Source organism: Engystomops pustulosus, chromosome 4 (assembly GCF_040894005.1).
Source record: "Engystomops pustulosus chromosome 4, aEngPut4.maternal, whole genome shotgun sequence".
In the NCBI taxonomy this organism is placed as follows: Eukaryota; Metazoa; Chordata; class Amphibia; order Anura; family Leptodactylidae; genus Engystomops; species Engystomops pustulosus.
Genome location: NC_092414.1, coordinates 117,177,374 through 117,321,552, shown reverse-complemented (window position 1 = coordinate 117,321,552; position 144,179 = coordinate 117,177,374). Strand labels below are relative to the sequence as shown.

Here is a 144,179-nt window from a genome sequence, read left to right as displayed (position 1 = left end):
CATTCAGGAAGTGCCCATAAAAACAATAATTAATTGACCTTGTGTACCTGTCAGGTTTCTGAAATGTCACACCAAGTATGTAGAATCCAGTTCTGCAACACACAAGTGTGGACTATTGGACTGATTGTATACACACTGTTAACATCTTCATGGCTTCTCTTAATGAACAGGAGTGTAGTTTCTGAAAGGACTTTATTTGTTGAATTAATTGAGAACACCCAGAAAGGCTGCTTTTGTATTGGGCAGAAGATTGGATTTTTCTAAATTCACAATTCATCCAGGATCCTGAAAAGTTTATATTGTGAAGTGCCTGTGATGGATCAACATGGACTCTGACCTGCCCACTATCAGAAGCTTGTCTAGGTAAAGGACAATGAAGACCCCGTTTTTCCTCAGAAAGGTTACTACCTCTATAATTATTTTTAAGAAAATCTTTGGCGGTGAGACAATCCCCAAGGAGAGCGCTTTGAACTGAAAACATGATGTCTTTCCCTTTGGATACAGTACCACACACCTAAGGAACCTCTGAGAGGGAGTATAGATTGGGATGTGATAATAAGCATCCCTCAGATTTATTATACACATCTGGATGGATGAAGGTGGTTGCCGATTTTATAGTCTTAATCTTGAATTTTCTATACAGCGCATGTTTGTTTAGGTTTCACAGATTGAAGATCATTCTGTAGGTACCATTGGGATTCCTTATCATAAATAGTAGGGAGTCATTTCCATCTTTCAACAGCTTTTGAATTTCCTGCCACATCAGAGTAGTTAGGATGGTTGCCTGGTTACTATGAAGTTTTCGGGGGATATGGAGGTTAACTCTAGTTTGTATCCTCTTTTATTCTTTCTATAATCCAGGGAATGGTTATATTTTTCCACCACTGATTGAAGAATTCTATCAACCTTGGCAGCATTATTTCCTAAAGGAAGAGTTGTTATTGGAGCTAAGTAGGAAACCTCTTTCTTTCCTCCTGTAGGATAGCTCCACCAACCATCCTTTCCTTTTCGTTTATAGGGAAATATGTTTTCCACAACATCCTGAAATGGCTGTTTCTTCTGAGGAGGTCTGGATTCAGGGAAGCCTTTCTTTTTATAGACCGGCCTGTCCGGGATGGTGTATAGTTCTGGACAAAAAAGAATTTCACCATCAAAGGAAATACTGCAAAGTTTAGACTATCTGCTCTACTGTCTTAACCACAAAGATATTCTTGCTGAATTAGACAAGGCTCCTTTTGCACTAAACCTAACTTTTGGCTGATGCCGTATAAAAGGCCATGGTGGATTTTAGGAGAAAAAAGTGAGGGCAATGGATGTGGTATTTGTGCGACATTATATTTTCATCCTAACATTGCAGATTCCCAGGTCTTTTAGAGCAGGATGTTGGATTTCCTATCCATAGGGTCCTTGAGCTGGATTGTGTCTTTGAAAGGCAAATCTGTTTTCTTAGCTATTTTTGCAACTTGAACATCTACTTTAGGGGTAGAATTCAATAACTTTGATTCTTCTTTATCAAATACTAGACAGTTTTTGAATTCTTTATAAAGAGAGTTTCTATCGGTTCTTCTATGATCAGGGCATCTATAACCGCTTTTAATTACGGATCAAGTTTATCTGATGAGCATAAGTATCTAGACTCCATCTTACATGAAGTTGAGGAGGGAGATGAATCCTACTCCAGTATATCTTTAACTGAAGTAGAAGTGTCCTGATATTCAGGCTCAGATTCTGAGAAGGATTCTATAACTATGTTTCAGGGTTCAGTAGTTTTAAAGGAATGTGGTAAGGAAGGAAGTTTTAAAGAGGTGGCTACAGCAGATTGGAGTGCATGTCATCTATAAAGAAGGTTTTTTCAGTTTCAGTTTTACAGTCATTTGTAAACAGTTTTTTTTAATAATCCATCAGGAGCTTTGCCACACACATGTTATATCTACGGGAAGTTGACTTCTTTTTATCTGGCTCTTTAGCCATCTCTTTATCATTGTCCTTAGTTTTGTCTCTCTTTCTCCTTTGGGTCCAGCCAAAAGAAGAGAGAACCCTTATAATGCTAAAAGGAACAATTTTGGAGAATATATATATTATATAGAGCCCCCCCCCCAAAGGCTCGGGTTCTATCATAATAACATCCATGAGATCAGTCCCCTCTGTGGGAATCTCAATTACCAATGCCACAATGCTGAACACAGTGGGGCAGATTTATCAAGCTGTCTGAAAGTCAAAGTATTTCTTGTTGCCCATGGCAACCAATCACAGCTCCCCTGAGGAAGTCACTATGGCATGACGATACATGTGGGGTCCGTGTCTCCCCCTCCTATGCTTCACCATACTCCATGTTGGACTCTTTTTCTTTCAACTCTTTTTGGGACATCAGATGGTATTGCCCACTTGGGCTTCATTCCATGCACCTTATTACTTATTGTATATCTTATGTCCCTATTTTAGGTTTAACACCTTTTCAGATAATACAAATACTTTGGCTTGCATTGCACAAGACTAGTATTTGGGCTTTGCCCTGAGAATTTTGTACAGACATTATGTTTGGTTTTAGGTGTGTTTTATGTTTTTTGTGTATGCCGTTGTCTACATGTGATTACAAATAAAGATATTGGGGCAGATTTATCAAGCTGTCTGAAAGTCAGAATATTTCTAGTTGCCCATGGCAACCAATCACAGCTCCCCTTGAAAATATTCATGAGCACTGGTAAAATGAAAGCTGAGCTGTGATTGGGAACTAGAAATGTTCTGACTTTCAGACAGCTTGATAAATCTGCCCCAGTGCCTTTTTACTTGTCTTCTCATTTATATCCAATCCACTCTGAAGGTCCCACTATTGAAACCTTTTGGACCCTTGTCAATAAAGAATTTGTAGGGATGACATTAATTAAAAATATGTTAAACATAGCTAAACTGCTTGCCATCAAACCTTTGAAGGATAATTTAGCTAATATCATCAGTTTGGCTGACAAAAAGTAGGTATGGGCATTCTGAACAGCAGCACATAGCACCATATAGAAGGATGCTTACCTACACTAGCCAATGACCACATTTATCAGTGAAATTGGATGCAATATGCAGAAACTTCCCAGTGCATAGAGCAGGTAACAGGCAGGACCGGGGGAGGGGGGGACTTGTATTGGAACCGGGAAGGGCAATCAAATTCTAGAACATTCCAGTGACATGGCTGGTGTAGCATAATTTTTATAATGTAGAGTTAGAATAAAAGTAGTCCTGAGGAACAGAATACCTTGATAACTCTCCCCCAGTGCATCAAGGGATCTCCTCCAAATTCATAATTGCCATGTCATATCCCTACACTCCCCACCATCCTCCACATTTAACTCCATCATTTTGACCAGCTAATAAAAACATAAGTACAATCCCATTACCCCCTCGCCATTTCATGAGGCGTGCAGGTCTTACTCATTCCTGGTTTGTGGCGCAGCCACATAGCTCCCTGTGGAGGTTTGTGGCTCACTGACCACGTCTATTCGTGTGAATTGAGCCTTAGAAAGTATTGGACCGCACAAAGATATCACATAGATTACACTCCTATTGACACTGTTATTGCGCTGTAATGCCATATTTTATTTGTAACTTGTATCCAAGAATTGTAAAGTGCTGCAGAATATGATTGCGCTATATAAAATAAAACATTTATTATTATACAAATATTATACAATTATTATTCCTTTGAATAGTGGCTGATTGTAGAAAGTCACCAGTATGGCAAAGTACAGTCAGAACAGTAACAGCTGATCACATAAAATTTGGCCATTTGACCTCAATAGACGTGCCAAAGTGAAAATTACCATCTTGAATATGAAAAAAATGTATACAGGGGGAAAGGAAAAGTAAAAAAATAAAAGAAAAAGCCAGCTCACATGTCAGCACTTTTTGTATTCCTCTCAATGCTATTGCAGTCCAATAGTCCAAGTCATCTACAGGAGAGATTCATGGTGTTCGGACATAAATACGTTGCGGGTAGAGGCAGTTAGATACAGGAACTATACAACAGGTAGATATAGCACTCAGTCTTGGAACTCCAATGTTAAAACTTCATTATTTATTCATAAAAATTACAGTAAAAATACTGACCTTTTCAATCTTTGGGCTGCAACATGATTTTTGCAGCTTTATTTTGGGAGATATGCAAAATTCTTATTTTATCATTTCTTTGTGAATGATTTTTAATTTGAAACAAAATGTAAGGCTTAAAATCTGAAAATAATAGTAAATTTGTGTAGTTATCTGCAGTCTGATTAAGGCACCATGCACTCGAATGTATATGGTGGTCATATGCTTGCTGTGCAAACAGCAGCTAGCATACAACCGCCATAGAAGTGCATTATGCATGGCATTGCACTGTTCCATAGCCGGAAAAACAATAGAGTATGCTCTGTCTTTCCCCGAAAATATGGCGCAGCTCCCTATGGAGTGGGAAGGGGTGAAGAGCGCTCACCTCTCCACCTGGCCCTATGCTATGCCTGGGCTCCAACCATGGACAGCTTTACAAATGACAATAGGATACTTTATAATATACTTCATTAACCCCTTAATAACCACCCTGTTGGGATTCTATGTCCGTCATTAAGGATATTTCTTCTGACGCGGCCCCTTCCTACAATTTTAGGAGATGTTGTCCTGCTGGTTCCATGGCTGGGCGGTGTTATCACAGCCCAGCCCCTACACTAAGAAGCTGCATCAAAAAATCTCTGATCCCAGGTGCTCCACCCATTGGCACCCCGCAGCAGCGATTGCAGGTGTGATGGTGTCACATAGCAGCCTTTGTTTCAGTGAAGGACCCCAGGGTTGCCTGAATTAAAGGGGTATTCTCGTCTCGTCAGTCACATTGTTTCATTAATCTGCCATACATAAACATTTCTTCAATTAGAGGTTACTAAAAAAAATGTTCATTTGTGAAGATAATTTCTCATAAATGTAGTCTTATGGCCCCTTAGAAACCAGACTGACTCCTTGGTTACAGCCACCTCTGCTGGAGGGATTGCATAAAGAAATAAAAGGTTTTGGTACATGTAATGTCCGGGAGTTACTGCATGTCCGACAGCCGTCCTTGTGGTAATGAACACTGAATCCAGGAGGTCAGGCAGGGCTTAATAGCATATGTCTGACCACTGCTGCCAGAGTGTGAGGTGGTTGTATCCAAGGAAGCTATCTCATTTCTAAGGGACAACATGACTACATTTATGAGAAATTATCTTCACACAGGAACATTTTTTTTTATAACTTCCAGTTGAAGAAATGTTTACATATGGCAAATGAATGAAATGTAAATGCCCAAATGGGAAACCCCTTTAAATCCTGATGAAACATTTGGCACCGCCTTCCAACTTCTGACACTGGCATATGAGCTGCCAAGAATAACTGTTTTTATATTTTGATAGATTAGGACTTTTAGGACTCAGGAACACCAAACATTTTTACAATTTTCTTGGTTTATTTTTACATCAGTTCTAGGTAAAGAATGTGATTTAAACTTTTAGGTTTTTTTTTTTTTTTTTTTTTTTTTTACTTTTAGACCTACAAGGGTACTTCAATCCTAGGGACTCTGATCAAACCTACAGTATTGCAGTATGCGGTCAATGACACACAATCACAGATCTGCACATGACGGTCCTGGAGTATTTTCACATAAAATCTTTATCTCTGATGTATGTAAAGGATCAGCAGATTTTACTGGGGCATAGAGTAGCCTCGCCATGTAGCGGGAGTAAAGGCTACTCCACACCCCAGTAGCCTCTATCGATCAGTGCTTCTTTCTGCGGCAAGCCTCATCCCAAAGCCGGAGATGCGCAATCATAGACAGGGTCACTCTGTCCTGGTTGGCAATATGCCTATGTACTTTCCATGCATTGCTTATTTCCTCATGTTTATTTATCTATATTTATTGCACTGGCTTCTATGAGAGATTTACTATTAATTTGCAGGTTTCTTTGCTCTTATTTGTACATAGTCATGTGATGCATTGCCAATTTACCTATATGTACTGTGTACCTACAGCACTTCTGCACTGCAATGTATTGTACATGTCAGCCTTTTACTGACATTTTGCCTAGGAGACCCAGTCTTGGACTGGGTCTCAGAAGCCAACATACATGGCAGACATGTAGGTCTGTCAGACCTCCAGCTGCCATGGCAACCCCCTGGCCCTCCGCAGCGTGATTGTTGCCTCTGTCTCTCTCCTTTGCTGCCACGAGTGTACTCGATTGAGTCAGTTAAGGGGTCAAACTGCCCGGCAGGGGTTTAACAGGCAGTCTCCTACTGCAGATTGCAATAGCACACTGCAAACTTGATGACGATATAGATCGTCCATATTCGGCAATGGCCCGCTAATTAGGACAATCTTTATCGTTCCGTGGCATTAAGCAGTTAAAGGAAATCTAAAATAAAAATCAAACATGATAAACCAGGGACCGTTACTTCTAGATCCAGAGACCATGACAGTGGTAATAGTTTTAGGTTTGTTACCTATGGCCTGCTTCTTTTCAAAATCAACTTATTATAATTATTCTAAAGAGACAAAGGCTCTGGCAGATGGTTTCAGTGGCCTTCAATGCTGTAGTATAAGACTATTACCACAGTCCCTGTGTCTGGATCAAGGAGAAATTGTCCCTGCTTTGTCATGCTTGATTTTGATTGTAGACTTTCTCAATAGGGAACCCTGTTTTTTTTTTTTTTTTTTTTTTTTTAGAAGCTCTCTTGACGGCCTACTCATGTCCCCTTAGACAGTAGCAAATAGCATACACATTGCCAAAGAGATTTTAGAACCTGGCTTTTTAAAAAAAAAAAAAAAAAAAAAAAGAGGCTAAGTTAGATCAAAGTTTACCTTTCTGTAGGCATAGCTGTGTCCCCAATCCCATGGGGGTGGCCAGTGAGGAGGGCTTCCCCCCCCCCCCCCTTTGGGAAACTGCTTCATCATGCATCGATGTCACATAAAAAAAACGTCATACAAAACTGCCCCACTTCTAACTCTAGCCACCCCATGAGACTAGGGACACTGCTCTGCATACAGAAAGCTAAACTTTAACCCCTTAAGGACGGAGGGTTTTCCGGCTCTTTTCTCGCTCTCCAACTTCAAAAATCCATAACTTTTTCATTTTTCCGTGTACAGACCTGTGTGAGGGCTTATTTTGTGCGTAACAAATTTTACTTTCCCGTAATGTTATTTATTTTAACATGCCGTGTACTGCGAAGCTGAAAAAAAATTCCAAATGTGGAAAAATTGAAAAAAAACCGCACGTGCGTCACGTTCTTGTGGGCTCAGTTTTTACGACTTTCACTCTTCGCTCCAAATAACACGCCTACTTTATTCTTTGGTTCGGTGCGATCGCGGTGATACCAAATTTATATAGGTTTTATTGTGTTTTAATACATTTTCAAAAATTAAACGAATGTGTACAAAAAAGAAAAAAAAATTTTTGCCATCTTCTGACGCTAATAACTTTTTCATACTTTGGCGCACGGAGATGTGTGAGGGGTCATTTTTTGCGAAATGAGGCAACGTTTTCATTGCTACCATTTTGAGGTCTGTGCGACATTTTGATCATTTTTTATTTCATTTTTTATGTTATGTAAAAAGGTGTAAAAGTCGCATTTCGGACATTTGGGCGCCATTTCCCGCCTCGGAGGTCACCGCCGCCTGTAACCGTTTTAATATTTTGATAGATCGGGCATTTTGGGACGCGGCGATACCAAATGTGTCTGTGATTTTTACTGTTTATTATGTTTTATATCTGTTCTAGGGAAAGGGGGGTGATTTGAACTTTTAATATTTTATTAATTTTTTTTATTTTTTAAACTTTTTTTTTTATTTTTTTTTTCACTATCTTTTAGACCATCTAGGGTACATTAACCCTAGATGGTCAGATCGCTCCTACCATATACTGCAATACTTCTGTATTGCAATATATGGCATTTTTGCAGCACATTCATTACAATGAGCCACTGGCTCATTGTAACGAATCTGCAGCTGCCAGATAGCCTCGTGTCAAAAGAAGACACGAGGCTACCATGGCAACCGATCGCCGCCCCCCGATGACGTTCGGGGGCGTGGCGATTGGAAAAAAGATGGCGGCGCCCGCGCGCCGCCGTCTTTTAAACGCCGCCGGCGACTTTGCCGGCGGCGTTGAAGGGGTTAATAGCCGCGATCGGTGCAAGCACCGACCGCGGTTATTAGCGGTGGGGGTTTTGTGCAATATGCAAAAACCCCCACCTTTGTATGAAGAAGGCTCAGCCCGTGAGCCCTCTTCATACACTCCTTACACCTCTGCGCCGTAGAGCTACGGCGCAGAGCGTTAAGGGGTTAATCTAACTTATTTGTTTTCAGAAAAAGCCAGTTTTACTATAAAACTGTACACTTTTCTCTACGGGGCATGGGAGAGCCCAAAAAAAGGGCCAATGACAAGATACTAGTAGAGTTTGTCAATTTCTGCTGACAGGTTCCCTTTAATTGCTTTGCAATGATGTGCCAGCTCTAGCTCACATGTGCTTCCTCTCCTGAAAATAAGTGCATCATTGCATTACAGGTATGGATTTATGCTGCAGTACTGAAGAGGTCCAGTCCAGAAAAGTATCCTGAGCACAGTACATCATTTTGTGGTATTGAACCTCTATGCTTCCAGATCCCTGGGACAGGTACAATTATCTGGGAACATTACAGTAAATACACCGCAGTATTTTCCAATTCCCAAATATTACCACTTGTGCCTAGAAAATCACCCCCAGCAAGCTTTATCATAATCCCTTAACCTTAGGTCACTTATGCCCACCAACATTCATACAACTGTGGACAGTCTAAGGCTACATTCACAAGAACGTATGAAAATTGACATATATACAGGGAGCATACAGCCCCATTCATTTCCATGGGCAATACAGCCATCAATTTACATAGCCATATTGCCCACTGTACTGTACATGACCTGTATAAAAATTTAGAGCATGTCCTATTTTCTCATGTATTTCCATTCCATATATCCCAAAGAAGTCTATGGGAATGTATAAAATACAGGTTGCAGAAATGCTGAACCAGTGGGAGGTGCATTCTGTCAACCAGCCAACCAACAGTCAGCCATCCATCAATTTCCAGCCCACTGCATGTTATATGGATACAGTGCCATACATGCACATAAGGATGAAAATTTCACGCATACACTTACAGCACAGAAATACAGGAATGGAGAAATCTCACGTTCATCTGAATGCAGCCTGAGGGTAGTAAAACCAAGACAGGTGAGAATGTACAATTCAGGCTCATGCCAACCCAACCCCAGACAACCTGCTTGGCATTATTGCAAGAAACTTTACACTTTAAACCAGAAGGAGAAAAAAAAGTAAACCAAAGACAAAATATACAGGCAGCCGCTTTATTTAATTGCCTAAAACTGGTTTTATACATTGGGCTCTGCGCCATGGGACTGTAGGCAATATTCTAGAGGTGGGGCAATGGGCAGACCACGTTTATCAACAAAATGTTTCTGCTTTTATATACCAAAGTTTAAATGAAACTTTACAAGTTCCAAAAATAAAAATCGGGCAGTGAAAAGTCAACATAGCACCATAATGTCTGACAGTCATTCACTTCTTGTGCCACAGACATCTAGAAGCTGACACATGGTTTTGTGTAGAAAGGCACATGCATCTGTTACAGGTGGTACCAATTGTAATTTTTCCATCAGAAGTACCAGACCTGGGAGCACCAGTCACATTTACAAAGAAAAAATATATATAAAATAAATATCCTTTCCTCTGGAGTCGACATTTTACAAACTGTGCCTCACTCCAATGCCACTAAAGTAATACGAGCGCAAAAACTACAGCTATCCAATGCCCTGCGCCACGCAAGACACAATTTGAGATTGTTCTGAAAGTCTTTATTAAACATCTAAGGAAATCATTTCTACTTCTAGTTGTTCATCAGGCTTGGCACATACAAGCAAAAAAAAAAAAAAAAACACCCATGGATTCACAACAGAACCAGACACTTGGAAAGTTGCAATTCCTTTGACAAAATTCGTAATAAAATACAAAATACTAGTTTGCATAAACGGCATCCAGTCTGCCACAGTCCTTTACCATCAAAATACTTGGCAAATGGCACAAAAGAAACAAAGTAAAGTGAAAACAGAAACAAGTCTTTGGATGGGGGAGAGAGGAGCTCCGGGTATGAGGTAGTTGCCGGTGACAACACACAGGTGCCACCCTTGGCATTGCAAGGGGCGATCTTCAGGGCATGCACCAGTAGTGGCCAATGTCCATCTTGCTGCAATTTCGGAGACTCAACTCCAAGGAAGAATGTGGGATCTGCCCCCCATATTGCAACTACACTCCAAGAGTGGAGCAGACGTGATGGGATCCCCGGGATCGCCCCTCCATAGTTAGATCCGGCTCTTCTAGTAGTAAATCTTTACAGTAAAGTGCAGACATGTAAACAGGCTGAGCGGTCCCTGGAGCAGCCACCTCCAGAGCCAGTAGTCCAGCAGTGAAAGTGCACAGCAGCCGTCAGGACGACGGAGGCGACACATGAGGGAAGCGGCGGATCCTCACCACGGGCTGCAGGTTCACGCGCAGGATCTCCTGCGCCCTCCGGCAGGCAGCGGCCACCTTCGCCTGGCAGGAGACGTCCCTGACTCGTATCGTGGGGAAGGTGGTGAGTTTGGGGGCTGCCGCTCTCCAGATGTCCTCCAGCGACCTGCCCAGGAGCCCCGGGATCTCGGAGGGGGTCGGGCTACTACAGCCGCTGCCGCCGCTACTGCTGCCGCTGGCTCCGGACTCCTCGCTGGCCGCGGCTTTGCCCCGCCGGCGCTTCCTGCAGCTGAGCCGCATGCCTCTCCGCTTTCTCTTCAGCGGCGGCTTCCTGGGCTGTGCGGGCGCTGCGGGCGGCTGCTCTTGGGCTTTCTTCCGTGAGAGCTGGCTGGGGTCCGGCACCACGGAGCGGCACGAAGAGTAGCCGTACACGTCCTTGCTGCGGAGAATAACCGGAGAGAAGTCCCGCTTCAGACTGCACAGGAAGTTCCACAGCTCCGTGTCCGAGTTCATGAAATGCTTCGACTCCGGCACAAAGATTTCCAAGGCGTCTTCTAACGGCTTCATGCCCGCGAACACCAGCTGCGAGCGGGAGTACACAACTTTCTCGTCGTCCTCCATGACTCCCGCCGCCTTTGTCTGTCTCCGGCTCGGGGAGGCAAAGAGTTAAATCTATCGGCAGAAAGGGGAAAAAAAAACTTAACTGCTGCCAAAGCTTTATGAAGCGCCCCCCTTCTGGCCGCCTGCTTTAACGCAGGGCGCTCCAATGCGAAACGGGAAACAAAATGGCTTCTTTGAACGGCCTCTACCGTTGGCTATATAGCTGCTTCTTTGAAATACGACATACCCCAGGACCGCCCACATCGTGGAGATCCGGTGTGGTGATTGGCTAGCTGTAGCATAGTCATGTGCGCATTGGGTAGAGGCAAGGCAGTGGGCGGAGCTTTCGCGGGCGTGGAGGGGGTGCCTAAAGTGGAGTAATAGATGTCGATCCCGAGCACTCTCCTCACGTCGGCCATGTTACTTCCCTGCTTGAGAATGAGTTACTTTGTTTGCCGTTGTTTGAAGCTACTTTGTTCATAACGGCCAAGCACCCAGCGTCTTCTGGGTAGGAAGCGTCTGACTGGTAGAAAGGAGACGACAGAGGGAGCTATAAACATATCTATGGGTTCTGGTCACCAGTGGTGGCCAAACTTGGTATTATGAACAGGCTAACTTACCCATGATTCACCCCTGGTTTAAGATATGCTAGCAATGTAACATTCAATGGGAAACCTAGGGTGATACTCAACCAGAAAAGGATAATTGTATAGTGTGCTCTAGGTTGCCTCTATAACCACAGGCTCAGGCTACTTGCCCATGGCCAATGCTTTTGGCTGTGTGCTAGCCACAATGGTTACAACGGCAACACGTGGGAGCCAAATACCCAAGCCGCAAAACAAGCACAATTGAAGGCTTCATTTGTGGAAGAATAAGCAGCTGTGAAAAAGTTAATACAGGATTCAAATCAGCCAAACACATGGTAAACATGCAAAAACGCATATGTTTTCAGTCGGGGACATTTACTTAAAGTGTCGGTGTCTGCATTGGCTTTGTTACCGACCTGCTCTCGGAAAGGAGATACACATGTAATATTGTGGAGCTGTGCAGAGACATTTCTGGCGCCGAGACCATTTTCTGTCCCTGGGACCAAAATCTGTCCCGAGCACCAGAAATGTGTCCAACAGTCCCTGCTAGACCAGTTTTCTTTTGGTCTACTTTCCGCCAGTTTACAGCGCCCAAAAAGGGCTGCGACACATATTGGGGGACATTTACTTAGAGTGTCGGTGTCTGCATTGGCTTTGTTACCGACCTGCTCTCGGAAAGGAGATACACATGTAATATTGTGGAGCTGTGCAGAGACATTTCTGGCGCCGAGACCATTTTCTGTCCCTGGGACCAAAATCTGTCCCGAGCACCAGAAATGTGTCCAACAGTCCCTGCTAGACCAGTTTTCTTTTGGTCTACTTTCCGCCAGTTTACAGTACCCAAAAAGGGCTGCGACACGTATTAATTGTGTCTGAGTCTCCACTCCGCCAAAGCCACGCCCCTTTTCGGAGAAGAGTTGGAGCAGACGACCCTGAGGGCGCGTTCACACGTTGCGTTTTGGTTGCGTTTTCATTGCGTTTGAAACGCATATACAACAGCTGATGTGAGGTAATTTGCCTAATTACATTACCGTTTACGTTTGTAAACGCAATGTTAACACATGTGTTAACAAAACGCATGCGTTAACGCTTTGTTAACACATGCGTTAACATCGCGTTTACGATGTGTTTTGTAAACGGAAACGTTTACAGTGATGTAATTAGGCAAATCACCTCTCCTCAGCTGTTGTATATGCGTTTCAAACGCAATGAAAACGCGACCAAAACGCAACGTGTGAACGCACCCTGAGGGTGATGCCACACATGGCATTTTTAGTCTGTTTCTAAGCATGCGTTTTCAGTCCATTTAAAATCACTTCCGTTTTGGCCGGTTCCCATGCGTTTGGCTGCTTACAACCTGTATATCGATTAAGATAATTGGGAAAAAATGGTCAAAAAACGGATGCGTTTCTAAACGGACTGAAAAAGAATGCTTAAAAACGCCATGTGTCGCATCACCCTGAGGTTGCTTTCACACAATGCATTGCGCCACGTTTTTTGATGCATTTTGACACATTGCAAAGGCTTCAGCTTTTATCCCATGCTAAGGTTATGTTGCGTTTCACAGCATCTGCTAAAACGCAGTGTAACCTCAGCATGTGATCCTGGCTGAAGCCTTTGCAATGCATCAAAAAAGCGCGGTGCATCGTATGAATGCGCCCTGAGGCTGCGTTCACACAACGCATTGCATTACTTTTTTTTGCTGCACTTTTGACGCATTCCAAAGGCTTCAGCCTACATCCTATACTAAGGTTGCATTGCGTTTCCACTGCATTTGCTAAAAATCCAATGTAACCTCAGCATGTGATCATCATTCAAACCTTTGGAATGCGTCAAAAACCCAGCAAAAAACGTGACGCAACACATTGTGTGAAAGCAGCCTAAGGTTGCAGCCACATGTTAAGTTTTTCAAATGCAGTTTTTGAAGCAGAATTCTGTCGTAGTTTGCACTAAAAAAAAACTGTCTGCACCACGCAGAGGCGATCACAGGGTGCCAATGACTTCATATGCAGCCCAGGGGTCCTCTATGGTAGCTTCCTATTAAGCCATGCCAGAGGTATGGCCTAATACAAAGCTTGTCAGAAACTGACAGTATGATACACTCTACTACATACACTCACCAGCCACTTTATTAGGTACACCTGTCCAACTGCTAGTTAACACTTCATTTCTAATCAGCCAATCACATGGTGGCAACTCAGTGCATTTAGGCCCCTTCCACACTAGCGTTGCATTTCACGTCAGGGTGCAATGCGTGAAAAACTGACGTTTTGGCTGCGTTTTTGTTCCATTTTTCCTTGGAGTAATTAGCGTTTTTGCGTTTTTCACGCGCGTGTTGTTAGCGTTTTTGGCGCGTTTTTCACGCGCGAGTCAATGGGAGACTCGAGCATATTTCAAAGGGACCATGGTTTGGGATTAAAATGTGTTATTTAATTGAAAAATAATGTCTTCTGATAAGTTGCAAACATCTGCGATCTATTCTTCACTGTTCCCCGTGTATATTATCTCCCGACAAGTTAGCAGATGTGAAGAACAGTGAAGAATAGAATAAAAACAGTGAAAACAGTGACCACAGGATCATTTAAGAGAAAAACACAGTGCAGAACACATGTTTAAATACATCTGCAATGTGTTCTTCACACATATATATTGTTCTTCACATGCTATTTTGGGCGCACCGTTCCGCGCGCATCTCCCGACAAGTAAGCAGATGTGCCAAACATCTGTAATCTATTCTGCACTGTGTTCTGCACTGTGTTTTTCTCTTAAATGATCCTGTGTTCACTGTGTTCACTGTTTTTATTCTATTCTTCACTGTTCTTCATTGTGTTTTTTTAATTAAATGATCGTTCTCGAGCAGGGGAAATACTGTTATTCTGGTCACCTAGCAACCCTTACGTTTAAAACGCATTGCACTCGCATTGCACTTGCAATGATTGCGAGTGCAATGCGTTCTTGATGCATCTCCATAGACTTGAATGGGGCGGGAAAAACGCGCGTGACACGCAAAAGTAGAGCATGCTGCGATTTTGACGCGCGTGAAAACCAACGCTAATGAAGAAAGACCCATTGAATACAATGGGACAGAGTGCAATGCAAGTTCTGCGCGTCAAAAACGCCAGTGTGGAAGGGGCCTTAGGCATGTAGACATGGTTAAGACAATCTCCTGCAGTTCAAACCGAGCATCAGTATGGGGAAGAAAGGTGATTTGAGTGTCTTTGAACGTGGCATGGTTGTTGGTGCCAGAAGGGCTGGTCTGAGTATTTCAGAAACTGCTGATCTACTGGGATTTTCACGGACAACCATCTCTAGGGTTTACAGAGAATGGTCCGAAAAAGAAAAAACATCCAGTGAGCGGCAGTTCGGTGGGCGGAAATGCCTTGTTGATGCCAGAGGTCAGAGGAGAATGGGCAGACTGGTTCAAGCTGATAGAAAGGCAACAGTGACTTAAATCGCCACCCGTTACAACCAAGGTAGACAGACGAGCATCTCTGAACGCACAGTACGTCGAACTTTGAGGCAGAGGGGCTACAGCAGCAGAAGACCACACCGGGTGCCACTCCTTTCAGCTAAGAACAGGAAACTGAGGCTACAATTTGCAAAAGCTCATCGAAATTGGACAGTAGAAGATTGGAAAAACGTTCCAACGAAAAACGTTCCTGGTCTGATGAGTCTCGATTTCTGCTGCAACATTCTAATGGTAGGGTCAGAATTTGGCGTCAACAACATGAAAGCATGGATCCATCCTGCCTTGTATCAACGGTTCAGGCTGGTGGTGGTGGTGTCATGGTGTGGGTAATATTTTCTTGGCACTCTTTGGGCCCCTTGGTACCAATTGAGCATCGTTGCAACGCCACAGCCTACCTGAGTATTGTTGCTGACCATGTCCATCCCTTTATGACCACAATGTACCCAACATCTGATGGCTACTTTCAGCAGGATAATGCGCCATGTCATAAAGCTGGAATCATCTCAGACTGGTTTCTTGAACATGACAATGAGATCACTGTACTCAAATGGCCTCCACAGTCACCAGATCTCAATCCAATAGAGCATATTTGGGATGTGGTGGAACGGGAGATTCGCATCATGGATGTGCAGCCGACAAATCTGCGGCAACTGTGTGATGCCATCATGTCAATATGGACCAAAATCTCTGAGGAATGCTTCCAGCACCTTGTTGAGTCTATGCCACGAAGAATTGAGGCAGTTCTGAAGGCAAAAGGGGGTCCAACCTGTTACTAGCATGGTGTACCTAATAAAGTGGCCGGTGAGTGTAGATGCAGTGCATTATAAAAGAGATTTTGTGGGGCAAAGTCATTTTGAAAAACAAAAGTAAAAAAATAAAGTAAAACAAAATAAAATACACAAATATCACCCACCCCTTAAAAAAAAAGTAAAATCACGCATATTTTGTACTTTTACACCCTATACCAGTGGTGGCGAACCTGTGACACTGGTGCTAGAGGTGGCACTCGGAGCCCGTTCTGTGGGCACCCAGGCCATCACCAGAGAGGACTCCAGGTATCTTCCAGCAGTCCCAGATACCCCATGACTTGTGTCCACAGAGCTATATTAAAGGGGTTATGCCACGAAACAATTGACTGCAAAAAGCTGTCAAAGAGGTTAAAATATTTCAAAAATCTATTTGTAATGGTTACCTGGAATTAAAGATACATTTCTATTTGTTATTATGATGCTTGTTCAGCCTCTATTTTGCTCCTAACAGAAGCAGATGTGGGAGGGGCCTAGCCAGGCACATGCACAGCACTGACAGCGGCAGTTATTGCACAACTCAGTGCTACAGAGCGCTCAGCCTTCAGAGTCTCCTTCCACCTGCTGTGCTCAAATAGTCCCTGCATTTACTGATCCAATAGAAGTACAATAGAAATGTGTCATACACCCCATGTTAAAAGTGCACCAGAAAAAGTTGGTGCAGTCTGTCAAGGAAGTGCAGGGGGCACCAGATTCATGAAGAACGTGCGCCAGATTCAGGATTTCAGGACACTGCACATAGTACACATGTACTATGTATTCTCACAGCATCATGGTCGGTCAGGCTGACATGCATAGCGGAAGTCTAGGTGGGTGCAGGGAAGGCAAACCCCACGTGTATCGTCACTCCAAAGTGCCACTTACCCCTGAGGAAGTCACTTCGAAGTGAGGATACACATGGAGTTTGCCGTCCGTGCATTTTTCTAGACCTCCGACATATTTACACTTTACTGTCCGCCTGACGACCATGATGCTGTGAGAATACATGTTTTGCTCTACTTGTATGCATTGATTGTATAAAATTAGGTGCAATAACATGGACCTTCTTAGTTGTTTTTATGACTTTTACTAATAAACTTTTGTATTTTTGTATGTTACTTTGGGGCCGTTAATTGCATCTCTTTCTGTGTATTTTGTAAGGAATTGCAACTAAATCACTAGATAGATATTTATGAGATAGATATATATGAGATAGATAGATGGCAGGTGATAGATACATAGATAGATAGATGACAGGTGATAGATAGATAGATGACAGGTGATAGATAATAGGACTTGGATAGATAAATAGGTGACAGCTTCTCACATGTTACTGATCTTTAGCTACTTCCCTGCTAGTCAGGGACAGGGGCCCCTTTGCAGGACAGCAGGGTAGCATGGAGGGAGAGTGAATGGTGGAGAGTACAGGAGGAGGACTGCATCAGGAGAGATCAGAGCTCAGCCTGTTACTTGTGTTATCTCTGCAGCCTCCTGTGTGACCTGAATAATGGTGGAGAGAGGAAAGGGCTGCTACATTTCTACGATCCATGTTGGGGGAGGACTCCTCTGTGCAGCAGATAGTCATGTCTGGCTGCAGTTACCTTGTATCTGCTGCTGTAGGCTCATGTGGAGCTGGTAAGCAGTGGCCATCACAGCACAATCCCTGCCCCTCCTCCTCTCTCACCTCCTATTGGCTGCAGTGTGTCAGCTGATCTCTCAGTGTGGAGAGGAGCTGTGAGTCTGTGGGGTGATATGTAGTGCAGAGCAGCTGCTGACTCTTTGTGCGCAGATTTGGCCAGATCAGCTGTAGCTCAGGACGGGACACAGCAACCAGGACAAAAGGAGTTATCTCAGTAAGGCTGCAGATTTTGTAATAAGTGTAAATGGTGAAAGTACTTGTCACAATGCATTGGACTCAATTACAGCCATGTGCTATGGTGACACAACCCCTTTAAAGTGACAGTACTACCGGGGACTACTTGAGGAGTGGGAATGTGAGGACAGATTTGCACTATCATTGTAGCTCATGCTCCGGCCCTGACAATTCTTCCTGTTTATGGGACCTTGGAGGGAAACTACAACGATCATCCAAATTTCTTTTATTTTCTGCTTTATTGGTGTCCTCAGGTGCTGATATCAATGAAAGCTGTGACAGAGAAGGGAGTATAAATCACAAATTAAATTTCTATGTTGGCACCTTGCAATAAATAAGTGGGTCTTGATTGTAGTTTGGGCACTCGGTCTCTAAAAGCTTCGCCATCGCTGCCCTATACCAACCCATGCTAAAAATCCATAATAGCATTTCTTTTTTCTATATTTTTTTAATTATCCATCACACAAGAAATTATATGAAACACAATCAAAGGGCTTTTTGAATCCCAGATGAGCTTAAATAAAAACTACAGGTCTTTATGTAAAAAATAAACCCTCATACAGCCACATTGACAATAAAATTTCAAAACTAGGTCTATAGACACATATAAAATATTTTTTGTTAAATCATTATATTTTGTTATAGCTAAGAGCAGTTATTTACTATCCCGGGCAACACCGTGAGCTACAGCTAGTATAAATATACAGTACAGACCAAAAGTTTGGACACACCTTCTCATTCAAATATTGGTAAACTGAGAGGAAGAGGCAGGCACAACCAAAGTAAAAATGGTCAACTCCACTTGTCAAAACAAGAAGAAACAGATAAATGATCAGACAAACAGACCCAAATATGTATATAAAAGACAATGGGGAAGATTTATCAAGCTGTGTAAAAGTCAGAATATTTCTAGTTGCCCATGGCAACCAATCACAGCTCAGCTTTCATTTTACCAGTGCTCATGAATATTTTCAAGGGGAACTGTGATTGGTTGCCATGGGCAACTAGAAATATTCTGACTTTCAGACAGCTTGATAAATCTTCCCCAATATCTTTATTTGTAATCACATGTAGACAACGGCATACACAAAAAAACATAAAACACACCTAAAACCAAACATAATGTCTGTACAAAATTTTCACGGCAAAGCCCAAATACCAGTCTTGTGCAATGCAAGCCAAAGTATTTGTACTATCTGAAAAGGTGTTAAACCCATGGTGACTTCCTCCGGGGGTAAGTCACTGGGCTCTGTCCTGGGATTTTTGCACAGACATTCTGTGCGGTTTTAGGTGTGTTTTATGGTTTGTTTGTTTTTTGTAGTTGCTCTGTTGTCTACATGTGATTACAAATTACAAAGATATTGGGGCAGATTTATTTACCCGGTCTAAAATAATGGTAAAAAATATGAAAAAAAGTAAAAGTTGATATCACCCCCCTTTCCCTAGATCACATTTAAAAGTAATTAAACAGTAAAAATCATAATCATGATAGGTATCGCCTGTTCTATCAAAATATAAAAATAATTATTCACAGCCGTGAACACCGTAACGGAAAATAGCCCCTAAATGTCTGATTCGCTGCTTTCCCCCCATTTTTCCATCCATGAATATTTGAATAAAACAGTCAAATAGTCACATAGGGCCCAAGTTGATATAAATTAATAAATGACATTAACCCCTAGGCGCACCACGACGTTATACTACGTCCCCGGGGCTACATGCTAAGCGCACCGGGACGTAGTATAACGTCCTGCTTCTGGCACCGGCTCACGAACGGAGCTGGCACCAGAAGCAGCTCTAAAAAGTGATTTAAAAAATGTTATGCACTCTAAAATAAGACCACTAAAAAGAACATTCTCGCAAAAAATAAAACAGATTTGTGAGGCAAAAAATAAAAAAGTTATACATAAGAAAGACGGTGATGCTAAAATTAACAACATTTTTGCCAAATTACTTTTTATTCAGTAAAAATGGGAAAAAATTAAAAATCTATATAAATGAGGTCTTTTCGTAATCGTGGCGACCCATAGAATAAAAATAATATACTATTTTTATGGTATGGTTAATGACCAAAAAAAAAAAACATAAACATTTTCCTAAAAATTGATGATTTTCATTTCCTCCACCAACAAAGAGTTAATAAAATCTCACCAATTAGCTATAGATGCCCCAAAAGTATGTACCAGAAAAGTGCATCTCATGTGGCAAAAGAAATAAGCCCCTATAGGTCCACATTAAAAAAAGAAAAAAATTATAGCCTGTACAATGTGACATAGAAAATCTGATCTGGATGGCGCTTCCTTCCCTTCTATGCCCGGCCGTGCGCCCATACAGCAGGTTACCACCACATATAGGGTATCAGTGTACTCGGGAGGAATTGGGTATCAAACTTTGTGGAGCCTTTTTTCATTTAATCCATTGTAAATGTTTAATTTTCCACCCAAAATGAATGTATTGTGAAAAAATATTACAATTTGCAGACTGCAACTCCATTTTGTTTTAACCCCTATAAAACACCTAAAGGGTTAACAAACTTCTTAAAAGTGGTTTTTCATACGTTGAGGGGTGTAGTTTCCATAATGGGGTAATTTATGAGTCTCGCTATTATTTAGGCCTCTCCCCGTGTCAATTAGAATTTAAGCAGGTCCATCTAAATACGGGTTTTGGTGATTTTACAAAAAATGTGAAAAATGATACCTAAATTCTGAGCCTCATAACATTCTAGTAAAATATGTGGAATCTTTAAAAACCATGCCAACATAAAGCAGACATTTGGGAAATGTAAGTTATGAATTTATTTGGGTGCTATGACTATCTGCATCAAAAGTAGAGAATTTAGAACGTTGAAAATAAGGAATTTTTCCAAATTTTGTTTTTTTTCATAACTAAATGCAAAAGATTTCATTTTTAAACTAATTTGAAGTACAATGTGTCATGAGAAAACAGTCTCAAAATCCCCTGGATATCTCATAGCGTTCCAAAGCTATAACCACTTATAGTGACACAGGGCAGATTTGAAAAATGGGGCCGCGTCCTTAAGGCCAAAAGAGGCTGAGTCCCGTAGGGGTTAATACATGACATCTTACACAGGTCCGTACACCAAGTGTGAAAAAGTTATTAGCCTCAGAATTTGGCAAAAAGGGAAACATTTTTTTATAAAAGGTTTACATTTTTAAAAATCTATTAATCTCTGTGATCGTAGCGGCCCAAAGATTAAAGAGAAAGTTTCATTTGGAGTGCAGATTAAAACCCGTAAAAACAGAGTAGACAAGAAAACGCCACATATGTTTTTTTTGTCAATTTTACTGCACTTGGATTTTTTTTTCCAGCTTTCCAGTGCATTGCATGGAATATTAAATGATGCCACTAGAAAGTACAATTTGTTCCACAGATAACAAGCTCTAACACATATCTATAAACCTAAAAATAAAAAAGTTATTACTTTTTGAACAGGGGGAGTGAAAAACAGAAACACAAAAAAGAAAAAGGGCTGTGTCCTGTAAGGGTTAAGGAGTGATTTGTGGGGAGTTTCTAATAAACAAACCTTAAAGAGGACCTGTCACCCAGAAAATGACCCCCAGCAAATGTGCCCCCCATAATCCTCTCCCCAGCCCCTTTCTCCCCAGCCAGTTTTTAAAATTTTTTTAGTTGTTATAAGTAGATTTAAACTGTTCTGACCTCTTACTAAATAAGAGGTCGGATTCTCGTATCTTGTGTCAGGGGAGTCGGCCTTATTCATAAGACCTGTATACACAGCGCGGCCGCGCCGGGCTTACACACAGCGGAGAGCCGGCAGCGATTCTGCAATATATGTAATGCTGTCGGCTTCTCCTACAGGTTCCCCCTGACAGGGACGTGCTGGGAGTTTGTCGGCCTTCCCCTTTATGAATAAGGCCGACTCCCCTGACACAAGATACGAGAATCCGACCTCCTATTTAGTAAGAGGTCGGATCAGTTTAAATCTACTTATCACAACTAAAATTTAAAAAAAAAAACTGGCTGGGGAGAAAGGGGCTAGGGAGAGGTTTATGGGGGAAGGGGGGACACATTTGGTGGGGGTCATTTTTTGGGTGACAGGTCTTTAAAACCCCTATAAAAATGAACTGCAATTTCCTTGAAAAATTGTTGTAAGCCTTCTTACTTCCTAATAAAATAATATTAAAAAAAATCATGCCAACATAAAGCAGACAAATGATTCAGGTGGCTAAACTAACTGTTTGATAAGAATAATATTTAAAAATCTACAAATACATTTCAAATTTATTCATATAAATATAAATAAATGAAAAACATATCAAACAAAATATACTGATAATGTAATGTAGAATATGTAAAGGCCCTGGCCTGAAGGGATTTTCCCAAATATGACAAACACCAATATCTCTTATCCTCTGTGAGACTCTCTGTGACTATGCAATGCCGTAATAAGTTTGTATATTTATGTTCTGTAAAGTGCTGCAGATGAAGTGCTATATAAAAATATATTATGAATTATTTTCTTCTTATTCCCATTTTTCCATCAACGATAAACTTTCCTAAAGGTATCGTAGAGCGACAAATTGTGCTACAGATTAAGCACATGCAGGTTGGTCATTGCGAGATCCAATGAAACATATAAGTAAAAGAACAAAGGTACTAATTTTCCAAGGCAACCAGGATAGCAAGAGTATGCCCTGGGCAGCACTACAGCATAATCAACTATGCTATGTAAAATAAAATGAGATAAAGTAAAACCAACAAATTCAATCAGAGACAACAAGGCTCAAAACAAAACATGAACCTGGGCAGGGAATTGAGGGGTAGCAGTGAATGGGGAAACAAGCTACCTATCCCATAATGCTTGAAAATATAGCTCCTTTTTCATAGGAATGAATATCCATTCTGTCAGGCTCCAGGGGCAGTGGACCCACTTGACCACCGCATAGGATAACGTAAGCTGACACCTGGGACCGGAATCTAAGTGGCATCCGTTTTCACCAGAGCCCGCCACAAAGCAGTCACTAGTCATTCCACAGGTGTGACTTTGTCCATGGTGGCAGCCAAGGCGAGGTACACAAACATTAGGCAGAATCATAGTCAGGGACAGGCAGGAGGTCAGGACGGGCAGCACTGGATCAGAGTTGTGGATGTAGCAATCGGTCAAGGCAGGCAGCAGAGGAGCGTAGTCAGGAATGGAACCAGGGTCACCACGGGAAAACACACTAAACGCAAAGGGCATGGGAACAAGCTTTCTCTACAGCACTAGGCACGAAGAACTGGCAGGGTGTGCAGGGAGAGGCTGGTTTATATGGAATTCTGGGAAATGGCCAGCACCAATTAACAATACGTTGGCCCTTTAAATTTTCTGAAGCCGATGTGCGCGCGCCCTAGGCGACGGGGACGTGCGTGCACGGTCGGAGGAGTAGGAGCAGGAATGGGGACAGGTTAGGGGCGCGGACGCCGTGCTTGTGACACATTCCTTCAGGATATGAGTAACTTTGACTGATTTTATCCAGTCACAGGGAGTTGAAAACAGGAGCGCCACAGGATAACAGGACCGCCACGGGGGAGGCCGGTGGAGACTCTGGAGCGGCCTCGGGGGAGGCCGGTGGAGACTCTGGAGCGGCCTCAGGGGAGGCCGGTGGAGACTCTGGAGCGGCCTCAGAGGAGGCCGGTGGACACTCTGGAGCGGCCTCAGGGGAGGCTGGTTGAAAATCTGGAGCGGCCTCAGGGGAGGTCGGTGGAGACTCTGGAGCAGCCTCAGGGGAGGCTGGTGGAGACTCTGGAGCGGCCTCAGGGGAGGCCGGTGGAGACTCTGGAGCGGCCTCAGAGGAGGCCGGTGGAGACTCTGGAGCGGCCTCAGGCGAGGCCGGTGGAGACCCTGGAGTGGACTCAGGGGAGGCCGGAGCAGCTCTAGCAAGCTGTGGAGGCTGGGGCAACTTCTGAAGAGCCACTGGAGCAGCACTGGGAAGCTGCTGAGGCGCCACTGGAGCAACACTGGCAAGCTGCGGAGGCTGAGGCGCCGCTGGAGCAGCTCTGGGAAGCAGCGGAGGCTGAGGTGCCGCTGGAGCAGCTCTGGGAAGCTGCGGAGGCTGAGATGCTGCTGGAGCAGCTCTGGGAAGCTGCGGAGGCTGAGGCGTCGCTTGAGCAGCTCAGGGAAACTGTGGAGGCTGAGGCGCCGCTGGAGCAGCTCTGGGAAGCTGCGGAGGCTGAGGCGCCGTTGGAGCAGCTCTGGGAAGCTGCGGAGGCTGAGGCGCCGCTGGGGCAGCTCTGGGAAGCTGCGGAGGCTGAGGCGCCGTTGGAGCAGCTCTGGGAAGCTGCGGAGGCTGAGGCGCCGCTGGGGCAGCTCTGGGAAGCTGCGGAGGCACTGGGGACACCGGGACCAAGCAGGACAGGTGAGGTAGCCGAACTTGAGGTGGTTCAAACCTGGACTGGATTTTTGCCAGGAACTTGGTATGGGGAACCATGTCTGGATCACCACTATCCCATAGAGGAGTAGCCCAGTCCAGCGCCTCTCCAGTGAAGGGGGTGGACTGGGTGGACATCAGTTCAAGGTGCCGCAAACACTGGGAAACAAATCTCCTGCAAAATTTGGGATTGCCATCAAATTTATCAGGCAAAAAATTTTCGAGTCCAGTCTCTACTGCCGGAAAATATGCCTGGGAAACAGAAGCAACAGGAGGGGTCGCAGGAGCCTGCTGCTGGGAGGCAATCATTTGAAGAGTGGCTGCAAGTTTGTCCAGGAGTTCTTTTTGCACAGCAATCTCTTGGGATTGCTGGGCGATAGTGCTGTCAAGGCGATAGTGATGGATGGTGCTAGCAGGTATGGATCCTTGACACTGTCCATGGCTTTTGCAGAGAGCATGACCTTGGCGGAGTCCATGGCCGGATCTTACTGTCACAGTCTCTGGGTATAGTCCCTTGGGACCAAAGTCAGTGGAGCCCCTGGACCACCGTGGGAGATAACGTTTCCAGCAGCAACCCAGGAGTGGAGTCTAAGTGGACTCCTGGTCTTCACCAGAGCCCGCCGCAAAGCGGGATGGTCTTGCTGTGGCGGGGAGCCACCAGGTCGCTCCACGGGTGTGACTAGGCCCGCGGTGGCAGCCAAGGTAGGGACACGGGGACCACGGGAAGGAAGGACCACGGGAAGGCAGGACCTCGGATAGGCAGGACCTCGGATAGGCAGGACCTCGGAAGGCTGGCAGGATGGCAGGACCTCGGAAGGCTGGCAGGACCTCGGATGGCTACTGAGTTACTGGACCGCCACAGGAACACCGGACCACCACAGGATACCAGGAACGCCACAGGATAACAGGACCGCTACGGGATAACAGGCACGCCACAGGATACCAGGACATGGGAACACCACAGGAACACGGGAATCAACACAGGAACACGGGAATCACAGAATACACGGAGGTGTCTGGAAACGCTGAGGAACACAGAGGGCTTTTAACTTCAGTAACAGGACATGAAGATCCAGCAGGGAATGCTGGGAGTCGCCAGGCTATATAGCATAAGAAAGACGCTGGCCCTTTAAATTCCTGAAGAGTCGGGCGCTCGCCCTAACATTGCGAGTGCACGGCCCCGGCAGGAAGCAGGAGCGCGGCCTCGGAGGAAGCCGGCGTGGGACCAGGACGGGATCGTCGTGGAGTCCGGAGCCAGGTGAGGTGAATATGGACCTGGGGGAGTGGGGACCGCGGCAGCAGGCACGGGTGCACCCGCGATCCGTACCGAGGATCGCAGGTGTAACCGTGACACAAGTGGACGAAATAACCTCAGATCTAAGCACACCTAGGACATAAAAATGGGAAAACAGGACAAAACTTACTGACCCTGGCTGTAGTTAAATATGCTCAGTCTCCATTAACCCACCCAGTGTTAGCCCAGAGGAACACTTAAGATTTTCCACCAGGGGCTCAACAGCTATGTGATAATTTCCCTCTCCAATGCCATCCATAGATAAGGCCACTCAAATGAGTTGAAATCCAATTGACAATATGGCGGAATCGACCCTACGAGATGAAAACTTTTGACATCCACCTGAACCTTGAAAGATGGGTCTATATGATTCACACAGAGTTGGGTCCTTTCCAGACTTGGCAATGATGACAATAATGACCTCAGTTATAGAGGCTGGCAAGTAGCCCTTATCAAATGCCATATAGTTTTCAAAGTAAAGGAGACAGGGTGTCAGTATGCTTTTTGCAAAATTTGGCTGTTTGTACTAGGGGATTTTCTTATTCTCTTTAGTTGTAATATAGAATCTTAGCTTTCAAATGATACCAGTGCTCTGGGGCAGAATGTGAGAAGTATTTATACTAAAATCACATTACTGCAAAGGGGGAAGGGACAGGGAGGTGAGTATGAATCATCTATCATCAGGGAATCTGATAAAAGATACCCTTCAAACCTAACCAAAAAATATTTTTTCTAACATTCTGTACATTTTTCAGTACATGCTTACGGGGACGGGTATTTTTCTCTTCTGTAGTAACTGCAAATAAGTGATGTGTTTTACAGTGACCTGAAAACTGAAGATGGTAATAGACTTAGTGAGGATGATCAGATGTTTTGTCCAGGAAGGGAATGTAAATAAGTTGAGATATCACCTTTTGTGGGACTGCACTGAAGGGTAAGTTGTATTTAAGGATGTGTTATCTCCTTTTGTAATCCTATCTATGATGTAAATGAATTGACTGCTGAAAAGAAAAGTTATTCACCTCACAAGCAAGAATACAATAGAAAGGGAATACAAAAAACTTTAAAAAACGTTTCACACTCTTGACAAGGAGGTGCTGGAAGCAGCTACGCTATTCCTCAATATGAATATTACACATGAATGCCTCCTTAATAGTGCTATTGTTGTGGGTGCTCCTGCAACCCATGTCAGGGGCTGCAGACGCACCCGTGTGCCTCCCTATCCCCCCTCACTCTAGCAGCAGGTTCACTTACCTCGCCACTCTCCAGCGACAGCCTCCTCGCTCCATCACGCGTCCCCGCCTCTTAGTGTGCGCATGCGCCGGCCGTCTAATTGGTGCTGGCCACATGGCAATCTATAAATAGCCAACTCTTCCTTCATGCCCTTCCGGATCTTTGTGCTTGCATGCCATTGAGAAAGCTGCGTCCCATAACTTCTGTGTTTAGACTGATTTCCCGTTGTGACCCCGGTTCTGTTCCTGATGTCACTTCTCCACTGCCTGCCCTGACCTTCTGCTCTGCCTCTGACGTTGCCTGTCTCGACTTTCTGCCTATCCCCGACCATGATTCTGCCTCACGAGTCTGTACCTTGCCTAGAGGGAACTGCTTCCCCGCAAATTCCACATTGGAAAGAAAACATAAAGTATATACAATAAAAAAATGTAAAAAGTTATGTTGCACTGCATAGTTTTAGTAAACAAATATTTAATGGTGCCAAAATAGCTTTGACGTGTGTACATGCAAAGAGATTCAGCTAGCACTATCTTCCATGCAGGCAAAACAGAGTTATTACAACTTTTCCATGATGTGGGCAGTAGTAGCTACAATGAGGCACATGTCAAACTTTTGGCTTGCCTTTTTCTTTATTTTTTGAGACTTTTCAAGGCGCATGTGCTCATTTGCAACTTTTTTTTGCGCCTAAGACAGTCTACCTTCTAAGTTCGCCATTGTCTAGTTATCAACTGAATCCAGATGTAAAAGTTGCGACTTTTTTTTTTTAAAGTCACACATTTTGTTGCTAATCCAAGGCTGCTCCTGACCAGGTGTAGAAATTTGCTTACAACTGACTTTTTGCATCTTTTGTTTTAATCCTTTAACAGCCAGGGCCTTTTTTTGTTTTTGCATTTTTTATTTTCAAAAATCGATAACTTTTTTATTTTTCCATGTAAAGAGCTGTATGAGAGCTTGTTTTCTGCATAATAAATCGCAATTCATAGTGTCAGTATTTAATATTCCTTGCTGTGTACTGGGAAGCAGGAAAAGAATTCCAAATGCAGGGAAATTGGTGAAAAAATGCATTTGCTCCATTTTCTTGTGTGCTTGGTTTTTATGGCTTTCACTATTCTCCACAAATTACATTATGGCAGGCATACATCGTGTTAATGTAGCCTAATACTCACCATTCACCATTGATATGCTTTTAATACGTTTTTAATATGTATGTTTCCCCTTCACTTGGATGTTTCATCCAAGTAAATCTCACTGATGTATTCTGAGAGAGCAATTACTATAAAGAGCTAACAATGCATGCACGTCGGTAAGCCCCGGAAGAAGCCGTGTAGCCGAAACGCGGAGTCGGGCGAGGAAAACCGAACGTGCATTTTTAAATTACTAAAGGCCTTATTTTAACTTTTGTTTGTGAGTATATTGAATAAATGTTTCAACTTAATTACCCAAAAAGTTGTCTGCACTATCGCGTGTCATCTTCTCTTCATTCTGACGAGTGAACCGGAGTGACCGCGAAATTTGTGGAACACACCACACGGTGGCAGCAGTTCCTGGTCGGAGGATTTTACCAACGCACCGGTAACAAACAACGATCCAGAGTTTTCGTCCAGCAAGACCGGAGGAAAGCGTGGAATACGAGCACACCTTTTTCCATCAATAAAGGTACTGTGTAATCTAACTTCACTCTCGGCGCTTGATGTGCGCTAATAGAGAGCGGGCAAGGACGTTGATGCGGTGAACAATATACCTTTTTCTTCTGTTGAATCTATAGGTGTTTTGGACTTTCTCACCTGTGTTCCCCTGCGCCGTCCCCCCCCCCCTCATCGAATGTTTTTTCTTTTACATAATAGGTTAAGGTTTGAGCTTTTGTGAAATTTTTGCTATTTGTGCATTAGAAAGCATTGTCTCTATTCCTTCATTGTCCCTCTACATGCCTGTAAACTTAAGCAATGAGGTCCTAAAGTTGTATGCAAATGACCTGTGAGATGTTTAATGAGTCATTATCATATTCAAGCTGTCCAGCTTATTCATGAGTGGGAGGCACAGCCACACTCCCAGTGCTTGACTGATAGCCTGTATAATGACGTGAGCTATAATGGTGTAATGCCTCCTCCATGTGCTTTCTGGTGCTGGCGCCCCCTGCAGCCTGTAAGGTACAACAGCTCCAGGCAGCCATGCTATAGCAGAACTGTCAGGTTCGCTAGGGAGAATGCTGGGACTTCTGGTGGTGCCAGCAGCGTTCTCCGAACCCCGGCGCGTGTCCGCGCAAACTCCACCTCTCGTCCTGGGCAGTGTCTGCTAAGATCTCGCGCTGTCTAGGAGTGGCTGGGACTTTGAACCTCTGCTTGGTGCCTGTTGTTCTGCACCGTGAGGGGTTAATTCCCAGATGCTGTCCAGCTCCTATCAGGTTCTGGAGGTGGAGTTCTGGCTGCATAAATTGCAGCTTCACTAGTCACCTGTGCCAGTGTTTGAAATCTCTTTCTCCACTTGCTTGCTGCACTAGGTTGTATTGCTCTGTATCTGTATTGTTGTTACCTCGGCTAGTTTTTGACATTGACTATTTGCTTACTGACTTTGCTATTGACGTACCCTCCCGTTGTGACTCCGGCTAGTTTACGATTCTTTTGTGTTTTATGTTCGTCAGTCTGTTTGTATTTCCCTTCCCCCACTTAAACCAGAGTATTCCGAGTCTTCAAGTAGTCGCCCCACGGTTTAGCGCGGGGGGGGCTATAGGAAGGGACAGAGGCTGGGGCAAGCTCAGGGCACACTATCCCCTGTCTTTTGTGTACCCAATCCTAACAGAAACACTGGCCACTCACAGGTCTGCATCCTGTATCCGACCTGCTACATTCTCTCCTTCCATGGAGCCTTTGTCAGCTGTGGTCGCTCAGGTCCAGACCCTAACTCAGCTTGTTCAGGATCTAGCTTCCCGTCTCCAAATTCAGGAATCTATGCAGGTTCCACGACAGACATCACCGCAGGATCCACTGCCACCCACGCCTGAACCTAAGGTTCCTCTCCCTGACGTGTTTTTTGGTGACCGTAAGAAATTTTTTTCATTTCGGGAGGGCTGTAAACTTTACTTTTCTTTACGCCCTCGTTCATCGGGCACAGAGATTCAAAGGGTGGGCGTGGTAATTTCCCTGTTGCGTGGGGATCCGCAAAATTGGGCTTTTTCTCTCCCACCTGACTCTCCATCCCGTTCTTCTCTTGACGCTTTTTTTTCTGCTTTAGGCCAGATTTATGACGAACCTGACCGCCGAGCACTTGCAGTTTCCCACCTTAGATCTCTGTGTCAGGGAAAGCGGACAGCAGAAGATTATTGTGCCCAGTTCAGACAGTATGTGACTGACTCGCAATGGAATGACTGCGCCCTAAAAGACCAATTTATGTCCGGACTGTCAGACCGAGTACAGGACTTAGTCTTAGCTTATGCCGAGCCTCAGACATTAGATGATGCTATGACTCTGGTCATCCGAGTTGATCGTCGCCTAAGATCCAGGCGATCACCTCGGGTGTCCTCTGACTGTCAGCCAGCGGCCAATCTGTCTCCGGGTAGTCCAGAATTGGAATCCATGGAGCTGGATAGCATCTCTCCTGCACAGCGGAAGCAACATCGAATGAGACGTCATCTTTGTTTCTACTGTGGAAGTCCTGATCATCAGGTCAACACCTGTTCCAAGAGGCAGCAGCAGGAAAAACTTCCGCTCCTAAGCAGTAGTCGGGGGGACTGCTTAGGAGCTCAGGTACTCCCAATTGTGTCTAGAATGTATTTACCTTGTACTATTAAGTTTCAGTCTGTTTCCTGCACTGGTCGCGCCTTTTTGGATTCAGGTGCTGCGTCTAATTTAATTGATTATAGTTTTGTCTCTCAGTTTCGCATGTCATTGATTCCATTGTGCACTCCTATCCAGATGTCGGGTGCGGATTTGACCCCTCTACAGGCAGGGTTGATTAAATTCCGAACCCCGCAGATAAAGCTTATGGTAGGAGCTATGCATGAAGAGTGGTGTTCTTTCCTAGTTATGGAAAACTTGTCTGAAAATGTCATTCTTGGTCTACCCTGGCTCCGGATCCATAATCCGGTAATTAATTGGGAAACTCTGGAGCTGGTTCATTGGGGTCCTCACTGTAAGGATCACCTGTCCAGAGTTTCATTATGTACAGTAGTGGCGGAAGATCAGAGTCTTCCAGGTTTTCTCTCTGATTTCTCAGATGTGTTTTCAAAACCCTTATCCCAAGTACTTCCTCCTCACAGGGAGTTTGATTGTAAAATTGACCTTCTTCCTGATGCTAGATTGCCAAAGGGTCGTATATATAACCTGTCGGTACCTGAACGGGAGGCACTGAAGAGTTATATTGATGAAAGTTTGGCAATCGGACATATCCGTCCTTCTGAGTCGCCCACTGGGGCCGGGTTCTTTTTTGTTGAGAAAAAAGACGGTGGTTTACGGCCGTGTATTGATTATCGAGAATTAAACAAGATAACGGTAAAAAACTCAGGTCCTCTCCCCTTGATCCCGGATCTCTTAAATCAGGTTTCTGGGGCCCAAGTTTTCTCTAAATTAGATCTCAGAGGGGCTTATAACCTGATTCGGATCCGGGAAGGGGATGAGTGGAAAACCGCATTTAATACACCTTTGGGACACTTTGAATACCTGGTTATGCCCTTTGGTTTGAGTAATGCCCCAGCGGTTTTTCAAGGGTTTATGAACTCCATCTTTCATGATTACATCGGTGTGTTTATGGTGGTTTATCTAGACGATATTTTGATTTTCTCTCCTGATATGGTTTCTCACCAGCAACACCTCCGCCAAGTACTTACCAGGTTGCGCAAAAACCACCTCTTCGCTAAGCTGGAAAAGTGTGTTTTTTGCGTCCAGAAGGTTTCCTTCTTAGGTTATGTTGTGACTCCCTCTGATGTACAGATGGATCCGAGTAAGGTTCAGGCGCTCACGGACTGGGTTCGGCCTACCAATCTTAAGGCCCTACAACTTTTTTTAGGTTTCGCTAACTATTATCGGAACTTTATAAAGAACTTTTCCGTGATCGCCAAACCCCTCACAGATCTAACCCGTAAGGGTGCTGATCCGAACAATTGGTCCCCTGCCGCTTGCTCAGCGTTTGAAACTTTAAAAGCGGCATTCTCGTCAGCCCCAGTCTTGGTTCAACCTGACCTCTCTCTACCGTTTGTTGTGGAGGTGGATGCCTCCGAGGTAGGAGTTGGTGCAGTGTTGTCTCAGGGGTCCTCCACTCTCACCAGACTTAGGCCCTGTGCATATTTCTCTAGAAAGTTTTCCTCTTGTGAGAGGAATTATGATATTGGTAATCGAGAGCTCCTTGCCATTAAGTGGGCATTTGAAGTCTGGCGACACTTTTTGGAGGGAGCTCTTCATCCGATCACTGTGCTCACGGATCATAAGAACTTAGTATATTTGGATACTGCTAAACGTTTGAACTCACGTCAGGCTAGGTGGGCCTTGTTTTTCTCTCGCTTCAATTTTGTGGTCACCTACCGACCTGGGTCAAAAAACGTGAAGGCTGATGCCTTGTCCCGTAGCTTCGGGACTCCTGAGCTTCCAGAGGCTACTGACAGTAATATTTTGTCTCCAGGGGTTGTGCTGGCAGCTGTCTCCTCCCACCTCTCCTCTCAAATTTTAGCAGGACAAAGATCTGCACCTAAAGACCTTCCGGAAGGCAAATTATTTGTTCCTCTTTCTTGTCGTTTGAGAGTGTTGGAGGAGACGCATTGCTCGGTGTTGGCAGGTCATCCGGGAATGCGGAGTACCTTGGATCTCTTGAAGAGAAGTTACTGGTGGCCTCACATGACTAAGGATGTGCACGCATTTGTCCAAGCCTGTCAGGTCTGTGCGCGAGGAAAGACTCCCAGGAGACGTCCTGAGGGGCCTCTTCTTCCGCTTCCAGTTCCCACCAGGCCATGGTCTAAAGTGTCTATGGACTTTGTCACTGATCTGCCAGCGTCTCAAGGCTGTACAGTGGTTTGGGTAGTAGTGGACCGTTTCTCTAAAATGGGACACTTTGTTCCATTAAAAAAGTTACCTTCAGCTGAAGAATTAGCTGAATTGTTTATACAGAATATTGTACGCCTCCATGGTATACCAGATGATATTGTGTCAGATAGGGGCGTACAATTTGTTTCCAAATTTTGGCGAGCATTTTGTTCTAGACTGGAAGTTAATTTATCGTTCTCGTCGGCGTTTCACCCTGAGTCTAATGGTCAGTCCGAGAGAATGAATCAGGAGATGATTCAATATCTGCGACTCTTTGTCTCGGACAGTCAGGACCAGTGGGTGAAATTCCTTCCGTTGGCAGAATTTGCTATTAATAACCACAGTAGTTCGTCCACACAGGTATCTCCGTTTTTCTGCAATTATGGTTTTCATCCTCGTTTCTCTTTTTCATCTGTGCCTGTCTCTAATATTCCTCGAGCGGAAGCTATTACATCCAAGTTGCGCTCACTCTGGTCACAGGTTCGGGGGAATATTCAGAGGGCACAAAATTCTATGGTCCAACAAACTGAAAGAAGGCGCACTAACTCCGATACGTTTGTGGTGGGGGATAAAGTGTGGTTATCCACGAAAAACCTTAAATTGAAGGTCCCCTCTTTGAAGTTTGCGCCCAGGTTTGTGGGTCCGTTTGTTGTTACGCATATTGTTAACCCGGTTTCCTTCAAGATTACACTTCCAGCAGGGTGGCGGGTCCATAACACCTTCCATAAGAGTCTTCTGAAGTGCTATGTTGAGCCTGTTTTGCCTCTTTCTGACCCTCCTTCTCCATCTATTGTGGAGGGGAATCTGGAATTTGAGGTAGAAAAAATTGTGAATTCCAGATGGGTAGGTAACTCCCTGCAGTACCTGGTCCATTGGAAAGGTTTTGGTCCTGAGGATAGGTCTTGGGTTCCGGCTAGAGATGTTCATGCTCCACGGTTACTCAGGTTGTTTCATCAGACCTACCCTCAGAAGCCATCTTTAAGAGCTAGGGGTCCGAAGGCCCCCCGTCAGGGGGGGGGGTACTGTCAGGTTCGCTAGGGAGAATGCTGGGACTTCTGGTGGTGCCAGCAGCGTTCTCCGAACCCCGGCGCGTGTCCGCGCAAACTCCACCTCTCGTCCTGGGCAGCGGCTGCTAAGATCTCGCGCTGTCTAGGAGTGGCTGGGACTTTGAACCTCTGCTTGGTGCCTGTTGTTCTGCACCGTGAGGGGTTAATTCCCAGATGCTGTCCAGCTCCTATCAGGTTCTGGAGGTGGAGTTCTGGCTGCATAAATTGCAGCTTCACTAGTCACCTGTGCCAGTGTTTGAAATCTCTTTCTCCACTTGCTTGCTGCACTAGGTTGTATTGCTCTGTATCTGTATTGTTGTTACCTCGGCTAGTTTTTGACATTGACTATTTGCTTACTGACTTTGCTATTGACGTACCCTCCCGTTGTGACTCCGGCTAGTTTACGATTCTTTTGTGTTTTATGTTCGTCAGTCTGTTTGTATTTCCCTTCCCCCACTTAAACCAGAGTATTCCGAGTCTTCAAGTAGTCGCCCCACGGTTTAGCGTGGGGGGGCTATAGGAAGGGACAGAGGCTGGGGCAAGCTCAGGGCACACTATCCCCTGTCTTTTGTGTACCCAATCCTAACAAGAACATGTCAGGTACTTGTGTAGCTGATGTCTGTGTATCACACATGTGTATTAGGAGGGAGAGCATGTCAGCAGATAAAGCACAGACACTAGCAATGCTTTACAATACATTACACACAGAATGAGCAAGGGGAGGAGAGGGGAGGGGTAACAAGGGTGAATTTGCTGCCTCTGACCATGTGATCAGCCTCATTTACATAATGAAAAGGATGATTTTACAATGATATAATGTATGAATTGACTAAATAAAGGCTGGAATGGGATCCTTGTGACAGAAACCTTTAAGGACCAGGCCCTTTTTAATTTTTGCGTTTTAATTTTTCACTCCCCACCTTCAACAATCTATAAGTTTATTTTTCCATGTAAAGAGCTGTGTATGGGCTTTTTTTCTGCATAACAAATTGCACTTCATAGTGACAGTATTTAATATTCTATGCCTTTTACTGGGAAGCGGGACAACATTTTTGCAGTGAAAATGATGAAAAAATGCATTTGCGCCATTTTCCTGTGGGCTTTTACATCTTTCACTGTGCGCCCCAAATGACATGTCTACTTCATTCTTTGGGTCGGTACGATCATGGGGATAACAAATTTGTACAGGTTTTATAATGTTTTCATGCATTTACAAAAATTGAAACCTGTAAATGAAAAATTCTTCATTTTACCTTCTTCTGGCGTTAATAACTTTTTAATACTTTGGTGTGCGGAGCCTTGGGAGGTGTCATTTTTTGGAACTTTTGATGATGATTTCAATGCTACCATTTTTAGGACTGTACGACCTTTTGATCACTTTTTATAGAATTTTTTTTATATTCCTCAGAATGGCAAAAAAGTGCCATTTTCGAATTCGGGTGCTATTTTACATTACGGGGTTAAAAGCAGTGAAACAAGCTTATATGTTCATAGATCGGGCATTTTTTAAAATATAATTCTTTTTAAATTTTTTTTTTTTCAGACCCCCTAGGGTACTTTTACCCTAGGTTGTCTGATTGATCCAACCTATGGGAATTTTGCACATCTATTACTGTGCAAATCGTGAATTTTAATAGATACCCTAAAACATGACAGCCTCAGATCTTCGTGTGACCTGAGGATTTATGGAAACGTATCGTCGCTCCCCGATGACGCCGCGGGGAACAACAATCCGAGCCATGATGGCGGCGCCCACGCTCGTTAATGATGATCTAAGGGTTGTAGCGATGGGTGTTTGCACCATTGTGCAAAAAACACCCAGTGAGTATGAAGAGGGCTTCAACCATGAGCCTGCTTCATACTCCCCCTAAGGCTACAAGACGTTCAGGAGAGTCTTTTTGCGTTAAGGGGTTAAAATACAAGCTAATATGTTATTAATTTTGCTTACCTTAGCAGAAGAATGCTGTGGACACTGTCATGAAGAATGAAAATGCTACTGGCCCTTTAATCTTTCCATTGATTTTGTCCCTGTGGAGGAGACACAGGACAAAATATGGCTGCTGGTCACCTGTCCATATCACATGTCCTGTACCTGCTTGGGCAGGTTATGTCATCATCACCATGTTTGTGTGTAGTCGGTTGCTTGCAGTGCATCCAGCAAAGTTACTGTTGTGGCGAGATGCTATCTCAATGAGGCAATATGCAGTGATAGCAATTACACACATCGTTACTATGGTAACAGTTTGTTAGATCATCATTGGGAGCGGACCATAAGAGGGAGGATATGTTACTGAGAATTGAATAATGATGGAAGTTTTAGATGACGGCCATCTTGGAGATACCTCCAACAACTTTAGCCCCTTCCCACGAGGCCCTTTTTCAATTTTGTGTTTTTAATTTTTTCGGCTGCAGTTAGACTTACCCATCCGCGCTCCAGCGATGGCGCCTGTGGTCCAGCGTGCGCGTTCCCACTCCCTAGGGTGTGCACGTTGGCTCTTTGAAATTTAAAGGCCTAGCGCACTGCTAATTGACACTGGCTGGCCGTTGCCCTGTTATACAGCCTGCCTCTTCCTGTGACCTCTGCTGGATCATTGTGACTTGTTGCCTTTGAGAAAGCATGTTCTTGTGACTTGTGATTCACCCGTTGTGACTTCTGCTTTGTTCCCTGACTCCGATTCTGTTTTCTGCTTGTCCTGACCTCCTGCCTGACTACAACTCTGATTCTGCCTGCCGTTTCTGTACCTCACCTTGGCCACTACCGCGAGCAAGTCGTGCCTGTTGAGCGACCTGATTGTATCACGCCACAGCGCTTTGTGGCGGGCTTTGGTGAATACCGGGTGCCACTTAGGCTTCGCTCCAAGGTGTCGGCATACGTCCTCGCTCGTGGTGGTTCAGTGGGTCCACCACCTCCAATCCTGACAAACTGCAAGCAGTTTACACGTGTATTTATGTGCGGTCTACGCTAGAATTCTGGTGCAGACTGCTTAATAAATGTTGTCCTGTTGTTTAACCATTATTAGCTTTGCTTAGAGTGAAGATGCCAATACAAAATCTATTCCTCAGAAACCTCATTTGGAAAGAAAAATTCCTTGATTTTGCATCGCTGTCTTCTAAGAGGCATAACATTGTTTTAGCTGTTTTAGGACTTCTTTTTGTGGGCTGATTATTTTTGCTGTGTTTTTTATTATCAGTATTTTTTTTATTATATCATCCGAATTGTTAAGGACATGGTGGTACTTATTATGTGTGGTCATTTTCACTGTTTATGTGGTTTGAGATTTGTATACTATATGAGGCATTTAGTGGACATTTATTGTGTATTAAAGAACATTTTTTTTTTTACCCTTTTTTTATCCACCCTTTTATTCATCATCTGATCACTTGTTCAAATTAATACACTGCCATACTGTGATGTTCCCCATGGTGTGTTAAGTGGTTAATACTGCAATAAGTCAGACTGCTGGAGGTGAGGCTTTATGACAGACCTAGGATTCTCTATAACCCTGCAGACTGTCATGGCAACTGAACGGCTCTCACTGATGACTTGGGGGGGATGCCGTGGCAGGTAAAGACAGTGTAATACAGCTGACACCAGTAATGGTCATAATGTGACTTCTTCTAAGCCTACATCTTTAATTCTAATTTGATTTGTTATTTGTTAACAATCCCCCAGACCTTTTCTTAATACAATTAACATGCCACCATGTGCAATTCAATTGCCTCACATATCAGGAAGCATTTTTTGCTGTAGAAATTATGCATGCGCATATAGCCAACACCATATGGTCTTACCTCCTTTCCTGTGTAAGGCTGGTGTTAGAATGTGTGTTATCAACAAATATGTTCAAAGTTAAGGCTCTTCCCATGATCTGTATTTGTATACTCACCAAATATTGTTATGTATGACTTAAGCTTTCAGACATGTCCAAACACTTGCGCCAGTTTTCTGCTGTAGTTTGCACATAGAGACCCACATTTATTAAAGTCCCTGCACCAGTTTTTTGTCTGACTTGGTGCGTTCTTTTTAGTGCAAACTGCTTGCACATGCATTTATGGGTAAATCAATTTTATTGAAACTACTATGCATGGTATAACAGCATGTCCGTAATAGGCGCCAATACAAATGACAAATTTCTGATAATGGTAACATTTTATATGTGATAGAACATCATGAAGACACAGACTCATGAACACATTCTGATATGTAATAAACATATGAAAGCACAACAGTAATATGACTGAGAAATGGTGACAAGGACTAAGAATAAGTACAACAGGAAAACACACAAGGGACACGGGGAAAGGTAAAACAGACTAGATATTGGTAACTAAGCATCTTCTAAGAAAAGCCAGGAAGGCATGGCTTCTGAGGTCCAAAACCTGGACCAGGTAGACTAAACTTTAAGGACGTTATTACTGTCTAAAGCCGTAAGGGGAAGGAAACCTCCAGTGACGTGGTATGACTGTAAGAGCTGCACTTAGAAAATGTCAGAGGAGTCCTTTCTATGCCTTATAGGGTATGGGAATAGTGACAATAAGGGTAACTCTGGAGAGACCACTTCCCCACTCACTTTGATATTTAGGTCAAAGATTGCTTCCCAAAACTGTCTGAATAGAGGGCAATCCCACCAAATGCAGAGGTGAGAACCTATATCAGAGAGGCAACGCCAACAGAAGTCGTCCACCTCAGAGAAGAGCTTATGTATCACTGTAGGGCACGTATACCATCTTGAAAGTATTTTAAAATTCCTTTCCTGGTACCTCCCCAAGATCGAGGACTGATCAGTCATGGTAAAGAATTTTCATTCTCTCTTCCTCCGAAAAGGATGTTATCACATCTTCCTCCCATTTAATCTGGTAAGGCGCTATAGAGTCCGCACCCCTTCCCTCGTCCCTGAGCAGTGCATAGACCCAAGATTGTTGGTCGGACCTAAGGTCTAAATCCCAGCTGATAAAGAATTGTATGTTAACCAGTCTTTGGTTTGAGAGGAAGATAATGCCAGAGGTTGTAACCCCTGCTCTGTGATTATGTCTCTTATTCTAATATTGGAAGGAGCTGAGGGGAATAATGAGAAGAGCATGGATTGCAGGATGTAGAATGTAGGATTGAATGATACAGGCCTAAAGGCCACCGAGCCAAAATACGGTCCCATATCACCGTCCAGTGTTTGAGGAAAAACTCCTCTTGTGACAATCTAGGGCAATTTTTTTGCGGCAAACAAAAATGTACTGTTGGTGGGATTGTTGACATTGGGGAAACTAATTGTACCCATAGCTTTGTACCAGAATTATGGTGAAGGTCCAGAACGCAAGTGCTAACAGCATCTTAGGATTTAGCTCAAAGTCTGGCAGGCCAATTACGCCCTTAAGTTTATGTCGCTTCAGGAGCGAGTGCCAGATGTGGGATCATTGTCCTTTCCAAATAAATCTAATAATCTGAGTTCTAAACTTACTAAAAAAGGATCTAGGTAGCGGGATCGGCAATGCTTGGAAGACGTATAGTATCTTAGTATCCATTTTAATTGCTACTGTACATCCAAACCAAGATAAAAATAGGGGGTTCCATCACAATAACTCCCCAATTAGAGACCTCATCAATTTATCGTAGTTGGAGGAGTATCAATAATCCATGTCTGCTGTCAGGTTAACTTCCAAGTATTTAATGGAATGTTCTCCGTCTTTAAAAGTAAAATTGGGCTTATGCAGGTTATGCAAGACTGTGTGCAGTCTTCAATTATCTGGAACACTCTGTACACTAGTGAGGCAAACTGCATGTTTAATATATGTGGGCCAATACATTTCCCATACTTTTTTCACAAAAATTTGCAAGAAAAGTAAGCAAAAAAAACGAATTTCCTTGATTGAGATGCTTTGTGCATCTAAAAGACTGATGCCAAATAGCTCATATTGGGGAAATAATTTCTTCCCAAGAATAAGTCCCTGAGTCAACTTCCATTCTCAAGAATCTAGTTTCCATAATGTGTCATATATAGTTCCTATTGAATGTGTCCAGTATCCTAACCATCTTGCTGCAAAAAATTCCATAGTCTTAGTGATCTTACAGTAAAGAATCCCTGGCAATGATAATGGTGAAAGCTTAAAGCATCTTTCCCCTAGTGAAAAGTATGTCCCTAACAATGCGTTAACATTGCATTAACCTTATGCTAACCTTGTATTTTTAGCGTAATTGTGATGTAGACTAAATGTCAACGCATTTGAATGGATTGTAAACGCAATTCAAATGGCACAAGTCAACACGGCCTGATAAACCTATTTATAAACAGATACTTAGAATGATCTCTGTATTGTCCATTTGTACTTGTAATTAACCCCTTAAAGGAAACCTACCATTTAGAATGGCAGGGGTAAGCTGTAAGTACCGAGCACCAGCTCAGGATGAGCTGGTGCCGGTACTTACTTTCGTTAGTGTTATAAACCGCGGTATCGCAGTTTTTACACTTTTTAAACTCTAGACCAGAACAGGCTTCGGCGCTGCATGCGCACGATCGTGCGCGTGCCTGCATAGGAGATAGCGGAGATGTCGCGCGCAGCACCGAAGCCTCTCCTGCTCTAAAGTTTAAACAGTGTTAAAACCGCGATACCGCGGTTTATAACACTAACGAAAGTAAGTACCAGCACCAGCTCACCCTGAGCTGGTGCTCGGTACTTACAGTTTACCCCTGCCATTCTAAATGGTAGGTTTCCTTTAAGGACGCAGGGTTTTTTCGCTCATTTCTCGCTCTCCACCTTCAAAAATCCATAACTTTTTCATTTTTACGTGTACAGACTTGTGTGAGGGCTTATTTTGTGTGTAACATGCCGTGTACTGCGACGTTGAAAAAAAATTCCAAATGTGTTCTTGTGGGCTCAGTTTTTACGACTTTCACTCTTCACTCCAAATAACACGCCTACTTTATTCTTTGGCTTGGTGCAATCGCGGTGATACCAAATTTATATAGGTTTTATTGTGTTTTAATACATTTTCAAAAATTAAACGAATGTGTACAAAAAAGATAAATTTTTTTGCCATTTTCTGCAGCTAATTACTTTTTCATACTTTGGCGCACGGAGCTGTGTGATGTGTCATTTTTTGCAAAATGAGCCAACGGTTGCATTGCTACCATTTTAAGGTCTGTGCATCATTTTGATCATTTTTTATTCCATTTTTTATGTGATGTAAAAAGGTGTAAAAGTCGCATTTCGGACATTTGGGCGCCATTTCCCGTCTCGGAGGTCACCGCCGGCCGTAAGCTTTCTTATATTTTGATAGATCGGGAATTTTGGACGCGGCGATACCTAATGTGTCTGTAATTTTTACTGTTTATTATGTTTTATATCAGTTCTAGCGAAAGGGGGGTGATTTGAATTTTTAATATTTTATTAATTTTTTTATATTTTAAACTTTTTGTTTTCTTTTTTTTTTTTCACTAATTCTTAGACCATCTAGGGTACATTAACCCAGATGGTCAGATCGTTCCTACCATATACTGCAATACTTCTGTATTGCAATATATGGCATTTTTGCAGCTCATTCATTACAATGAGCCACTGGCTCATTGTAACGAATCTGCAGAAGCCATAAAGCCTCGGGTTAAATGAAGACCCGAGGCTACCAGGGCAACCGATCGCAACCCATGACGTTCGGGGGCGCGGCGATCGTAATAAAGATGGCGGCGCCGAGCGCTGCCGTCTTTTAAATGCCGCCAGCGACTTTGCCGGCGGCAATTAAAGGGTTAATAGCCTCAATCGGTGCAAGCACCGACCGCGGTTATTAGCGGTGGGGGTTTGCTGCAATATGCAACAACCCCCACCTCTGTATGAAGAGGACTGTATGAAGAGCGGTAAGGGGTTAAATTGCCCCATTAAAGTTATCTTTAAAAACTGTATGACCCCAGGTTTACAAATCTTGTATCCATCTATTCCCCTAATTACCTTCATAACTGTCCTTTATATATCCACATGTAAATTAAGAAAGTGTAAAAAATTAAATTAACATTAAATTAATTCCATTAAAAGTCTATACTGTATTGATTTATAGTAACATTCACCAAAATTTCATAAATATACACCTTAACCCCTTAACGCTCTGCGCCGTAGCTCTACGGCGCAGAGGTGTAAGGGTTGTATGAAGAGGGCTCACGGGCTGAGTCCTCTTCTTACAAAGGTGGGGGTTTATGCATTTTGCAGAAAACCCCCACCGCTAATAACCGCGGTCGGTGCTTTCACCGATCGCGGCTATTAACCATGTGATTGCCGCCGGCAAAGTCGCCGGCGGCGTTTAAAAAACGGCGGCGCGTGGGCGCTGCCATCTTTAATGCGATCGCCGCGCCCCCGAATGTCATCGGGGGGCGGCGATTGGTTGCCATGGTAGCCCCGGGTCAAAAGATGAGCCAGTGGCTCATTGTAATGAATGTGCTGCAAAAATGCCATATATTGCAATACAGAAGTATTGCAGTATATGGTAGGAGCGATCTGACCATCTAGGGTTAATGTACCCTAGATGGTCTAAAAAATAGTGAAAAAAAAAAGAAAAAAAAAAAAATTAATAAAATATTAAAAATTCAAATCACCCCCCTTTCCCTAGAATGGATATAAAACATAATAAACAGTAAAAATCACAAACATACTAGGTATCGCCACGTCCCAAAATGCCCGATCTATCAAAATATAAAAACGGTTACGGGCGGCGGTGACCTCCGAGGCGGGAAATGGCGTCCAAAAGTCCGAAATGCGACTTTTACACCTTTTTACATAACATAAAAAATGAAATAAAAAATGATCAAAATGTCAGACCTCAAAATGGTAGCAATGAAAACGTCGCTTCATTTTGAAAAAATGACCCCTCACACATCTCCGTGCGCCAAAGTATGAAAAAGTTATTAGCGTCAGAAGATGGGAAAATTTTTTTTTCTTTTTTGTACACATTCGTTTCATTTTTGAAAATGTGTTAAAACACAATAAAACCTATATGAATTTGGTATCACCGCGATCGCACCGAACCAAAAAATAAAGTAGGCATGTTATTTGGAGCGAAGAGTGAAAGTCGTAAAAACTGAGCCCACAAGAACGTGACATACGTGCGTTTTTTTTTCAATTTTTCCACATTTGGAATTTTTTTCAGCTTCGTTGTACACGGCATGTTAAAATAAATAACATTAGGGGAAAGTAAAATTTGTTACGCACAAAATAAGCCCTCACACAGGTCTGTACACGTAAAAATGAAAAAGTTATGGATTTTTGAAGTTGGAGAGCGAGAAATGAGCCGATAAACCCTGCGTCCTTAAGGGGTTAAATTAGTAAAAATATGTGGGGACTATTATACTCCGCCTCTACGTTTTCCTGTTATTACAAAGTAAAATAAAATAAAATAAAGATGCCGCAACGTGGTACCTTTTCAATAAAGAGTCCCGGTACTCACGAATCTGGAGACTGTCCTTTTAGCTCAGTGTCCTGAGATTCCGATGTTTGGAGAGGTATTAGCGTCCTCTTCTAATGTTGCTAATTCGACGCGATGTATCTCCCCAGCGTCTCTAAGGTAAACGATGGTTCCTGTGCTATTGCATATTCCTCCCACCGGGGAACTTCGTCTCTTTCACGATTGTTCCGCTCACCTTGTCTCCTCTCCTGTTTGCCACTCAATGAGAAGAAAGGACACACGATGGTGCAGTAGATTCACAGCTGGTGAAAGCTTTTTTATTATAAATACTCACAAAAATCCAAATGTAAAAAGGCCTTAAGTATAAAAACACGCTTGGTAACGCATGCCCGACTCCGAGTTTCGCCTGGAATGGCTTCTTCCGGGGCTTACCAGCGTGTTGAAATGCGTGTCTGTATGGGAGATCCTGCAGGTGGACCAGTCGTCCTGACGAGCAGAGACATAGTGACAAAGGTAACAGCCCAGAGTTTGGTTGACTCACTCCACTTGCCCGTTAGTCTGGGGATGATATGCGGAGGAGAAGTCCAGCTTGACCTGCTGTTGATTGCAGAGGGAACGCCAGAATCTGGAAACAAACTGGACTCCACGGTCCAAAACAATATGCAGAGGGAGTCCATGTAAACGGAAGATATGGAGGAAGAACAGACTGGCCAAAGATGGAGCTGAGGGCAGACCTGGCAGCGAAACAAAATGAGACATCTTTGAGAACCTGTCAGTTAGCACCCAGATGACGGAATTTGAAGAGGAAGATGGCAGATCCGTAATAAAATCCATGGCCACGTGAGTCCACGGGCACCTGGATAACAGTAACAGCAACAGGAGAACAGCAGGTTTTAGGCGAGATGGCTTGTTACGAGCACAGGACGTGCAGGAACCCACCAACCCCCACACATCTTTGACCAGGTCTGGCCACCAATAGTAGTGAGAAATTAGGGCTACTGAACGCTGAACCCCAGGATGCCCAGCCACTTGAGAGCAATGTCCCCAGGTCAATATCTTTCTCCGCAAAGCAGGTCGGACATATGTCTTGGAGGATGAGGGATAACATGCTGCAGAGCCGGTTCTCTCCGACAACATTGGAGGCACAAGAGAGAGCAGCGGCCTTGACATACTTCTCAGTAGGGCGGAAGTGGATCAGGAAATTGAAGCGAGAGAAGAAAAGGGACCAGCGAGTTTGTTGTGAGATGAGGCGCTGAGAAGTTTGGAGGTACAGGAGATTCTTGTGGTCCGTATATAGACAGACTGGATGACGAGTTCCCTCCAAAAGCCACTTTTCCAAGGCAAGCTTAATAGCGAAAAGTTCTCCAATGGAGTAATTCCTCTCGGTAGCGGAGAAGGTTTTAGAGAAAAACCCAGAAGTGAGTGTTTGTCCTTTGGGCCCTTTCTGGGCAAGAACAGCTCCAGCACCTATAGAGGAAACATCCACCTCTAGTTGAAATGGTTTCTCAGTGTCAGGCCGTGTAAGCACAGGGACAGAAGCAAAGGCAGATTTAAGCCTGGAAAATGCTTCTTTGGTTGCCGGAGGCCAGAGTTTAGGATCAGCGTTTTTTTTAATTAAGGCCACAATGGGAGACACAAAAGAGGAAAAATGTACCACATAAATGCTCAAAAAGCTCAGTGATCAGGGGTAGCGGGTAGCGTTTTTTCACTGTCATTTTATTAGGGCCGGGGTAGTCAATACACGGATGGATGGAGCCATCCTTCTTGGCCACGAAGAAGAATCCAGCACCGGCAGGAGAAGAGGATTCACACCCGTGCCTCGCTCCGGTCCCCGCCTCCTACGCGGCCCTCAGCTTTCCCCGTGTCGTCTTGCCTCTCCCCGGTCAACATCCGGCAGTCTGCGCACCCACCACCTAGGGCATGTGCGGCCGATACGAGCATTTAAAGGGCTAGCACACCACTAATTGGTGCTGGCCATTTCCAGGAATTTTATAAAAGCCAGCCCCTTACTGCATTCCCAGCTGGATCTTTGTGCTTCTTGCCTTAGAAAAATCTTCCCAGTGATATATAGCTGCATTCCTGTGTCTCCTGCGTTCCTGTGTTCCTGTTCCCCTTTGTTCCTGCTCCTGAGTTCCCATGTCCTGTGTTCCCATCTGCCTGGACCTCCTGTTGCCGAACCTCGATTGGACTTGACGTTGCATTTCTGCTGCCTGCCCTGACCCTGTGTCTGGACCTCACTACGAGACTATCTTCCGCTAAGATACCTCGACCTCGGCTGCCACCGCAGGCTAGTCGCACCTGTGGAACAACCTGGTGGTACCCTGCCGCAGCAAGACTTTGCAGCGGGCTTTGGTGAAGACCAGGTGCCACTTATACTCCGGTCCCAGGTGTCGGCTAGTACCACCTCCTGGGGTGGCCCAAAGGATTCACTGTATGCTTTGTGGTGGAGGTGGGGGGATTTAATCATGCGCTTGCGCACAATGCACCAGTGTGTGATAAATCCTCCCCCACATGAGTTGACAAAGAGCAACAAATATATAGAACCATGAGATATTCAGAAGAAAATTTGTATTCTTAAGACTATTTTTCACCTTTGTATGTGCCCTTAGGGGAAAAAAATCACCTTACCAGAAGTTTCCATACTTATTAATTTTTCAGTTATGTACTATGTGTGCTTCTTACTTATTGTTTGGGCACAAGACATGAAATGTTTGGTCTACATTATAGATTTTGGAGGCCTGTTTTCCTATTTTCTGGCATCTCACTGCCATTGCACATTTTGTGGTACACCAAAACTAAAGTGTTCATTTAATGGGCATCTACCAACAGGATGAAGGCCTGTATGCAAATGAGCCAGAGGGGCTCCAGGTGTCAATGGAGCTTGGAGCCCTTCAGGCTCATTTGAATACAGTCTTTCATCCTGCTGGTAGATTTCCTTTAAGGGATTTTAGTCCGAGTGCTATCAGACTATCAGTTTTTGTAGTCCGAGTGCATTAGTGTTGTGTTTGATATTCAACAAATGCATGAAAAACTGAACACACTAGGAAATGCGAGTGCCATCTGTTTTTTTATCACATACTCATTGAATATCAATGGCCAGGTTTTATGTACTTGGAAGAGTGCATGCTGTGTTTTTCTTAGCATGGACATCGGACTTGCACAAAACACTATACTATAAACTAGCAATCTGTTATAGTTATATCAAAGTATTGTTTAATGTCGATTTGAACAGCACTTGGAACAAAAATATGTTGGTGGGAAACCCAACACTGGTTCCACTTGGCTTGCAGAAGGTATTGGCACGTCAGTGCTAGTACTCACACTTAACGTATTTTTAAAACTATAATGTGCACCTTACGATCCGCTCTCCATCCACATACCATCAGCCGCTTACAAATACTACCCCCATAAATAAGCTCTTTATCCCGTCTGTAAAATATTCCCCCAAACTCCTCATACCCTCAATATAAACAAAATTTATTGAGTACACTTAAAAAGAGAACATGTAAGCAAAATAGGTGGTTATAGGGCATAAAACATGTAGGTGGCGGGCAGCAAGTACATATATGAGGCTATATAGTAGACAACATTTATAAAGTGCATAGTGCATAGCCAAGAGGTGCAATACATAGTGAGGCAAACATTGTTAAGTAAATATATCAGTTAAACACACACATTGCACGTACAAAGTAAAGTGACAGAGTATACCTAATAGCAGGTTGTAGTACAGCACAGGGGGTGAGACGCTGCCCAGCACCTCCCCGACACGTGTTTCGTCCAGAGAGGACTTTGTCAAGGGGTGGTGCTAAAGCAGATGGTAGAGGATTATAAACTATGAGCTGACCAATGGATGAAGGAGTACACACCTGCGTCTCATGGACAAGAGGAGAGGAATGCTGTGGCGCATGATCAGTGTGCGGGCGGAGGGCGGGACAAGAGCATCATCCGGAGGAACCATGTGATCCGGACGAAGCAATGGCCAGCCCCCTGAACGCGCATGCGCACAGTGGCCACCGCGAAGAATAGTGATGATGAGACAATTAAGGCCTGTTGTAAATAAAGGTGTAGGTGAAGCTGGACATGTGATGCAAAATGAGAGTGTAAGTGGGCAAAAAGAATGCCAAAAGGACGTAAATGGAGGTGAGTCAGGTGGTGACGAAACAGGATAATGTTGAAAAATAATAAGGCAAATTGAAAAATATGACATGAAAAACACTGAAAATGAGTTGCAGATTATAAAGATGAAAAATAAAAAATAAAAATAGCTCCCCAGCCTACAGACCCACAGAAACTCACAATCTACATGTAGCAACAGAGCACATGCAGCACATGCAGCTCATAACCTGTGCTTGTCAATGCTTCTGGGTTGCTGTCACGTGACATGGGGATGTCACTTCAGGTCCTGCATAGGCTTTTAAGGTTTGTATCAGTTAGGACAGGTTGTGAGAGGGAGAGAGTTACACAGATGCACTTCAATCAGTCTTCAGCACATCAGTGAGGGGTGTCTGTGCTGGTTTCCCCTGACTTCAAACTATGAGGTGCAGGTACAGAGGCCTAACTAGGAGAGGCAGAATACTGAATGGGACCCCTCCTCCTTAAAATTATACATATTTGTACACACACATGTTTATACAATCACACACATTTATATACTTATATACTTACACATACAGTTCTCCACTCATACACTCTTATACACATACACACTTTATAAACTCAGGAACACACATTATGCAATATATATAAATAGCCACACATATAGTATATATACATGATATTATTACACATACATTATATAAATACTATACATACACATGTATGTGCAACACCCCTGCCGATGCAAGGCACAGAGGTTGTTGCGAATACGTCCCACCATGTAGCTTGCAGCCTGTGTAGGGTCTGATCAACCCCACAGTGTGTCACTACATAACACAGGGGAACACTGCAGCGGTAGAGTCTGCCTGGTAAGGCAGGAGTTAATTGTTTTATGTGATGTAATTCCAGCAACCAATCACAGTTGTTCATATCGTGTATCTGTAAGCTGGGATGCAATTGGAGGAGTAACCACCACCTGGCCAGTGGGAGTAACAAAACCCCTGGTCAGGAAAGTTCTAGAGTTCAGTTAGCTGAGGAATAGCAAAGTCAGACTCAGAAGAGTCAGTGCAGCCAGCACACCAGAGCAGAGCAGGAGAGCTCAGCTCCCTGCCTGAAGAGTGTAGTGAGTTAGTTAGTGAGAGGAAAGGGGTATCATTCCACCTTCAAGGGTGATATCTGAAGCAACCCAGGACAAGCTGAAGCATCCTGCTAGGACACAGCTACCTCCCAGCCTGCCCTTTGCATCCAGGCTGGTGATCCATCCTGTGGCTCCCTCCAACTGCATCTCCAGCATTCTACCATTTGTCAAGGCACATTGCTACTGTTCCTGTCGGTTCCAATAAAGAACTGTAAGTTATTTTTGAACAACGACTACCACCGTCTGGTCCCTGCTACTACGGCTGTCACCATCACGGGCACCCTATTCACTACACAAGGACTCATACTCCAGACCCCAAAGGGTTGCCCCAAGGAGAACCGCTATAGCAGCCTCTCCCTCATCATTTCTTGCCAACACCACCCTGCTGGAGACCTGCCAGGCTGTAGGACAGCCCTCCGGTTCCCCATATCAAGCACCGTGACAATAGCGTGCCTAGGACGCAACCGCCAGCCACTCAGGTATTCTTGGCCCTGGCTGTCTCCAGGCCCCAAGAAAAGGCTAGGCTCTGGTGGGGGATGTTGCATATGCAGCATTAACACACCACATAGAAACATACAGTATATACATACACCATATACAGACATACAGCATATATATATACACCAAATACACACACATACAGCATAAACATACAGTATATACACACACCATATATGCACATATGCATGCATGCTTGAATATAGGTCCATTGAGGAGCTGAGACATCACATCTTGCCCTTGGGTGAATAAATCTTCACACTTCTCAGGTGTGCTGCTTCCCTGTCTGTTTTTTGCAGATTAACCACACATACATACAGTGCCATGCACACATAAACAGCATATACATATGCATACAACAGATACACAGACATACAGCACATATACAAAGCATATACACATCACATATACACACCTAAAGCAAATATACAAATAATTACAATATCATATACTGCAATATAGCAGCTTGGTGGCATCATCCAGAATATCCAATTTTGAAGTGAGATGTTAATTGGTTGTATAAAGTCAGGGAGGCAGAGAGTTTAACACTGGAGTCAAGCTCTCCCTGTCTGTGAACACCTATGTGAATGACATAATGCGCAAGACTCCAGGAGATTTGGTCAATGACGTCTTTGGAAGCAGAATTACAGTGAAGGGTGTGTTCTAAGGCAGTAGAGCTCTTTGCCTCCTTGACTTCATAAATCCAAGTAACATCTCAATTCAAAGTTGATTTTCTGGATGATGCCAACACACCAGGCCATGAAAGAAACATGCTCAATATATAAAACATGGCACACTGAACAAATGGTCATATAACAATTTAAAAATAAAAATAGGATAGATCAAAACTGTGCTCAGTTCTAGGCTGACGCCATAGCCCAAAAGATAGAAATTTAAAATAATAATATTAAAGAATCGGCACAAGTCATATATCAATACTTAATAAAATAATGTTATATTTAATCCATAAATGTATCCATATATAATAAAAAATAAAAACAATAACAATACATTTGTCAGTAGACAATTAAATAGATAATATTTGTTGTATATTTCACCTAATAAAGCTTACTTCTGAATTAATATTTGCTATGAAACAGACATAGATGTAAGTATGTCAAAACTGTAATAATATGCATGAATATATCCAATGTATAGCAGTGTAAATTCCCAGTAGAGAGTGTATCCAGTGGATAAAAATTGTGGTTATCAATAGAAAATATATATGGAAACTTTCAGTTACGATGAAATGAAAAATGTCCACAAGGTGAAATGAACTGTGTTCACAAAATAAATTCTGTTTTATAGCTAATATCAATTCGGAAGTAAACTTTATCAGGTGCAATATACAACAAATGTTACCTTATTTAATTGTCTAGTGACATATGTACTGTATTGTTATTGTAATTATTTTTTATTATATATGGATTCATTTACGCATTAAATATAACATAATTTGATTAAGTATTCATATATCTTGACTTGTGCCGGTTCTTAACTATAATTATTTTACATGAAAGAAACATGATCTAGAAACTGCTTAGCTACTTGACAACATACTGGTAGTGGTTTGTTAGGCCAATTTCTGATAACAGGTTCCCTTTAAGGAACGACCCCCCTCCCCCCAGACAGCGACTCCAATTCAGTTGGTCCGGATGTGGATCAACCTTCTCATTGTTGAAAAAAGAGAAGTCCACAAACCCAGTAGTGAGCCTCGCCCATACTTAGTTGTTTTTGTAACATGATAAATGACAGACAGGATGTGGCGAGGCTTCTCCCCAGACTATTCCACCAGAAACAAAATCTACTTGTTACTCTACTTGTTAGAGCGCTGCACCCCAGGGTGACCAGCCATATTTGAGCAATGTCCCCAAGTCAGAATCCTCTTTCATAGAGCAGGTCGGACGTAGGTCTTGCCAGGAGGTAGCTGCCGAAGGTCCACTAGAGTGGCCACAACCAGTCGCTCAGGAGGAATGACATGCCGAATAGCCGATTCTTCCCCAATCGCATCCGAGGCATGAGAGAAAGCATCAGCCTTGATGTTCTTTTCAGTCGGATGGAAATGGATAAGGAAATTGAAAGGGAAAAGAAGAGTGACCAGCAGGCTTGTCACAGATTGAGTCGCTGTGCAGTCTGGAGATAGAAGAGTTTCTTGTGATCAGTGAAATGTAGCCGAACAACTCAGTAATCAATGGCAAAGGATAGCGTTTCTTAAATGTGACTTTGTTAAGACCCCCATAGTCAATACATGGACGTAGTGACCGGTCTTTTTTGGTCACAAAGAAGAAACCTGCACTGGCTGGAGAAGAGGATTTACGTATGAAACTCTTCTGCAGGTTGCCTTTGATGTAGTCCGACATTGCTGCGGTTTCGGGCACAGAAAGGGGGTACACCCGACCATGTGGAGAAGACGTACCCGGTAGCAGGTCAATAGGGCAGTCATATGGAAGGTGTGGTGGCAAAGTCTCTGCTTGCTTTTTTGAAAAGACATCTGCAAAGTCTTTATAGGAACCTGGGAGATCCTCCAGAGACTTGGAGACCACGGAAGAGACCATGACAGGTACTGGATGAGAAACCACCATTCAACAAGACTGGCAATCAAATCCCCAATGAAGAATCTCCCCCAACTTCCAGTTAAGCACAGGTGCGTGGAGCTGCAACCACAGAAGCCTTAGCAGAAGGGACGAGGTGGAGTGAGGCAGCACATAGAAAGACAGTCTCTCTTTATGTAGAGCTCCAACTTGTAGGCTCTGTGTGGTACCAGATAGGAGAGAATTTGGCCACTATCCAAGGAGATGACCAGGGGCTTCCAAAAAACGGAGCACAGAGCAGCTTCCACAAAGTTTCCTGCAGAACCGGAGTCCAAGAAGGCAGAAACCTGTAACTGGCTACCTGTGCCAAAGCTAAGGAGCACGGGAATGTTCAGATGGGGTGAAGCTTTGCTCTCACCTGGGAACGCTTCTCCCAAGAACCCTAGGTGTGGGCATTTCCCGGACACTGAGGATGGACAGGAGAAGCCCCAAGGAAATGTTCTGGACTTGCACAATACAGACAGAGGTCCTCCTGACATTGCCTGGAATGTTGCTGGGGAGAAAGCCAGGCTCTATCCACCTGCATAGGTTCATCTGCAACTGTCACGGCAGAAGGCTGAAGCGGTCTTTAGATGGCAGGAACTATGCGAGGCAAACGTCCGACCCGGATTTGCATTTCTTCAAGCCGTTGTTCCTCAGAGTGCTACATAAACTGGATATCTGACCAAGTGACCAGGGATATTAGACCACTCAGAGTAGATGGCAGCTCACGTGCAAACAGTGCCTCTTTACCTTGTCCCAAAAGTCAGCTTTTAAAGGTCGCAATAATAATTCCTTTACATAGCTCACACAGATTGTGCAGCGCTGCACAGAGCTTGCCAAATCGGTCCCTGCCCAATGGGGCTCACAATCTAATCAACCTACCAGTATGTTTTTTATTTTGGAGTATGAGAAGAAACCGGAGGACCCAGAGCAAACCCACGCAAACACAGACAGAACATACAAACTCTTTGCTGATGTTGACTCTGGGACTTGAACCCAGGTCCTCAGTGCTGCAAGGCTGTAATGCTTACCACTAAGCCACCGTGCCGCCCTTTATCAGGGCTCCTTCGTTCCAGGCTAGCTCAGAGGCCAAAGTACGGTACCGAACTGCATTGTCACAAACAGATGAGTCCCCTTGACGTTCACCAGTGCGGTCTCAGCTGAAGACACCCGTGCAGGTTTCTCAAAGACGGACCGGAACTCAGTGAAGAAAGAGGTAATGTCCGCTGTAACTGGGGCATTTGTGTCCCAGAGGGGAGTAGCCCATGCCAGGGCCTTCCCAGAGAGGAGGCTGATGATAAATGCCACATTAGACTGTTCCGTGATGAACTGGGTCTACATAAGCTCAATGTGCGGGAAGCACTGGGTGATTAAGCCCCAGCACAACTTGGGGTCCCCATCATACTTTGATGGCATGGAAAGTCTCAACCTGGGTTTAGCAGCAGGCAAACCAGAGTAGTAGAAGCAGTCGCAGGAACCTGGCATTGTTGCTGCAGCAATCATCTGCTGCAGCATGGCGGCAACTTGTCCAAGCTGTTGATCTGCTGGGACTGTTGGGCCATGACAGTGGTAAGGTCAGCCAGTTCAGGAAGCAAAACCTTGGAGTGATCCATGGCCGGATACTGGACCACTGTGGACGATGACGTAAGCCGACACCTGGGACTGGAATCTAAGTGGCACCGGGTTATCACCAGAGCCTGCAGCAAAGCGGGTTGGGCTTGCTGGGCATGGTACCACCAGGTCGTTCGACAGGTGCGACCTTGTCCGCAGTGGCAGTCCGGGTGAGGTACACAGACAATAGGCAGAATCATAATTGGGAACAGGCAGGAGGTCAGGACGGGCAGCTTGGTACAGAGTTGGAGACGAAGCAACAGGTAAGGGCAGACGGAACAGGATCAAAGACAAATACAGAACCGGGGTCACAACTGGAACGAAGATTTGTAAGGGAATGCTGGGAGAGGGCCAGTTTTTAACCATATCCTGGAATCACCAGCACCTATCAGTGGTGCACTGGCCCTTTAAATCTTCTAAAGCAGTCGCACGCGCCCTAGGAGACGGGAAAAGACGCACACGCACCGCCGCCGGACGGGAAGCAGGAACGAGGATGGGTTAGTGGACGCAGCGGGGCGCTGGGGCGCACAAGTGAGCCCGTGACCCGAGACATGAGTTGCGGGAGTACCCATGACACTCACCTCCAATTCCGTAATATAATGCCTTCTTCCTGCAGCCATATAATAAACCCTGATGCAACTCAACAACATATAACACCCCTGTCTTCCTCCATCTCCACTCATATAGTGGCCTCCTGTCCTCCTCCATCTATCCTCATATAGTGGCCTCTTGACCTCCTCCCTCTACTCTCATATAATGGCTTCTTGTCCTCCTCCATCTCTCCTCATATTGTAGCCCCCTGTCCTCCCCTGTTCCTAGGTATTAAACAATAATCCTGCTACCTCCTCTCCTTGGTGTTCTGAGATGGGGAGGAGGGGTGCAGGGTCAGCCAGGGGAGGCCCTACCTCCACACAGCAGTAGAGCACAGCAAAGACATGTGGAGGCAGGAGAAGCTTATCCCGCCTCCTGGTCCCTGCTCTGCAGCTCTAGTGAGTCTTACAGGGAAAAGAGGTGGGACAAGACTGGACAATCTCAAAATCGTCCGGAAGGGTAGGACAGTGGCCCAGAACCCAGGACTCTTCCACCACCCTAGATGATTGGGATATATGCACAATATACAATAGGAACAGTGTCAATCGTAACCTGCAAACATGTTTGCTTGGAAATAATTGGATTGGTGTTGAAGGGGACTACTTGGGTAGAAGACATTCCATCACTATTTCCATCTGACAGCAATAGACAGTCAGACCTACCATGGGATGAGTCCTCAGGGCACCCGAAGTTGCTCAGGTAATTAATCATTTAAAGCCTCTGACTTGAATCAGTTGATACAAAAGTGGAACAACTTAGCAATGAGTCAATTTCCCACATTAAATTAGGTAGCAATACCTGTAGGTTAGTCAAGAAAAAAAGTAGGTTATCAGCGTAGGCTGCTATCTTATTCTTGGAGCCCTTACCACTAATCCCTGAGGTATCATTGTTACTACAAACACTGGGAAGGAAGGGCTCTAGGGAGAGTACAAAAAGCAAGGGTGACAGAGGACATCCCTGCCTAGTGCTGTTTCATATGTTACAGCTTCCAGAGAGTGCGATTCACTCGGACAGACACAGAGGGTTGGGAATATAGAGACATAATTCTTTTAAACATTTTGGTTTGAATGCCAAATTTATGAGGAACTTCAGCCATGTAAGACCAACTTATTCATTTAAGAACCTTCTCCACGTCAATTGACAGTAGCATGAGTGGTAGGTTGTAAATTCATTACTTTAGTGGTATTGTCTCTGGCTCTCCTGCCTAGGATAAAAACAGCCTGAATAGTGCTAAGTAACAAAGGGGCTAGTCTCATTGCTATGACCTTTGAAAACAACTTATGGTCCTGGTTCAGCAGGGAGTTCGGCCATAAATTAGGGTAATGAGTTGCGTCTTTCCTGAGTTTAGGTAGTACAGCAATAGTGGCTCACGGAGTATCTCTAGGGAGTGTCGAGCCTGAGGCCACCATATTGAGAGCCTTTGTCCAGTGGGGTTCAATGGCGTCATCATTTTAGGGTTGTAAGTTCAATAAATTTGAAGTCACAATGCTCTAGCTAAAACTCTAAGACCCCTTTCGCTCGGTCAACAACGTTCTGAGCGAGCTAGGGAAAGCGACCGGCACCAAACAGCTGTCGCTTGTGCTATCCAGGAACCCCCCTGCTCCTATCCCCTCTGGCTTTGGTGTTGTGACTTTTAGAAGATGCCTATTAAAAGTTAAGTTTTATGGTGAGTTCCGCTACTTTCTTCTTTTTCATACTACTGTTATTGCGGACTGCCACTACATGTAGCAGAGCACCACCGAACACTCCGCATTATTCCACTGACTGCGTCCTATTCTAAATGTTATAATAGCTTCTCCTTCTGAGATTTGCATGTCTCAATCAAAGAAACTCGATGGTCATCTGTGGGGGAACAATTATGGGATGTCTCCAACAACGAGATTTTGTCAAGTGGAGATGTTATCTCTTTAGCTTTCTCTGAGAGAGTCATGTGTGACGAGAGCTATGTGTGATCAATATGCTATGAACATTGGGGCTTATTTACTAAGGTCCCGTGGCCACATTTCCACCTGGTTTTCCACCGTTTTCGGGGATCACACTGGGGGGGAAGGCCGACAGACAATCCAACGGATTCGGACAACACGCAGGATTTAACATGTCAAATTGTGTCGCAAGACATGCTCTCACATACATCGGGAAGAAGAAGTTGAATTCCGGCGGACCTCAGCGGGGAAGAGACACATGCAGGGTCTCGGGAGCACGATCTTAGTGAATCGCGCCAGACTTCATCCTCGTTGGACAGTCCGGATCGGGGATCATGACAGGACCAGGTAAGTAAATGTGCCCCAATATGTTTATGGCCTTCTCATGCAATACATGGATCAATTCCCTCTAAGGAGGTCCTACCAAAATGACTCTGCAGGAATTCTCTAATTTCCTCTGCAACCAGTGCCTCCTCCAGAAGCGAAGTGTTCATTTACCATTGCCACTGGAAATCAGTGGAGTCAGGCAGATTAATTGTAACAGAGATCATAGCGTGATCCGAGAAGGTTATACTATCTATTGCAGCTTCCCGAAGGAGGTCCAAGTCGCATTGATGCAGAAAGAAATAGTTCAGTCTTGAGTACTTATCATGTGTTGTAAAATGTGGTGTAAAATAAGAAATACTTGACAGAGAGCTATAAAAGTCTCCATGTGTCCGTCAGTTGGTGTTCATGAAGCAGTCCCAGCACCCAGTGGCGAAACTACAGTAGGGCTGCTATTGGGCCTGGGAGCTTCAGGGGCCCGCAGCGGCACAATCACAATGTCTGCTGCATTGCATTGCATTGACAGACCCAGTCTGACTGTCGCTCGGGCCCTGCCATACTGTACAACGCGGTCTAAAACAATCAAATCACCCACCCCACGCCTGTCCCCTCTGATTTGCTTACCTGGCACCGCGTCCCCGGTCCGCCCATTGTCAGGAGCTCCTCCAGGCTGCACTGCGCTCCCCTTGTCACGTGACTGATGCAACCTGAGGTCAGTCACGTGACCAGAGGCACGTGGTGCAGCCTGGAGTAGCCGAAACGTCATTTTGGAGTGAAGACACAGGGAAGAGTGTATAAGTTTATTATTTGTGATGGGAGACTGCTGAGGCATTGTATTAGTAAAGGGAGGCTGCTCGGGCATTTTACTTGTAAAGGGAGGTTGCTGAGGTATTTTATTAGTAAAGGGAGGCTGTTAGGGTATTTTATTAGTAAAAGGAGGCTGCTGAGGTATTTTATGTGTGATGGGAAGCTGCTGGGATATTTACAAGTAAAGGGAGGCTGCAGGGGTATTTTATTAGTAAAAGGAGGCTACTGGGGTATTTTATTAGTAGAGGGAGGCTACTGGGATATTTTATTAGTAAAGGGAGGCTGCTGGAGTATTTTATATGTTAAGGGAGGCTGCTGCTGGTGTATTTTATTAGGAATGGAAGGCCGCTGCTAGGGTATTTTATCTGTAAAGGGAGGCCGTGCTGGGGTATTTTATTAGGAAAGGAAGGCCGCTGCTGGGGCATTTTATTAGTGAAGGAAAGCCTCTAATGGACATGTTATTAATGAGGGGAGGCTGCTGCTGGACATGTTATTAGTGAGGGAAGCCTGCTGTTGGACATGTTATTAGTGAAGGGAGGAAGCAACTGGGACATGCTATTAGCGAAGGGAGGCCGCTGCTAGACGTGTTATTGTCACAGGTACCCCCGCGATCCATGGCGGTTGCCCCTCTCCTAACTTACCTTTCCACGCTTCTGCCTAGGCCCCATGGGCGTTCCTGCTCCCTAGGGCGTGCACACGCCGGCACTCAGAGATTTAAAGGGCCAGCGTACAGGTGATTGACGCTGGTCACTTCCAGGTCTGCTATGTAATCCAGCGGCTCCCATCATTCCCTGTCGGATCTTCAAGCCATTCCCTGTGAAGTGAAAGCCTTCCTGCGTTCCAGTGTTTCAGTGTTCCAGTCTGTTCCTGCATTTCTGTTCTGTGTGCCGGCTCCTGTGTTCTTTTTCCCATGTTCCAATCTGTTCCTGCGTTCCTGTTCCATGTGCCTGCTCCCGTGTTACTGTCGTGAGTTCCAGTGTTCCTTCCAGCTCTGTTCTCCCGCTATCACCCCGGGCTCGGACTGTGTCCTGCATTACTACCTTGGCTGCCACCGCAGGTTAGTCACACCTGTGGAACAACCTGGTGGCACCCCACCGCAGCAAGACCAACCCGCTTTGTGGCAGGTTCTGGTAAAGACCAGGTGCTACTTAGACTCTGGTCCCAGGTGTCGGCTAGTACCATGTCCCGCAGTGGTCCAGAGGGTCCACAGACCCAGAACCCTGACAGTTATTAGTGAAGGGAAGTCGCTGCAGGACATGTTATTAGTGAGGGGAGGCCGCTGCTGGGACATGTTATTTGTAAAGTGAGGCTGCTGGTGGGGGTAGGGGGCAGCCAAAATTTAGCTATTAGGACCCACTCATTCCTAGTTATGCCACTGCCATCAACCTACGCAAACTAGCCCGTGAGATGGCTGAAGAGCCAGAAAAGTTGTAAGTTTGGTTCTACTGCAACATTGAGATCACCCCCAACATTTAAACTCCTTCAGTATACTTGTCTATAAGACCTAGCAAAGTAGAGTTTTCCAATGTTAGGTAGGTAAACGGAGGCAAACATGTATACATGATTAGCTATCCTTCCCTTAAGTAAAATGTCATGACTGGCAGAGCTGGTTTTAGTCAAAGTGGTGCCATGTCACATTCAGTAAGATGCTTCCTTAACCCTCCACAATAATAACACTTGGTAGCTTACAAACAGTAGTATAGTAAGGCAATATGTAATATAGGACTGTAAGAGAATTTTATAGGTACTTACCCCTGAGGAAGTCACATGGTGTGATGAAACGTGTGGGGTCCTCTTTACCTGCTGCTTGTCCTCACTAGCTGCTCATTCACCTACCACCCTCAGCTTTTTTTTTATACAATGGTATTGTATAATTTACTCCATACTGGTATTTATTATTTCAGTTGCATTTTACTCATTATGCTTGGTGGTGTCATTGTTTGCATTTATGTCATCTAGTTACATGCTGATGTTGCAATGCAGGTGTTTTTGACTTTGATTGGCTGGCTACTTACCTGCATATTTTATTCCAACATGTTTGGCAGGATGTGGGGATTACTTGTGTAGGACATTGTTTTGTACTTCAATTTGTCCACACATAGGCGCTATTCCACGGGCACCTTTTTGGTGTTTATCTGTGTGTGTTTTGCATTGTTATATAGTTGAATAAAGATTTCTCTTTTGGTTTGGTCAGTTTACTATATCGCTTTTTCTTGTTGTGCTTTGGTTTGTTGCTTGATGCATGACCACCTCATTGTTTCAGTGCCTGCCCCCCTCTTTGTATTCTACAGAGTTTTATAGGTAGATAAATATGAAAGACGATATGGATTCATAGATAGATGATAGATAGATTTATGGATGCATAAATATAAAGTAGACTATTTATAGATAACTAGATAGATGACAGAAGATAGATATAAGAGAGATACAGTAGAAGAGAGATAGAGGATTGATTGATTGATTGATTGATTGATTGATAGATGGATAGATAATAGATAGGAGATAGATAGGTAGATAGAAGATATATATTGTAGATAAGCAAAAAGCTAGAAATAGATAACAAGACAGATGATATATATATATATATATAGATGATAAGCATGATAAGCATCTTCACCCGAGCATTCAACCAAGGGGTATTAAAGGAGCAATACATCCTCTGCCCACAAAAGTCCACATGCAGAGGGCCCCTTTAGGACAGTGACCAGTGATAGCAATGACCAGTTTGCCATCCTCGACTATCAGAGTCACAGCAAGAGTACAGAAATATCCATAGGACTCAGGGCCGCATCGGCCATGAGGTGGGATGAAAATTCCGCCTAAGGCGGCAAATTGTGGCTCCTTTTAAGCCACTTGGAAGACGGTGATGCAAAAATGATAGATTTTTACCCACGTTAGGGTTTTATTTGGCAAATAAGTATGGTATCCCCGTAATCGTATTGACCCATAGAATAAAGAGAACATGATTATTAAGCTATACAGTAAACAGCAAAATAAACAATGTTAACCTCTTAACGCTCAGCGTCCGATATATCGGACGCTGAGCTCAGTGACTTAACGCTCAGCGTCCGATATATCGGACGCTGAGCCGATGCCGGTTCAGCTCAAGATTTGAGCCGAACCGACATCGGGAAACACGGGGTGCCGGCTGTGACTGATAGCCGGCACCCCAGTGTAACACCCGCGATCGGAGTTGTCTCTGATCGCGGGTGATTAACTAACATGCATCTGGGGGGTCTTTCCCCCACGATCGCGCCCCCCCGAATCATTTTCGGGGGGCACCGATCATTGCTACGGTATCACTGGGGTCCAATCTGGACCCCAGTGTTACCTGCAGGAACTGCCGGTAAGATGTCGTCTATGATGTCATCTTACTGGCAGAGTGCCACCCTATGCAAGTGCATAGGCTGACACTGATAATGCCCTGCAATACATAAGTATTGCAGGGTATTACTATGAACAAGCAATCAGATTATTGCTTGTTCATTTCCCATGGTGGAAAAAGTGAAAAAGTAAAAAAAAAAATTATTCAATAAAAAAATAAAGTAATAAATCACCAAAAATGCCCAAAAGCCCCAAAACATATGAAGAGACATATAACTGAAAAAAAAGTCTAAATCATAACACAAACCCCACATATATAGTATCACCGCGTCCGTAACAACCCGTAGAATAAAAATAAATAATTATTGAACCCGCACGATGAACGCCGTAAAAGAAAAATGTTATAAACCCTCCAAAAATTATGATTTTTACCTATTCAATCCCACAAAAAATGCTATAAAAAGTGATCAAAAAAACATATGTAATCTAGAATGATACTGGTGCAAAGTACAACGTGTCCCGCAAAAAACAAGCCATCAACCAGCTCCGTAGCCAAAAACGTAACAAAGTTATGCCACTTGGAAGATGGCAATACAAAAATGATAGATTTTTCCCCACAATAGGGTTTTATTTTACAAATTTAGTAAAACGCAAGAAAATATATTCGTGTCTGGTATCCCCGTTATCGTATCGACCCATAGAATGAAGATAATATGATTATTAGTCTATACGGTGAACACCACAAAAAAAAAGTAAAAAAACCAGTAGAGAATTGATGCTTTTCTACTCCTGCTCTCAAAAAGAAGTTCCTAAATTTTCAACAATAGGTGATACCAACCCCAAAATGGTAACATTGGAAAAAGCATCTCATCCCGCAAAAAAAATGGCATCACATGGCCCTAATAGCACAAAAGCGAAAATTTTACAGCCTTCAAAAAAGGCCAATGAGGAAAGTAAAATCCTGGCAGCTGTAGGGTGCTCCTTCCCTTCTGCGCCTCACTGTGTGCCCATAAAACAAGTCACGGCCACATGTGGGGGGTCTCTGTACTCGGGAGAAATTGTAGAACAAATTGTATGGTGGGTTTTGTATTTTTATCTTTTGGAAATGTGTAAATTTTAGGGCTAAATGAACGTATAACCGGCACAATTTGACTATTCTAAATTTCGCCTCCATTTTGATGTAATTACTATGAAGATCTCAAGGGGTTAACAATCTTCGTAAAATCTGTTTCTGATAGCTTGAGGGGTGCAGATTTGAAATTGGGTTGATTATATAGGGGGGTTTTGATGCTAAATATGTAAATTTTCATTCAAAACTGTATTTATCCCCAAAATAGTCAATTCTGAAAATCCGGAAAAGCGATATTCGATTTGTAAGCCGCGTGACATCAAAATAAATTATCCAGACATTTTAAAAATGGTGAAAATGTAAAGTAGACAAATGGGAAATGTTATTCAGCAATTTATTTAGGTGGTACATCTATCTGCCTGAAAACGCAATGATTTCAAATTTCAAAAATGGCAAATTTTTCAGAAAATTCATCATATTTTCTTTTTTTTTGTAAATAAACGCAAAACTTATCAGCCAAAATTTACCACTAAAATGAAGTACAACATGTGGGTAAAAAACAATCTCAGAATCGTTTTGATAAGTAACAGTGTTCAAAAGTTATAACCATATAAAGCGACGAAAGTCAGAATCCAAAAAATGGGACTGAGCCTTAAGCTGTAAAATGGCTGCGTCCTTAAGGGGTTAAAAATCCAGGACAGAATTTATGCTTTTTTTACTCCTGCCCTAAAAAAACATGCCATCAATAACGAAAAAGTGAAAATTTTATAGCCTACAAAAGGGGCCAAGGGGGAAACTGAAATCCTGGCAGCTGCATGGTGTTCCTTTCCCTCTGCACCTCGCTGTGCACCCATAAAACAAGTACTGGCCACATGTGGGGGGCGTCTCTGTAATAGGGAGAAATTGCATAACAAATTTTGAGATTTTTTTTTTTAATCTTTTGGAAACGTGTAAATTTTAGGGCTAAATGAATGTATAACTGACAAAATTTGACCACTCTAAATTTCATCTACATTTTGATTTAACCCCTTAAGGACGGAGGGTTTTTCGCCTCATTTCTCGCTCTCCAACTTCAAAAATCCATAACCTTTTCATTTTTCCGTGTACAGACCTGTGTGAGGGCTTATTTTGTGCGTAACAAATTTTACTTTCCCGTAATGTTATTTATTTTAACATGCCATGTACTGCAAAGCTGAAAAAAAATTCCAAATGTGGAAAAATTGAAAAAAAAACGCACGTGCGTCACGTTCTTGTGGGCTCAGTTTTTACGACTTTCACTCTTCGCTCCAAATAACACGCCTACTTTATTCTTTGGTTCGGTGCGATCGCGGTGATACCAAATTTATACAGGTTTTATTGTGTTTTAATACATTTTCAAAAATTAAACGAATGTGTACAAAAAAGAAAAAAATTTTTTTGCCATCTTCTGACGCTAATAACTTTTTCATACTTTGGCGCACGGAGATGTGTGAGGGGTCATTTTTTGCGAAATGAGGCGACGTTTTCATTGCTACCATTTTGAGGTCTGTGCGACATTTTGATCATTTTTTATTTCATTTTTTATGTTATGTAAAAAGGTGTAAAAGTCGCATTTCGGACATTTGGGCGCCATTTCCCGCCTCGGAGGTCACCGCCGGCCGTAACCGTTTTTATATTTTGATAGATCGGGCATTTTGGGACGCGGCGATACCTAATATGTCTGTGATTTTTACTGTTTGTTATGTTTTATATCCGTTCTAGGGAAAGGGGGGTGATTTGAACTTTTAATATTTTATTAATTTTTTTTATTTTTTAAACTTTTTTTTTTCTTTTTTTTTTCACTATCTTTTAGACCATCTAGGGTACATTAACCCTAGATGGTCAGATCGCTGCTACCATATACTGCAATACTTCTGTATTGCAATATATGGCATTTTTGCAGCACATTCATTACAATGAGCCACTGGCTCATTGTAACGAATATGCAGCTGCCAGATAGCCTCGTGTCAAAAGAAGACACGAGGCTACCATGGCAACTGATCGCCGCCCCCCGATGACGTTCGGGGGCGTGGCGATCGAAAAAAAGATGGCGGCGCCCACGCGCCGCCGTCTTTTAAACGCCGCCGGCGACTTTGCCGGCGGCGTTTAGGGGGTTAATAGCCGCGATCGGTGCAAGCACCGACCGCGGTTATTAGCGGTGGGGGTTTTGTGCAAAATGCAAAAACCCCCACCTTTGTATGAAGAGGACTCAGCCCGTGAGCCCTCTTCATACATCCCTTATACCTCTGCGCCGTAGAGCTACGGCGCAGAGCGTTAAGGGGTTAAAGGGGTTTTCTCACATCTCAATCCCCTAGTAATGTTTACACAATAAAGATCATTTTAACCCCTTACTTTACAATGTTACTCAGTTTTATTACTGTATTAGCTCCTATCACTCTCTGGGCTGCTCAGTGCAAAATCCCAGGGTGTGTACGGGAACTCTCTAAGCAGACACAATGGGGCTCATTTACTAAGGGTCGCACGTGCACTTTTGTCAGACTGTGCGCCGTTTTCAGGGCTAAAACGGCTTGCACTGGTATTTAAAGAGTGTGTGCGCAAACCTTTTTGTGGCGCCCATGTGACACAATTTAGGGGGTGTGCCGTTGGACAATCTGAATGATTCGACTGAGTGCGGGATTTAACTTTCAAATTATGTTGCAAGCCCAAGCACTTAGATGCACCACTAAAAAGATGGTGAACACTGTCGGACCTGAGTGGGGAAGCAACATGTTCTTGACTTCGGGTGCACAATCTTAGTGAATTGCGGCACAATGCATTTTATGTGAACTCCGGTGACCGGGCAAGTAAATGTGCCCCATTATGCTCCATCTAGTTCTGTGAGCAGACAATGTGGTTAGATTATCAGGGTACAGGTGTATATGCACATTCATCTGGCTTCTGACACTGGTTATTGTCAGACAGTGACACTTAGAAAGAGAGATGAGATGGATTAGAGATGAGATGCATGATGCCTATTACACAGAGGCATGACAGACTTTTACACTGTTACACTTTTAGCTCAGAGAGATGTGCTGCTCACCCGGATCACTATTCTCCTTCTAGTTTGTGGTTTGCAGCCTCTCTCTGTGAGAGAGAATAACAGTGAATTAGAGAATGGGGTTCATTTACTAAGGGCCCAATTCGCGTTTTTGCGACAGGTATCCGAATATTTCCGATTTGAGTCGATTTTCCCTGAATTGCAATCTGATTGTGGCGCATCGGCACCGGCATGCACGCGACGGAAATTGGGGGGCATGGCCGTACAAAAACCTGATGGATTCGGAAAAAGCAGCGCATTTGAAAAAAAAAGTGTCGCTGGACACGTGCTTACTAGCACTCGGCCCGGCTTGGTGAAGTTCAGTGCAATCCGATGAACTTCAGCGCAGCAGCGACACCTGGTGGACGTCGGGGGAACTACCTTAGTGAATTGCCGGAAGACCCGAATCCACCGCAGAGAACATGGCGCTGGATTGCGAATGGACCGGGTAAGTAAATCTGCCCCAATGTGTTATTTTGCTATCCTGTCTACATATAAGAAACTTGTCTTGAGAATACCCTAATTCCTATTAAGATTTCAAGGGGTTGATATATCAGTGGTTTTTAAAGTTAAATATTTAAAATTTCATTAAAAATAGAAATTATCCCCCAAATAGTCAATTCTGAAAATCATAAAAACGATCTTCGATTTGTAAGCCGCGTGACATCAAAATAAATTATCCAGACATTTAAAAAATTCTGAAAATGTAAAGTAGACATATGGGAAATGTTATTCAGCAACTTTTTTAAATGGAAAATTTATCTGCCTGAAAACGCAATGATTTCGAATTTTGAAAATGGCAAATTAAAATTTTTCTTATCACTTTCTATCATTTTTTAGAAATAAACGCAAAACTTATCAGCCAAAATTTACCACTAAAATGAAGTACAACATGTGAGGAAAAAACATATCTCATAATCGTTTTGATAAGTAACAGTGTTCAAAAGTTATAACCATATAAAATGACACATGTCAGAATACAAAAAATAGGTCTGAGCCTTAAGCTATAAACTGGCTACGTCCTTAAGGGGTTAAAGATGAAGCCCAAACTTATAAGACACACACAACTTCTACAACTAGTGATGTCCTCACCTCTACACAGATGGTTACCCCCTGCTGTTTCACACCTCTCACCTGACACTCAGGGGAGTATCTTCAAGGAGGATCTTCAAAGAAATGGAGAGAGAAACACAAATGATCAGAGAGATATGCAAACTGAGATCTAAACATAGATCAGCTTTGCTGGAAATCCAAAACACACTAATAGAGCTGCAGCAAGGAAATAATAGACTCAAGAATTAGAACTAAAAAATCTAAAATCAAAAATGCAGTCCCCAAACCAGAAAACACCCCAGAGATAAACGGATCAGGACTCCTAATCAAGTCAACCTTCAGCAACACCTTCTTCAGGAACACCAGCACCACAGTCAACCAGCACCACAGGAGAGCCAAACAGAGGACACCACCACCAGGGAGCAGGTCACCTAGAACCCACAAAGTGCCAAAATAGTCCTGATAATAGACTCCAATGAGAAGTATCTTAACACAAGGCGACTCTTCCCAGAAAAAAGGGTTGATAAAATCCACTGCTCGACCATCGAACAGGTAACAGCTGTCATGGGCAAACCATATTTTACCAAAACAAAATTCAGGACTGAACCAACAACCTCCAGGACCAGCAACAGCAGGTAGCAGAACATCTGGCCCTGCTAGCTCAGACCGCACAGCAAAAGTTTCCTGGCTGCAAAATAATTCTATCATTCTTGCTTCCAAGAAAGGACTTCTCTGACCACACCACCAAGGAGATCAACACCCAGCTGACAGTCAAAATCAGCACCATGCAACACATCACCTTGGCACAACAATCCCTTTACAAACCATCACCATCTGTATGACCACAAACACCTCAATAAATAAGGGGTCGGCATGCTGGCCAAAGAACTGAAAGACCCGGTGCTGGAAAGAACCACAGCATGAACCTCGCACAATGCCACGGCCTGGACCTCACACAATGCCACACCAAAATCTTATGGTGAGGTCACCAATAATAAATGGACCTCAGAAAAATGTCCTACCAAAAGTCCAAAACAAAGACCCCTACCCAAAACCAGACCACCAGAGGCATAGACCATGGAAAAATCAACCTGCCTCACACAAGGAGATACAGAGCAGAGACATGGAGGAGATAAAGACCCTGCTTATCACCTTGTGCAAAAGATTCATGTGACTGGACAGAACCAACCAATCCAAATCAAGATTGTTCTAAACAGTAATGCTCATTACAGGGTATATGGACACAACAACCATGTCCCTTATTATCAGTAGCTGGAACATTCAGGGCCTCAACGCCTCAGCTTTTGGATGTAAAGCGCTAGACCCAGATTTAAAAAAAAAAAGTCTCTAGAACATAAACAGGAAGATCTCCAGCTTCCTGGCCAAGCAGGGTTCATGCCAAAACATTGCACCACTGACCACCTCTATACTCTGCATAGCCTCATCCATAACCACGTCCACAGGCAAAGTGGGGAAGGATATACGCCTGTTTTGGGAACTTTAAAAAGGCCTTCGACTGGCACCCTGGTCTCTTCCTAAAACTGCTGGAGAGTGGAAAAGGTGGGAAAATCTGTGATGTCATCAAGAGCTCCTACACCGAGAACACCTGCAGCGTGAAGGTAAACCAAAGGAGCATGGCCTTTTTCCAGCAGAGTTAAGGGGTCAAACAGGTCTGCAGCCTAAGTCCAACGCTCTTCAACATCTACATCAATGAGCTGGCTGCAGCCCTAGAGGCCTCCTTTGCACCCGGACTCACCCTACATGACACAGAAGAGAAATTTCTGCTATATGCAGATGACCTGCTAATATTGTCACCTAAAGAAAGAGGTCTGCAGGAATTCTGGAGAAATTTTGCACCATCTGGGAACTACCAACCAATCTAAAGAATACCAACATCATGGTGTTCCAGAAGAGAAACGCAAGAGTGACCAAGCTTCCTTCCACGCTGAACAGCTGCCCACTTACAGTGACTGACAGGTACACCTACTTGCACCTGGAAATCCGCCATTCGGGAAGCTTCAAGCAAGCCATCCAGATGCTCAGGGACAAGGCCTACAGAACCTACCATGCAATCAGCACACAATTGTACAGACTTAAACCTCCGGTGACAGTCAGGACAAAAGTGGGACTGTCAAGGTGGGACTCCAGTCCAACTGAAATATTTCACCTGGAGTTCTGCAAATACTTTCTCCAGGTCCATCGGCTGTACATCGGCAAACAGTGGCTGTAGAGGAGAACTGGGTAAATTCCCTCTACATATTACAGTCCAGAAGAGGGCGCTATTATTCCTGGCTCACCTACAGAACAGCAGCCCGGATTCCTTCCACCATAAAGACTGGCAACAGCAGGGGGTCCCTGGCAACCCAAACCCAGCCAGTCACAAACATGGCACTGATAAACAAAGCCCAAGAGGAACATGTCAGTGTCTGGCGGACCACTATAGAGTCATCCCAGGAGCTGACCATCTACCAGGGTCTACAGAGAGACTACAAACTGGCCCGGTATTTAGAGAACCTGACGCACCCCAGAGACTGCCAGATCCTCAGCCGCTACAGACTGAGCACCCACAACCTGGCGGCACAGACAGATGTACATACCAAGGGAGAGCAGAAAGTGACACTGAGGATGAGGTCTACTTCCTGCTACACTGCTCCAAATACTAAGCAATGAGGGACACTCACTTCAGGAGACTCTCAGATCTCCTCCCGGGCTTCTGCTCCATGGAGGAGGGAGAGAAGATCTCCATCCTGCCGGGGGAAGAGGAAATCACAATGGCCATAGCCGCACAATGGGGCACATTTACTAAGGGTCCGTCGGACGCATTTCCGTCGGGTTTCCCAGATATTTCCGATTTGCCCTGAATTGCACAGGGGTTTTTAGTGCATGCGATCGGATATTGGCGTATCGGCATGCATGCGACACAAATCGGGGGCGTGGCCGTCGGACAACCCGAAAGATTCGGACAAACCGCAGAATTTACAATTGAAATTGTGTCGCAAGATCAGCACTCACATACTCCGGCGGACCTCAGTGGGGGAAGCGGCACATTCAAGAAATCGGGTGCACGCTGTAAGTGAATCGTGGCAGCTCCGAATCCTCATCGGACATCCCGGATCAGTGGCGTCAACGGGACGGGTAAGTAAATGTGCCCCAATATGTCACTGCCTGCCATAGACTTAGAGACATATGTTAACATGGAATATAATAACCCCCCCCAAGCCCATGTCCCCCTTCATCCCGTTCCCTGACCCTGTATCCCACCTTATTTCCCACAATCCCATATTTTATAATGCTTTGGCAATGCTAAATTGTATTTGGTCTTGCCAATAAAGCTTTGGATTTGATAGATATCAGAACCAGTCAAGGTATTTGCTTACAAAGAAGTATTGCACATTACCCAGAGGAATAACAGAGGACAAGGGACACATAGACAGGTATATACAGACCAAGGAAGGACACCACCCAACACGTGTTTTGCCTTGCTTAGTCCAGAGTATGTGTGTATTTATACCTGTGTATGTGTCCCTTGTCCTCTGTCATTCCTCTGGGTAATGTGCAATACTTTGTAAGCAAATACCTTGACTTGTCTATACAGTTTAGTGATCTACATTCACCCGCCACTTTATTAGGTACACCTGTCCAACTGCTCGTTAACACTTAATTTCTAATCAGCCAATCACATAGCAGCAACTCAGTGCATTTAGGCATGTAGACATGGTCAAGACAATCTCCTGCAGTTCAAACCGAGCATCAGTATGGGGAAGAAAGGTGATTTGAGTGCCTTTGAACGTGGCATGGTTGTTGGTGCCAGAAGGGCTGGTCTGAGTATTTCAGAAACTGCTGATCTACTGGGATTTTCACGCACAACCATTTCTAGGGTTCACAGAGAATGGTCCGAAAAAGAAAAAACATCCAGTGAGCGGCAGTTCTGTGGGTGGAAATGCCTTACTGATGCCAGAGGTCAGAGGAGAATGGGCAGACTGGTTCGAGCTGATAGAAAGGCAACAGTGACTCAAATCGCCACCCGTTACAACTAAGGTATGCAGAAGAGCATCTCTGAACGCACAGTACGTCGAACTTTGAGGCAGATGGGCTACAGCAGCAGAAGACCACACCGGGTGCCACTCCTTTCAGCTAAGAACAGGAAACTGAGGCTACAATTTGCACAAGCTCATCAAAATTGGACAGTAGAAGATTGGAAAAACCTTGCCTGGTCTGATGAGTCTCGATTTCTGCTGCGACATTCGGATGGTAGGGTCAGAATTTGGCGTCAACAACATGAAAGCATGGATCCATCCTGCCTTGTATCAACAGTTCAGGCTGGTGGTGGTGGTGTCATGGTGTGGGGAATATTTTCTTGGCACTCTTTGGGCCCCTTGGTACCAATTGAGCATTGTTGCAACGCCACAGCCTACCTGAGTATTGTTGCTGACCATGTCTATCCCTTTATGACCACAATGTACCCAACATCTGATGGCTACTTTCAGCAGAATAATGCGCCATGTCATAAAGCTGGAATCATCTCAGACTGGTTTCTTGAACATGACAATGAGTTCACTGTACTCAAATGGCCTCCACAGTCACCACATCTCAATCCAATAGAGCATCTTTGGGATGTGGTGGAACGGGAGATTCGCATCATGGATGTGCAGCCGACAAATCTGTGGCAACTGTGTGATGCCATCATGTCAATATGGACCAAAATCTCTGAGGAATGCTTCCAGCACCTTGTATGCCACGAAGAATTGAGGCAGTTCTGAAGGCAAAAGGGGGTCCAACCCATTACTAGCATGGTGTACCTAATAAAGTGGCCGGTGAGTGTATGTATCATGTATATTTAGTTATCTGACCATTGGTGGACTTTTTCTGTGTATGTTGTCTCTTTAAATGGATTTGTTTTAATCGATCTAATAAAGTGTTTTATTGTAGTTTTATCCTTTCTACGTTTTGTATTTTGTTTCCTTTTTTTGAGGTTTTATTTGATTTTGGAACAATCTATTTGAGCTAGTGGGGGTACATTGGTTCCGTGCCCCCTATTACTTGTATCGGTGTTCAGTCTTCTCTAGTTGCAAAAGTTATAATACTGAACTTTTCTTGACATTGATTAAACCTTCACATTTTCACATATGTAAATTATTCATCCTCTTAGCTATAAGCGCCATACTCACCTGTGGGGAGGTGTCTAAGATGCACAAGCTATGATCTTACTGGTCAGCAGCACATGCTTGTGATGATGTCCCATGAGGCAGGTTCAGCCCCTCCATCTTGATTGTAGATCTCTTCAGTGCTGGAAACCGGGGTTTCCCCGCTGGCCAGACACCATTCACCCATTTGCGTGGAAATGGTGTAAAGGGGATGATAATAATAGTTTTCTGGCATAGAAGCCCTGATAAATCTCCCCCTATGTAAAAAAAAGTATATATACTTTATGTATAGGTGTATAGATGTCTGCACCTCAATGCATAGATGTGTGTAAGAGTGTGTAATGTATGTATATGAGTGTAGAACTATATGTGTGTGTATATAAGTATATAAATGTGTGTATGAGTGTGTAATGTATGTATATGAGTGTAGAACTATATGTGTGTGTATATAAGTATATAAATGTGTGTATGAGTGTGTAATGTATGTATATGAGTGTAGAACTATATGTGTGTGTATATAAGTATATAAATGTGTGTATAAGTGTGTAATGTATGTATATGAGTGTAGAATTATATGTGTGTGTATATAAGTATATAAATGTGTGTATAAGTGTGTAATGTATGTATATGAGTGTAGAACTATATGTGTGTGTATATAAGTATATAAATGTGTGTATGAGTGTGTAATGTATGTATATGAGTGTAGAACTATATGTGTGTGTATATAAGTATATAAATGTGTGTGTGAGTGTATAATGTATGTATATGAGTGTAGAACTATATGTGTGTATATAAGTATATAAATGTGTGTAAGAGTTTATAATATATGTATATGAGTGTAGAATTATATGTGTGTGTATATAAGTATATAAATGTGTGTATAAGTGTGTAATGTATGTACAGTATATGAGTGTAGAACCATATGTGTGTGTATATAAGTATATAAATGTGTGTATAAGTGTGTAATGTATGTATATGAGTGTAGAACTATATGTTCTATTATATATAAGTATATAAATGTGTGTATGAGTGGTCCACTCCATCCTCAATTTCTCTCTGCTGTTCCCTTGATAAATAAAGTAAATGTGAAAACAGAAAAGGAAGGGGTTCACACATCTTCACTTTAAAAATTGGGATTTTCTTTATGCAGGAAAAACAGTAAAGAAAATAAATTACTCAAAAAGAAAAGTTTGGGCAGCACTTCTGCTTGGCATGGTTCTGCTTAGAACTAATGAAGGGGAAAATGTGGTCATCTCCCCTGTGAGACGACACACTAGGTGTCCACTAGATGGCGCCATTGTTCTGAGGAAAACACAAACCCTTTGCACAGCAACGGAAGAACTGAGCAGAATAAACAAGAAGGGGAAGTGAGGCGGCCGAGGGGGCAATACGGTAAGTAGCTGGGGCAGGGGCAGTACCACTATCTCTAGCAGAAGCCGCTGTCATGGTAGTCGTGGTCTGAGCGGAGGTTGCTTGTCCCCGGCAGTAGTAATGGCTTTTTCCTGTACTGTTTAGGCGCGGTGTGATGACACAACTAGGTTGGGCTCTCACATTGACAGCAGTTGTGTTCCCTCATGTGAGACTGATGACGTCCGGTTATACCAGTCATTCGCTCACATGTCGCGCAAGCAGGGCAGTGCACCCACAGTGTTCCAGTGTCAGCTTCCTGACATTTATAGATACCTAGGGGGCCAGTGTCTAAAATAAAAGGGTCTTGAATAGGGTTTATGTCAGAAAGTGGCACATATAAAAAGTTTGGTGCTGAGATAATTTGTGTCACATATAAATACATCTATCTGTGATACATAATAATAAAAATCATCCTTATTATAGCGCCATCACGTTCTGCAGCGTGTTACCAATCACAGGGTACATATACAAACAATATAAGACATTACAGGGCATAACATTGTCATATGATACAATAAGATTGAGGTAATATAAGAGCTTACAATCTATGAGACGGAAGGGGTGACATGACGCTTGTACCATGGGCCAGGGAGAAAATAGTAACAAAAGCAGCTCCAACCACCATCTTTATGTTCATGGGGTGTGTGGGCCTGCAGAGTAGCCTGATTCATGTTAACAAGTTCTGAAGCAACACAGTAGAAAGATGGAACATTTTCATCATTTTAGCTTCTTTCCAGTTTCCCTCTGTACACAGAGAATCGTGGGGCCAGCAGGAGGTCCTCCAAAAATAATTGGAACCTGTCTAATTCTCCCTCTTCCTACAGTCCCAAGTAGCGAAGTCAGTATCAAAATATGACTGAAAGCAGCATCTTTTAAGTTGCTTGGAACTGCAGGAAGATTCTTTGAGTCTTTTCTGGTGTGCTGGGGCAATAGTCTGGTGTGCTGTGGCGATTGCCCTGGGTGCCCCCAAAAGGGCTCTGAGTGCCGCCTCTGGCACCACCACTGTAATAGTCCCACCTGAAGACATGGAGGTTGTGGAGCAGCCCTGTGCACAGCTCTGTGAATGAGGGTGACTCGTTGGAATTGATTGATAGACATGACTGGCTACTGTGTAAAGAATAGATCATAGAAGAGAGACTTTTGCTTGTTGAAGACTGATTGGTAGTGGGTTACAGTAATCAAGCGGCAATTAGGCTTTTAGAGGTTTTCGTGGAATGATTTAATGTACAGTGCAAAGGAGAGGTAAGAGTCAAGTACAGCCCTAAGACAGGCCTGCTGCCTCAGATTTTTTGTGATACAGCAAATAGAAATAGAGATCCCAGGGTTGACACCTTTGGCTTCAGCTGGTAACAGGAGATAACCTGAGAGATAACGGCTTCAGTGAAAATAGACCACGTGTTTCAGAAAATTTGGAAACTGATTGATAGATAATAACACTCGAAGTCTGTTTATGACAGCGTGTTTGGAAGATAAAAGAAAGACACCAGAAGAAAGAAACAGGTTAAGATTTTGGGTGAAACGTAGAGAAGAGTTGATTAGGACATTGTTGCAGGTAGCAGGGAGAGCTGAAAAGGAAGCCTGGACTCTTCTTTCTGTGTGACTCGCTCAAAGGAAGAGAGTGAACGGGGTGAGGTACTAGAGAGAAGGTGATAGAGCTCATGGATTTGGAAATTATTTTCTGTTTTATATGGTCAGTTTTGTCTTTAAGGGAAATCTCCCATTTGTTTTTATGCATTGCGTACCAAGCATACCATGAATGCTGTAGCTACACTGATGCAGAAACATATCTTGGTAATTCCTGAACCAAGTGGTTTTATTCAAAAACAATTATAAAATTCAGGACCTTGGGAAAGCTGTACATAAAAGAGCTGCCTAAACTCTCCAGAAAGGACTAATAAACCTGAGTTGGATGACTCCTAAACAGCAGCTGGTGAATGGTGCAGCAATTGATTACTTTTACCTGTCAGGGACTACACAGTGTATACAGTGTTCTTGGCTTATGCTGGTCAGGACAAGGCTGAAACTGAACATAATTAGGGTAAAAGGAGAGCGCCCGGGCAGCCATAGGAGCGGCAGAACCTCATTGTCATAATTTTGTAGCTATAGCATTCTTAAGGTATGTTTGGTTCATAATGCATAAAAGCAAATGGTAGATTTCCTTTAAAATAGGTGGCCATATCCTTAGACATAAGGTATTTGATAAGTGGCTGCACATTGGGAGCTAATAAGGAATGAAGAGTGTTTTAGAATTTTTATGGAGAAAGTAGAATAGATTGGTGAAGTATATCTGTTTAGCAAAGTGAAGGAAAAGATGATAAGTTCTGAGCATGAATTTGTAATGCATACATCTGCTGCTTTTCTCCACAAACATTCGGCACACCTAGAGCACTGCTAAAAAAAAAACTGTGTTTGGAGTGTTATGAGTCTTTAATGGGTAGTTAGTGGTTAAAGCTGAGAGGCAGAAAGGGAGATGGAGATGTTAAAGTCTCCCATGATGAAGGTTGGAATCTCCCAGTATTAAAAATAAGGAAGTAAAGTCCAGGCCAGGATGACGGTAACTACAGCCACACAAAGTGAAAATGTGTGGTGAAGTCTTATTGTGTGGACCTCCAAAGAAGGGAAGCTGAGAGAAGGTACTAGGAGACCTGGAAAATTCACCTCGGGGACAGCAATACGAGTATCCTCCTCTGCCATTTTAAGGTCTGAAAGTGTGATAGAAAGGTAAGCCACCATAGGACAGGGAGCAGGGGAGGCAGTGTAATCCAGCTAGATCCATTTTTCTGTGATGGCCAGCAGGTTAAAAGATTTGAAAAGAACCAGGTCATGAACAGATTATACGTTGTTGGACACCGAGGAGAGGAAAAAGAACACTTAATATTTATAAGGTTAGCACAGTATATGCTTTTAGCAGAAAACTTAGAATTAATTTGAAAAACTGTGTTTGGAGTGTTATGAGTCTTTAATGGGTAGTTAGTTGTTAATGCTGAGAGGCAGAAAGGGAGATGGAGATGTTAAAGTCTCCCATGATGAAGGTTGGAATCTCCCAGTATTAAAAATAAGATTAAGAGAAATGTCACCTGCAGCAGCAGGAGGAGAAGATGAATCACTGATTCACCAAAGAGCAAGAAAGATTAGAATGGTTAAATAAAGTATGTAGTAGTGTATGAGAGCTGCACAAAGGCGAGTGAAGGAGAGAAGAACTTATGTGGCTACTGGTAGGATAGATGGACAGTAGGGGACAACAACAGCAAACATTGGAAAGACATCTAAAAGACATTTCTTTAACTTTTCTTTATATGGATTTTTTGTATTTTTCTGCCAGCTTACCTGTCTCTTGCTTTGTCCAACTGCCATGTTATAACTGCGAAGGCACTTATTCAGAATATGGTAGCGGTAACATAAAACAGGGTGTAAGAATTTCAGGTTATACAGTACTGCAAAGCTGATAGCAGTCAGCAAGCAGCGATATGTCCCTGTAAAAAGAGTTTAAAATTATATCCATAAACTGTTGTAACTACGAAGACACCTATTCAGAATATGCAATAACTACATCAATACAAGCACCCATGTTCTAGAAGAGGACATGTGGTGGAACGTTGCAAAGGAGAGCATGTGGAGTGACCAACAACTAGCGCCCTCTCAATCATGACGCGAAAGGTTATAGTGCAATACAACTGCACCTAATGTGCAGGACCTGACCTAGAATTAATCCAGGTGCATGATCCCACAAGGCCCAAGCCTCTTGGTATATCTGGTTCAATGTACTCATCAGGGTGAGCATAATTTGCAGACACTCCATACATTCCCTAAAATGAATGACATTAGGCATGGATACATAAACTATATTGGAAAATTGAACTGAATACCACTTACACACAGAGCAGGTTGTTAGGAACAAGCTCAATTGGTGGTCTAAGGCGAACTGGCGAACTGCACACATAGTGAGAGGCAGAGGGAACTTACCCCAGCAGTAAGTTCACAGCCATTGCTCAAGCATCAGAAACCACACCAGGAGGGAGAAGCTCAACCTTTGCATTGCAGTGTTGGAATTCTGCATGTGGATTCACAGCAGATAAGAGACAAGCTGCAGATGATAAATCCACAGCAGAAAACAGTTTATGCTGCAGATTTTTTCCCACAGTGTATACGGGATTTGGATATATCCCATAAATTGCACTGCTTCTGTAATATGTATTTCATGGATTGAAGGGGAGGCAGCAGAAAAGAGTACTTCCAATTCCTGCCATGTTTTCGGTTCACACTTCTATGGGAACATGAAAAGCATGGATTTTTTTTTAAATGCGGCGGTTTTTCCGAATCCGTCGGGTTTTGGTTCGGCCACGCGCCCCGATTTCTGTCGCGTGCATGCCAGCGCCGATGCGCCACAATCCAAAAACCTGGGGCAATTTAGGGGAAATCTGCGCAAATTGGAAATATTCGGGTAACACGTCGGGAAAACCCGAATCGGGCCCTTAGTAAATGACCCTCATTATTTATAATATACAGCCCATCATTGATGGAGTCCAACAAATCCAACATATTCCACCACGCAGACCTAAAAAAAAAATGCTTGCTGTTGAGGGTGAAATGTATGTATGTGACCGTATAAACATGTTTTGAGTGACAGTATGGTCAGCTGTGGTTGCAGTTTTTTGGGGATGATAGGACTATTAGTACGTGACTGCATGAGCATGTTTTGAGTACAGTCAGGTGTACACAGAGCTGTGGAGTCAGAGACAATTTTGGTGGAGTCGGAGTCATGATAAAATGGACCCACTCCACAAACATATAATAGTGGCTCATTGTAATGTATTCTGTGAATAAAATGCCATATACTGCAAGTCAGTAGTATTGCAGTATATGGTAGGAACGATCAGACCATCTAGGGTTAATGTACCCTAGAGCAGTGATGGCGAACCTTTTACAGACCGAGTGCCCAAACTACAACAAATCCACTTATTTACCGTGAAGTGCCAACATGAAATTTTAAGCAGTAATTTATTGCTACCTGTTCTATTACATCTTTCAATGGTATTGGCGGTCTGAGGCCACCAGTTAAAAGAAGAAGGGCAAATTCAGACTATTATTGTAGCTTCTTTCCAGGGTCTCTCTGTAAAGGAAGAATGGTCGGGTCCAGCATGATGACCTCCAAAGATAATGCAGTTCTGTAAAATCCTCACTTTTCCCGCAGTTCCAAACAGCTAACGAAGTGTCGAAAAGCACTGAGAGCAGCATCTCTTAATTTGCCTGGGATTGCAGGAGGATTCACTGTTTGGTGCACTCTGTCCTGGGGTGATGGCCCGAGTGCCCATAGAAAGGGCTCTGAGTGCCACCTCTGGCACCCGTGCCACAGGTTCACCACCACTGCCCTAGAGGGTCTTTAAAAAAAAAAGGTTTCAAAAAAGTTTTTTAAATAATTTTACAAAAGTTAAAAACCTAAAAGTGCAAATCACCCCCCGTTCCCTAGAACTGATATAAAAAGTAATAAATACAGATGAGCGAACACTAAAATACTCGGGTGCTCGTTATTCGAGACAAACTTTTCCCGATGCTCGAGTGCTCGTCTCAAATAACGAACCCCATTGAAGTCAATGGGAGACTCAAGCATTTTTCAAGGGGACCAAGGGTCTGCACAGGGAAGCTTGGCCAAACACCTAGAACCTCAGAAAATGATGGAAACACCACGGAAATGGACAAGAAACAGCAGGGGCAGCATGCATGGATGCCTCTGAGGCTGCTTAATCACACCATTATGCCAAAATTATGGCGATGACAGAGTGACCGAATGAGGCTAGATAGCATCTAAAACATCCAATTATTGACCCTGACACTATAGAAGACGGCATGCAGAGGCAGCGGCAGCAGCGGCAGGCTAGAGAGTGGCATGGCGACATACCCCAAATGGACTCAGGCTTCAAACCAATGGGTGGCAGAGAGGAACCAAAGGAGGTGAGCAAGAAGCGCTGAAATGATTTCCTATGGTGAACAAAAGGTTGACAGTATATTTAGTCGTTAACACAGCATGGTGGCGACATAGTGACCAAGTTCCATAACGTATCTGGTGAAACACCCGAAAAATGAGCCTGACACAGCTCGTTTGATAAGGGGACGATATGTGGAGGCAGCCATGGAGACGACTTCCATGATTAAGAGTGACAGTATGGGGCATCCATATTGCGCTGCTATGATTGAAACTTCAGGTCTCCAGCATGGCAGCGACAGATGCGCCGAGTTCCATTATGTATCTGGTGAAACACCTGAAAATTCTGCCTGACAAGCTCGTTTGCTTAGGTGATGATGTGCTGTATATCATCTTGCGCTCCAGCGTCTGGGATATAGACAGTTGAAAGTTGCGCATGGAGACATTGGTGGACGCTGTGGAGGATCGTGGAGGCGAAATGGACAGGAAACAGCAGGGACAGTATGCATGGATGCCTCTGAGGCTGCCTAATCTTGGGATGGAGCTGGCGGTCCGCTGCCAGGCAAGCTTTCGCCTGTCCAAGCCCCTGTCTCTCGGCTCGTCCCCACCCAAAATGGGCCTGGGGGCCAGAAGCGTTTCCTTTGAAAAAAGTATCATTTTCAAAGCAGGCGGGGGCTACAAACAGCACTTCTAAGAACCTTTTGGATAAGATCAAGTGTAGTACTGTTCTTATAAGTTTTGGTTATGGCGGGTGAGGGGAATGTAAATAGATGCGCAAGAAGCGCTGAAATAATATCGGTAAATGATAAAAGTTTGCCAGTATATTTTGTGGATAACACAGCAGGGTGGCGACAAAGTTAATAAGTTTGGAAGCCATGAAAACAACCCAAAATTCTGCCTGACACAGCTCGTTTGCTAAGGGGACGATGTATGGAGGCAGCTATATGGACGACTTTGGGAGGCAGCTATGGAGACAATTACATTTGGATAGTGCCTGTTTGTGGCACTCCCAAAAATTGTTTAAAACAGAGGACCAGGTAGGTGGCCCTCCAGAAAAATTAAATACATAGAGTACTATACCTAGAGCCAGTTGGCCCTGGCAAAAAATAGCCAGTTTCCTCTGCTTTAGTGTACAAAGAGGAGGAGAAGGAGGAAAATGAGGAGGAGGAGTGCATACATTATTCAGGTTGAGCTTCTTTCACCCGGTGGAGAATGGAAATCCAGAGAAATCCAGGCTTTATTCATCTTCATAAGCGTCAGCCTGTCAGCGCTGTCAGTCGACAGGTATGTACGCTTATCGTGATGATGCCACCAGCTGCACTGAAAACCCACTCAGACAACACGCTAGCGGCAGGGCAGGCAAGAACCTCCAAGGCGTACAGCGCCAGTTTGTGCCACATGTCCAGCTTTGAAATCCAGTAGTTGTATGGAGCTGTGTGATCATTTAGGACGATGGTATGGTCAGCTACATACTCCCTCACCATGTTTCTGTAAAGATCAGCCCTACTCTGCCGAGACTGGGGAAAGGTGACAGTGTCTTGCTGGGGTGACATAAAACTGGCATAGGCCTTGTAAAGCGTACCCCTGCCAGTGTTGGACAAGCTGCCTGCTCGCCTACTCTCCCTCGCTACTTGTCCCGCAGAAGTACGCCCTCTGCCGCTAGCGCTGTCAGAAGGGAAATACTGTTTCAGCTTGTGCACCAGGGCCTGCTGATATTCATGCATTCTCACACTCCTTTCCTCTCCAGGGATGAGAGTGGAAAGATTTTGCTTGTACCATTGGTCCAGGAGAGTGAATATCCAGTAATCGGTGCTGGAATAAATTCTTTGAACGCGAGGGTCACGGGATAGGCAGCCTAGCATGAGTCCCAACGCGCAAGAATTCATTCCCCTCACTGGCCTGACTGTCCATTTCCTCCTCCTCCAACTCCTCCAACTCCTCTTCTTCTGCCCATACACGCTGAACAGTGAAGGACTGAGCAATGCTCCCCTCTTCTGTCTCGCCAACATTCTCCTCCTCTTACTCCTCATCCTCCTCCACCTCCTCCGATATGCGCTGAGAAACAGACCTGAAGGTGCTTTGGCTATCAACAAGGGGATCTTCTTCCCCCAACTCTTGTGACGAGCGCAAAACTTCTGACTTCATGCTGTCCAGAGAGTTTTTCAACAGGCCAAGCAGCCTGATGATGGCGGCATCGCCACTGACCATCTGTGTTGACTCCTCAAATTTACTCAGCACCTGACAGATATCAGACATCCGCGTCCACTCCTCATTGTAGACTTGAGGAAGCTGACTGACCTGACTACCAGTTCTGGTGGAAGTTGACATCTGGCAGTCTACAATCGCTCTGCGCTGCTGGTAAACTCTGGATAACATGGTTAATGTTGAATTCCACCTCGTGGGCACGTCGCACAACAGTCGGTGAGCGGGCAGTTGGAGGCGGCACTGCGCTGCCCTGAGAGTGGCAGCATCTGTGCTGGACTTCCTGAAATGCGCACAGATGCGGCGTGAGCAAATCAGACAGATTGGGGTATGTCGTGAGGATCCGCTGAACTATGAGATTTAACACATGGGCCAGGCATGTGCCGCCACCAGGTTACGTCCGTTGTCGCACACAACCATGCCTAGCTTCAGGTTCAGCGGTGCCAGCCACAGATCAGTCTGCGCCGTGATGCCTTGTAATAGCTCTTGGGCGGTGTGCCTTTTATCGCCTAGGCTCAGCAGTTTGAGCACCGCCTGCTGTCGCTTAGCGACGGCACTGCTGCTGCGCCTAGAGCTACCGACTGATGGCGCCATGCCCACGGATGGTAATTCGGGGGAGGGGTGGGAGGAGGAGGAGGCATAGTAGGCCTGAGAGACCTGGACCGAGGTAGGCCCCGCAATCCTCGGCGTCAGCAGTATATGACCAGCCCCAGGATCAGACTCGGTCCCAGCCTCCTCCAAGTTAACCCAATGTGCCATCAGCGATATATAGTGGCCCTGCCCGGCAGCACTCGTCCACGTGTCCGTGGACCTTGTCAGAAACGGTGTTGGTCAGGGCAAGGATGATGTTGTCTGACACGTGCTGGTGCAGGGCTGGGACGGCACATCGGGAAAAGTAGTGGCGGCTGGGGACCGAATACCGAGGGGCCGCCGTCGCCATGAGGTTGCGAAAGGCCTTGGTCTCTACCAGCCTATAGGGCAGCATCTCCAGGCTAAGTAATTTGGAGATGTGGACGTTGAGGGCTTGGGTGTGTGGGTGGGTTGCACTGTACTTCCTCTTGCGCTCCAGCGTCTGGGGTATGGAGAGCTGAACGCTGTGCATGGAGACATTGGTGGATGCTGTGGAGGATCGTGGAGGCGAAGGTGTGGTTTTCGCACGGGAGGTGTTTGGGCCGGGGACCTGGGCAGGGGGCTGACTAGCAGAGGCAGCAGGTGGCACAGGCGAAGGAGCAGTGGTGTGCCCGGCCGGAGGTGAACGGCCTTGGTTCCATTGAGTGGGGTGTTTAGTATTCATATGCCTGCGCATACTGGTGGTGGTTAAGCTGGTAGTGGTGGAACCCCTGCTGATCCTGGTGTGGCACAGGTTGCACACCACAGTCCGTCGGTCATCCGGTGTTTCTTTGAAGAACCTCCAGACTTCTGAAAAATCTAGCCCTCACCACGGGAGCTTCAATACGTGAAACATTTGGCGCTGATGCACCAGCTCTGGCCCTGCCTCTCCGTCTAGCCCCACCAATGCCTCTTCCAACCTTTTCTCGTCGAGGACTCGCCTCCGTCTCCGAAGCACTGTGTTCACCCGGCCTATCAACCCAGCTTGGGTCTTTCACCTCATCATCCTCCGATCCCTCAGTCTGCTCCCCCCTTGGACTTCCTGCCCTGACAACAACTTCACCACTGTTTGACAACCGTGTCTCCTCATCGTCCGACACCGCTTTACACACTTCTTCCACTACGTCAACAATGTCATCATCACCCACAGACTGCGACCAGTGGAAAACCTGGGCATCGGAAAAGAGCTCAGCAGCAACCGGACAAGGGTCCAGAAAACAGTTCCTCAGAGTATGCCGGTTCAAATGCCAAATTTTCCTGGGAGGGGGCAGACTGGGGGGAAGGAGGCTGAGGTGGAGGAGCTGGAGGAGTGCTGATTTCGGTGACATGGACTGCGTGGAAGACTGACTGGTGGACAAATGGCTAGAAGCATTGTCTACAATCCACGACATCACCTGTTCGCACTGTTCTGGTCTCAACAGTGCTCTGCCATAAGTCCCAGTAAGTTGAGACATGAACCTAGGGAGTGTAGCTCTGCGGCATCCCCCTGCTCCCTCATCAGCAGGTGGTGTCTCACCCTGCCCAGGACCACGGCCTCTGACCCCTGCAGTAGTTGGACGCCCACGCCCTCGTCCTCTACCCCTAGCCCTCGGGTTCAACATTTTCAAAATTAAAGTGTAAACTGATCAGATCCAGAGAAGAAAAACAGCAGATGTGTAGAAAATATCAATTTATTAATTCATAAACAAGACAATAAAAACATTTAAAAACCCAATGAAGGGAATGACAAACATAAAGGACTCTCCTCAATAAGGTATTCCTCATGTAAATGACAAAACAAAAATAGAAAAAATGAACAAGGCTGTCAATTAGATATATATATACACATCATCCCAATAATGGGGTCCAAATAATGCTTAAGAAAAGATTATATACAAATAAAGTGCATCGTGGATTCAATCACAGACAGTTTCACTACAACAATGTAATATAAAACACAAAGATGATAGTGCACAAATAAAGTGCTGTGTGCAGAGTAATAGCAGCCAAGAGAACATAAGGGAGTAGGTTCAAGTGAATAAAACAGAAAGCAAATGCGTCATATTACCTAGTATAATGTATGAGGGGGAGAGCCCACGGATGCCCCACGCGTATCGCCCGTCTGGCGGGCTTCCTCAGGGGATAAGGACAGGGAAATGAACCCAGGTATTTAAATGGTCTAGCCCCGCCCCCAGGGGAAGGGGGGAGGGGTTTTGGTTGCTGCGCCCTGGGGGCGGGGCTAGACCATTTAAATACCTGGGTTCATTTCCCTGTCCTTATCCCCTGAGGAAGCCCGCCAGACGGGCGATACGCTGGATCTGATTAGTATATTTTGGATGTGACACCTACTCGCTTACCCTCCCCTCTTTGTTTTCTTGTTCTAAAGTGTAAACTGTTAATTTTTTTTGTGGTTTTTTGTGGGGTTTTTTTTAACAAAACTATGCTATCCTATTGCTATGTCTAGTTTCTAGCCTACACTGACAGCACACAACTGGATTTTGTGCTGTGCCTGATGACTTTGAGTTATAAAAAAAAATAAAAGTAAAAAAAAAAAGAAAAAGCAGACTGTGCCTAATTCAATCAAACCCCTAATAAATTGTCCCACTTAGGTGTTTGAGATGGATATGTGTGTCACTAAGAGCTAAATAGAACGTTCCCAAGTCTCCCTGCAAATTCGTCACAATATGGTACTAGCTGCACTACTAGTGCCAGCAAGGCCAGCCACAAGCAAATCAACAAAATAGATATATAACGCTATTGTAGCCCTAAGAAAGCCGGTTGTGTTCTTGTATGCCTAGTTTCTAACCTGCACTGACAGCACACATCTGGATTTTAAGTCACTTTAAGTTTTGAAAAAAAAAAATAAATCGTCAGACTGTGCCTAATTCAATCAAACCCCTAATAAATTGTCCCACTTAGGTGTTTGAGATGGATATGTGTGTCACTAAGAGCTAAATAGAACGTTCCCAAGTCTCCCTGCAAATTCGTCACAATATGGTACTAGCTGCACTACTAGTGCCAGCAAGGCCAGCCACAAGCAAATCAACAAAATAGATATATAACGCTATTGTAGCCCTAAGAAAGCCGGTTGTGTTCTTGTATGCCTAGTTTCTAACCTGCACTGACAGCACACATCTGGATTTTAAGTCACTTTAAGTTTTGAAAAAAAAAAAAAAATCGTCAGACTGTGCCTAATTCAATCAAACCCCTAATAAATTGTCCCACTTAGGTGTTTGAGATGGATATGTGTGTCACTAAGAGCTAAATAGAACGTTCCCAAGTCTCCCTGCAAATTCGTCACAATATGGTACTAGCTGCACTACTAGTGCCAGCAAGGCCAGCCACAAGCAAATCAACAAAATAGATATATAACGCTATTGTAGCCCTAAGAAAGCCGGTTGTGTTCTTGTATGCCTAGTTTCTAACCTACACTGACAGCACACAACTGGATTTTAAGTCACAATTTTTTTTTCTTATACATTCGTTTGGTATCACCGTGATCGTACGATGAAAGTAAAAACTGAGCTCTCAAGAACTTGACGCAAACGATTTATTTTCCACATTTGGAATTTTTTTCCCTCTTCTTGGCACGGAATAATAAATAAGGCAATGCAGAAGTAAAAATTTTTTCTGTACAAAGCAAAAAAAACCTGCATCCCTGCGTTAAGGGGTTAATGTTTTTTGCAACATTCATAGGCTGGAGATCTTTGTAATTGTACCTTTGTGTATGTTTAGTGTTAAGTAGTGTTTAGTAGCGACAGCACTTGAAAAATGTAACTTATTATCAATGTTTGCAGCTCTTGCAAGGGCTCTGGGAATGTGCTGTTCCATTACCCGTTCCTTCTTCAAGGAGCTATATAAGGATTTTGGTTGGATACTTAGAGCAGTCACTCAGGACAGATAGAAGAGGAGCAGAAAGATGGAATTGTTGTAGAGAGACATGAGATTTACAAACTGACATGCACAAGAGAAAGAGAATAAACAATTGGGTAAAATATATTTTCTATGTTTCCCAACTGTATGGAAACATTTAGAAAGAGGAAGATGCAATGTTCTGCAAAGCTGTTCTCACAGCATTTTATCCATTACTTGTTGCTTTGATTTTTCCCTTTCTTTTCAAGCAGAACTATTATGAACTAGCACTAAAAACGCATCTATTCCAGCAGCTCATTAGAGGCCAATGCCAGGAGTCGTCACTACCCGTCAAGGAGCTTGTTCTAATCATGCAACTATTTTCTGCACACATATTTCTTATCTCAAACATATGTTACACATGTATAGACACAGCCGATAAAGAATAACTACAAAGCATCTGATGCCATTCATTCTTGCTGTAGCTAGGGGAAGTGCGCTGTAGCTTTTCTAAATATGTAATCAAATGAGTAATCAATGTGGTTTAAGCTTCCTTCCTTTAGCCAGCAGTACTTCCTCTGTAGCTAGAAGGAAAGGCGAGAAACACTGCACAACAGATACTGAAGTCGACACACTCTCTTGAAAGACAACAGTACAAACGTGTATGTAGTCTGCAAACCTTAAACAAATGACTCTTCAGTGGCTTTATTTTTCTCTCCGAAGCAGGTAATTATTTCTAATGTTTTACCATCTTTTAAGGGATATGGTTAAATCTTTAAAAAGTATTATTTTAACTTAAAAAATAAAAAAACGACATGTAGTGACACCGTTTTCAAAGGGCAAATAGGTTTATGTTGTCTAAAGTCAGTTGACGTCAGAGTTGAATATCCACTACAGTGAGTCTTTTTAGCACAAGGCTATGTAACAGAGAGTGTTTTGTTTAGTGGATGGAATACACATCATCATCTGCAAGTCAATTAAGTTCATACGATCAGCAGTTACTGTAATTTAAAGCTGAAATAAATGAAAAGGGCAAATTAATGGTTATTATTTATACATTAACATATAACTGAACTAACATTTATGGCCTCTATATTATTGAATTATAAGAACTTTGATGATATTTAGTATTATAGTCATCTCCAACTGTTTGCATCATGTAATGGGTGCTACTCCACAGTTTTATTTTGCTTGCTCCAACAGTACCGAGCAGAACATACGTTTTTAGTTTTAGCACCTAACGGGCTAATTAGTCTCTTTCCAGCTGTGCACTCCTGACAGTAGGGGAGGCATAATGTTTGCAAATTAATTGAAAATGTTTGCAACAGTAGGACTAGAGAAATCATTCTAATTGCAAAAAAGTGGGCGGTGCAACACCTTGTACTTTTTGGTGGCACCATTTAATATTCTACGTAATTTACTGGGAAGCTGGAAAAATTGTCCAATTCTAACAGTGGCTTTTAATGGCAGGTGTATGCTTTGTTTGATAATGATAGTCATTTGGTACTTTTCTCCACTTTTCACTATAGCCTACTTATGCCATGTTTATCAAGTGAATCCAGATTTGGTAGACAGAATTATTAAGTGATACTTTTCAAAAAGTCTCAAATTTAGGCACCGATATGTCCCAAATCCAATGCAGACATAAACACCTTGCATGCCATATTTTTCAAGCCATCTAAACCACTATGAAAAATCTGATATAAGCTTCTAAGTGAGTCTAAAAATCTTGTAAAGGAACCCCACTTTACAGAACACCCCCCCCCCCAACGTTTTTTTGTAGAACACATTTTAACAGCCCTTTAAGTTTTTGCATTTCCATTTTTTACTCATATAACTTTAAAAGTCAAAACATTTTTTATTTTTATTTTTCTATGAGGATTTAGACCCAAATTAGCTTTGTATTATGCTTCACAGATGTTGAATGTAATTTAAAAGTTGTTGTCAAATATTTGTATTTTACTTGGCTAAATGTTCTGATTCTAGTTACATCTATGCATAAATACTGTATAGGTAGATGAACAGCTGCATATCATGGAAGAAACACTAAACTATCACACCAAACCTTTAACCCCTTAAGGACGCAGCCATTTTGTAGCTTAAAGCTCAGCCCCATTTTTTGGATTCTGTCTTGCGTCGCTTTATATGGTTATAACTTTTGAACACTGTTTCTTATCAAAGCGATTCTGAGATAGTTTTATCCCCACATGTTGTACTTCATTTTAGTGGTAAATGTTGGATGATGAAATGAAAAAATGATGAATTTCGAAATTCAAAATCACTGTGTTTTCAGGCAGATAGATTTACCACCTAAAATAAATTGCTGAATAACATTTCCCATATGTCTACTTTACATTTTCATAATTTTTTAAATGTCTGAATAATTTATTTTGATGTTACATGGCATGGAAATCGAATATTGATTTTCCGTATTTTCAGAATTTTACAGTTTTGAATGAAATTTTACATATTTAACATCAAAAATTCCCTATATGATCAAACCATTTTCAAATCTGCACCCCTCAAACTATCAGAAACAGCTTTTAGGAAGATAGTTAACCCCTTGAGATCTTCATAGTAATGAAATCAAAATGGAGGTGAAATTTAGAATGGTCAAATTGTGCCGTTTATACGTTCATTTAGCCCTAAAATTTACAAAAAATAGAAAGAGAAAACCCACCATACTATTTGTGTTGCAAGTAGAGACCCCCCACATGTGGCCGTGACTTGTTTTATGGGCTCACAGTGAGGCGCAAAAGGGAAGGAGCGCTCTGCAGCTGCCAGGATTTTAGTTTCCTCATTGGCGCCTTTTGTAGGCTATAAAATTTTCACTTTTTCTTTATTGGGGCCAGGCAGGGCAGGAGTAGAAAAGCATCAATTCTGTACTGGATTTTTGACTTTTTTTTTTGTGTTCACCGTTTAGCCTAATAATCATGTTATCTTGATTCTATGGGTCGATACGATAACGGGGATACCATATATGAATATATTTTCTTACGTTTTACTAAATTTGTCAAATAAAACCCTAATGTGGGGTTTGCCAGAGCAGCTATCGGCGGGAGGGGGGGGGCGTCGATCGTGGTGGGAAAGACCCCCCAAATGCAAGTTAAATTACGCGGTCGCACGTTGAACACCCGCGACCGGAGCCGGCATATATGTTACACCCGGCACCCCCGTGGTTCAGCTCCGATCCAAAACCGAGCCGGCAGAGCGGGAAGGGGTTAATCTGTCATCATAAATATACCTAATAAATCACTACACGTAGCATACCACTGTCCAGGTCAAGTTTCTTTCATGGCCCAGCATTGTGGCATCATCCAGAAAATCAATTTTGAAGTGAGATGTAAGTTGGTGGTGTAACATCACAGTGGTGGAGAGCTATGTTTTAACATAAATGTATTTTTATGGAAGAGTTTTTGTTGTTTTTTGAAAATTCCATAAACAAGCAGTACGTCACAGTACTAAACATTGCCAATATTCCTAATCAAAAGTACAAGAGTACACATATATTAAAGGTATAGTGTTGATGAACATAGAACCGAGGGAGAGTTATTTATATGTACCTGTGTCTATGCGTACTTTGGGAGCTTCAGGTTTTCTCTGTTCTCACAATGCTGCCCTCTGCATATATAAAGAACTTCCTGTTTCTCACTCCTCCTGTCCATCCTAATGGCATCCCACTGACAGACACAGAGAAAGGGGGGAGAGCAGGGTGAGTCATATCTCTGCTGCTGCAGGCCCCTTTTGCCTAATTACATTGCAACCTTTAACACAATGTTACCACATGTTTTCACATTGTGTTAACATTTTGTTAACATTGCATTTGGTGGATGCAAATGTTAACAGAAGCATAATCAGGCAAATTTCCTCTCCTCAGCTGTTGTATTGTCTTTCAAATCACAATGTAAACACAGCCTTAGTGATTTCCCTGCGAGGGGTCATCAGTTAAAGTGAATGAAGCTTTCTGAGGCAAGGAGAGCTTGACTGCACTGCTGAGCTCTCCACCTCCCTGACTTTATGCAACCAATTTACACCTCACTGTAAAGTTGATTCTCTGGTTAATGTCCCTATACTGTGATTCTATGATGAACTGCTTTTGAAGCATATATATTTCATATTCAAATTTAACTCATAGTCTACATTTATGCTGCAGCTTCAAAGCTTTCTGATATCTGCAATAAACTGTTACTCTAGGTAAGTAGCAGAGATGGGATATAGCATGCTACCCTATCTCCAGTCATCCAGTATTCATACTCTCTGATTGGTCTTAACTGTTTGGTCATTGGAAACACATATTAAACTAAACCAACAGGCTGTGGTTTATCTATATGCTGCTGCGTTCACTATATGCTTCACTATATTTACATTGGGAAGGATATTATAGAGCAGAAATAGCTGAGCAGGTTAATAGAAATCCTCAAGTATAGCTTGTTATGCATTAAAACCCAAACTCTTTCTATGCTTAAAGGGATATTCCCACAAAGACAAGTTTCTTATGTGTATTCAGGATAGCAAAGTAACACATTCTCTAATTCACTGTTATTAACAAAAATACAGCATTTCACAGATATAAGTCCAACCTGTCTCTATCCGTCCTGGTGTACACATTCTCAGTTGTCCCTAGACACGACCCTGTAACTTCTGACTTAGGGTTGGGTGGCCGCCATCCTTGATTCCTGTGTGATTTCTTTCTCTCTGCTGTGCCTGTAGCCACGCCCCCCTGCAGTACAGACACTCATCACTACCTGCCAGCAAACAAATCGTGAGGAAAGAGAAGCTGCAAACTATAAACTCCAGGTAGATAAAGGATCTGTGGGGAATGGGGAGGCAGGCACATATCTGTGAGAACACAGATGTAGCAGTGCTGACAATGTAAAAGTCTGTCAGCCTCTGTCTGGCATCTCATGCATCTCTCATCTGTCTCATCTCTTTTTCTATTTGTCAGTGTGTTAGTACAATGTCAGAAGCCAGATAAAAGTGTATATATACCTGTACCCTGATAATCTAACCACATTGTAACCCCAGATAACTAGATGTATCATAATATGCCTGCCTGACCCCTGGAATTTTTCACTGACCAGTCTAGGGAGTGATAGGAGCTAAAACAGCTATAAAACTCAGTAAAATTGTTACTCAGGGGTTAAAATTATCTTTATTGTGTAGGGGATCTCTAGAGGATTGGGGTTTGAGAATTTTCTTTCGTGGAAAAAACCCTTTAAAGAGTACCTTTCACCACCTCACTCTTGTAGATAACACGGATTCAGGGGTACTTTGAATTTTCTATCTAGCCCCCACGGTTGCGGAGATATCCGTTCTAGTATCTCATCATTCTAATCTGTGTTCTGTCAGAGAGGAGGATCTCTCATATAGTGCAATCAGTGGCAGACAGTGTATGATCTCTCTATTCTACAGAAATGTAGTGTTATAAATTTTGATGTGAATTGGATTCAAAAGTGATTGAAATTTGAGCACATGTAAACGCAAATGTAATGTAATTGCAACATAAGCACAATATAAGCGCAAACACAGTGTGCAAACACCATACAGACGTGATGCAAACGACACGTAAAATGCAAATGTGCCATAAATGCAAATGCAAGATAAATATGACACAAACCCCACGTACCTATATGCACCGTGAACGCCACATAGATGTGAACACGATGCAAATGAAACATAAAGAAGATGCCACGTAATTGTAAGCCTAAGCGCAATGAAGGCGTGACAAATGGAATCGTCATGTAAATGTAACTGTAAAGGAGGCATAAATACAAACACCATATTAGTGTAAATGTGATGCAAACGCAACATAAATGTGAATGGCACATGAATGTAAGTCTAAACGCAGAAAATACAAACGCCACATAAGCGTAAACACAATGCTAAATGAATGCAAACAACTCAAAGTTATGTGTAAAGACTACATAAATGCAAATGTCACGTAAGTGTAAACTGAAAGCAAACGCGATGCAAACGTAAACATGAGGCATAACCGTGAATGCAACATAAATGCCATGCAAATACAAAGTAAAGCAAATACCATGTAAAGGTAAGGTATGTTTATGCAACAGCGAGCAAAACACCACACAAGCACCATATCAATGCAAATTTCATATACCCTAAAATGTAAGCCAAACGTATTGAGAAACGTTTGCAAATTTAGAGCAAAAACCATGTAAACATCATGTTTGCATAAATGTATTGTAGATACATTTACATCACATTTTATGTTTACATAGTTTTTGTGTTTGCATTGTATCTGTGTTCATATTGACATACACTCACCGGCCACTTTATTAGGTACACCATGCTAGTAACGGGTTGGACCACCTTTTGCCTTCACAACTGCCTCAATTCTTCGTGGCATAGATTCAACAAGGTGCTGGAAGCCTTCCTCAGAGATTTTGGTCCATATTGACATGATGGCATCACACAGTTGCCGCAGATTTGTCGGCTGCACATCCATGATGCGAATCTCCCGTTCCACCAAATCCCAAAGATGCTCTATTGGATTGAGATCTGGTGACTGTGGAGGCCATTTGAGTACAGTGAACTCATTGTCATGTTCAAGACATGTTTATAACATGGCGCATTATCCTGCTGAAAGTAGCAATCAGATGTTGGGTACATTGTGGTCATAAAGGGATGGACATGGTCAGCAACAATACTCAGGTAGGCTGTGGCGTTGCAACGATGCTCAATTGGTACCAAGGGGCCCAAAGAGTGCCAAGAATATATTCCCCACACCATGACACCACCACCAGCAGCCTGAACCGTTGATACAAAGCAGGATGGATCCATGCTTTCATGTTGTTGACGCCAAATTCTGACCCTACCATCCGAATGTCGCAGCAGAAATTGAGACTCATCAGACCAGGCAACGTTTTTCCAATCTTCTACTGTCCAATTTCGATGAGCTTGTGCAAATTGTAGCCTCAGTTTCCTGTTCTTAGCTGAAAGGAGTGGCACCCGGTGTGGTCTTCTGCTGCTGTAGCCCATCTGCCTCAAAGTTCGACGTACTGTGCGTTCAGAGATGCTCTTCTGCCTACCTTTGGTTGTAACGGGTGGCGATTTGAGTCACTGTTGCCTTTCTATCAGCTCGAACCAGTCTGCCCATTCTCCTCTGACCTCTGGCATCAACAAGGCATTTCCGCCCACAGAACTGACGCTCTTTTTCGGACCATTCTCTGTAAACCCTAGAGATGGTTGTGCGTGAAAATCCCAGTAGATCAGCAGTTTCTGAAATACTCAGACCAGCCCTTCTGGCACCAACAACCATGTCACGTTCAAAGGCACTCAAATCACCTTTCTTCCCCATACTGATGCTCGGTTTGAACTGCAGGAGATTGTCTTGACCATGTCTACATGCCTAAATGCACTGAGTTGCCGCCATGTGATTGGCTGATTAGAAATTAAGTGTTAACGAGCAGTTGGACAGGTGTACCTAATAAAGTGGCCGGTGAGTGTAGATGAACACCAGTCACAACTATTCACCAGTCACAACTATTCATAGTAGCTTTTCTGACATTACCTGTCACTGATTGGACAGTATGAAAGAAGCTTAGCATAACATAAGCCTCCAGCCCCAGCTCCTCCTCTCTGACCAAACACAGATTACAATGGTCCGATACTAGCACTTATATCACCTCAACGGTGGGTGCCTTCTCTAAGCATTTGCACTACAATATTATTATGTGTTTTAACTTACCGTAAATATTCGAGTATAAGCCGAGAACCCTAATTTTACCACCAAAACTGGGAAAACCTATTGACTCGAGTATAAGCCGAGGGTGGGAAACGCATTGGTCACAGACCCCCTCCAGTATATAGCCAGCCTGCCCCCTGTAGTATACAGCCAGCCCAGCTTGCCCTCAGTAGTATACACCCAGCCTGCCCCCAGTAGTATACAGCTTGCCCCCAGTAGTATACAGCCTGCCCCTAGTAGTATACAGCCTGCCCCCTGTAGTATACAGCTTGCCCCCAGTAGTATACAGTTTGGCCCCATTAGTATACAGCTTGCCCCCAGTAGTATATAGCTGGTCCCAGTAGTATACAGCTTGGTCTCAGTAGTATCCAGCTTGCCCCCAGTAGTATACAGCTTGTCCCCAGTAGTATACAGCCTGCCCCCAGTAGTATACAGCCTGCCCAGCATTACAAAAATAAATAAACTTATATAATCACCCTCCGGTGGCCCCGATGTGCAGCGCTGCTCCCCCGATGTCCACGCGGCTCAACTTCTGGCTTCCGCACCCATCACAGACCCCCCCAGTATATAGCCAGCCTGCCCCCTGTAGTATACAACCTGCCCAGCTTGCTCCCAGTAGTATACAGCCAGCCCAGCTTGCCCTCAGCAGTATACAGCCAGCCCAGCCTGCCCCCAGTAGTATACAGCCTGCCCCCAGTAGTATACAGCTTGCCCCCAGTAGTATACAGCCTGCCCCCAGTAGTATACAGCTTGCCCCCAGTAGTATACAGCTTGGCCCCATTAATATACAGCTTGCCCCCAGTAGTATACAGCTGGTCCCAGTAGTATACAGCTTGGTCCCAGTAGTATACAGCTTTACAAAAATAAATAAACTTATATACTCACCCTCCAGTGGCCCCGATGTGCAGCGCTGCTCCCCCGATGTCCACGCGGCTCGACTACTGGCTTCCGCACCAGTATTTAGCAGAGGATTTTGTCAGGGTGCAAGGTAAGTTAAAACACACAATTATATTGTAATGCAAATGCTTAGAGAAGGCATATTTGCAATCCAGCTTAGATGGGCTTCTGTCTTTAGTGAAAATGTGGTCCCTGGTGACAGGTTCCCTTTAAAGTTTAACCATCATTCTAAGCAAAAAAAACATAATTTTGCTCTGGGTTCCCCTAAAAATCGTACCTCAAAATATTTTGTCTCTCAGTACCCATTTGGTAATTTTTGGACCCACCGCAACCATGTTTTTCAGCTACATCAGCAAGATGGAGGGGCAGAACCTCCTGTGACATCATCACAAGCATGTGCTGCTGACCTATGATACCATAGCTTGTGCATCTTAGGCACACTCACACAGGCTAGATGGCTACAGAAAAGAGGACATTATAATGCACCTTTTTCTATAGCAACCCCCATACACCTATAAATATCCCCTTGTCTTTGGGCTTTTCACTGAAATGTCCACAGCAGAGTCCCCCAATGCAATGTCCACAGCAGTGCTCTCCCCCAATGCAATGTCCACAGCAGAGTCACCCAATGCAATGTCCCCATCAGTATTACCCCCAGTTCAATGTTCCCAGAAGTTCTCCCCCCAAAGAAACATCCCCAGCAGTGCTCCCCCACCCAATTAAACATCCCTAGCAGAGCCTCCCACCCAATGCAATGTCCCCAGCTGTGCACCCCTCCAATGAAATGCCCCAAGCAGTGCTCCCCCCATGATGAAATGTCCACAGCGGAGGCCCCATAAAAATAATAAAGACAGCATTTACCTTTAGTGCTCCTTTTCATCCTAAAACTCCAGCTTCATCTCTCCTAAGGCTCCAGGCAGTGTGGGTAGAGGCACAGCTCTGACCCCACTGCCTGGAATCTGAGCAGAAATTAAGTCAGACCCGAGGGTGAAGAGGAGCACCGGAGGTAAGTACCAATTTTTTCTTTTCCAAGTTTAAGCTTTTGGTGGCGGCCTGGCGGTTGGAGGCCTCTATCTATCCATGTTCTGTTTCTCGGTCTATTGTATCTATCTATTGTCTCTGTCTACTCTATTGTATCTATCTACTTTATTTATATATATATATTGTATGTATCTACTCTATTGTAACTATTGTCTCTGTCTACTCTATTGTATCAATCTACTTTATTTATATATCTATTGTATGTATCTACTCTATTGTATCTATCTAAAACTGCAGGACAGCACATTAGTCGGACTGGAGAGGCACAGAGCACATTATTACTGCTCTCCTTCTCCTCTCCTGTTTGCTGTTTCCTGTTGCAGAGTGTGAGGTGAAGGGGAGGGTAGACTTTGTGGATTATATCTTTATATAATGGTATATAACCTATTGTTTTCCCAGGGCAAAGCCTGGGAAACAGGGCATAACAAAGACATCAAAGTATAATGGAGTAAAATACAAATTTTATTGACATGAGTTATGACACAAAAACAAGGTTAAAAAGCATTAATTTAATGAAGGGTTACAGCGGCAATGCAGACTGATCACAGTCATTCCCAAACAAACCCAGGAGCTAAGGTGACATGTGTTATAAATCAAGACCAGGCTATGTACAAATGTTTGTTTCACACTCTAACACAACGTGTGTTGGCACAGCAAAGCGCTCGAGCCATGGAGAGAACACTTGAATATACAATAATGCAATATTTGCAATGTCCGGCTGGTCCTTACCAAGTGGCAGAGGTAGATGAGCTCCAGTGTTTGGGGATGACTGTGCGCCCCGACGCGCGTTTCAGCTCTGGCTGAGCCTTTGTCTGGGAAGTGTGAAACAAACATTTGTACATAGCCTGGTCTTGATTTATAACACATGTCACCTTAGCTCCTGGGTTTGTTTGGGCATGACTATGATCAGTCTGCATTGCCGCTGCAACCCTTCATGAATTTAATGATTTTAACATTGTTTTTGTGTCATAACTCATGTCAATAAAATTTGTATTTTACTCCATTATACTTTGATGTCTTTGTTATGCCCCGTTTCCCAGGCTTTGCCCTGGGAAAACAATAGGTTATATAGTTAATGTCAGTCTGGGGCATTGGACTGATGATTGGATGCGATAATACATATAGGGACATACACTTAGATATAAATAGGTTCCGTCCCCTATGTGTCCCTCCCTCTTGGTTTCTATTTTTCTCTTTGTTATATAATGGTGTAGAAAAATCTTAGGGTTTATAGGGAGAGATAAGAGTGTAGGTGTTTTCTTAGTATTTCACTAGGTGAAGCTCCGGGCAGCACATGACTGACTGCTGGGAGCAGCCATGAGGAGAATCAGCTGTGCAGAGCAAAGAGGGGGCAGGGCTAACATGATAATGTACAATCTGCCTTCAGCAAAGTGAGGAGGGTGAGAGAATGGCAGCAGCCATCTCAGGGATCACTGACAGAGGCTGATAGCAGGGGACTGCAAGAACTGCTGAATAGAAGAGCAAGATTTGGGTAACTAATCCAATTTCAGAAGTGCTTTACATTGCTCTTAAGATTCCAGTGGGTGGCTCAACTTAGTGACTGACATGTATGCACAGTCATGCAGCGAGCTTTCAGTTACTGAACTACCCATAGTACTCCTAAGCCCAAAATTAGCATATATTTAAATAAACAGATGTGGATCTTTTGGCACTAAAACATATATATCTACTCCTGCATGCTAATCCTGCTCCATATCAGGCTTCCTGTAGGTCAGACATCACATTCAATCTAATAGTTTCCCTTTAAATAGCCATATGCATGCCCTGATACTAACAACGCTGTACATAAACAAATATCAGTTATATAATGATATTACATTTTTCTCTTATTTCAAGCTTTCAGCTGGCATGGAACTGGAAAGTTATGAGCAGCCTGTTGTTCTAAGAGATGAAAATAAACGGAGAAGGCGAAAAATGAGACCTCACTCAGCAGTGGCATCAAACATGTTTTCCATGGAGACAATTCCAATAGAATTCATTTTACCCACTAGTCATAAAAACAGCAAAACACAAGACACAATTCTACTAGAAATTGCCGGTAACTGCACAGTTGAACAAATGAAAGCTCAGGTCTGGATGAGTGCAATAGAGAAAAGCCACAACAGTGATTTCTACCACAGACTTGCTCCAGACCAGTTCCTGTTGCAATACCAAAAAAAGGGGCAGTGGTATGAAATCTATGACAAACATCAGGTGATACAAACTTTAGACTGCATAGCATATTGGAAAGTTTTACAAAAAACAGTGGGAAAAATTTATATTGTCCAGAAAGAGAGACCATCAGAGGAAACAATGGAGTATCAAAAGCAATTAAATTATCTGATTGGATATGATGTTACTGATGTAAGCAATGTACATGATGATGAGCTAGAGTTTACCCGCCGCAGATTGGTTACACCAAGAATGGTTGAGTTGGTGAAAAGAGATCCCAGGTTGTATTCAATGGACCCTTGGATCACTTCTAAACAGCTTCCAGAACATCTGAGTAAAAAGCTTTCATCTAATAATATATTCATAATAATACACAAAGCTATGACAAGCCATACTATTATAGTTTCCATCGATGACACCCCAGATGTTATACTCCAAAGCTTCTTTACAAAAATGGCTAAGAAAAAATCACTGTTGGACATTTCTGAGGAACACAGTGAACTGGACTTTGTTCTTCGGGTTTGTGGTAGAGATGAGTATATAATTGGGAATGCCCCAATCAAAGACTTCCATTATATTAGGCAATGTATAAAAAATGGCGATGAGATACATTTTGTCTTGGATGTCCCTCCTGATCACTCAGAAGACAAAGTCCAGAAAGAAGAGTGGCCCCTGGTCGATGATTGTACTGGTGTAACAGGTTTTCATGAGCAGCTTACAATAGATGGAAAAGACCATGAGAAAATCTTCACTATATCCCTTTGGGATTGCAATAGGAAGTTTAGAGTAAAAATTGTTGGGATCGATATACCAATTTTACCAAGAAATACTGAACTTATTGTTTTTGTAGAAGCAAACATTCTTCATGGACAGCAGGTGCTCTCCCAAAGGAGGACATCATGCAAGCCCTTTACAGAAGAAGTTCTGTGGAACACATGGCTTGAATTTGATATCAAAATAAAAGATATACCAAAAGGAGCCCTTCTAAATCTGCAGATATTTTGCTGCAAAGCTCAGACCACTGGAGGGAAAGCTAACATACAGTCTCCAGATTCTACTAGCACCGATTCAAAATTTAAAAACCAGCTCCTATATTATGTAAATCTGTTATTAATTGATCATAGGTCCTTGTTACGACAGGGGGAGTTTGTTCTTCATATGTGGAGAATACCTGGTAAAGGAGAGGATCAAGGCAGCATCAATGCAGATAAGCTAACATCTGCAACGAACCCTGACAAAGAGACATCGATGGCTATTTCAATAAGTCTGGACAAATACTGTCATCCTGTTGCTCTCCCAAAACATAAGTCACTATCTGATCCTGAGCTAGACAGGGCAAGATCTGAAATGCCGAATCAACTACGAAAACAACTTGAGGAAATTATATCTACTGATCCACTTCATCCACTCACACCTAAGGATAAAGAACTACTTTGGCATTTTAGATATGAAGTTATGAAGAACCCAGATGCCTACCCAAAATTACTGAGTTCTGTAAAATGGGGGGAGCAGGAAATGGTTGCTAAAACATACCAACTGCTAAATAAAAGAGAGGCATGGGATGACTGTTCCCTGGATGTAGGACTAACCATTCAGCTTCTTGATTGCAACTTTTCTGATGAAAACGTACGAGCTATGGCAGTCCAGAAATTGGAAAGCTTACAGGACGATGACGTATTGCATTATCTCTTACAGCTAGTACAGGTGAAGCTTTTCATTTAGTTCCTCAATACAAGTTATAATTTGCATAAGCACAATGATGTATTTATGTCCTGTGTACAAAATACTTATTCTATTTTGAAATATTACTGCAGGCGTCTCTGCAGTTATTTGCCTTTTGTTAGTTTATTTTCATTCCAATAGTCTTAAATGTGCAGAAAGTGAAAACAATATTCACACAAAGATGGCAATATTTAAGAAGTTATTGCTAACATCTAGTTATTTGTATAGCAAAAAAACTGTGTTCTTGTCATTGGCATTTTGATGCATCCCGCTGCCAGACATCCCCAAGTCTTTTTCAGTGGCAGCTTTTCCATTTGTACATCATGAAGTCAGGTTTTAGTAAGTGGAGTTTAATCAGTGATTATTAGATATTAAGGCAACCACTGAGGAATATAATTACACTATAGGAAAGAGATGCATTCAACTAGTCATAACTGTTTCAAAGGGTGACTGGCCACACTTTTTAATAAGTAATTTATGGAAGTGATATTCTGCTTTGTAAATGGCTTTAAAGGGAACCTGTCACCACATTTTTCACAAACACAGCTAACGGCAGGTTCACATAGAGCCCTATTAACTAGCTGACACCCTTCTTTTAGCTAAAAATAATTTTCCTCAGATCCCCAGCAATTTCCATCTTTAGAGATTAATGGAGCAAAACGGTCATGCTCGACCGTCTGCTCCATTAGTTGGACCAAGCGACGAGGGGTCCGACAGAGGTACGTGGGACCCCATCGGACCCCTCGTTTTTGTGATCTGTGGGGGTCTCAGCAGTTAGACCCTCACTGATCTGCAAGTTAGGCCCTATTCCGTGTACAGGGCCTGACTGTTTTTTGTGGGAAAATCCCTTTAATAGGGCTCTATGGGAATCTGCCACTGGCTATTTTTGTGAAAAATTTGGTGACAGGTTCCCTTAATACAACTTAGGCTATATTCACACTGCCGTTGCCCGCCCGTACCGTACAGTAGTGGGCAACGGCAGTGTACGGGGAGAGGAGGAGGAGGTGAGCGCAGCTCACCCCCGCCCCTCTCCATAGCAACCTATGGCGCACGGTGCCGTATTACGGGAAAAGATAGGACAGGTCCTATCTTTTTCCCGGGTACGGAACGGTACGGTGCCGCACGTGTGCCGTGCGCCCATTGCTGCCTATGGGGGACGTATATCGGCCGTATATACGTCGCCCGTATATACGTCCCCCATACGTTAGTGTGAATGTAGCCTTATACTCATTTCATATAGTTTCTTGTACTTCTTAGCAGCTGATCTATAGATTAGTAATTTGGTTAACACTATGTCATGAATTTGTAAAACAAACATTTAGATTTTTTTCCCTTTTCTAGGCTGTTAAGTTTGAGCCATATCATGACAGTGCATTATCCAGGTTTTTATTGAGACGTGCCTTAAGGGTAAGATATTTATTTAACTACCACTTAATTTCTTTGTTAAAAATTAAGAAAAAAAAAAACATGTGTAGGTGGATATAGAGCACTCAGGAAAATGTTTTTTGTCTGCTGTGCTGTGAGATTTTTGCAGTGCTCCGCAGTCCATACCCGGACTAGAATAATAGCTGTAGCAGGTTACTAACCAAATACTACAGGGCATTTTTTCTGGGCGGGGGGGGGGAGCTCTAGCAGCACTGAAGTGTGAGGACATTTGGAAATTGTAATATATTGGTATGTTTCCATTATTCTCCCTTTTTATTTAAAGAAAGAGTATTACAAAAAATTGCTGGTTTTCCCACCTACACAGAATAGAGAGATCTGTCATTTTTATTGTATGTAAACTTAAATTGTTAGATAGTCTAAAAAAGGAAAATAAAATTGTATGATTTTTAAACAAAGAAACTGCATTTATTGCATAAAATAAGTATTAGATATAATAGAAAGACAGAACTTAATATTTGGTACAGAAAACTTTGTTTGCAATGGCGGAGGTCTGATATTTCCTGTAGTTTTTGACCATGTTTGCACACACTTCATCGGGGATTATAGCCAACTCCTGCATACAGATGTTCTCCAGTTGTTTCAGGTTTTGGGCTGTCTCTAGCCAACATTGAGTTCAAAGATTATTGAATGGTCCACTACAGGTTTCTTACCAAGCCACTTCTTATTTGCCCTGACTGTATTTCGAGTCATATTGTCATGTTGGAAGACCATGCCGATCTTCAATGCTCTTACTGAGGGAAGGAGGTTGTTGCCAAAATCTTATGATACATGGCTGCATCCATCCTCTCGTCAATACCAAGCAGCCAACTGCTTCACAGTTGGGTCATTGTTCTTGGGGTTGTGCTCATCATTATTCTTCTTCCAAACAAGGCGAGTGGAATTTATTCCAAAAAGTTCTATTTTGGTCTCATCTTGCCACATGACCTTCTTCCATGCCTCCTCTGGAAATTCCAGATGGTCTGTGGGAAACTTCAAACAGCCTGGACATGTGGTAGCATGAGCAGGGGGACCTTTGGGGATTTTAATCCATGGCATCATAGTATGTTACTAACAATTATATTTAAAGCTGTCCCAGCTCGCTTAAGGTCATTCACAAGGTGTTGCTGTGTAGTTCTGGGCTGATTCCTGTCTTTTCTAAGAAACCTTGTTTGTATGTTCTCTCCGTGTTTGCGTGGGTTTCCTCCAGTTTCCTCCCACACTCCAAAAACATACTAGTAGGTTGATTAGATTGTGAGTCCCATTGGGGACAGGGATCGTTTTGGTAAGCTCTGTGTAGTGCTGCGTAATCTGTGTGCACTATATTATTATTATTATTATTATTATTATTATTATTATTATTATTATGGAACCCCAGACTGAAGAAGACTGATAGTTGTCTTGTCTTTCTTATATTTACTAATAATTACACCAACAGTTGTTGCTTTCTCACCAAGCTACTTGCATGTTGTCCCGTAGCCCGCCCAAGATTTTGCCAGTCTACAATTTTTTACCTGGTGTACTGAGGCTGCATTACCATGATGCTTTTACACGTGTTTAGAAATGTATTTACATTGTATTAGCAAACAAACACAATGTTAACATGATTTTTATGCAATGTAAAAACATTTATTCAACATGTGAACACAGTATTAGAAAGCCATGGTGAGAGATTGGAGTGTGATTGATTGAGTGTGTGTACAAGTGTCTTTCAGGGTACATTCACACGTGGCATTTAAAGCATGCATTTCAAAACAAATGCAACAGCTTGCATGCTTTAAATTGCGCATGTGAATGCACACTTATACATGAAGTGGATTCTAATAGTGAGTGATCAATTCATGTTATTAGTGCAGAGAAGGAGAAGCTGTTTAATGCCCACTGTTTTAATGGCGGCTGTTCATGGTACCTTTAAGGCCTTTCAATGGCACCACATCAGAAGAAGATTGCTGGACCTAGAATTATCACAACCCAGGCCCAGCGCTAACACCAGGGTCGGAAAATCTCTGATCCACAATGTTTAACCATTTAGACACCGCAGTTAAACTTGAACTGGTCAAACAAGCTGCAATCTGAGTTGTCGATGACATCACAAAGCAACCCAGTGTCCACTGAAGGACTCCATAGCTGCCTATGTCAACTTTCTATTAGGCCATGTTGGAGGCCTAATAAATCAGTGACTTACAGTATCAAATGATCAAAGAGATGAGAGATCAAATTACATCATGTCACTGTCCCCTGGTGGAAAGAAGTAATGTAAAAAATTTTTTTTTAAAAATAACTTTTTATTTTAAAAAAAATCTAGAAAAAGTTAAGAACAACATACCAGCACACAAAAATTGCCCTTTTGAAAAAAAGTAAAATCACACATATACCCAGGCTAAAAAGTTTTTTAGACTTTTTTTTCCCACAAACGGATTTGATTATGCAAATGAAGGTCATTAAACAAAACCTATAAATTTGGTATCGCATCATTCTTATTGACTCAGAAAAAAAACTTTTTAAGGTTGCACAATAAATGTAGAATTTTTTTATTAGAAAAAACCTTGTCAGATTTGCGTTCTTATTTAAGTATGCTGTACAGAAAGGGTTAATATAGGTTCATCAATAAGATAACCTATAAAAAAAAGACCCCATACAGCTTAAGTGACAGAAATATTAAAAAATGGCCAGGTAGTTAATGTGGAAATCAAGTGTGTAGACAAGGGGTTAAAGATAAACTAGAAGGCCTGAGAGAGCCAAAACTCTTGCTGGTTGGTTGGTGATCAAATACTTATTTTATGCAATAAACTTATAATTCTTTATTCTAAAATTGTACAATAAATTATTTTTTATTCTGTCTCTAACAGTTGAAGTGTACAGTCGATAACAATTATAAAACTCTACATTATTAGGTGGGAAAACTTGTGAAACTGGCCTTGTATCAAATACTAATTCCTTCCCCACCTAAAGTTAGACTGTGTAAAACTAGACAAAACTGACTAATACAGAGTGCAAACTTATACTGAACAAGTATAAATAGTTTGTACATTGAGAAAAATGTTTGCAAATGATACCATGCTGCTAGATAACCGCTTTTCTAATGTAATGTAATACATTTTTTTGCATGTTTTTCAACACTTAACTCAAATTTTGGTTGATATAAATTTTCTCTCTGACACAGCAGGAAACTCCTTCTCCCTTCTGACCACAAAATTAGTCTTTTCCTATTACAATACTAGTGAGATGGCTTTAAATATTACAGCCACTTTTAAAAACTAGTCACAGGTGAGATTTGAACTTATTGGGATGATTTTTTAATTGGGAATTGGAAATGCCAGTCTTAACCCCTTAACGCCGGAGCCCTTTTTTGTTTTTGCGTTTTAATTTTTCACTCCCCACCTTCAAAAATCTATACCTTTTTTCCATTTACAGAGCTGTGTTATGGCTTATTTTCTGTGTAACAAATTACACTTCAAAATGGTGGTATTTAATATTCCATCCTGTGTACTGGGAAGCAGGAAAAAAATTCTAAATGCAGTGAAATTGGGCTTGGATTTCACAGATTTTACTGTATGCCTCAAATGACATGTCTACTGTATTCTTTGGGTCGGTACCATTACGGGGATACCAAATTTGTGTAGGTTTTATAATGTTTTCATACATTTACTAAAAAATTAAAACCTACTGTACAAAAAATTCTTTTGGGATTTGCCGTCTTCTGGCGCTAATAACTTTTTTATACTTTGGTGTACGGAGCTTTAAGGGGGGTGTTATATTTTGCAGCTTTTGTTGATGTTATCATTTTTAGGACTGTATAACCTTTTGATCACTTTTTATAGAATTTTTAAATTTTTTTTTACAATGGCATAAAAGTGCCATTTTCGAATTTGGGCATGATTTTCCGTTATGGGGTTAAACGCAGTGAAAAAACATTGTTATACTTTGATAGATCGGGCATTTTCGGACGCGGCGATACCTAATGTGTTTATGATTTTTACTGTTTATTTCTATTTATATCAGTTCTAGGGAAAGGGGGGTGATTTGAGTTTTTTGGCTTTTTTATTATATTTTTTTAAAACTTTTTTTTTTTAACTATTTTTCAGTCTCCCTAGGGTACTTTACCCCTAGGTTGTCTATACGATCCTATCATATACTGCCATACTACATTATGGCAGTATATGGGGATTTTACTCCTCATTCATTACAATGTGCTGATAGCACATTGTAATGAATGGGTTAACCCGAAGAAGCCTCTGGTCTTCCATGGCGACGGATCGCCGCTCCCCGATGACGTCACAGGGAGTGACGATCCTTAGAAGGATGGCGGCGCCCTTTTTGAAGCCGGCGGTAAGCGGGAGAACACCAAAGAAAGCAGCAAAGACTTACCGACTATGGAGAGGGCTTAGCCCGTGACCATGCACCCGCACCCGGCATGTGACGTAGTATTACGTCACATGTCGGTAAAGGGTTAAAGTTTCCCCTATGCTTCAGTGGCCATATCTAATAAGAGGCGCAGTCTTCGCCAGGTCAGACCTGTGTCCACCTGTCAGCTCTCCGACATATTCAAAGTGGCATGCTGGACAGAAAAAGCTGAAAATTGGAGGCGATCAGGAGATTTTCATGCCTTCTCCACCAGTGTTCTGCTGGAGAATGCTTGATAAATCTTCCCCATTGTATCAGAGGCAGCAACATAGGTGGAACACAAGCTCCCCTGTTATATTGTTTGTTTTGCTAATTGTATACATGTTCACTAAGCTTGAATTTTAAACCTGATTTTGCAGAGCAAAAGAATTGGCCACTTCTTGTTTTGGTTTCTCAGAAGTGAAATTGCACAGTCTATGCATTATCAGCAGCGCTTTGCCGTAATCCTGGAAGCTTATCTTAGAGGCTGTGGCGCCGCCATGTTAAATGACTTCATGAAGCAAGTTCAAGTCACAGACGTCCTTCATAAAGTCACCATGGAGATCAAAAGTGTTTCTGCTGAGAAGTATGATGTAACTTCACAAGGTATATGTCCTGCAGCTTTTAAAGGCTTTGTTCGACTATTAGAAAAATGTATCAGACGGGAGGGCTTTTTTTAAAAAGTATTAAATTACTCACAACCTCCGTCCCTCTCGGTGTCCTCCGACTACTTCCAGGCGTGCCACTTTATTAAAAAATGCTAATGATGCGCTCAGGCCTACGTCAGCTGAGCACCTCCTGGCTCCAGCCACTAATAAATGATGCATGCCCCCATATAAAAAACTCCCTCCTGCAAGCGCTGCAGTGAGCCGGTGCTGTCACCCGGCTGTCTGCAAGTCCCACGCACATGCAGTAACACTTGCCTTGCACAGCCAGCTGGAGACCAGTGCAGTTGCGCAAAGTAACCTGGCGGCTGCGCAAGGCAAGTGTTACTGCCCATGCATGGGATTTGCAGACAGCAGGCTGACATATGCCTAAGCACCTGCGGCTCATTAACATTTTTTTATAAAGTGGATTTCTTGGACTATAGGACCTTCATATATATAAGAAAACCGTGGTCCAGTACCCCTAAGGTAACGAGTATGACATGGGGACAGTCATCTACCACCAGTGAAAAATGTTCATGTATCCTTTAATTTTCCTTACTTTTCTTCCCACTTTTAGAATTTTCCATAAACCAGCTTTCTGTCCTGTACTTCACTGACAGATGACGGATGGAGGAACTTAATAATGCTTCCATTGGTTAAACTCTTTACAGACCATCCCTGGGTAGTCTAATCTCCTAAGAATCATCAAGTGAAATTTGCTTTATGTATTTAAAGAAATAGTTATTAGCCCTAATTGCGCTTGACTTTAGAAATACTGCTCACTACACTGCTCCTTTTATTTTAACTGGTTGGAGTAATAGTATGGCGCGTCCTACTAATAGCGCTCTTCACCGAAGCTGAACGGGCATTGGAAAACACTGGCAATCGGAGTAAGTGGGTGTTAACCCTTTAAATGATGTGCTCAACACGACCGTGCGATTTAAATCCCTGTAGGGGGATGTCCATAGTAAATGCCTGTAAGGCAGTGCAAATACCCTGCATAGAGTATAGAGAGTGGAGAGTTCCCCCTTTAATATGATATAAGGATTGTGTATAGATGCTCAACAGAAGCGGAAATATCCACTCTTAAAGTGGATCGGAAATTAAAATCCAATTTTTTCAGTACTACTTTAACCCCTTAACGACCTGGCCCTTTTTAGTTTTTTCACCATTTTCACTCCCCACCGTCAAAAATCTATAATTTTTTTATTTTATAACATAAAGAGCTGTGTGATGGCTTATTTTTTGCATAACAAATTGCATTTCAAAGTGACAGTATTTCATATTCCATGCAGTGTACTGGGAAGCGGGCAAAAAAAATTCCAAATGCAGTGAAAATGGTGAAAAAACGCATTTGCGATGTTTTCTTGTGGGCTTGGATTTTACAGCTTTCACTGTGCGCCCCAAATGACATGTCTACTTTATTCTTTGGGTTGTTGCGATGATTGGGATACCAAATGTGATACCAAATCTGTATAGGTTTTATAATGTTTTCATACATTTACAAAAATTAAAACCTCCTGTACAAAATTTTTTTCTTTAATTTTGCCATCTTCTTGCGCCAATAACTTTTTCATACTTTGGTGTACGAATCTGTGGTTGGTGTAATATTTTGCGACTTTTGATGGCGTTTTGCTATAATTTTTAGGACTGTGTGATCTTTTGATCACTTTTTATTGATCTTTTTTATATTTTTCAAATTGGCAAAAAAGTGCCATTTTCGACTTTGGGCGCTATTTTCCGCTACGGGGTAAAACGCAGTGAAAAAATGAATTTGCCATCTTTTTGGAGACATAACTTTAGTATTTTTTGGTTGACAGAGCTGGTTGAGGGCTTATTTTTTGTATGATAAGTTGCTCTTTTTTTGGGCGCACATAATTGAAGGGATTTTCTTACGGTGTTCACAAAGCGTTTCCAATAATGTTAAATGATTTATTATACAGATTGTTATGAAGGCGGAGATATGAAATATGTGTGGGGGGGGTTGATTTTTTTGTGGTTTTTGGTCTTTATTAGATGTGTATGGGAAATGTTGGTGTTTGGGGGACTTTCACTTTATTTAATTATTTATTTTTATTAAAAAATCTTTAGCAATTGTTTTTTAAACTTTTCTTTTAAACTTTTCTAGCTTGGACAAGCGATCCTCTGATCATTTGTACAAGCTTATATTGAGCCAACACAGTGCAATACAAGGGTAATGTGCACTGTGTTGTGTAAGCATGATCAGTAGATTACAGCTGGGAGGCAGGGCCGTGCTCCCAGGGGACATTGTGCAGCCCCGGGGCTGCCATTAGAGGATCAGACCCCTTGGGCTGCCACTGGAGGATCAGTGCTTCATGAGTCATGAAGTTGCCTCGGCTTGTGCCATACTATTATCCTGTGTCAGCAAGGGGATAAACATTGATTGTTTTATCCACAAAAATAGTACTGGAGCAGACTGTTCTGTCCACAATGTGATATTGCCAGTATTGGCAGTGGCATACCGTAGGTAATGAGACCCCAACCATATCAACAGTGGTAATGGGGGCCCCTTAGTTTAGCAGTTGCAACTGACTATGCCCCCCCCTATTGGAAAGATGGATCTGCTATGTAGGTTCAGGAAAAAAATACTCATGTCAGGTGCTCCAAGTAAGTATATTTTATTTTAAAAGAATGTTAAAAAATATTTAAACATTTTGGTACTGAAAAGGTCCCACTCAGCTTATACTCAAGTTGATAAAGTATAGTAGTAGTAGTACTGCTGCAAAAACCTAGAAGGAACTCGAAGAGGGAGTGATCACTACACTTTTTTAAGGCGGCTCTGCCATGGGTATTTTATTAATGTGGGCTCTGCAGTGGATAGTTTATTAATGGGGGCGCTCTGCTGGGCATTTTATCAATTTTTGTGGGCGCTCTGCTGCACATTTTATTAATTTTATTAATTGGAGGGGCTGCTGTGGATATTTAATTGATGATGGTAGACTACTGGACATTTTATTAGAGACTAGTGGCTGCATTTCCCACCCTCGGCTTATAATCGAGTTTTCCCAGTTTTGACTGGTAAAATTAGGTACCTTGGCTTATACTCTGGTCGGCTTATACTCGAGTATATACGGCATATAATCTTACTAAAACTGGGTGATTCACCATGAGCACATGGAATTCCCTTAAGCAGGTAGAGACACTGGAAGCTTTTTTTTTTCTTTGCCTGAGCCTACAAAGCATATATCTTTCTATGCGTACTCCATCCCAACAGACAGCTTGTGACATCAGGATCCCAGTGTCAGGGCACATGCCCTAGTATACACGCTCTGAGTGTGGTTTTGACTTCTTCACAACCCCATAAGGTGAGAATCCACCTATATAATGCCTTTTTTCCATAATCATATATTCTGACATACATCACCTGACATACAGGCACCTGTCTCTCCCCCCTCCCTCCCCCTTTATTTGACTCCAATAGCTATGCCACTGGGTACAGCCCAGCAATTAAATGCCACATGTGGCAGGGTGACAGCATGTGCAGGCAACTTTGCTTACATAGAAAAAACAAAAAAAAGTCATCTCACTCATGTAGGTTGGATGTGACCGTTTCATCCATGAAAGAAGGTGCACAGATGGAATTTGCCTTGTTGTGCAGCAGTTAAATTCCACAATGCAGACGAAAAGAGTTGTATCCATAATCCAGCACTCACAAAATGTTTAATTCTTGGTTAAAAAAATATGCTTGTAACATGATTCTTATACAGACCTACATCTTTCTACATCATATTGTCCTCTTATCCATTTTCTTCTGCTCTGTGAAACCTTGCTTACAAACTGCACTGCACACTCATATTGCTTAATTAAACCCATGACTTGAATGAACACATCGTTTCTTGGTACAGGTTATAGTTAAGTAATTATGAGTAAACATTTTATACATTTATAAACTAATATATATTGATACATATCGTTTTTTATCTTTTGTTTCTTAGTTATCACCCAGTTACGACAAAAGCTTGAAAAACTTCAGGGATCTCTTTTTCCAGATAGCTTTAGAGTCCCATATGATCCTGGACTTAGAGCCGGAGCACTAGTAGTAAGTCATGTAATTTTTCTTTCTTATTTGTCTTTAACTTATTCATTATTAAACACCTCCAGAATTAATTAGTATGTGTAAATCACTTTTTATATTGGCTATACATTTTAATTGATGTTTTGATATTTTTTTATGTTAACACACACATCTCTGCACGACCCATAGTTTTTGGAAAGCCTGAGTTTTTGTCTTCATTAAAGTGCAAAACCAGCGCAGCATACCACACAGCAAGTGCAAAAGCATGCAGTATATAGCAAGCATCACTCTTAAAAAAAAAGAATTGCCTATCCTAATCCATCCTTAACCATTCAAAATCCTTAAAGGGTTAGAGATCTATGTGTTCCAATAACAAAAGCTTTGGGAAAGTATAACATGCTCCTTTCTTCCACCTTTTTAATGGCTCCAGTGTCTCCAAGAGGAGGGCAGGATTGCAGGGGAGTGAGGTAGGTAATTACAATGGAAAACCCTAAGATGATCTACCTAGAAGGGCCATCCGCTACCCTGAAAAATTCCTACATTTCTATATCCCTTATACCAGTGGTGGCGAACCTATGGCACAGGTGCCAGAGGTGGCAATCAGAGCCCTTTCTGTGGGCACTCAGGCCATTGACCCCAAAACAGAGCTTACCAAACAGGACCAAAGTCACCAAATCTTCCTGCAGATGCAGGCAATTTAAGAGATGCTGCAATCAGTGCTATTTTAAAATGACACTTCATTGGCTGTTTGGAACTGCGGTAAAAGTGAGAAAGTGTTGATAGAACTGCAGTATCTTTGAAGGTCATCCTACTGGACCCTACTTTCTTACTGTACAGAGAGACCCTGGTGAGAAGCTACAATGATAGTATGAATGTGCCCTCCTTATTTCAACTGTATTAGTGGCCTCAAGGGGCCAATACGATTGATAAAATGCAATGTTGGCACTTTGCGGTAAATAAGTGGATTTTGGTTATTGTTGGGGCACTCTGTCTCTAAAACGTTCGCCATCACTGCCTTATACTATTAAATTCCTTTGTAACCAAATGATCACATCAGCTTATCAGTGGGTTTAGCAGAATGTTGTCATTGCTGCAGCAAAAAAACAGGACCACTAGATTAATAATTAATTGAACTGGAAGTATGTTTTTTCTCTTATTTATTTACACTTCTTCCCTTTGAACGGTTTATATATTCCATTGAAAAACTCTGCAGTGCACATGTCAAACTCCAGGCCCATGGGCTGTATCCAACCCGTTGCCTCATATTATGTGGGCTGTGAACAAGGCCTTATCATATTACTGCTAATATGCCTAGCTGGAAAACTCATCTCACCCCAGATGGTGCAATAAGCAGAATGTCCCTGCCATGGGATGCCATTAGTTTAAGAGGTTGGCCATTCTTTTACATACATTGCTCATGTGCCTTTACTGCCTTAATAATAATCCCTGAATGTTCATCAAGTGCTATTGCTGTCTGCAGTCTCTCCGTGAGTCTTTGTTTACATGTGTGAGCACTGCTGAGTAGGAGGAGCTGCAGAGGACAGAACGTGAAAAGAGAGACACAGTGGGAGACGCCATAAGGAGGGACTGAAGCAGTAAGAGAGAGGAAGCTGTGTATAAATTCAGAGAGCAAGCTGTTGTTTTCATTGATTCTATTTTGAGAACTTTACAACCTTTTGATCACTTTTTATAAAAACTTTTGTGTGTGGCAAAATGGTGAAAAGGTTAATTTGAACGTTCCTTCCCCAAGTTATTGCTCATGGTATGGGATAGTTTTAATATTTTTGTTGATCTGGTATTTTGGGACAAGGGGATACCTAAAATTGTTTATTTACATATGAGTTCTATGAAAAGGTTGGTGGTTTATATATTTACTGTTTTTAATTTTTTAAGTAAATCTACCATCAAAATCAAGCATGATAAACCAGTGACACTTATTCATAGATCCAGGCACTGTGACTGCAGTACTCTTATATTTGTTATCCATGGTCTCCTTCCTTCTAAAATCAACATTCATAGTTATGCTAATGAGCCAGAAGGGCTCTGGCTCTGTTACCAGAGCTCCTACGTGCTGCACTTACAAATGTGATTACATCACGCAGAGGGAGGAAGTGCTGAGTAAGCAGGGGGAGACAGCATACCAATCTGTGAAGCCAGAGCACGGAGCGGCTCTGCTAATGCCCCCTGAGCCCTTCTGGTCCATTAGCATAATTGTTAAAGTTTATTGTATAAGGATAACAAGAAGAATATTATCACAGTGACTGAGTCACATTTATCACCTTATTATTCCATCAGATGTTATTGTGAGCCAAAACCAGCAGTGACACTACACCGCGAAAAATAGGAATATTAACATCGGTTCTCTGTGTTAAACTACTTCTGGTTTCAGTTTGCAATAAAATATGTTATATGATTAAATAACTGATATGTGATCTGTTCTTCACACTGCTCTGTTTTTCTTTTTCTCCTTCTTTCATGTGCATTTACATTTTACCCTATTCTGCACACGGTCAGTAGTTGATCTGGCTTGTGTTCAGTAAACCAAAACAAGGAATGGTACAAAACATGTAACAGATAAAGATAATTCCAGGGAGAGCATGGAGAGCTGGCCATAGATGCTGGTGAGAAAAGAAAAGCAGGGATGTGGAGGAGACTGAAGCCGAAGAGGAGGAAACTGAAAAAGCTGAAAAGATGTTGCTTTGGCATGGCTGGTTGCATATGGAGAAGAACTGTCACAACAACAACAACAGTAAAGATCACATGATTTTTTTGCAGCAGAGAAAATGCACACTAAGGTTTAGAAGAAGTACATTGACAAAAAAACGGTTTTATCCTGGACAACCCATTTATCTTTTAAATGATGTTGGTAGAAACTGTATTAGTAATAAGCGAATCAATTCTTACGAATCGGAATTCGGTTAGAATGTCAGGAAAACTTCAAATTGTCACGAATCTGAAGTTTATGGTGATTCGTGGGAACAAAGGTTTTTTTTCCCCCTCCTTTATTACCAATATGTGCGCAAGCATAATGTGTTACATGGGGCAGAGAACTCTGGGAAGAAGAAAGGAACACCCTCGATCACATGTGCAGACCTGTAAGCCGATCAGCGACCGGCAGGCTTATGTGATGTCACACAGCCCTATAAAAACAGGCACCCATTTGCAATCGCGGCATTTCACACTGCATGTGCTGTCTCCAGCATCTAGCTGTTTGTACTGTGCTGTAGCGATTTCTGCTCCAATCCCAGGGTGTCCGTTTTGGGGGATCTGTATACCCCAAATAGCAGTTCTTTTTTGTTGCTGCATTGAATCGGAATACATATTTTCTGTAATGATTTCTACTCCTATTCTGGAGTGTTAGTTCTTGAGCTTCTGTATACCCCAAATTTCAAGTTTTTTTGGTAGATGAAGTAGATCCGTGTTAAATCAACATAGTTGATTAACCAATATGTGGCAGGTGGAGCAGACACAGGTCTCCGCACAGTAAGGGGACGTCGCAGCAGGGGTGAGGCCAGAACTGCCATTGTCATCTAGCAGCAGTGTGTTGATAAACAACCCAAAGGTTGTTCATCCACTTCCTCGCAGATGACATCTGACAACCCTAGCCAAGAGTCCGTGGGTTCGTCAGATACAACCCTTAGTTGGCATGGCCCAGGAGCAGGTCAGCAGCGGTCACCTGTCCTCAACCAGCCTCTGTCCTGTTCATTTCACTCAGTCAGAGATCTACTAGGTGGTCTGGGTTCAGCGCCACTATACAGCGAGGACAAACTCCTTGAGTTCCAGTCAGCAGCAGCTTGGCAGTGAAGAGGTGGGGCAGAAATCCACTGCTTTGTGCAGTAGGCGGGAAAGTAGAGATGTGAAGAGTGGCTCGGGAGGTTATGTTGCACTTGCAAGTAGTCGGGCTGTGCATACTGAGACCGTTGAGGAGAATAGCAGTGACAGAGAAACACAAATCGATGATGATGTAGCTTATCGCACTTGGGAGCCAGGTGAAGCCAGGGATTCATCATCATTGTCAAGAGAAGAGAGTGTCAGCTTGCGTGTCAGGCAGCAAAGCAGGCAGCAAGTTGCTACTGTGAGTCAGCAGGGTGGCAGCAGTGCGAGGAAGGGAGACACGCGGCCATGGGGTACAAACAACACTTCGCGGGTCCAAGTAAGCAGTGGCACAGGGGCGAGGCAGCGCAGTGCTGAGTGTTTGCAGTAAAATCACCACCTTGGTGGTGTGGCAGTTTTTTGTTAAGACACCAGAGGAGTCAAGCGTGTGTATATGTAGCTAACGGAGCTAACTTTGGCACCGCGGCCCTGCGTCAACACATGCAGCGTCACCACCCAATGGCCTGGGAGAAACGTGGAACAGATGTGGAGGTCCATCCTGCCGCCACAGCAGCCAGTGTCCGCCGCCTCCTCCTCCTTCACCACTACCTCAGCCTCCACAAGTTTAAGTGCTGCTCTGTTATACCGCATGTGCAGGGCACAGCAGTGTCACGCAGTTCTACACCTGGTTTGCCTGTGCAAACAATGTCACACAGGGGAGGAACTGCTCTGTGTCATCCAGAAGAAATCAATCTGTGGCTTTCTCCACGACAACTGAAAATCGTAACCATGGTGACAGACAATACACTGAGGAGGGATGGCTCATGCACCCTGCATGGCACACGTGTTCAATCTGGTTGTCAACAGGTTCCTCAAGTCTTCCACCCATCTGCAATACATAAAAATGGCCAGGAAACTGTGCATGCACTTCAGCTATTCTTACAAAGCCAAGCTCAGGGCCTTTGAAGAGGCCACGTTATTTGTCAGTCGCCAGGACTGCGGGATGAATAATGTCATTCCACTGCTTCATGTCCTGAAACTCGTGCTGCAAAATCTGTCTGGTCAGGGCACTGGAGAAGTTGCGACTACATCTCATGGCCACATGAGTCCGGTGGGGGCTGAGTTGGAGGAGGGGGACATTGGAGCACAAGCAGAGTCTGGTGAAATCAGTGGTTTTTCCACTCAGGTGACAAGAGAGGAGGAGCAGGAGCATCCGGAGGAGGTAGAAGACAAGGCAGATGACCCAGAAGCACCGTGGCAGTATACAGTGGAGATGGAGGCCGGGAGTCCCTCAGAGTAACTTGCGCAGATGGCTCGCAGCATGATGCTTTGCCTAACTAGTGACAGCCGAATAGTCAACATGTGGCATAGGGATGAGTTTTGGTTTTACATCCTCTTGGACCCTCGCTACTAGTCAAAAATGGGTGACTATTTTTCCAGCTGCCGAGAGGGAGGAACAACTGGCGTACTATAGAGAAATACTGAAAAGACAGTTGGCCAATGCCTTTGTGTGCCATTGTCCATCCTCTATCAGGTCTGACCGGGGGATTCCTGGCAATGATCGCTCACGTACTACTGCCACGGCTGCTGTGGGGAGATGGGAGGGTAGGAGCAGTAGCAGATCCATCAGCAGCAGCTTAAGTCTGGAATCCTTAATGAGCAACTTCCTTCACCCACCTAGTGAGGAGGGTAGCCACCACCAGCAGCAGGACATGGAGCAGACCCTGCACCAGCAGGTGGTATCCTACATGGACAGCACTTTACCACCCCAGGTAGAGGATCCCCTAGACTACTGGGCAGCCAAACTTGATGCGTGGCCGCAACTTGCGGAGTTTGCAGTAGAGAAGCTGTCCTGCCCAGCCAGTAGTGTGGCATCAGAGTAGGTGTTCAGTGCGGCGGGGGCCATCGTTAGCCCAAGTAGAGCCCGCTTGTCCACCCATAATGTGGAGAGACTGACCTTTGTCAAGATGAATCAGGCTTGGATCGGCCAGGATTTCAACACACCAATGCCTTATGCATCAGATTAGATCAGCCACGACGCTTCCCTCAAACATTGAGAAATGAGTCTGGATTCTAAATACCTGCCTTAGCCACTATTCTGATGCTGCCACCCACCTGATACCACACATCTTCTGCCAGTTGCTGCATCTGCCTCCTACCATCTTTACCAGGGACTGGAATTGTCTGCCACCTCCACAATCTGTCATTGTGCCACTCTGTGGGCTCCTGCTGCTGACGGCACCTCCACACTCTATCATTGTTCCGCTCTGTGGCTTACCATGTTTCTGCCACCTCCACAATCTGTCATTGTGCCACTCTGTGGGCCCCTGCTGCTGACACCACCTCCACGCTCTATCATTGTGCCACTCTGTGGCCTCCCATGTTGCCACCACCTCCGCACTCTGTCATTGTGCCACTCTGTGGCCTCCCATGTTGCTGCCAGCTCCAGAATTTATCATTGTGCCACTCTTTGACCTCATGCTGCTGCTGCTGCCACCTTTGCCATTCTTTTTTGGCATAGACATAATATTTCAGGAAAATTGTAATGTATGATGCATGTGGCATCTCTAATCTTCAAATTTAAATGGAAAATGTAAACTTTAAATTCATTTCAAACTTCGTCATTGTGCCATAATGTGGCCTCCCATGTTGCTGCCAGCTAAAGAATTTATCATTGTGCCACTCTCTGACCTCATGCTGCTGCTGGTGCCACCTTTGCAGTTCTTTTCTGGCAAAGACATGATATTTTCAGGAAAATTGTAATGAAGGATGTATGTGGTGTATGAAATTTAAAATTTCAACTTCAAATTAATTAATCATTTCAAACTTCAAGTTTATTTCAAACTTCAAATTCATTTCAAACTTTGTAATTGTGCCACACTGTGACCTACCATGTTGCTGCCACCTAATGAATTTGCCATCGTGCCACTTTCTGACCTCATGCTGCTGCCACCTCCATAATTTGTCATTGTGCCACTCTGCGGCCTACTCATGCTGCTGTCAACTGAGCTCTGTGTTCCTGCTACACTTATTTTATGAAGTTGGCCTCTGTAAGTGCCCATGGAATTGAAGAGTGAAGCAATTCTAAGAGCGGCGGCTGTCATGTGCGTGTCATACTAAAAAACATTTTACATTTAAATGGAGATCAAACCGCTAGTCAGCTGAAATGCTAGTGCTTGCTTGCCATTGTTTTTTTTATCATAATAGATAAAGAAGGCAGGATTTGCATTACACCATTGGCAGTGCTTATGACTACTCCAGACTCTTATTATTACAGCATAGGACTGTATTTTTACTACTCATTGTTAAAGTCTTTATAGCTGCATGTGCTGTTTAAATTTCTAGAGAGCATTAAAATGTTCATGTATTTCTTTCAGATTTGTATATAAAGTAGATATGTATCATAGTATCATGACAAGCAAGGATCATGCCATAAATAAGGTAATAAATAATAATATTTTGTTTTCAAAAGGTAGAAAAATGCAAAGTTATGGCCTCAAAAAAGAAGCCACTGTGGCTGGAATTTAAATGTGCCGACACAACCGCATTGTCCAATGAGACTATAGGAATAATATTTAAGCATGGCGATGATCTTCGGCAAGATATGCTCATTTTACAGGTAATAATTTTGTCATTGACCCGCACATACTTCATAAAATAATTAAGTGACTATGTTTATTTTAATGTATTTTTAAAAATACATGTGTATTTATAGAAATATATTATCTCTCTTGGCCATGACCTATAGCTGATGTCTTCAGTTATGCATCACACTGCACACCTTTAAAATACCAGTCACTTACAGTATAATGCCACTTGGATAACAACTCCGTACTTTTAAGTAATATATACTCATCACAACCATTTTGTACCCCACAGTGAAGTGAGCATTGGATTTTTAAGTTGTCCTAAACTCCACACTTACCGTATATACTCAAGTATAAGCAGAACTGAATATAAGCCGAGACCCCTAATTTTACCACCAAAAACTGGGAAAACCTATTGACTCGAGTATAAGCTGAGGGTGGGAAATGCATTGATCACAGACCCCCCCCCAGTATATAGCCAGCCAGGCCCCTATAATATACAGCCTGCCCCCTGTAGTATACAGCCTGCCCCCTGCAGTATACAGCCAGCCCAGCTTGCCCCCAGTAGTATACAGCCTGCCCCCAGTAGTATACAGCCAGCCCAGCTTGCCCCCAGTAGTAAACAGCTTGCCCCCAGTAGTATACAGCCAGTCCCCAGTAGTATACAGCTTGCAATAGTATTGCAATAGTATTGTGTGTGCCGGCAGCCGGCACACACTGTGGCGGCTGCGGCTGACGTCAGCGCTGTGCGCGGCACGGACCTGCCACTGACTGCCGGATCACACAGAAGACCCGAGAGGGCCGCCGGAAAGGTGAGTTTTGATTTTTTTTTTTTTACATCAATGGGGCGGGGGTCCGGCTTCATAACGGGGCACAGGGGCTGGCAGGCTATATTTCCTGGGGCACAGGGGCTGGCAGGCTATATTTCCCGGGGCACAGGGGCTGGCAGGCTATATTTCCCGGGGCACAGGGAATGGCAGGCTATATTTCCCGGTGCACAGGGGCTGGCAGGCTGTATACTGGGGCACAGGGGCTGGCAGGCTCTATACTGGGGCACAGGGGCTGGCAGGCTATATACTGGGGCAGAGGCGCTGGCAGGCTTTATACTGGGGCACAGGGGCTGGCAGGCTGTATACTGGGGCACAGGGGCTGGCAGGCTGTATACTGGGGCAGAGGGGCTGGCAGGCTATATACTGAGGCACAGGGGCTGGCAGGGTATATACTGGGGGGCAGGGGCTGGCTGGCTATATACTTCTGGGGGCTTGCTGGCTATATACTTGGGGGAAGGAGCTGTGACCAATGCATTTCCCACCCTCGGCTTATACTCGAGTCAATAGGTTTTACCAGGTTTTTGTGGTAAAATTAGGGGTCTTGGGTTGGCTTATACTCGAGTATATACGGTATTTTTTTTTTATATATACCCTTCACAGTAGAGGTATAATAGCATAATGTCTTCTTAGCCTGTGTTGCTACAGGTACAACAATATCCATCTTGTGGTTTTTTTAACCATTTATTTTTAAAACCGTTATTTGCAGTACAGAGGTACTTTATACCCCATAATTAATTTTTATTTAAAAAACACCCCGCGCCTGTCCCCATAATTTATAGCTCCTTCAATAATGGCAGCCATATAATATTAAAAATTCAATTATCTGCCACTGCTAACGCATACTTGCTCTTCAACTTTTCTTCCTCATTTCAGGACACGGGTAGCGATCACACCTGCCTGCATCCTTAGGAAGGAGCATGTGCAGTATTCTTAACCATTTCAAGCTGTTGCCCTTGACAGCTACCATACTTCCTTTCAGGATGCAACCATTGCGATGATTTTGATGGTTCCAGAAGCTGCGGGAGTTCAGCTGTATATTACAGTGGATGCCCGCCTGTAACACCCACGACCGGAGATTCCTCCATGGCCATGCGTGTAAGGGGCTTCTGATGAGGACCAGACACAAAATAGAACTACTCATCACACAAAAAATACGCTCTTAACCAGCTCTGTCAACTGAAAAATACAAAAGTTATGCCTCCGGAAAGATGGCGATACTAAAAAAAATGAGATTTTCTCTATATTGGTTTTTCTTCAGTAAAATTATATAAACTATATAAATAAGGTATCAATGTAATTGTAGTGATCCTTACAATAAAGATAACATATTATTTTTTATGACAACCCAAATTGCAAGCACAAACACCTTCCTTATCCAAATATGAGTTGCTTATTCAACATTTCATCAGCAATAAAACCCATTCTGGCACAAATCCAAACCCATCAAAAAAATTTGTCCTTTTTATTAACAACAATGGTATAATGTATGGGGTGTTACTATTCTTTAGGTCTCTTGAAAGCTGAGCAAGTCCCTCAAAAGTATGATTTTGCAGTTTTTAATGAAAATGTGAAAGATCGCACCTAAAATTCTACAAAACTGAGAGGACGCATAAAAAAACACGGAAGCTTCAACAAATATCTGCTTCTTTCATAAATATATGCAAAACATATTATCCAAATTTTTAAACTAACATGATATGCGATGTGTCACGAGAAAACATTCTCTAATCACCTGGGTACATTGAAGCGTTCCAAAGTTATTACCACTTATAGTGACAGATTCATATTTGAAATAATTGGCAGTGTCAGGAAGGTGCAAAATGGCCAAAGGGTTAAGCTCCCAAGCAATATCTAATAATTTTAACTGCCCCACTATGGTTTTTAACACAAAATTAATACCGGTACACAGTTGAACAGAAAATACAAAGCATACAAATACAAAGACAGATGAATAATTGAACTAAAGACAACAAAATAAAATGGTGTTCATGGTACAACCTATCTCACAATCTCACTTATTTTAGTAAGCAGCTCCTAGTGCCTTTTTTTATGGGCGACAGGTCCTCTTTAATAAAAACAATACCTTATATTGTGGTATGTCCCTTTGCAGTGTAGGATGTCCTTGAGGTTGGACAATAAACAGCTAGTCATTTTTGGTGCTTCAAATGATTCAGTAAAATATTTATAATGGAAATATTTGTGTTTCAGATACTTCGCATTATGGAATCTATTTGGGAAGGTGAATCACTAGACCTTTGCCTATTGCCCTATGGCTGCATTTCTACAGGAAACAAGATAGGTAAGTGATGGGTTTATAAGGTAAACCCATACTGTAATAGTCCTTCATACTTTTCATATAGTAAATGGTTATATTTACCTTATTTTCACTTTATATTTTAAAGGGAATGTTGTTATATCCATCTCTTTTTCATATTTCTTTTTAATGTGTAACTCCGATTTCATAATGATTTTTACCAAACTGTCATATGTAATTCCCCTTTAACCCCTTAACGTTTTGCAGAAAACACCCACCGTTAACACTCACAAACGGAGCAAGAACCAATAGTGGGTTTTAACACTTTCACCTGCAAAAGCCACCGGCAGCAGTCAAAAGTTGGTGGCTCGTGGGCGACGCCATATTGGCTTTGATCAATGCTACCTGTGATGTACCTGGGAAGAGACAATCAGTTTCCATGACAGCCTAGAGCAGTGATGGCTAACCTATGGCACTGGTGCCAGAGGTGGCACTCAGAGCCCTTTCTGTGGGCACTCAGGCCATCACCAGAGATGACTCCTGGTATCTTCCTGCAGTCTCAGACAGCCCAGGACTTACTGTGCACAGTGCTATTTTAAAGTGACAGCTCTACCTGGGACTATTTTCTGCTTTATTGGTGTCCTCAGGGTGCTGGTATCAATGAAAACTGTAAGAAGGGAGTATAAATCATAAATTGAATTTCTGTGTTGGCACTTTGCAATAAATAAGCGGGTCTTTGTTGTAGTTTGGGCACTTGGTCTCTAAAAGGTTCGCCATCACTGGCCTAGAGTCTTTATAACTGCCACACGTTTACAAATCTTTAACAATTTCTCCATGTAGTAAGATCAATCAGACAACTTAGGGTTAAAGTACCCTAGGGCGTATAAAAATATTTAATAAAAAATCACCCCCTTTTTCCTAAAACTGATACAACAAATTAAATCATAAACATCTTTGGTATTGACAGATCCCAAAAGTCCAGATCTTTCAAAATTAAATAATTATTCCTGGTGTTGAACCCCATTTTACAACATATAAAATTTTATAAAAACATAACAAAAGGTCATACAGTCCTCAATCTGGCATCAAAGAAAATCCCAGCTTGTCCCGCAAATAAAGGGCACTTCACATTGTTCCGTATGTCAAAGTATGAAAAAAATATTAGCATCAGAAGATGGTGAAACAAAGACATTTTTTCACACAGAAATTTTTTATTTTTTTACATGTCGTAAAACGCTATAAAACCTACATGTGGCATCCCTGTGATTGTACCAACCAAAAGAATAAAGGAGACATGTCATTTGGAGAACACAATGAAAGTCATAAAACCAAGCCCACAAGAAAATGTGAATGTGTTTTTTCACCAGTTTCACCGCATTTCGATTTTTTTCCCCAGTACATGGCATGGAATATTAAATGCCATCACTATGAAGTACAATTTATTAAGCAAAAAACAAGCCCACACACTGCTCCGTACATGGAAAAATGAAAAGGTTCTAGATTTTTGAAGGTGGGGAGTTAACAATAAAAACAAAAAATACCAAGTTGTTAAGGGGTTAAAAACAAACAGAACAATTTCCATATTGTTTTCTTTTCAGATTTATGGGATTTTCTCTTCTAAAGCTGCTTGTCAGAACTAACCTCCTGTCATTGCCCTGAAGCTGCGTTATATTTAGGCTGCCCACAGTTCCCATGATGCCTTGTCTTCTTTTGTTTAGTAAATCCTCTAAGAACTGCATAGTGTGTACATATTGGATCCATATGGTGACTTACCGTTTTTATCACACAGAGTAACAGTGAACATTTAATATGTAGTAGAAACCAGCAACGAAACAGTAACATGAAATCTTGCTGTGTGAGTGGTAAGGGTTAATAGCTTATCTGCTCTGAAGATAGTGGCAGGATCAGAGGGTGCATAGGAATTTGTGAAGCAGATTGCGGTGCAGAGAGGGATACAAGTGCAACATCCCCCACCGGGGCCTAGCCCTTTGAGGTGAGGCCTGGAGACAGCCGGGGCCCGAGGTACCGGAGTGGCTGGCGGTTGCGGCCTAAGCACGCTATTGTCACGGTGCTTGGTACGGGGGAACCGGAGGGCTGTCCTACAGCCTGGCAGGTCTCCAGCACGGTGGTGTTGGCAAGAAATGATGAGGGAGAGGCTGCTATAGCGGATCTCCCTGGGGCAACCCCTTAATGTCCCGAGTGTGAGTCTCTGGGTGATGGACAGGGTGCCGGTGATGAAGACAGCCGTATTAGCAGGGACCAGACGGAGACAGAAGTTGAAGAAAACAACTTACAGTTCTTTATTTGAACCGGCAGGAACCGCAGCAACGTGCCTTTAACAGGTAGATGGAGTGCTGAGATGTGAGTTGGAGGGAGCCTCAGGAGATAGTTCACCAGCCTGGATGTAGAGGGCAGGCTGGGAGGCAGCTGTGTCCTGGTAGGAAGCTCCAGCTTGTCCTGTAGGGCTTCAGGTATCACCTTTAAAGGTAAGATGATACCCCTTTTCCTCACTACACTAACTCTAGTCTTAGACTCCACTCTTCAGAGGCAGGGGCTAGGCTCTTCCTGCTCTGGTATGGGCTAGACAGAGATTACTCACTCACTCACTGATCTCTAGGATTCTCCTACACTGGAATCTCTCTGAGTGTTCTCTTCTCTCTCCTGAGAGAGACTTCTCTAGAATTCCTCTGAAAGTTCTCTAGAACATTCCTGGCCAGGGAGTTTTATTACTTCCCCTTGGTCAGGTGGTGGCTGCTCCTCCAATCACATCTCAGCTTACAAAGGACAGGATGTAACACAAATCATTGGACAATAGCATCTTGCATCATACAAAATACTTAACCTCTGCCTTGCCAGGCAGGATTCACCACTGCAATATCCCCTATGTCCTATAAGGACCATGTAGTGTGATGTGGGTACATGCAGGTGGGACGTATTTGCAAACACTCCCTCGCCATTGCATCGGCGAGGGTGTTGCACAAGTTTCTGCAGAATCACAGACCATTATGGAGGGACTGATACGGAACAGTGGAGACCTTTGGAGGGACTTATAGGTAATAGGGGAGACCATTTATCTTACTCTTCTATAGAGGAGACTTCAACATCCACAGATTTGCATAAACACAGCTTTTCTGATAGCTAAACACAGAGTGTATCACATGACCTCCACTCTCCAGGGTGAGTAGGGAGCAGCGGCCCCATTCCGTTTTGAAACCGTGTCTACATACTTTTGTAAATAAGCTACAGGTCTCTCGGGCATAATCAGCACAGACAGAGGAGACAGCTACTGCAGGGACTGGTTAAACCGTGGAGGATAGCAAAAAAAACTGCTAGCTGAGTTCTACAATGTTGGAGTTGCACTTTAAGAATTACATTTTGTAACATACATAGGAAGACCCAAATTCACAATTGTTTTCCACTTTCATCAAATGTGTTGTGTTCTGGAGATTTAAAGGTTGTATACACAAAAAGTAACTGTCTATTTAAATAACTACAGTCCTGCAATACATTTTATTACTGAATTATTAATTAATTTCCAGTTTATTTCCTCCCAAATCCTCTTTATGGTATGTGTGGAGCTACAGAGAGAGATTAGAAAGGGAAGGTTTAATTGAATGTTCTTTAAATAAAATATGTTAATAACATATAAATATGTTAATGCATATACATAAACCGGTCTCATTGGTTCTTAGTAGTGTATATAACAGCCTGCATGGCAATAAATTGTCTCCTTGCAATACATTAAATTTATTTTTATCCACACTTTTAATATGGATATTAATGCAAGATGTGTTTGGCCTTTTTTTTTAATTTAGTTTATGGGACTAAATGTAAAAACTTTTTCAGTTTAAAGGCAAAATAGTAAAACACACAGAAATTATGTTTTTCACTTATATTTCTTTACTTTTAGGAATGATAGAAATTGTCAAAGATGCCACCACCATTGCTCAGATACAGCAGAGTACAGTTGGAAATACTGGTGCCTTTAAAGATGAAGTGCTAAGTCAGTGGTTGAAAGAAAAATGTAAACTTGAAGATAAGGTACAGTAATTTCTTTTTATATTTAATGAGAAGAATTTAAAGGAAACCTACAATCAGGAATACACTAACTGAGGTATTCCTGACGGTAGATGCCTTTCTGTCTACCAAGCCCTACACTGCCTTTACCTAAACTTCTAACCATACCTAACTTACTAAAAAAAAAAGATTAGCCTGGCCGAATCTTACATCTGTGTGTGGCCCATTGCCCATGTAACTGCCCAAAAGAGAAAGAAGTTACTGCACATGACTGAATAGCCGAAGAGCGCTGCCAGGACACGTCCAGAGGAAAGACTTCAAAGGCTATAGGGGGGTGATCTAGCCTTAGTGCCCAGCGCTCAATCAGGCTTCTCCGCACACCAGTAAACCCTGATGTTAATCTGCATAAAGGATAGATAAAGTTTTTAGTTTGTTAGTAGAAAGAAAGGTAACCACCATCAGGAATACTTCAGCTAGTGTATTCCTGACGGTAGGTTTCCTTTAATATGGCTTAACGACCCAATTTTTACGTAAACACTTTTAATCTGGACCTTCCGTCTCATTTATTATCGCTGAGAAGCCAATTTTTTTTTGCGCAAATGTTGTACTGTGTGCACCAAATAAACCTATTAAAGTGTAGATAGATAGTGGGAAATACCTCAGTTGTATCCTACGAAACAGGTAATAAATACCATTCATGTGTTTTTCAGTTATAGGTTTCATGAGAGTGAGACCTCATACATATGGCCATTGTTTCAACAGCTAACACAAGCTTTCTATTGGATCATTCCAAGGCTACTGCATGCATGTACCGACTTTCTGTGCCGCAAATTCTAGAGTAGGTCCTATTCCTGCACCTCTTTGAGGCCTGAGTAGTCATTTTCTATTGGCATCAGTGCTAACATACTGATGACAGTTGGGCGTAAAAGGAATGTTTCATCCCACAGTCATTCATCCTTTCATACCCTGTAAATAATATCCATAAACGGAATATCTTCCCCACATATGGATGTATGGAAATGACTTCCTGCAACCCACAGTACTATTACGTCAAGGTCACAAGCAGAGCTGGTGCCAGATGCTGCATGTGTCAGCTGTACATCAATGCTGACATTCTCCTGTAACACCCACCAACAGAGATGGTGTTAACCCCTGGCATGCTATTGTCAAGCATGATCGTGACATGCAAGGAGAATGCAGGCACCTCCCCCACTGAATCGGACCCCCCGATAAGTTGCTCCTTCCCTGGAAACCCAAGGTCCGATGTGCACCGCAAGGCTTCCCACTGCCTCTTATAGTCAGATCCCTCTTCCATGACTGATTGTAACGTACTGACCATGTGACATCATTGCTTGTTCAAGCCCAAATCTAAAAGAACCCACCTGCTGGTCATTCATCCTTACAATCAGGTGCGCCTTATACTCCAGTGCGCCTTATATATGAACCTAGACGTTTTAGCCGGCATTTATTGATGGTGCGCCTTATACTCTGGTGCGCCTTATAGTCCGAAAAATACTGTAGTTTTGTCTTTCTGTGGTGAACTTTTGAGACATTTGGCAGCTCTTTTTTGTATGATCCTGTCTTTTTACTTGTGATACATGTTCAGTTTTGCCTATCCTGGCAGATGCAAATTTTGGCTTCTTTTTAGACTTTTTGTTGCAAATGTCTCAAATCCACATGGACACAAGCCACGTGAGGGGGTTATATCCAGGAGTGTACACTACTTTTGACATAATGGTCCTTAAATTAAAAAAATCTTGCTTTTCATGCATAAATACCAGGATTGAAAACATACCAGAGATTGTTATACTCGGACAGAGAGTAACAAGACTTTCTTGATGGAATTCAGAATTATATGCTGATGTTTGTGATGGCAGGACTACAGTAAATTAATAAATGGTGATTTTTTTTTTGTTTAACAATAATTGTGAATTCTTGTTCATGGAAAAATAAGACATCCCCTGAAAATAAGACCTAGTGCCTCTTTAGGAGCAAAAAATATATAAGACAATGGTGCTCATTTACTAAGGGTCCATGGAACGCACAAATGTAGATTATTCGGACAATTACTAATTTGCGCTGCATTTAAAAGGGGATCGGATTTGGCGTAATCGCGTCGGCTTTCATGCGACAGAAATCAGGGGGAGGGCCGTCGGATGATCCAAGGGATTCGGACTGAGCGTAGGATTTAACATTTAAATTGTGTCACAATGCACAACAATGCACTTACATGCACCGGGAAGAAGAAGGTGAACTCCAGCGGACCTGAGCGGAGAAGCAACACATGCAGGATAACGGGTGCATGATCTTAGTGAATCGCGCCGAGTCCAGGTCCAGGACTGGGTAAGTAAATGTGCCCCACTGTCTTATTTTCTGGGAAACAGGGCAGTATTTCAATAAGACAAAAGTTGAACCTTCAATCTCTATATTCCATATCAGTTATTTTAAATTGCAATGCTATATTTTCCAACATTCATCAAAAAAAGGTACGATTGGCTGTAACAGACTTGAACTGTAAGCAGTGTATAAATACAACATCAAAAGATTCTAGCTCCATTTGATGATATCAATGTTTCCAGTCTTTATTCATCTTAAGTTTGATACCATAAAAGCATAGCCATCACCATACTACCAGCAGGGAGTATTCAATCAATGCGTTTCAAAGGACTATGTTCTTCTTATTCATGGCTGTCTGTGTCAAGGCTCTGACAACTTATATACCCCATTTAGAGGACATACTCACTTGAGATAGTGACACAGAAAATGCATTGTAGAGTATGTCAGTGTTCAGAGTCAAGGCATTATTAAAACCATCAATATAAAAAACTTCTGTGAAATATGAGATAAAACAAAAGGTTTATCAACATACCGCCTACCAACATAATGGGGGTCATTTACTAAGGGCCCGATCCGCGGTTTCCCGACGTGTTACCCGAATATTTCCGATTTGCGCCGATTGTACCTGAATTGCCCCAGGATTTTGGTGCACGCGATCGGATTGTGGCGCATCGGCACTGGCATGCACGCGATGGAAATCGGGGGGCGTGGCCGAACGAAAACCAGACGGATTCGGAAAAACCGCCGCATTTAAAAAAGGAAATTGTGTCGCGGAGCTTGCACTCACCTTCATCCAGGATAGGATCGTGAACTTCAGTGCATTTCAGAGAACTTCAGCGCAGCAGCGCCACCTGGTGGACGTCAGAGGAACTGCCTTGATGAATCCCGGCCGGACCCGAATCCAGCGCTGAGAACGCGCCGCTGGGTCGCGAACGGACCGGGTAAGTAAATCTGCCCCAATGCCTTGACTCTGAACACTGACATACTAATGTCCCCGCAATCCATGCCGCGGATCGCGGGCACACCCGTGCCCCTCTTGGTGCCGCGGCTGTCGCTGTCCTGCTCCCCGGCCTTGACTCACCTCTCCACGCTCCTGGCTGTGTTCCTTCTTCTTTACTAGGCCGCACGCTCCCGCTCCTAGGGCGCGCATACACTGGCTCTCCTGGACTTAAAGGGCCAGTGTCCTCCTGATTGGAGCAAGTTAATCCGGCTCGGCCTTATAATCCGCTACATCCCTTCCTGCCTTGCGGGATCTTCAGCATCATTTCCTGCTAATTGAAAGCCCTCCGGTGTTCCCTGTGTTCCAGTGTTCCACTGTGTTCAAGCGTTACCAGTGTTCCTCCATGTTCCTGTCATCCGTCCCTGGCTGTGTTCCCATTACCAGTCCCTGGCTACCTGCTCCATGTATCAGTTACTGCCTGCCTGTACTGTGTGCCAGCTCCTGTGGTCCTGCCATGAGTCCCAGGTTATTCTTCCAAGATGTACACCTGCTGTCATCCCAGGCTCGAACTGTATCCTGCATCTCCCTCTGCACTACCACCGCAGGCCTACTCGTACCCGTGGAACGACCTGGTGACACCCCGCCGCAGCATGACCATCCCGCTTTGCAACGGGATCTGTTGAAGACCAGGTACCACTTAGACTCCGGTCCCAGGTGTTGGCCAGTACCATCATCTCCCGCGGTGGCCCAGAGGGTCCACAGACTCTTCCCTAAGAGACTCTGACAGTTCGCCCCCTACGAACTGTGACAAGAACATATATTAACCCACATGTATGCTTTTTACAGTGGGATTTTTTATATTGATGGTTTTAATAATGCCATAGCTAGTCAAGACTTTAACCTAGCTCCTACTGCCTTCTTTAGATCTTTACAGTTATGCCACGCTTGGGGGCACAGTTTGGGGAGGGTGGAACTGAAAATTGAGCACAGCCCACTAGAAGCTATTGCCAGAACAACAGAGCTTGCAAAACCTACATCTTAGCACAAGTGTGAACAAGGCCATGCACAAGTAAATAACACACCGCACAGACATCTCTTTGTACATATGCATTCTATATAGTGCATGCACTGCTTAGTCCCTTAATGGAAAAACTTTACTTTTTCACGTGTCACTTTAACATCTTAATGACCAGGCCCTTTTTTGTGTTTTTTTGTTCAGGAGTCAATGAGGTATTCAAATCCTTCCCATTGACTGGTTGTATTGTACTTTAACAATAATTAAAACCTTGGTACAAAAACCAAAATTCTTAATTTTGCTATCTTTTGGCGCTTTAAAACGCTTTGTGACATTTGACATTTGACTTTGTGGCATTTTTGAGAGAAAGGAGCACCTAAAGGAGCTTGTTAATGCTTTGTAGGTGTTTGCACATTTAATACCGGGGCTCTAAAGAATTGTGTACACTTTCCAAGCAGTGCAGGCTGCACCAGATAATTGAAGACCTGTATTCAATAATCTGGCACACCCTGCACTTTCCAGAAACAAACTGATCTCCGTGCAATTTGCCACATTATTGATAAATCTGGGCCATTGTGCAGTTACATTTATCTCAACTAAAAGCATAAAAATATGAGCTCAGAGAAAAAGCAAACTAGAATGTACAGCAGCATTCAGAGACAATTTAAACAATCGATTTATGCACAGTTTATTGAAACTTTAAATATGATAAGTATTTACCTTAATCCTGATTTTATGGACACTCCAGCTGTCCTGAGATGAGTACAAGCATTCCCAGTGCCTGTTTACTGTGATCTGTAGGGGAGAAGCTTCACTACTGAGTATGAGCAAAAAGTGCATCCACATTCATCTCAACTAAAAACCTATATGCTTAGATCAGGAATAGTACAGACATTTATAGGACATTTTATAATTTATTATGAAAAAAATATTAGTACATACTGCAATGAACTAATTGTAACAATTTATTATATCTTGTTGGAGTTGGTCCAATTTATTCCTGAATCGACCAAAATGTTCACAACCCTGTAACTATCTCAAGTGAGGATGCTCCTCTACAAAGGGTGTAACAGTTGGTCATAGTCTTGATACAGACAGTCAAACGCATTGGGGCTCATTTACTAAGGGTTCTGCGGACCGTGATATTGTCGGGTTTCCCGAATATTTCCATTTTGCGCCGAATTGCCCTGGATTTTTGGAGCACGTGTTTGGATTGTGGTGCATCGGCACCGGCTTGCATGTGACAGAAATCGGGGAGTGTGCCGTCAGACAACTCGACGTATTCGGACAAACCGCGGAATTTAAAAGCGGAATTGTGTCGCAATATCAAGCACTCACATGCTCCAGGAAGAAGATGGTGAACGCACAGGATTGGGTAAGTAAATGTGCCCCATCGACTGACTATTCCCTGCTGGTGGTATGGGGATGGCCATGCTTTAATGGTATCGAACTTAAGATGAATACACTAACAGAAATAATACAAAGATTGATCTCAAATGTTGCTGGAAAATGTTGATGTTATATGATCTTTAAACTTAATACAAACTCCCACTCTTTCTTACTTAGGTCTCCTTTAATTACTTTTACTGCAGCAATTTGTGGAGTAATATCAGTTAAATCATTTTGGCACCTCCTTACTCTCTGTAATATTTCTGCACAAATATGATTTGTACAATTATTTATGTTATGAGCCCTATGTACACAATCCCTTTGTCTACCACCACTTTTTTGTAGGGCCCCAAGAGTATTTAAATATTTATTCTTTCTCCCCACTGCCCTCCTATATTGCTCTGTTAATTATCTTCATTGTCTCTGCATGAACAGAGAAGGAAACATGAAAGTGCTGATTCCACAACCAAGAGGTTAAAATCTGGGCAACTTATTTTGTGATTTATTACATTAGCAATTTTAAGAAATGTATGTTTGCCATAAATACCAAAGACATTTGCTTGGTGTGTTGCTGGACTTAGCCCTTACAATACTTTTCTGGAATTTCTAGGCTATCAATGTAAAAAATGTTTTGGTGTCAGTTCCACTGCTCCTGCACAATGTAACAGTCTGTGAATCCAGAGCACGGAGGGGTTCTTGTGAGGATACTCATAGCACTTCAGACTCATTTGCATATTTTTTGAGTTGATTTTAGAAGGAAGGAGGCCATGGATAAGAAATTTAAAGAGGACCTGTCACCAGATTTTGACCGTCCTGGGTAGCAAGGCCTGCTGATAAAGGTCCTCCCCATATCACCTAAAATTAGATGCCAGTGAGGCCTTGTACCTTAATTACAGATGTTTTTCGGATATGCAAATTAGCTTTTGTGACTCATTTCTGGTCTTTGTGACTTTTCTCTCTCTCAGGCTGCCAGTGAACCACAATCCTTTATTCTGACTGACAGCTCTGTATCTCTTCAAATCACTGCTCTGCTTCCTTGTACTTAGAGACCTTCTGCTAATATTCAACTTCAGACATATAAAGCTCAATGTACAGATGGGAAATATTGTGTCAATTTTTTTATACTGTGCCTTGAGTTACATTCATGACATGTGACATCATCGCCAGTCCTTTAGTATTCTAACATTAGCAAATTATACACCATGTATGTGATTTCAGGAAATCACAGCAGCCTTCATGGAGGATGAGGAGGAGTAAAAGTCCATGGAGGCTGCTGTGACTTCATGTGGTCAGATACATGAATGGGGTACAGTTTGCTATTGTTAAGAGGCTAAAGTACCTGAGATGATGTCATTGTGGTCACATGACATGAACTGTGACCAGTAAGGAGGCATAAGGCATGGGGAAGATTAAATGGGAGGGGCCGACTGATGCTTGGTATTATAAAATAAAAGGTGATTTATGGGAATGTAAGCGAAACAATTTTTAGCTAAAAGAAAGGTGTCAGTTAATAGGGCTCTATAGGAACTACTACCTGTATATGTGCAAATGTGATGACTGGTTCCCTTTAAGAAGATTACCACAGTCACAGTACCTAGATCTATGAGTAAGTGTCCCCGGTTTAGCATACTCAACTTTTTTGGTAGATTTCCTTTAAGTAAAGAAGCTTTACAAGTTCCTGATTGCTGTGTATCATTGATGTAACACTGTAATTTCACTTCCTCATAGCTGAATGCAGCGGTGGAGAGGTTTGTTTATTCCTGTGCTGGATACTGTGTAGCAACGTTTGTACTTGGAATTGGGGACAGGCACAATGATAATATAATGGTTACTGAAACAGGTGAGATCATACCTTGTAGACAATTTAATATAACATTTACGTTATAGCATTTACTGCTACTGTTTAAAGAGAATTGGAAAGATGAGTTAAAAATCAATTCATATTTTTTAAGTAAACATGAACTGCATGTGGCATTTTTTTTCTTCCAACACAGGATTGATTTAAATATTTAATCTCTACTAAAATATTTAACGACTCATAATAGCTCAGTGACATGGGAAATAAAAACGGATTAGAGATAAGCCTAGAATGTTCTCTTTTCACATCCCCTAAATATCATTATTAAATTTATTGTAGCAAGGCAGCTCCTGTTCCTTTTCATAACTGATCTATGTTGGTTATACAATATATCTATCTATCTATAAAATATATATTTTTTAAACTATGTCATAGGTAACAGTGGCAATATTTACTTCTATGGGCCTGCAGGACATAGTAGCCACAGAAGTCCCATAGAAGAGTAAAAGTCAGGCATGCACACCAAGGGTCATTGCAGACTGCTTGTGTGCCCACCTTCATGTGATCTCAGGGGTTGCGAAACATTAGGCGCCCAGCATTTAGACAATTAACCTCAGTTCTCCGGAAAGGGGATTAGTGTTGTGGGTTGCACAACCCATTTAAGTTTGCAGTCCTTCTCTTTTGTCGCAGTGTTAGAAGGATAGCGTTACCGGAAACCGCTCGCAAAGCTGTCCAATGTATTCATGAGGGGTGGTCCGAGTTGCTGCCTCTTCCCCAGACCGCCCGCTCGCTCCATAGGGTGACGGTGACTGCGGTGAGTTTCCATTCTGCCTTCAGAAGACTGGATGGGGGCACACATCAAACAGCTTTACACCATGGCACCTAGAAATACCATTGTGGTGTCATATTAGCGAGGGTTGTGTTTCTAGATGCCACAATACTATATATATGTTACAGATAAAGTTACATTCGGGAGTGGATATTTCTAGTTTTGTGCCAACACAATTAAATACTGGTGTGATGTTAAAGATGAGATTCTTATATTTAATATAACACCAGAACTGTTTCTAGGTAGCACAGTCCAGAAGCTATGTGCAATGAAAACCTATATAGCCATTTTCTGTGTTTTGCATACCAGAAGCCATAACGTTTTATTTTTCCATATACTTAACTTAATGATGACTTTTTCTTGACAGGACACATTGTAGTTTTGGGGTAGATGTTAATGTTTGAATAATTAACTCTTTCTGATGAGAAAAGTAATACAAAATAATTCTAGCTTTTTATATATTAATTGTTGCTGTGTTTACCTTGTGCTATAAATTACCAGAAATGTTATTCAGCTGACATGATTACAGGCATACTATCATTTCATACACATTTGTTTCTTTTTTTTTTAGCAAGAAAAACATTTTAAATAATTGCTGTCGATAAATAAATTAATCCAAGCACTCCTTTTGATTTTCAGATGCCAGAAAGTGATATTTATTTACAAGAACGTGATCAGTTGATGACGTTTCAGCCTATCACAGGCCTTTGTCAAACGCTATAAGATATAAAGGTTTATATACATAAACATGTAGGGCTAGAACAATGTAAAGACCATAATGATACTTAGTACATAGAGAAGTTACATACTAGACAACTTGTGAATATAGAAGACTAAGGTATATCTATGTAGTAATACAGGAAAAGAGGACATGAGATGCAAAGTCACATAATCACACAGTAAAACCACAATGTATGAAGTATGGCTGTATACTCAGAACTTCGATGCCTTGGTTAAAGAATAACAGCAGGTGGCGCATTAACATGCCTGTAATGTAAAAGGAAAATAAGTTACCGATCACAATGAAGATGCAGGAAAGGGCTGGCTGGTATGGCAGGCGGCTGGTGTGGACACTGTGTGTCTGTAGGAGAGCGTGCTGATGGTCGTGGCGGTGTCGGCGTTTAAAAGCCCTGTGAGCCGCCTCCTGCCCGTCCCACAGCATGACGAGTACGTCACGTGGGATGCCGATCACGTGACGTAATGCGCTGGGCGGGCACCTGTGGCCATGGCGCGTCATAAGGTAGGTGTGTAACAGTATCTGGGAGAGGGAATGATTGGACGGCCATTGAGGAGCCCCGCCCTGTGGGCGGTCTGGAAATGAGATGCTGGGAATGGTCGATCTGCGCTGCCGTGTGTATAGAGGTGTTGTCATGGTGACGCTACTCAGTTGACCACAGTCTGCGCTGCCGTGTATATAGAGGCGTTGTCATGGTGACGCTACTCAGTTGACTGCAGTCTGCGCTGCCGTGTGTATAGAGGCGTAGTCATGGTGACGCTACTCAGTTGACTACATGGCGAACAGTGTGTGGTCACCAGTATAGACTGGATGGGGTAGAGTGTCATGTCAGAAATGACAACAGTGTGAGGCTGTGGTCTGTGTTCGGGGAGGGATCAAAGTGGTGTTTATGCGATGTGTGGGTGACTTTTGTTGAGAATGTAATGTGTATGTACGGGACCTAAATGGTGGATACGGGATGGATTGTAAAGGGTAGTATATGGTAATGGGAAAGAGGGGGGGGGGGAAGGGGTACCACAGGGAGTATGAGGTAGGGGGAATCTTGTGTGGGTGATCTTACCACAGAAGAGGTATGTAGTTTCTAGGATCTCTGGGGAGAGAAGTAGAATAAGATACATGTTAAAAATCGCAAAGCAATAAGGCATGTTAACAATCAAATAAAACTGCAAATTTCATAATCTCGATTCATTCCTTGTGGTTCTAAGCTCTGTAAAGTGTGAATCCAGTAGGCTTCAGGTTTTTTTAAAAGTTGAATTCGATTTCCTCCTCTCCTTGGCCTCGGTACGTGTTCTAGTACCTGAAACCGTAGTTGGGACACATTATGACGTCTAGAATGGAAATGAGCTGGTACCGGCAGTAGTAGGTTGTTGGTCCTGATGGTGGACTTATGTTGGCCTATGCGGTCGCCAACTCTCTGGGTGGTTTCACCCACGTAGATTAGGCCGCACGGGCACTTCAGCAGGTATACGACAAATTTTGTGTCGCAAGTGAAGTAGCCCTTGATGGGGTATGATTGTCCGCTATGAGGATGGAAAATTGTGTTCCCCTTGAGTACATTGGTACACTGTGAGCATGAGAGACATGAAAACGTACCTTTCTTAGGTGTGCGGAGAAATTGTTGTCGTGGGGTACGTAAGTTAGAGCCAATGTCGGCTCTATCAGGGAGTCTCTAAGATTTTTAGGGCGTTTGCGGCATGGTAAGGGAGGTTGTTGGAACTCTGGGATTTCTGGAAGGGCTCTGGTTAGGATTGACCAATGTCGTCTGAGAATATGGAGTATCTTGTTCGATGCCGGATGACAATACATTCTTTATTCATATATCAAAAAAACACCACAACACAAGAAGAGAATAAAAACCATTAAAAATGTGAACAATCACAGAATAATCTACCACAGGAAAACCAAACATATGATAGTGTTGGTGATCCTGGGACCACCAGCTCCCCCTGAAGACTAAAGCCTTATGTAACACAAAAAGATACAACAATATTATCCTATAAGGGATTACACATTGGGCTAGGGAAAATGCAGTACCAATATATAATGTAAGCAAATTGCAAAAAAAGTCCCAAAAAAGGGGGTTATTTTTTGTATAAAGCATGAGAGTATACAAGCAAAAGTAAATAAATAGATGGTACCACACTGCTAACCTAAGTCAAGATATAAGCAAGTATTATCTGTGCGGCAAACATACACACAAGAGGGAGCTGGGGATGACCGCCCCACGTGTATCGCCACCTGCTGTGGCTTCTTCATATGTTTGGTTTTCCTGTGGTAGATTATTCTGTGATTGTTCACATTTTTAATGGTTTTTATTCTCTTCTTGTGTTGTGGTGTTTTTTTGATATATGAATAAAGAATGTATTGTCTTGGTCACTTGGCATGTATCCTTTCTTTGTCTTGTGTCTTCTGTATGTAATGGCATGTTGTGTAAACAGGGGGTGGTCATAGAGATAGTGCGTCTCGAAGTTGTCCATAAAACAATTGGTGGTGCTACATTCGAGCCCATGGCCGTCCCTTGAAGTTGTAGATAGAATTGGTCTTGGAACATAAAGTAGTTTTGCTCCAGGACCAATGTGAGTAGGTCAGTGTAGAAGGAAATTTTAGTAGCTTCAAATGAATTTTCTGTAAGTAATTCTCTAATGGCCTGTATACCCTTGGTATGCTGGATTGATGTATAGAGGCTGGTTACGTCCCATGTGACCAGTCTGGCTGTGGAAGGGATAGGGCCAAGTGAGTGGATCAGTTGGAGAAATGTCGAGGTATCTAGCAGAAAGGATCGAGTGTTGCGGATGAGAGGTGTGAGTACTTTCTCTAGAAATATAGACAATGGGGATAAGATAGAGTCGGTGGAGGCTACAATGGGTCTACCGGGTGGTTTGTTGAGACATTTATGAATCTTTGGTAGCACGTAGAAGACTGGTATCACTGGATGGGGGTTTGTCAAGAAACGGGAGGTGGATGTTGAAATGACGCCTAGTTCTAGATATCTGTCTAGTGTATTTTGGATTAAGGATCTAATGTGGGATGTGGGGTCATTGGGTAGTTTACAATAGATTAGGTCCTCGTTTAGCTGGCGTAGGCATTCGTCCACATAGTCCTGTTTGTCCATTATTACCAAAGCTCCGCCTTTGTCGGCGGGCTTGATAATAATCTCCTTGTTTTCGAGTAATGTATGGAGAGCCTGTCTCTTTATGGCAGATGTGTTGCTATAAGTTTTGTAGTGGCCTCGGTTGAGGTCATGACGAAACTGCTCAATGTCTCTGGTGACTATGCGGATGTAGGTTTCTATGGCGGGGGTAGACTTGGGTGGCATAAATGTGCTTTTATTTCTTAGTTCTCTGATATCGATTGCTTGGTCTGTATTGCCCACTGTTGGATGTAAAGGGGTTTCAGACTCCTGGAAGTAGCCTTTGAGTCTGATAGTACGAAAGTATCTCTGGAGATCCATGTCCAACTGGAATGTATCAAATTGATACGTGGGGCAAAAGGATAAGCCTTTCTGTAGTAGTTCTATCTGAGATGGGCTCAAAGACTGGGAGGATATGTTGATGGTTAGAGATTGGGAATTAAGATTGGTCCTACCTGGGAGCGTGTTGTCATCGTGGGTCCTTCTCTGGGTATTCCGCCTACCGCCTCGTCTTCTTCCTCTTGGTCGTGAGCGTTGTTCCAAAAAATGGCGTTGGTATGTGGAATTTTCTGGACCAGAATCCGAAAAGGAAAATTCTTTGGAGGATGCTCTGTTGTAGTGGGATCCTTGTCTGGATGGGTAGTTGTCGTGCCATTTGTAGACTCGCTTCTGTCTATAATCCTCGGTGTCTCAAAGAAACTTGCGTCTTTTAGTTGCCTCGACAAACTTACGGTGTTCGTTGAGTTGTTTCGTGAGTTGTTCTTTCTGTTGTGTAAAGTCCTCGGCTGTGAGTGTGTCTGATAATTGTTGTTCTATAGTCTTGACCTGTTGTTTGAGTTCTTCTATTTCCTTGTTAAGGTTGGATACGGTCAATGTCATGAGATCGAACCACATTTGTTGAGGATAGATTCAAACTGCTTACAATATTCAGTGTTGTCACAGAAAATGGTAGGTCGTAAAGGTACTCTCAGTCCCCGTGGTATTTTTTCCACCTTGATGTACTCCACCAAAGTGGCGCAATGTAACTCGTAATTGGTTAACTTCTTGGAGACCCGTTCGAGGTCCCGTATTCTGAATTCCCTCTCCCAGATACTGTTACACACCTACCTTATGACGCGCCATGGCCACAGGTGCCCGCCCAGCCCATTACATCACGTGATCGGCATCCCACGTGACGTACTCGTCATGCTGTGGGACGGGCAGGAGGCGGCTCACAGGTCTTTTAAACGCCGACACCGCCACAACCAGCAGCACGCTCTCCTACAGACACACAGTGTCCACACCAGCCGCCTGCCATACCAGCCAGCCCTTTCCTGCATCTTCATTGTGATCGGTAACTTATTTTCCTTTTACATTACAGGCATGTTAATGCGCCACCTGCTGTTATTCTTTAACCAAGGCATCGAAGTTCTGAGTATACAGCCATACTTCATACATTGTGGTTTTACTGTGTGATTATGTGACTTTGCATCTCATGTCCTCTTTTCCTGTATTACTACATAGATATACCTTAGTCTTCTATATTCACAATTTGTCTAGCATGTAACTTCTCTATGTACTAAGTATCATTATGGTCTTTACATTGTTCTAGCCCTACATGTTTATGTATATAAACCTTTATATCTTATAGCGTTTGACAGGCCGAAACGTCACCAACTGATCACGTTCTTGTAAATAAATATCACTTTCTGGCATCTGAAAATCAAAAGGAGTGCTTGGATTAATTTATTTATCGATTACATTGGGGTGGGAACCCTAATCTTTATCAGCACCCACTGTCGATGTGCGACCGCACAAATCAGACATTAAATAATTGCTGTGTTATCCCCCAGACAACACTTATAAGATTTTTTTTAATGGGGCTGTGTGAGGTTTTTGTGATTTTTTTTTATCCCTTATTATTTTACTGTTTTGGGAGCACTTTTACATTGTTCACCTGGTAGGACAGATGACACGGCAGTCTGTTGCGACTTGGTCATTTTAATACAGTGATATCACTTGTGATATCCTCTGTATTAAAGTGTATAATACACTTACAGAAATCTTATTAGCTTAATTCTGTCATGGGGTGGCCTTAATACATAACAGTCATTGAGACCTGTGTTAGACTTCAGGTTGCCATAGCAAACCATTTGTACCCTGTAAATGCATTACAGGAAGCTTAGGTGCAGAGAGAGATAGATGTCCTGCCAGCATTGCCAGTGGCACTTAAACATCAAAACAGCCATTATCTGATCTTGTTCTGATATGCAATGTCAGAGCAGATGTCAGGTCAGCCAAGTACCTTTTCTTTCTGACACAAGAGATCAGTGCTAAATTTACTTTATGCCATAAAAAGTCTTAGTCAAGCCTTAGGCCTTTAGTAACCACTATAAAACACTTATTGGTAGTCACCAAGGAGTTAGGGAATACTATATTTACAATGTGCAGTAAAGTTGGACATCAACATGAAAATGTAGTTGAAGGTGCCTCCATTTATCACTCTTTTGCATCTTCTTAAAGCAAGGGCTGGAGAGTTGGAATAAACTTGTCTGCCCGATCATTTCACTTAGTCCAGCAAAATGCAGCAATATTCTTTTTGTTTGTATGTTTCACTTACTCTGTATGTTTATTGAAAGTTTATTTCCGATGTGGATTTTATTTGTTTAGTGTTCATTTATAATTATGGTTGGTTTAATAGTGTTAAATGTTCTTACCCTTATGATCTTATTGATCCTAGGTAACTTATTCCACATTGATTTTGGGCACATCCTTGGTAACTATAAAAGCTTTCTGGGCATCAACAAGGAAAGAGTACCATTTGTTTTAACACCAGATTTCTTACATGTGATGGGAACCTCCGGAAAGAAATCAAGCGAATACTTTCTTAAATTCCAGGTATTATTACATTTAATGTAACGTTACAATATTAGATATTGTAGATATACATTTTTTATATTTTGTTTCAATTTCACTAAAATGAAAGTCAGCAAATGTAGCAGTGTGGCTTACATTTAAATGCAGTTGGCACCAATAATTTCTCTTTTGTTAAAAAAAAATTATTTCTTAACAAAACTCCACCAATAGAGGTGTGCAGAGCTAATGCTGATATCACAAGGCCACTGGAGAAAGTGATGCCGACACTGAAGGGTGGTGTTAGGATGCTGAGTGGTCTTGAGAAGACGAGGGTGCTTGACTACATTTTTCTCTCCTCCTTCCTTGACTTTATGTTAGAGGAATGCAAGGAGGAATAAAAGTTGATTTTGGAACAATGGTGCAACACATAAAAATTAGAAAACCACTATTGACATGCAGAATAGGGTACTATGTCGTGTTCGCGTAGAATTAGTGAAGTGAGAGGTTCCCTTTAAGCTGAGTAAATAAATACAGCACCAGAGCCAAGCTTTGTCCATAAACAGAGCCGGATTATAGGCGGGTCTCCCGGGGCTCGAGCCCCGGGGCCCCCACCATCTTGCTCCCACAGGGGCCCCCACAGATGACAATGACTGACACTGTCAGTCAGACATTTGTATACTTAAAGCGCGCTGTGCTCTGTAAGTGATATGGGAGAGTGGGGCGGTGCCACAGCACATCGTTGTGATGCAGTACGGAAGGGGCTTGCAGTGAGCTCCCTGGGTGCGCAGTGCTGGCCGCTCTGCTGCGAGTCCTCTACAGATACAGTCAGCTGATAGCTGACTCTCTGTAGCTGGAGCAATGCTCAGCAGTGCTGCTGCAGGGCATTGCTCCACCTCAGCAACACACCCGGGACACAGACGTCTCCTCCCTCCGGGGTCTGAAGTGCAGAGCATGTGATCACGTGATGTCACAGGAAGGGGAGGAGCCTCGTGGGAAAAGCAGGAAGTAGCAGGAACAAGCTGCCATGTGTGAATACAGAGAAGAGAAACCTCCAATGAGCTGTGTTATCCATGTGTATGGAGGTGAGGGCCTGACAGGAAGGGAACAAGACTTGTATATGTCATGGAGCTCTATGGCTGGTGAAGACTGTGGTGTATAGGACTGTGTGTCTGGGGGTGAGTGAGGTGTATATTGCATGGGACTGTGTGTCTGGGGGTGAGTGAGGTGTATATTACATGGGACTGTGTGTCTGGGGGTGAGTGAGGTGTATATTGCATGGGGCTCTGTGTCTGGGGGTGAGTGAGGTGAATATTGCATGGGACTGCGTGTCTGGAGGTGAGTGAGGTGTATATTGCATGGGACTGTGTGTCTGGGGGTGAGTGAGGTGTATATTACATGGGACTGTGTGCCTGGGGGTGAGTGAGGTGTATATTGCATGGGGCTGTGTGTCTGGGGGTGAGTGAGGTGAATATTGCATGGGACTGCGTGTCTGGAGGTGAGTGAGGTGTATATTGCATGGGGCTGTGTGTCTAGGGGTGAGTGAGGTGTATATTGCATGGGACTGTGTGCCTGGGGGTGAGTGAGGTGTATATTGCATGGGGCTGTGTGTCTGGGGGTGAGTGAGGTGAATATTGCATGGGACTGCGTGTCTGGAGGTGAGTGAGGTGTATATTGCATGGGGCTGTGTGTCTAGGGGTGAGTGAGGTGTATATTGCATGGGACTGTGTGTCTGGGGGTGAGTGAGGTGTATATTACATGGGACTGTGTGCCTGGGGGTGAGTGAGGTGTATATTGCATGGGGCTGTGTGTCTGGGGGTGAGTGAGGTGAATATTGCATGGGACTGCATGTCTGGAGGTGAGTGAGGTGTATATTGCATGGGGCTGTGTGTCTAGGGGTGAGTGAGGTGTATATTGCATGGGACTGTGTGTCTGGGGGTGAGTGAGGTGTATATTGCATGGGACTGTGTGTCTAGGGGTGAGTGAGATGTATATTACATGGGACTGCTTGTCTCGGGGTGAGTGAGGTGTATATTGCATGGGACTGTGTGTCTGAGGGTGATTGAGGTGTATGTTACATGGGACTGCGTGTCTGGGGGTGAGTGAGGTGTATATTACATGGGACTGCGTGTCTGGGGGTGAGTGAGGTGTATATTACATGGGGCTGCGTGTCTGGGGGTGAATGAGGTGTATGTTACATGGGACTGCGTGTCTGGGGGTGAGTGAGGTGTATATTACATGGGACTGCGTGTCTGGGGGTGAGTGAGGTGTATATTACATGGGACTGTGTGTCTGGGGGTGAGTGAGGTGTATATTACATGGGACTGTGTGTCTGGGGGTGAGTGAGGTGTATATTACATGGGACTGTGTGTCTGGGTGTAAGTGAGGTGTATATTACTTGGGACTGTGTGTATGGGGGTAAGTGAGGTGTATATTACATGGGACTGTGTGTCTGGGGGTGAGTGAGGTGTATATTGCATGGGACTGTGTGCCTGGGGATGAGTGAGGTGTATATTGCATGGGACTGTGTGTCTGGGGGTGAGTGAGGTGTATATTACATGGGACTGTGTGTCTGGGGGTGAGTGAGGTGAATATTGCATGGGGCTGCGTGTCTGGAGGTGAGTGAGGTGTATATTGCATGGGACTGTGTGTCTGGTGGTGAGTGAGGTGTATATTACATGGGGCTGTGTGTCTGGGGGTGAGTGAGATGTATATTACATGGGGCTGTGTGTCTGGGGGTGAGTGAGGTGAATATTGCATGGAACTGCGTGTCTGGGGGTGAGTGAGGTGTATATTGCATGGGACTGTGTGTCTGGGGGTGATTGAGGTGTATATTGCATGGGGCTGTGTGTCTGGGGGTGACTGAGGTGCATATTACATGGGGCTGTGTGTCTGGGGGTGACTGAGGTGTATATTACATGGGACTGTGTGTCTGGGGGTGAGTCAGGTGTATATTGCATGGAACTGTGTGTCTGGGGGTGAGTCAGGTGTATATTGCATGGGACTGTGTGTCTGGGGGTGAGTGAGGTGTATATTGCCTGGGACTGCGTGTCTGGGGGTGAGTGAGGTGTATATTGCATGGTGCTGTGTGTCTGGGGGTGAGTGAGGTGAATATTGCATGGGACTGCATGTCTGGAGGTGAGTGAGGTGTATATTGCATGGGGCTGTGTGTCTAGGGGTGAGTGAGGTGTATATTGCATAGGACTGTGTGCCTGGGGGTGAGTGAGGTGTATATTGCATGGGACTGTGTGTCTGGGGGTGAGTGAGGTGTATATTACATGGGACTGTGTGTCTGGGGGTGAGTGAGGTGTATATTACATGGGACTGTGTGTCTGGGGGTGAGTGAGATGTATATTACATGGGGCTGTGTGTCTATGGGTGACTGAGGTGTATATTGCATGGGACTGTGTGTCTGGGGGTGAGTGAGGTGAATATTGCATGGGACTGCGTGTCTGGAGGTGAGTGAGGTGTATATTGCATGGGGCTGTGTGTCTAGGGGTGAGTGAGGTGTATATTGCATAGGACTGTGTGTCTGGGGGTGAGTGAGGTGTATATTGCATGGGACTGTGTGTCTGGGGGTGAGTGAGGTGTATATTACATGGGACTGTGTGTCTGGGGGTGAGTGAGATGTATATTACATGGGGCTGTGTGTCTATGGGTGACTGAGGTGTATATTGCATGGGACTGTGTGTCTGGGGGTGAGTGAGGTGTATATTGCATGGGACTGTGTGTCTGGGGGTGAGTGAGGTGTATATTACATGGGGCTGTGTGTCTGGGGGTGAGTGAGTTGAATATTGCATGGGACTGCGTGTCTGGGGGTGAGTGAGGTGTATATTACATGGAACTGCGTGTCTGGGGGTGAGTGAGGTGTATATTGCATGGGACTGTGTGTCTGGGGGTGAGTGAGGTGTATATTGCATGGGACTGCGTGTCTGGGGGTGATTGAGGTGTATATTGCATGGGACTGCGTGTCTGGGGGTGAGTGAGGTGCATATTACATGGGGCTGTGTGTCTGGGGGTGAGTGAGGTGTATATTACATGGGACTGCGTGTCTGGGGGTGAGTGAGGTGCATATTACATGGGGCTGTGTGTCTGGGGGTGAGTGAGGTGTATATTACATGGGACTGTGTGTCTGGGGGTAAGTGAGGTGTATATTACATGTGACTGCGTGTCTGGGGGTGAGTGAGGTGTATATTACATGGGGCTGTGTGTCTGGGGGTGAATGAGGTGTATGTTACATGGGGCTGTGTGTCTGGGGGTGAGTGAGGTGTATATTACATGGGGCTGTGTGTCTGGGGGTGAATGAGGTGTATGTTACATGGGACTGCGTGTTTTGTGCGTACTGAAGTGTATGTGGATGTGGCACTGGGGATAGTTGATAGTGAGCAAGAGGATGTGTATGTTACATTAAGTGGGGGCCTCCACCAGACTTTGCGCCCAGGGGCCCCCACCAACCTTAATCCGGCCCTGTCCATAAATATAGCAGAACCAAGGTTAGTTGAAACTATGTGGAGGACATGGTCACTGTAACTCTTGTCTCTTATGACAATCTACTGAATGAGGAGAATTTCATAAATAGGAAGAGCAGACAATCAGCATTAGAACCAAAGCAATAATCAAACATTATACAAAGAACAATATATTGAATAATATTAGCAGTGTATATATGTACAGTGATTTTATAGTAATCTGGTTCCAGCTCTACACAGGCACGCCACAAAGCTTTATGTTGCAGAATGTAACATAGATATATGACCAGACAGTCACAAACAGAATTAAAACCCCTAGTGTGAATAAGTCCTGGGCCTCTAAAGATTTTTTATAGCATTTTGATTTCCTTTACTAACATTTATACTTGTGATCTGATCAGCTGCATTTTGAGCACATGGGCACTGTCACTTTGTTAAAAGAAGGGTAACTTCTGCAATTTCCTAATTGGATATTACTACAAATCATGGTAGTTTAGCCCCTTAGACACCATAGGTCCATGACCAAAGGTGATGTCTCCATCTGCTTGTCAACCTGCACAGCGAAATACAAAGAAGAAACAATGTTAGAACACACCATGCTGTTTTCTATCCCATACGCCATGAGAGTTAATAAAAAGTTAATCAACAAATGATGGTGGGTTAATGGAACTGAAAATAAAAGAATAGCGTATGACAATTATTTATTTCTAAAATTATTTATGTGTATTTGCTAAAATTCTAATTGAATCAATACTGCTTTTTGTTTTAGGAAGTATGTGTTAAGGCCTATATGGCTCTACGACATCATACAAATCTTATGATCATCTTGTTCTCCATGATGCTTATGACAGGCATGCCTCAGTTAACAAGTAAAGAAGACATTGAATATATTCGAGAATCGCTGACTGTTGGAAAAAGTGATGACAATGCTAAAAAACATTTTCTTGACCAAATTGAGGTCTGCAGAGATAAAGGTTGGACTGTGCAGTTCAATTGGTTCCTTCATCTTGTTTTAGGTATAAAACAAGGGGTAGAGAAACATTCTGCTTAAATCTGTTGAAGACAGAATACAACACAGAGTATTCATGAATTTATTGACCTCCCAAAATGATTGAGATTTATTTATATAATAATTTAGCATTTCTGAGCTAAAGCAGTAGCACATAACAACTATTTAAATCTGTTTCCAGGTTTGTGAAATTTAAGACCTGTACATAGGATAGGTCATAAATATTAAGTGACCTTTTGGCCACCAGGGTTAGGTATTAAAACTCAACTTTTATTGATTTCGTGTTAAGATTTACTGAACAATGGAAACACTTTAAAATTGACAGACTGGCAATAGGGATGGGTTAGAGAATTAGGAAGGATGCTTCATTCAAGCTATAATATGATATTTTCTTATGAGGAGATTGATCAGTTCTCACTCAAAAAACGCTATATAGCATTGTAATGGACTAGATATTGCTGGAAGCTGCCTGATTAATTCCTATGTGGAGGATAGCCTTATTCCAGGCTCCTCAATATTCCTAGTTAACCCTCACTAGGCTGTGTAGTATTCATTGCCCTAACCTATATATCGTCAGCTGCTAAGTTAAAATTTAGGATGTGCCGCTCAACCAAGCGTGGTTGAGCGGCACATCCTAAATTTTAACTTAGCAGCTGACGATATATAGGTTAGGGCAATGAATACTACACAGCCTAGTGAGGGTTAACTAGGAATATTGAGGAGCCTGGAATAAGGCTATCCTCCACATAGGAATTAATCAGGCAGCTTCCAGCAATATCTAGTCCATTACAATGCTA

The 144,179-nt window shown here is 43.2% G+C and overlaps 2 protein-coding genes across 7 annotated transcripts; one reads left to right on the top strand and one right to left on the bottom strand.

Moving 5' to 3' along the window:
* Window positions 1-9,369: 9,369 nt before the first annotated feature.
* Window positions 9,370-11,372, bottom strand: CCDC71L (coiled-coil domain containing 71 like). Its single transcript, XM_072147172.1, has one exon. The coding sequence runs from the start codon at window positions 11,161-11,163 to the stop codon at window positions 10,519-10,521; it is 645 nt and encodes a 214-aa protein (XP_072003273.1). The 5' UTR covers window positions 11,164-11,372; the 3' UTR covers window positions 9,370-10,518.
* A 60,321-nt stretch (window positions 11,373-71,693) lies between these two features.
* On the top strand, window positions 71,694-143,661 carry PIK3CG (phosphatidylinositol-4,5-bisphosphate 3-kinase catalytic subunit gamma). 6 transcript variants are annotated; one of them, XM_072147171.1, is made up of 13 exons: window positions 71,727-71,792; window positions 88,526-88,566; window positions 89,083-89,169; window positions 95,873-97,891; window positions 99,251-99,316; window positions 104,095-104,320; window positions 108,318-108,421; window positions 115,683-115,829; window positions 118,836-118,926; window positions 122,792-122,922; window positions 130,308-130,419; window positions 137,792-137,949; window positions 143,143-143,661. In XM_072147171.1, exons 4-13 carry the CDS (start codon window positions 95,885-95,887, stop codon window positions 143,422-143,424), a joined length of 3,324 nt encoding a protein of 1,107 aa, XP_072003272.1. In that variant the 5' UTR covers window positions 71,727-71,792; window positions 88,526-88,566; window positions 89,083-89,169; window positions 95,873-95,884; the 3' UTR covers window positions 143,425-143,661. The 6 variants fall into 6 exon arrangements, with proteins under 6 accessions (XP_072003266.1, XP_072003267.1, XP_072003272.1 ...); XM_072147170.1 differs by lacking the exon at window positions 71,727-71,792 and adding an exon at window positions 84,821-85,098; XM_072147166.1 differs by lacking the exon at window positions 89,083-89,169 and having other exon boundaries at window positions 71,714-71,792.
* Window positions 143,662-144,179: the final 518 nt, after the last annotated feature.

Excerpts from the sequence above, each read along its gene's own strand:
- CCDC71L (XM_072147172.1), bottom strand. The coding sequence starts at position 11,163 with ATGGAGGACGACGAGAAAGTTGTGTACTCCCGCTCGCAGCTGGTGTTC.
- PIK3CG (XM_072147165.1), top strand. The coding sequence starts at position 95,885 with ATGGAACTGGAAAGTTATGAGCAGCCTGTTGTTCTAAGAGATGAAAAT. Across the intron at positions 99,317-104,094 it reads TATTGAGACGTGCCTTAAGG|AGCAAAAGAATTGGCCACTT; the intron begins GTAAGATATTTA and ends CTGATTTTGCAG. Across the intron at positions 118,927-122,791 it reads TTCTACAGGAAACAAGATAG|GAATGATAGAAATTGTCAAA; the intron begins GTAAGTGATGGG and ends CTTTACTTTTAG.